Source organism: Pyxicephalus adspersus, chromosome 7 (assembly GCF_032062135.1).
Source record: "Pyxicephalus adspersus chromosome 7, UCB_Pads_2.0, whole genome shotgun sequence".
In the NCBI taxonomy this organism is placed as follows: Eukaryota; Metazoa; Chordata; class Amphibia; order Anura; family Pyxicephalidae; genus Pyxicephalus; species Pyxicephalus adspersus.
The window spans coordinates 61,814,050-61,958,228 of record NC_092864.1 but is presented as its reverse complement, the minus strand read 5'-3'; the positions used below and the strand labels follow the sequence as shown (position 1 = coordinate 61,958,228).

The following is a 144,179-nucleotide window of genomic DNA, read 5'->3' as shown; positions in this document are numbered from 1 at the left end:
GGATTCATTCATTTTTTTCAGTTGTATTCAATGTAAAAAAGTGTATCTTGTGTGATGAAAAAAAATAAATAGAATTTTATATGAAACTAACGTATGAGCTGACTGTGAACATTTTGAATTCTTGTTTTTTTAGCAGCGTTTCTCCTTTGTGACATTCTGGAAACAATAGAGTTATGCATCACATTTGTTACAACTCTTTGCTGGTAAAGCAGCCATTGTGCACTTTTTCCTTTTCTCTTCCCATCCTATACCTGACAGCAGGGTAATTCAGCATGGCACCGGTTAACAGAGAATAGAGCAAAGCTGTTATGATGGAGTAAAACAAAAGAAAGATTGAATGCAGCTCTAAAGCTCACTGCTGAAGTGGCTCTCTGCATGACAAAGGTTGATTACTGCTATTGTGGTAAAGTGTTTTAGGATATAATTAAATGAATGCGACCATGTAAAATTACACCGTATGCAGGATCCAGTTTCATCAAGCCTCAACCTGCATATGTGGTCTGGAAGTAAAACATGGATTCTGATTATAGATATATACCTAGAAATTTAAATTAATTATAATAATCATAAATTAAATGGGTGGACTCTTGTACCATGTATAATACATAAAAAAAAGGCAAAAGAACAATACAAAAGGACGAAAGGAACAGCTTGTTACTGTGGTGAGATTGGTTGATCTGGTGTTAAACAATGGCTATGTCGGAATGGTGGCAATAAAACTTCCACTAAAGGCTACGTGATTAAACTTTATGTAGAATGTTCTTCCCGTTTGGTCTGTTAAATGAAAAAGTGAAAGTTTTTTGTTTTATTTGTGTAATAGGGTAAAAAAAAGAGGATAGGAGTTCAAAAGTCATAAGACACTTCCTGTCCTTGGTTGACAACACCACTCCACCATACATGTAGCATCTCTCCACGAGGCCGAGGTTCCTGGCATGAGGAAGCCATTAACACACCGCAACCTCAATGCCAGTGTGAATTCAGTGCACGCAATTATCATTATCATTGTCAGTCAATGAAGAATCAATGAACTGCTTATTCTCACAATGTCAATAAAAAATTTGGGGAGCCAGGCACTATCACCTATTCTTAAGCTGCGTACACACATGTGCAATAATTATCGTTGGAAACGAACGACTAATGACTATTCGTCCGATAACCGTTAACAAAAAAAGTGCACAATGACGCCAATGAACAAGGATTGTCGCTGGAAACGAACGACTGTTCTGGCAGATCTGATTGAGCGATGGTTGTTTGCAATCTAGTATGTGTACGGTCGTTCAGTGATTGTGGATTGTTCTGCAATACACTTTCTCCTTTACATGTCACTTCCTGCATCGTTCAAACAATCCTATCTAGTGTGTGTACATTATTGGTGGATTATATTTGAACGATCGTATCGTTACAGCATGTACAGAATTGTGCACAATACGATCGTTCAAAATAATCGTGCATAATGGTTGATCTGTCGTTAGTTGTTCGTTTTCTAACGTCAATTATTGCATGTGTGTACGTATCTTTAGTACCAATGCAAAAAAATGTTTTTGTAAAATTCCATTTAGCAAGAAATATTGATAAATCTGTTGAATTATGTGCTTGGATTATGCCTTCAAGCTGTATGGATTTTTTTTTATTATTATAGTGAGTTTTTCCTTAAATATTAATCAGAGTCTTATTCAAGCTTTGAGTATTCAGTAAAAGATGGAGAGTAGTAGTCATGTTCCTCTTCTCTTTATGAACCTTACCAAGGCCCTTGACTTTCCTTTACATTGATGGTCTAAATGCTTCTCTACAAAAAAGAAATTTGGGTTTGTGGGAGGGGGTATCCCGGAACCTCCAATATAAGCCTTTGAGTTCAGGGTTACTCCTTACCCATTCCCAGAAAGGAGTCAAAGTATGTAAATTAACACAACACTGTTACAAAGTCCTTCATCAAAAAAAAAATAGAACATGCTTACCAAATGTAAAAAACAAATTTCATTTTGTCCCCACAAAAATCACATTGTTGATAATGCCCACCATGCATTTCATAGCATGTGATAGAAATAAGCCGTCACATTATTGCCTTCTTATGACAGATTTCCTGTGCTGCGGTGATAGAGCAGGGAATCCTGGGTGACCTCATTGGCCATATTTGGTCATTGATGTCATCTGGAATTTCCTGCACTCATATTGGCCATTGTAACTAGCTGACTAGAGTTCAAAAGTTTTTCCTGATCAAATTTACAAAATTTTATAGATAAATATCAAACAATACGATTTCCAGTTAAACCCAATGTAGACTCAAACCCAAACTTCATACCGAGCAAAGACCTTTATTCCATTTGGTAAATATTTTGTTAGTACAAAGGTCTCAAACTGTTTGAAAATTTATGTACAATATTAGTTGACTTATACCCCTATAGTGCCAAGTTATTACTGGCTATGATGAGGGACTGTTCCAGTCCATGGATGGCCAGCTGAGATATATTACCAAAAAGTTTCATAATGATTTTGTTAGGATCTGCCAAGTAGTTTAAAACTGACTAAATACTAAAAGCAATGTTTAGTTAAAATAGAAGTAATAATCTATATAATGCTCTATGTTTTTCTTTGTTATAAAGAAATAAAACAAAGCCTTACATGTAATATTTTTTTGGTTGCAAACATTTAAAAATAGATCCAAAATCTTATCTGAACCATAATCCTCCAAATCAATTATTAATTACAGAACAAACTAATCTTATAATCCTGCTTTCTGTAGTTCTTACTGTTTTGGGTTCCTCTGCTCATTACCTGCTTGTTATAAAGCCCTTTGGGACAGATATTCTAAGCAATGACTGGAGCCAAGAAGTGTTCTTTGCAGCACCAGAATCAGTAAGCATGTGTTCCAGAAAGTTATGTTTCTTGATGATATATGTGAGTATGGACCCTCGGCTCTCAGGTAAATATGAACTAGTCATACATTTATTACTATTTAAGGAGTACCTATCAGCAGAGTGCCTTCTGTTCTGTGAACCTGGGTGCAGCAGTACATGTTTTGATGCCATCATTGCCCAAAGGTTAGCACTCCGGCCTTTGCAGCACTAGGTCCCAGGTTTGAATCTTGGCCAGGACATTATCTGCATGGAGTTTGCAGGTTCCCCCCGTGTCTGCGTGGGTTTTCTCCGGGTACTCCGGTTTCCTCCCACATTCTAAAAACATGCAGTTAGGTTTACTGGCTTTCGCCTAAAAATTAACCTTACACTGTATTAAAAACATATGACTATGGTAGGGATATTATTTTGTGAGCTCCTTTGATGGACAGCTAGTGACATGACTATGAACCTTGTAAAGCACTGCATAATATGTCAGCGCTATATAAATACTAGATAATAATAATATTAATATTTCTCAATACCATGGTGTGCATTTTTAAAATGCAGCTGCATAGTGCTATGGACACCTCAACCCTGAAAAAGTGTGTGTGATCAGACTTTGCTCCCCTTTTTTGGTTACTTTTAAATCATTCATTTTAATTGTGCACCATGTTGCAATAGTCAGGAATCGCAATAGACAGAGTAAGAAAAACAGTCACTGATTGCAAGAAAATTGCAAATTAAAAAAATTCTAAGCCCAAGCTGGGAGGGAGGCAAGGTCAACCTGGCCATAACCAAGGGCTGTCTGGCTCTGCATGCTTTGTAAATGCCTTTAATTGCTTTCAAGGGTACTCAGTGAAATACAGGGTTTTCATTAAATATAAGAAAGTATTCTATGCTATGCTTTATGAATAAAATGTACTCAGTTTCTTTATACTTTAGTGATTTTTCTTGTTGCCTAATGGCACATGGTTTTTCCAGTTTAAAATAACCTGCATTGACTCCGTGCTGGTAAGCTTTTGTTATTATTGTAGAATAAAATATTGCAAAGTATACCATTATGCAGGGATCTATGTGGATAAAAACTGGCTAAAACATTTTAATGGAAGTTTCTTACCAAGTAAATGTGACTTAGTATATTTTCAGCTTAAATAAATTAGCTGGCCAACGGGCTTTGCAGAGCTCCTAAGAAACTTGATATGAGCTCCAATTTTCTTTATCTTTTATGACAGTATGAATCTGCCCAAAGTATTCTAGCAGATGTTGTTTTAATAAAATAAGAAAACATTTCATAATGAAAGTGTGGGATTCTAAACTTGACATTTGCAAAGCCATGCTCCTTGTGTATCCGTCCACCGTGCAGATGTGATGCCAGCTCCGAGCTCATTCTTTATCTGCAGCACTATGACATTTTCTGCTCTGAGCACTGGACGAACAAGCAACTAATTGCATTCCTTTATTATTGAAACACATCCATATATGTCCATGTTTTTATAAATCTCTCTTGTTTTGTAACATGATCTTCTGAAAATACAGTAATAGTCCAAATAACTAAATGACAAATCCATGCTAATCAAGAAGGGATTAGGGAAGGTTTAGGAGGGATTGGCAAGTATGTTTGTGGAGAGATGACGGAGAGACCAGCAGCCTTGATATCCCCAAGTGTTGAAACATTTTTGAATAAACATCTACAGGGTTACAGCAACTTATGCCAGGACTTTAACACAGTTGATGAAAAGTTGGTGAGTAAATCAGAGTTACCTTTCTTGCATTATTTAAACCAGAGATCCTGACACCATGGAAAAAAATGAAAATTTGAGAGAAGCACAGCCCACAGCCCATGATCCCCATACGGGGCTTCTATAATCTTTTCAACACCAGCTTCTGCTTTTTAACATTGAAGAGCTGTAAGTGTGGACAAAACTAAACTACCTTGATACACCATGTGTTGAAATACCCAGTGTTTTTAGTCTCGGGTGATGATTTGCATTCATATAACATAAATCAATACATTTGTGGATCACATGTTACTTCTGTTCCACTACATGCTCATGGACATTGTCATGCTATGGCACCTACCAACAATCTCTTACAAAACACTGAATAGACAAACATAGGTGATATCAAGACATTCAATAATAAGGTATTGAATTTGCCCTTAAGACCTCAGGCAAGACCTCCAATATTCTCGACTGGGCCAGATTAGGAACAAAATTGCAAAAATCATTGGCTACCCGTTTTTTTGTAGATGGCCCCTATTGGCATTGCCTCCTTTGAACAACCAAAAATAAATAAGCTAATGTAGTCCTTAAATACACTAAATAGTACTCAAAGGTCCAGTTGTAATGCAAGATCATGTCTCAACACCTAACCTACTAGTTTGTGGTTTATGACAGGAGACCTATAAATCCATAGGGTTTTTTTTTTTTTATAAAGCAGTGAATCCTGACATTCACTGAAACATTCCTTGGCAGAGAATCAATTATTGCTATTGAATCGTATAAACCAAGAAGATTCTCCACCAGGGGATGTTTCAGTGAATGTCTGATTCACTGCTTCATAAATAGACCCCATAGATTTGATTTATTGGTTTGTTTGACAATTACTGTTTAGTATTTTGGCTTCCCCTTTTTTGTTCCTCTACCTCCAATCATCTTCTTCCACCCTCCTCTTCCTCAGCATTTTACATTTCAAATTATTTTAAAACTTTATTCTGTTTAAGCATTGTAATAGAGCTTATCTTGTATACCTAGAATTTTTAAAGTTACTTTTGTCTTCTGTGTATTTATTTTACACTAATTCTCTGAGATATTTGCAAAATTCAATAAACTGTCATAGAAGTCATTGGTTGGCCCAGTTCTCCTCCCAGTTAATTGGTGTCTATGTCCGGTGAATCCAAGCTGTTATGGACATCCCACCTCCATCATCACACTGGTCTCACAGGGAAATGATGCACAGAACAATAAGCACATGGGACTTCTACCTTGACCTCACGTTTGTTGAAATGAAAAGTAGAATGGAATTGTGGTAGACTGATGACTGACAGATGCCCTGTAACTTCTGCATAACTATGCAGGTGAACTAGTCCTTTGTGTGAAGGGACCTAAGGGAAGATCATCTTGCTCAGTGCCAAGAAGTGCCATAATGTGAATTAGATAAATGTTCAAAGGCGGCTTGAAGGAACAATTAGAGTCAGGGGCCAGCAGTATGTGATGTCAGCTAGGCATTGCAGGGCATTGTCCAGGGCAGCAAGACACAACTTGAGATGAATGCCAAGCTCTGATGTGCACTGAGACATCACGTTTAATATACCATTTCACCCCAAAAGCAGGCTCTCAGGAGTTTTCAGAAATAAACATTAATGTAAAACCATTTATAATACAAAATTAATTAAAAGGACTTTTTGTTAGCACTTGACACTACAATGATTGAAATCTTTAAGTGGATGAAACTCTTTCCATGCCCAGTCTCGTAAAATGCCATGGCTGGTTAGGCCAGGTCAGGGAAGGGAGAAGACCTCTGCCTGCCACCCCATGCTCTTAAAACCTGCTAGTCCAACTCCAGTGGACAGAAAGCAGAATTTGCACACCAGAATATGCATACGCTTATGAAATATGAATAATACACCAGTTTGATAAATAACCTTAATGGCAATCTCTGCTCATTGGTCAGCACCAATCTAAGCATGACACATACCCCCGAACAATAGGCTAGAATTCTGACTTCAAAAACTGTAGCAATACCAGGTTAGCAACTTTATGATATGTTACCCTGTACACAGTAGTGCTGACCTGTAGGAGAGATTGTCATTGACGTCTCTTGCTCTACTAGCATGGTAAAGTGGCAGATAGAGGACTTTCCCCTTTCATTTCTGAATTGACTGGCCATATTAATTGCAGTTGTCTTTACAAGCTGCAGGAAAGTGATCTGTGTCTTTTACTGAGGAACAGATTGTCCCCTCTAAATTTGTTATTAATATTGTACATGTTTTTAATAAAAAAAAAAATATAAGTTATTTTTAAATGACCTTTGCCCAATGCAGTTGAATTTACAATGCCGACAACCTACGGACTATTGACATCTGTTGATTATATATGTCTAAACAGACTCCCCTAAAGACATCTGACCACAGATTTGTGATATTAATATTGATTTTGGTCACAAAGATGTAAATGCTGTCAACAAAACTCATCATTCTGGTTCTCATGCTTGTATATATCTTTACTAATGCGGTCAGGGGTTTATGTTATCCATGGATATGATATACCAAAAAATAATGTGCAAATAACTTTTTAATAGTGATTATTAATAACTGCTGTAACTAACTATATCTAATAATTGTATTTGTATTTTGTATATATTCTGTGAATCATGTGTGAATGTGGTAGCTGGTGATAGGTAGAGAAAGTAGAAACATAACTCACTCTTTATATCACACTCTAAGTGAATTCAGCTATGAAAGAGGTAACCAGTGATATAGATAACTTATCTGTTTGGACAGGTGGGTGTCTGCGTCATTATTTGGCAGTTTTAACGAAAAAAGAGAAAATATTGTTTAGTAGCTTCTGCGATGTAATCTGGTGAATGTCAATGCAATCCCTCTGAGGAGGCAAGACGATAACACTGTGCATGTACTCGTTCTGTAAACAGAATATTTGAAGACATGCAGAACAGACAAACAGACTTGAAAGCCATTCTTGTGAGTAAAAAAAAAGTTATTGAAAGATAAAATATAGTAAGTTCTGAAAGTTGTGTTTTAGTCATGTGCTTTATCACCTCGTCTTTCCTCTATTTCCTCAACGTGACACAAAAGCAAAAATGGATCTATTGCTTTAGAGCCAGGAAAACATATACCCAGTGGAAAATGTTAACTATATCATGAAAAACCACAAACCCAAATAGTCCAGAATGGCTGTGGTATGTGTTTCACCACCAAAACTCTCTGATGTGCTGTAACAGTAAACCCGTCACTTTATATTAGGGTCTCTCTGTAGTGAGAAGTGAATGTAAAAATACAAACGCTGCAGGAAACGGCAAAATATTGATGCTAACCAGACTAAAACTAAAAGGTGATAAAAAGTGACACATTGGCCCTGCAGCATTGTACATATTACATCTTCCCTAATCATATGAAACAACAGAAAATATATTTGCTTTCCCCTGGCAGCGTTGAATTTTGAGCTGTGCTTAGGAATTATAGCCGGTAGCAAGGGTATACTCCTAGGGCTTGTCCGAAAGCTTGTCTTTATGGCATCCACACCAAATACTTCTTGACAATTAAAATGATATTAGTATTGAAATTATGCAAAAATTATAATTACTTCTTTGCTGATTGTAATCTGAAATACATTTTAAAATATATTAACATTCATGGGTTTAGGTGGATATCACTGCCCTACATACCAATGGTTTGGAGGATACCCAAAAAAAAGTAACCTGCTCTGGGCATATTTGCATACCACAAATGCCACTGGAACCATGGGCATCCCTGCCTTGCCACACCTTTAGCTCTGCTCTATGAGCCTCATACCTCATTTAGGCAGCCACTACCAACATGTATTTCAAATGGCAGCTGCCACCAATATGGAGTCCTCCTTCCCAACACTGGAACAAGAACAATAGAGGACCAGGAGGAATGCACAGTGACTGAGGTATGAGCTCATCAGTCTGTTACTTTTCCTTTTACTCACAAGGTGAGGGTAGAGAGAGATCCTCAAATTGAAAATGCAATAGAGACCAAACCGATATTCCCTGCTGTCCATACATGTCTTTGCTGTTTGGCAGAGCTGTATAAATCTAAATACTAGATGATCAGTAATACAAATCTCTTGGCATCTGCAAATTTAGCTGTTTGTTTGAGTTTTGCTTCAAATATTGAGAATCTTTTATATAATAAGTAAATACATATCGGAGGTCTATGTGTCATTAAAAATAATTCTGTAAAACAGCTAGCCCCAAATTACCGGAGTCTAAGGGGAGCTGTGCAGTCTGGAGATGTCACCCTCCCCATCATGGTACAGATGTCAGACTTTAGACTGCTAGACCTGAGCACTATAACAAAAGAAGGTCAGATGCTCAGCTATAACCAGAGAAGGAGAAGTGTCTTTTTGCTAGTGAGTATCATTTAATTGGGGGGGGGGGGAGCTTTCCAAAGAAACTGTGTTTGTTTAACCTTTCAACTCAAAACTTAAACCATTTCCCAGACGGTAACCAATGCATACTTTCATCTGAAAAGTTATGCCACTACTAGTGACACCCAGGACCAATTTGACCCATGTCCTGCTCTAGTTTATTTTAGTGTTATTTTTCAGCACAGAAACAGATACCCTACCCATACTCTCAGCTCAAGATTCACACCAACTCAACACAATAGACATGGCCCAAAGCCTTATGCTGGAAATGAATGAATCATAGTCAATCAACCCTAGTAATGCCTAAATGTTTGGATTATACTTCCATCGTCCATCATACCTATATGATCTATGCTCAGTAAGGGGCTATTATAAAATCATTATTTAACAGTGGTTGCCAACCGGAGGTCCACGAGAAAATGTTGGTGGTACGCGGGTCAGGAGAAGGACCGGCACCGACCTAAGCTAGGGAGCATGTCCCCATACAGAACGTAGGCTCAGGGCGGTGGGCAGGTTGTGTCTATGGCCAACTCCAATGACAGAGTGGACTGGTTCTGGTATCGTGACTTCACTCTGGGGGAAGTGTCTTCCCCTTTGATAGACACACGGCTACCCGCTCATGCAACTGGAAGCAGTAGTGACCAGTAGATGGGTAGATGGACAGGTAAACAAAAGAACATTCTCTGATGAGGGTCAGGCTATACAGATAGACTTCTGTTCTGTTGTTTCAAGTAGAGCATCCCCCATTCCATATCTCTGCAGGAGACTGGGACCATACATCTATACAGAGGCTTTGCCTTCTACAAGTTGTTCTGTAGAGTCTTGTGCTTGAAGACTTCTGACTGATCCAGTCAAAAGCTGGGGAATGTGAACCTACGGAACCATTCAGAATCATAAAATACATCTCATAGGATGGCAAAAGCAAGAAAATAAAATGAAAGGTTATTGTTACAAACCTGATTTCTTTGTTTTCCTGTAAATTGAAAGTGGCAAAAGTTTTTGCTTTTTATAAAAATCTTTTATTTATTAGGTTTTGTGAATTTAGTATTCATGTATGACAGAATTTATTTTAAATAGATTCATAGTGCAGCTAATTCATAAAATCTTGACTAAGAATTTCATTTTTAATATTAGTGACCACATTTCATAACTTGAGTGCAGGAGATTGTGACTTATTATGTGAGTAGCTGCGGAGGGTTGGGGATATGTATAAGTGCCAAGTTCCACTCTGCTGAAATTTCCACAGAAACGGCATATTTCTCAGACACACAAAGATCACAGCAGAATACATGACCTAGTATGTAAAATACTGTACAAAATAGGCATGGGATGTAAATTTAGTGGTAAAATGGTATATTCTGTATACAACCTTCTCTTCAGACAGTGGGTATGTGGTTATGATAGGTAAATGACACCACACTTATGGAGGACCTTACCTCTGATAAACATAACAGCAGGGAGAAACTTTTGGTCTTCATCTGGTCTTCATGGCTACAATCCTGAAATCTTCATACAGAACTTTGGACTCCTAGGTGATGAGGCCTTCAGATGCTTCAACTGCCCTAAAAATATGGAAGCTTGAGCATTAGTAGTTTCTTAAATATTTTCTGTAATATTGGGTATTGTAGGACTATGTCATTGTAACTTTGTTGTGTGGTGCTACTGTATTTCCCTTCCCCCTTCCCTCCTCTTGCTCATTTTTATTAACTTCTAAATGGCTTGTTCTTTCTTCCTCTATATAAATAACAAATGTTAAAAAATAGGCGTTGGAGCTGGGAATTTGGGGAAATGTACCAAGGCAAAAAAAAAAGGAGAGGGCTCTTTATGTGACTTCAAAGGCAACATGAAATTACAAATCATTTAACTAACTTGTTTGGAAGAGTTCCAATGCTGAGACAGGACCTCTTCCCCACATCCATTCCTTGAAAAGGATGTAGGGTTTTTCTTGGGGGGATATAGTGGAATCTGGAAACTCCTGTTAAAAAGGAGTGCCATGGTGGCTAGCACTCTTGCCTTTGCAGGGTCCCAGGTTTGAATCATGGTTCTGCATGAGGCTTGTATGTCCACCTTGTGTTAGTGTGGGTATCCTTTGGGCATGCCGGTTTCCTCCCAAAAACATGCAGCTAGATTGTTTTCTCCCAAATAATTGGCCTTAGAATGTGTTACAGACATTACATTGTGAGCCCTTCTGAGTGACAGTTAGGGACATATCTATGTAAAGTGATGTGTAATATGCCAGAGCTATGAACAAGCATAATAATAATAATAATAATAATAATAAATAGATATCTGCCCCTTCCCAGAGCTTACCAAATTCTACAAAAATGACATTAAAACACAAATGTAAAAATTAGGTAAATTCAAAAGCAGATCCAGTGTCAATCACATCATCCAGCTATATAAATCTATTATCAGTTATGATGTTGCACTGATATTTACTCACTGTAGACCTAATGGATAATGACAGATCCTCTGTGTTGCAGTGGTAGCACAGGGAGTACTAAGTGACGTCATGGACTGAAATGATCAGCCTTAGTAATGACACCTGGAAAGACTCAATTAGCTGATGGAACTGATAAAAATGAAGGTACAAGTGGGCTGGATGCGTTTCAGCAATAAAACATTGTGGATATAAAGGCTCATCTGTGGAGATACTGCATTAGCACAAGAACTTACTTTTCACTGTGAAAATGAAAATGATTCCTTGAAAATGGGCCGCTCATCCTTTTAGGTAACTGTAGCAGTGGTTTATATAAAAAGCAAAACTGCTTTTTTATATTACCAGACACAAAGACAAAAGAGATATAGCTATGTAAATGCTTAATAAAACACAATAGACACAGTTACATTCATTATTACATTAACCCAGATGCTACTACTTGTCAGTTCAATAAATGTATGATGAGCCAACATATTGTTTTTTACATTTTGTAACTACTGCCTTTAGCACAGAAAGAGGCCGGATATTTCCCTATATGCCCATTGTACGGCAGGTAATAAACACTACATTGAGCAGTCACCTGCACTGTTCTCTTGCTTCCCATCAATTCTCCTTGCCCTTAAGCAAAACTTTTTACTTTCCAATTTTATAGGCTCACTGTTAACAGGAAACACAGGTACATTGCTGCAATACACTCAAACATTACACATTTTTTGAATTTCATTTTTATTGAGTATATAACATGTCAATTACTTTTACAGACAGCTAAAACTTAGAACAAAAATACTAAAACTGAACACTGGCTCTGAACTCTTACATTCAGGATCCTCCTGTGTACTGTATTTGCTTATTCTAATTTCATTGCACACTATGAGCTTCTCACAGGGTGCATTAGAACCTGATGGAAGTCAAACAGATCATTTCCTGCATCACCTAACCCCTTCTTTACTTTATTAACTCTTGTTGGCCCACCTCTCTTATTCATTGGATTTCAGTTCTAATCATGAAGACATTACCTAGGGCTGTATGCATGGAAATGCAATCTGCCTAGAAGTAACAACTCCTCCCATGTGCTAACGCATTGCTTATATTAGGGCTGAGAGCCCCTGGGATGAGCACTGAATTGAGGTTTTGTTTAAAAGTTTCATTAGCATGTTAATGAGGGAGAAAGTGGGAATCAGAGAAAGCAAAATGTAAGCAGATTAAACTTTAGCTTAAGTACAATGTAAAAAGGTACAAAAGAGGGGGAATAATACTGCAATTTTAAAGACCATGAAAAGAAAGCAAACTATTAGGCCCCCATTAGTATACTGAGTTTAGACTTGAAAGAGTTTGCAAACTCTAAGAACATCTTTTCTTCATTTTGGTCTATTACATACATAATTGAAAGGATTTTATTTGTTCAATGAATATATTACATTACATTACATTATATTACTCTGCCTATTATTTATTCTATATATATATATATATATATATATATATATATATCTCAACAAATATATACTGTATATATTGTTTTTTCTTCCCCATGACATACACTTTATTCATATATACAATAAAAATTAGGTTATGATAGATATGTTAGAGCATGATCTGAATTGGTTGTATTCATTTTTAGATAAATCTATTAAGCACTATTTCAATGATGTTCAAATGCATTTGTATCTTTGATTCATTAGGTAAAATACTATTTTAACTGTGACTTGAAGTCCTAATTATAAGAGCTGATTGCATGTCACCAGAATGTTTAAGCTAACTTTATTTTAGAAGTTGGTTATAATAGAATATCTGAGCCACACATGCAAGTACATCTTTATATTATGTTTCTATCTCTAACAATTCCCTTGTTGGATTTATTAAGAATGGATTTTTTTTTACCATCTAATAACTTGAAGAATAATACTTACAAGCAAGTTATGAATAACTTTTCCATTTTCCAAAAGTTACAAAAAAATTGTCATTAAATCTGAAAGTTCTGTTTTCATTTATATACCATGTACATAAAAGTAGGATATATTCCTTGGTTAAAATTGGGATTCAAGGTATACATATTCTTAACTATACATTACTTTTTTTTTTCAAAACACAGATCTTTTAAAAATCCTTTTTTCAATACATTATTTTATATTTTACATATAGTAAGAGATGAATGAGAATCACAGTTTGAATGGCGATCTTTTAGAGATACCCTGCCACAAAAAAGAAATGCAGGATTTTAAAAAGTGTATATATTGTATTTGTTTCCTGTAGGGGAGATTTACCTTCCCTTACTATCATGAAGATCTAACACGAGGGGAGAGAAAGTCTTAAAAAATAATGGGAATTCCTTTTTTTAGCTGTCAAATAAAAAGTGTCCTTGTTGGAAGGTCTCCAATGACCAATTTTTGAGATTCTGTAACTTTATATCCTGGTGACAATGGTCATCAGAATATATATAGAGAAATGTGAACTCTCTATATATATTCTGATAACTATTGTCAAGCAGAGACACACACAGCAATATAAATGTATTGGTAGTTCTAATCTTTTAACATGTTTCTGCTATTTAAATCAGTTTATTTGTGTACACTTGAATACAACACATTCTGGTAATTTTCCTACCAATGTTGACCTACCTCTGAAAGTAAAAAGAAATCAGAATTCTTAATCTGCATGCTCGTTTAAGGTCAGTGACCTAAAATGTATAAAAGCCATGACAGTCAAAGAATGTATGCTTTTTGGAGATGCCAGAGCTGTTTCGCCATGAACCACAATGTTCTGCTGGAGGCTCCCTGGTTCCAGCAGCTTCCATGAAAGTGAACGGTGGTGGTTGGGAACCATTGTTTCCATGTAGCTGTACCCGATCATGAAACTGTTCCAGAAAGCAACAAGTTGCTTTTGGCGATTGATTTGGCTGGATTTGTGCTCCCAGGTGCACAGCAGCGGTGTTCCACCACAGGTATGAAACGGTCCTAAAAACCTCCATAATACATCAGGCTGCTTTTCATCCAACTTTCTCCTGGTATTTTCTACCTGTTTATTAAAGGAACATATATTGAAATGGAATCATTATCTACATGTTTTATTGCACTGGAACCAGTTTTTGCTGTGTGCAAAAGACCGAACTGTTGGCTGGGATAGAAAACTGTTAGCAGATGGTATCAAATGCATACTTTATTAAACATATTCATGCCAATGGTGAACATAAAAGTCAACAAATCTAGTTAGAATATTACTTACTGCAGGCTAAAAGTGCCACATCAAGCAATATGAAACAGTTATAACTATATCATGTACAATATATATGTTTATATCATCCAGGTGATCAAAAAGGTTTCAGAACTATTAACACGTAGCATGTTTCACCTGTAGTTGTATCACCTCACCTATAGATTGTCTTCTCCAGGTGGAGTTGGTAAGGTTTGGCTGCAGTTCCAGAATTATTACTGTGCACAAAATAAAACAATGGATCTAAATTTTAAAACAGTTGCAGGTTTATAACATAACAGCGCGATGAACAATAGAAATGATATTGTCAGTGCTAATTTGAACATATAAATAAATAGGAGAGAATCTGCATGGTGCTTCAGTTTTTTTTTTCCTGCTTTTAGGAGCAAATTAAAAAATTACAAGAAGAGACAAATGAATATTCTACCAAAAAGCATAAATGCAGCATTGAGATTTCTTTTTTGAAATCCCAGCATGATTTACTGAGTTAGTTTTAGAAAAAGATGCCTGTGAAGTTATCCCATTTTAATCAAACCCATTGCCAAGTAAGCCTGGAGTTATGGAAAGGAAACAAAACATATGTAGGAAAATAATTAAAAATATTTATAAAAATTCATTACATGTAAATCACTCATTTGTAAACCTCTAATGAACTACATCTAATTTGGTAAAGACCTGTTTATTTTAGCATTTTTTATCTAATAAGCAAAAAAAATAAATATATATAAATATATGTGGTGTGTTAGTGAGGAATAAATATACAGGTAGATGTCTGGAGTTCTAATGTTCCTCGGTATTATGGAAAAAGGTGCAACATGCTAAATGTGTGTTGAAAAGCCAGTTGTCATCTGCACTGCTGAATGGAGACTGCATGAATAAAGACCCTTCTGCCAGAATCACCAGGTAAAGGTGCGTACACACTTCCAATTTTTATCGTTCAAAACGAACGACGAACGATCAATTGGGCAAAAAATCGTTCGTAAAAAAGTAACCAACGATGCCGACAAACGAGGAAAGTCGTTGGAAACGAACGACCGGACCGGCGGAACGGATTGGACGACGATCGTTGAACATCGTTCGTGTGTACGGTCGTTCGTTGATCGTCCATGATCTGAGCATGCGTAATGAACGAACGTTTGTTTACTTTCCTGTCGTGCACATAGTTCCTCTATCGCTCAAACGATCGTATCTATTGTGTGTACAATATCTACGAACGATCGTGTCGTTATCTCTATGTGCAGGATCGGTGCTATACGATCGTTCGTAGATATCGTGCAGGATCGTTCGTTTTCCAACGATAATAATTGGAAGTGTGTACGTAGCTTAATACTATACTACAGATTTACAAACATTGAAAATTACAGTTGAAAGTACATTACCATGTTAAAGTGGAAATAAACTTACTCCTCCATGCTCCATCATCAAGACTGGCCTCTTAACCTGCTCTGCCTCCAGGTTTGGGATCTTCAGTCTTGAAACTAACCCGGAATGATATAACTCATATGCACATGTGTAAAGGAGTTCATTCATTCCCAGCACCCAGGATCATACACTGAAATGTGCATTTTGTACAAAAAGCAGCTAAGTTTGTTATATTGCAGAAGAGACATAGCCGGTCCTTTCTGCAATGATGAACTGTGTGCTCACATATGTTTTTTTTTCTAGGTTAAGTTCCACTTTAATGTTAATATGAGGTTTTAGCAATTGGGTTTCCGTATACTTAAACTCAGACTGACTTAGGTATATGACCATAACATTCTGCAGCCATAGAGCATCAAAACCTATATGGGAAATTTGGGAATGTTTCCAAATATAAATAAGAAGTACACCAGTACTTAACTTGTTTTGAGCAAAGTTAAAAAGTTTATTGATACACAAGAGAAAATAAAGACTACAAAACATAAAGAGAAAGTTCTTAAAGCATAAAAGAACTTTTAGACCTTAAAAACTCTGCTCGGAGTTATATAACCCTTTTGAGAAATATAAAAGCAATCTGCAGATACTGAGAGCGTGAAGGTATGTAACAGAATGTCCCTTCCTTAATGTTACAATAGCTGGATCATTCAGAAATTGGGAAAATGTCCTGCAAGCAGTTTGTACTATTACCTGACCTCTGTACGTCCTTCAGTGCATATAGCCAAGTGTGTATTATTTGTGTGTAAGATTGCTGAGAAGAGATGTGACATTTTTACGACTGGCTGGGCCTGTGTTATATTCATTATACCTCACTGCAAGCTTTATTAACCTAGGCATTTGGAACGGTACTTGTCAGGGTGATTAATATTTGTCACACTGTAGGGAGCAGCTGTAAACACAGGATAAGTCCAAGACACGAAGATAGAATGTTTATTAAGTATCCATGAAACCAGGATGTGCCTGTACCGACAGGATATCACAATTACTTGAGAGCACTGGAATTCCAAGCACAGAAAACCACTCTTCTATTTATATTGCTGAATCACTTTCAAAAGGGGAAATGAAAATGTAATGTGTGAAAAAAACAAACTGTACAGTGCAGAGTGGAAATAAAGAGCAAAGCAAAAATAAAAACTCAATTTAGAATAATTACTTATTGATTAAGAACAATTACAATTATTCTAAAATAGTGCAAGTAAATCTGTTGTATAATATCTTCTGCCTAACATATCATACAGATTGGAGGAAATGCATAGTCAGATAATTAGGTTTCAGTGTGTCCTTTTAATTCATCAGCATTCCACTTACTTTCACTTAGTGGTTGTTGGAAGGGAAGATATCTAGGTGGTATATAGATGGAGGGGATTACAGGAAGGACAATGCAATGTTGTTTAATAATTGTTCAATGAGATGGAGACGTTGGGTGACACAGGAAGCTACAACAGGAAATATTGTCATTTGCCTTATTTGTATAAATCATACCAGTGATTGACCTGCACAAGTTTTTCAGAGTTAAATTACACCTATAGTTAAATTTTCAACATTTTGTAAAAGATAGGTTTTCCATTCTAAATATTTGCAAACAGTTTTTGTTTTTTTTAAATAATTTTTATTATTTCCTTCTGTCTTTACCGCTGCAGTAGTAAAAATTAAAGCGGAAACCCGCAGCCTCCTGGGATACCAATGTCACACGTCCTAGGAGGCTGCAGGCTGTTCCTTCTGCCCATGCCCAAGATTGTGCACTGTTTAATTACATTGGGAGGAAGACATGTCACCTGATCTCGCCCCTGCGCAGTGTGACATCAGGAGACGTCATCAAAAACCTGGAAGAAAGAAGATGGCGGCATGGAACATGACAGCGTTCCCAAAAAGAAGGCAGAAACAAAGAGAGCACAGGATTTGCTGGGTGTGCTATATACATTGATCAAGCTAAGGTAAGTGATTTAATTTATTGCTTAGATTGTAGGCTCTTCAGGGGAGTCTCCTCTCCTCCTCCTGTGTCACTTTCTGTCATTTGCAACCCCTATATAATGTACAGTGCTGTGTATTATGTTGGAGCTTTATAAATACTGTTTAATAATATTATTATTATTATTATTATTATTATTAATAATAATAATAATAATAATAATAAGATTATGTATTACATTTTGTTTTTGAGCTATACATCTACTTTAAATCACCCAGGGTCCTACATGGACACATTATTATATATTATACCAAATGGATGTCATCTGTACAGTAAAGGAAGTCAATATGAAGCCAGATGGCTGATAGCAAAACATAGAATTGATCACCAGACAATTCTTCCATCTGAACAAATGCTGCGGTCATCTGGTAAAACCTGTGCTGGCTCAAAGACTGCACTATAGGCAAGTGATCCTATCATAATCAATTAAGATTAAAAGTATCGGATTACATTTGTTAACTATTTGTGGAAATACTAAAGCTTTTCTAATCCCTAAAAACAAAAGATTTTATATATATATATTTTCCAATGCTTAGATGGGATGGGTCAATTGGTTTTCTTTTTTTACTTTATGTTCCGCTAATTACCTTGTGAGTAGTCACTCATTGGTTAACACTCTGGTCCTGTATTGTTTTATTGAATGCATGGAGTTTGTATACTCTCCCTGTGGTTGCATGAGTGTCCCCTGAAAATATACGTATATGTGATACATATGTGAATTGTGTTCTACAGCAAAAAACTGCTATACAAATGTTAGCATTACTTTAGCACAACTACTGTCCTTGGGTGGACAAGGACAGCTGCAGTTAACAAATGTTTAAACTAATTTTATTTTGATTTATTTTGAATCCGATTTAATCTTGATTGATTATGATAGGATCACTTGCCTATATATATATACTCACAACTGAGAGTGCCTATTCCCTATGTGGCAAGGGTGTCCTTTATTGGGCTACTACATACCGGAGGGGACAGAGAATGGGACACCACTTTTCATAGTACAATATATTTTTAATTAACAAATTCTTTCTTCCTCTTGTTATATTCTGATCATAGTATTTTGCTACCCTAGGTAACATTTGCTTGGGGCATTGCCACAGTTTGATCCTTCAAAGTAAATTTGTTCTTTCCCATGCAGGGCAAACCAATAGGATTACTTTAATGCTGTTTACCACCTTGGGGTATTCTAATACTTTCTTTGTTCTCCTGATGTTCCATTCAGCTGTGGATAGCAAAGACGAATAACTGGTACTTCTGGGTATGAAAGAGTATGTGGATCACTTTCATTATTTCCATGATCCAGTGCTGGGGGCCTGGGCAGTTGCAATCAGGTTAGATATTTCAAATTATAAACTTCAACCAAAATAAATAGCAGCTTATAAAGTTGACTAATAAAGAGGCTAGGAGGGGAGTGGGAGGGCAAAGGGAAGTATTAGCAGCATGCGTTACTACCATATATATAAACCTATTGCTTTGTTTCAGAAGTGGAACTCTCATTGGATCTTGCCAGTTGACTTAAGTTTACTCTTAAGAACTTAAGTTCTTCTTCACTTTGATCCCAAGTCTCCTCTATAGGGGTGCACTTCACACTGTACATTGTTGGGTGTTATCTAAGACAAATTTTTACCAGCAAAGATTAGAGTATTTTCCATCGCTCACCTATATCCGTGGTCACCAAACTAAGGTCTGGTAGTTTTGGTCAGCATGAAAAATCTTTGCTAAAACTTTTTCTTACACAGTATTAAAACTTCATATAGATAAAGAAAATATTGAAACTATGTACCCATGTATTGTCAAATATATTCTTTAAATGCAATCAGTGTAAGTACCTAAATTTGACCTATTATGGGAATCTGGCAATCCCCGTGCATTAGGCCTAAATGAAGAAGCAGTACAAGAACAAATTAGTTTGCATGCTCAAAAAAAACATGTTTTAATATTTTTGATTGGGATTTATTTTTTCAGATACCCCCTCCCCCCAAATATTTCTTTAAAAATTCCTTCTTTCTTCTTTGCTTGGTACTTGTTATTTAAAGGTTTTTTTCCTATATCATGCTACTGCTTGTGGGATGTCGGCTATTACTTCGGAAGCACTTGGGTTTATTCCTATATCAGACTTGTAAGTGTACTGATGATCAATACACAGTTTCTTGTACCCATTAGAAACACAACTTGTGAATCTCGGTCCAATACCAATATTAACAAGGATTCCAACAAATGGGTAAACATGCTGTTTGCTAGTCGTTCTCAATAGGAGGAACCTTATCTTGTAATTGTGTCTTTGGCATTGCTTTCTTTTCCCTATCTATCCTAGAAAAAAATGTCATTAATTGGTAATTTGCAGCATATTTTACAACAACAGTTTATATAAATCCTATAATTGAAGAATATTTTCTACGTAATGCAAAAAAAAGTTATTACATACATTATAGTAACTCAAATCATATGATTGTTTGTAAAATCTATAGTAATACATTTTCTACAATGTAATTGCATTTTCACCACAATAAACTAATAAAAACAAGAAAGAATTAATATATTGTTTTTATATTCAAGATGGTATAACTGTATTTTGGAAACTTTGAGATTCAACTAATTAAACTTATCATTGGCAGCAGCAACTACATGGAGCTTTACTAATTAAAGTCTGTTCAGTTTAAAGGAGTTTTAACTACCAAAAGTGTTTATTAAAAACAGTAACCAATGGAGCATATACAATGCACATTTAAATCATGTTATTATAAGTCAGTACTGTATATGTAAAAGAAAACATATTTATAGTGGCTGCATGAAGAGTATTATCATATTATTACTGTATTTTCATCCTGAAATACATTTGACATTGATTCCTTGATAAGATTGTCATGTATACGGTACAATATTAAATAAGACTCAAGCAGAGCATGGGCTTTATTCGTTCCAGTGTGCTTATTATAATCCCAGTTCTGTCCAGTCATTAGTCATCTCTTAGACCATCAATAATAAATATTTAATTGTAATCCAACTCAGATAAAGGTCAGATACCCATGACAGTGCCCTATGCTGATAGTCTATTTTAATAGGACTATGCAGAGGACAGGACTGATACAAAGTGGAGAAATCTATAGTAAACAATCAATTTTCAACATTTTAGGCCAGTAGCAACAATGAAATATGGTTTGAAGTACCATTTAAATTACAGATTCTCACATAAGTGATCAAGCATATGTCATCGTAAGGAGGTGGCAGGTTCTCTATACATACCTATATGACTGGCAGATTTGGGAAAGCTTTTTATTTTGGATTAATAACAGCTTGGCTACAATGATCTGTGGTCATATGAGGCAACAAAATAAAAGTGGTTTGAGGAATACATACCTGCACAATACCTCTGCTTATGATCCAGATCCAACTGCCCATGTTTGTAACTATCTGCTCCGGTTTGCTCCCAACGGGGTCAGGTGAAGGAACCCACTTGGGGGGACACACCGGGCAGAGCCATGGACCATGTCTCCATCACAGGCTCAGGGCACAACCTGCCATTCTGCTATTGCAGGCTCAGACCTTTGATGGGAGAATGGGCGGGTTCTTGCATCATGACATCACTCCGGGGGAAATATCTTCCCCTTTAAGTGACACACGGCTCCATGCGCATGCGCGGTCTGGAGTCCGTAGATTTAGTGGTCCGTGAGCTGGGACCACTGAATAATTTTATACCTTAATGGGTAGCATTACAACTGCTATGCTGCATCATTAGAGACCAAAACACATGGGACATTATATACAGAGGCTGATTAGGTTATTGCATGCCTGTAGCTACCTTCTGCCTTTGTGTGTGTAATTTACATGCATTTCTTACATGTATTTGTATAATAAATTAACAGCCAGTAGCTCTTTTCTCTGCTGTGCTGAATATCTTGTCAAAAGTCAAAACCACTGAATTGTCTTAGAGCAGTTACATAAAATGCCCAGCTTAATTCTCTTACAAGACTGGAAACAACTGAAGTTAAAAACAATTGTTATTTTCCCTTAGCTACTGTTCATTGATGCTTTGATATATTAAAAAGAAAACAACATGCCAACAGTAAAATAATAATTTTATATGTGCAACAGTGCAAGCGCTATGACAGTAAATTATTGTTTTTTGTATGAAAATGTTTTTCTTAGGTGCCAGGCTTTCTTTTCAGCTTGCAAGGCTCTAACATTACCATTAACAGACACGCTATAGAATGGAAAAAGCAATTCTGGATGCTGTGCATACTGTGATCTATTTTTAGACTCTTTAGGAAACTTGTGATCCGTTTCTCAAGTTCTTCTCTCCTAGTAATTTGCAGACTAGTATTAGCAGAGCACAATTTAGGCATATTCCACACAATAGAGTAAACACACAATAATGCCAACAAATTTAGCCCTACATCCATTGTGAACTGTGAGTCAGTGACAGTTATAAATTGTAATAAAGCAAAGCATGGAATGTGTTAGGTAAATCCAACTATTAGGACCTAAAGGACAGACAGAAAAGATATTTCTATTTTACCCCTCATAAATCTCTCTTCTAACCTAAACCTTTCTTCCCTTCCCAGGATTCCTACTTAACGAAATCCGAAGGACCGTGGTCATGGTATTTGTTCACATCCACTACCAAGGTAGTTGCACATACTCAGTACAGCCCCTAGCCATCAATAGGACTTTTTCTGGTTGTAAGAAAATGATGGAGCTGAACTGTACATGTACAACTACCTTGTCAGTAAGAACCTGAACAAGAAAAGGTCAATCACCTTTTGTTATATGAATACCTTATATAGGTACACAAAAGGAAAAAAGATCAGATACACCTAAACCTCGTCTATCTCAAAGAAAGATCTTATGGTTATGAACATTTACATTGTATGTTTTAAAACGTCATATTCAATGAGGAACAACTATTACTAGAGTTATTAATTTACAGTTATTAAATACAGGTCCATAAACCAGTGATCGCATGAGTCTGAGAAGACTAAATGAATGGAACCAAATACTTCCTTTAAATGGCTGCTAACAGTTATTCTTACATGAATTTGGTCTAACCGTTGAGGTAACCATCTAATACTAAATTAGGTGTTGTTACCCCCTCCTGATTATGACTATATAGATAAGCTATGTATACTGATTGTTCATCCTTTCTAATTTACACCCAACTACCTACACCCCCCGATGAAACAAGTATTGTGAAACATGTTGGGAGTTTAGGACTAATGTGAACCTGTATTAATTTAAGATCACATGTTTATGCACCCGTATTTGAATAATAAGATTTTTGAGGCGGGTGAGGAGTGCAGTGCATAAATAAAACATCTTGGAAATTAGCCAGATAAAAACCAATGATCAGCTTATTAGTGTATTATATAACACAAAGCCAACATGTTTTAGGAAAGTGGCTTTGGTGGTGATGGTTTTGTTGGTCATGGGCACTGCAGTCTGTGCCCTAATATGCTATAAGTATCTTTTGTGCCTGTGGTGGCAAAAAATGTCTGGGCATGGCAATAAATATTCAGGGTCGAGGGTTCGGTAAAGTCTGACAGTTTTAGAACATTAGGACTTGAATATTAGGACCTAATATTTACATTCTTGCGTTAGCCAAATCATGAGAAGCTTTCTTTGAAATATGTTTGTAAATGAATCCAAGTTTATTCATACCGCTTGTTAAATATCAATGAGTTCTTTGTAGAGAGAGGTTCCCCAGTGGTATGATCAGTGAGACTGTTAGGTCACATTTACATTTTTCAGGATTTATATCCTAATTTATCAGCAACAGCAAAATAATATTAAAAAAAAAACTAGAATTTTGATATAGAAATAAGGATTCCTACCATGGTATTTTATCTTCAAGAACTGAGCTAAAGAATAGATTGTTCCTACCCAAGTAAGTGATGATGAACAGAAATAAATGGTGCCTTCGAGGTCAACTGGTATTACCTAGCCCATTCTGGGAGGTGTAGAAATGATGATACTCTTCCTCAGTGTGGATGGGAAACTGCAGGGCTTAAGATATCTGTGAATATGTATTGTATGAATATTTCTATTCTATTGTCAATGTAACTTGCATCCACTGAAGATTGAAATAATTTACACAGTATGAACTTGAATGTGTTCCAGTGGAGATTTTTGAGAACAAAACAACATTTACTGATGCCGGCAATGTCGACAGGGGATGAATATGTTTTGATGGTGATTTTACACAACTGACCTAAACTGAAACACTAAAAAAACACTTACAGAACCAAAACCTGGCCCAGTCAAAAAACACTTATTGCAGCCCAATAATATTTGATCATGATAATAATCATGATGCCAAGTTAGGAACTTAGATATAATATGATAGGTACATGGATAACCCCTTACAACATCATATTTCTTTCGTAGTTTAAGCAATCAAATACATGGCCTCCAGACCTGCATGTTCACTGTTGTAATTTGGTATCTCTGTTACTTTTCAGATTAAAGATACCCAAGTGCATAAGATTGCCACAATTTTATAGTTATATTTTCATCACTGGTTCTTACTCTAAGCCTGTAGTCAATTAAAACAGAGTGAGCATTTTCTTTGGCTAGTGACAGTTGTGGGTAGAACGGGGGCCAGTGAGGTCGGGGCAATAGAAATATGGTTTGTGATGGCAAGAACTCTCTGTAGTGCCCTGATGACTACCAACCAATAAAAGCTTTCCCGGGCATAGTCATTGACAATGCACGTATCGGATATTATAACAACAGGTAATTTGGTCATCCATTTTAAATAGACAAACTCTAGTTTACTGGTTTACTATTTTAAAGACTCTTCTTTGCTACCAAATAATAAATGCATTAGTGAAGATTACAGACTCATATCAATGTAAATTACAATTTAACTCTTGTGAAAAAAACAGCATTGCAAATCAAAAACATTCTACTGGAAAGCTGAAGATGTTTGATATGAATGGGCAGCTGACATATTTGTTTTTGTATCCCATATTTTCCCAAAGGTTTAAAAACATGAGACTTGATGACTCTAAGGAATTCAGGACATGACCATTTTGTGAGTTGTCTCTTTGATCACTCAAGCACCTTTCTCTTACTACAGTTCACTGGTTCCTGTGCTTCAGAGATGTTCTCTCTAACTGCCCCATTAACCTGAACCTTCCACCATGACCTTTAACCTTCTATGACCAATTGGAGTGTAAAAATGCATTCTTCAGTAACTCATAAACTGATATTTGTATGGTATTGGCTAGGAGAGTACCTAAAGTCTGCAATGCTTTAATGCTATAACAATTACTAATAAGTTTATTTATTAAATAATGTTTAGAAAGAAGATTTCGATTTATAAGTATTGGGATTCATCAACTACTTAAAAAGCTATTTTAGGAAAACTGTCAGGCAAAGTAATGGAATGAGGAAGAATACGTTTTCTTATTAGAAAAAAATGTATGATGTCCTATAAAAGTTAGTGAAGGGAAGCTCCAGACCAGTTCATTTTAGGATGTTAGTTTATGTATTTACATGGAATGTACAGGTAAGACATCAATGCATGGGCTCAATATTAAACTTCAATTTAAGAATAGCCTAGCATGAATTTAATCACTAAATGTATGGGATAAAGCCAATTCTAAAACGTGATTAATATGTGCTGACATTGGAACAAGCGGTATGGAAAACCTAGCAGTATGATCACTACGTTGATTGATGGGATCACACATGCTTTAGCTATTACAAATGAAAATTTTAAACTGAACAGTAGTTCCATATATAGTAGACTCTCACAATGCCCTCCTTGATATGTACTTTCAGAATTTATTTAAGCATAAAAAAAATTATATTTTCCATTTAAAGCAAACAATAATATTTATGTTTGAAAAAACTAATCTTTAGGTAAACCCAATTAGGTGCACCAATGTAAGTTAAATGCAGGGATAACATCTGGTCATCTTGCAGGTATCAAGATAAAGGAGGTCTGAGGCACATCAGACAGTAAAGGAACTCCGAAGGAAATGTGGAAAGGTGTGGGTAGAAGTCATTACCAAGAGATATTAAACAAAATCTCTACAACATCAAAAAGAAAGAAGTAAGAAAAGACCAAGTGAGTTTTTAGGTCTATAACACTCACCTTTCCTCCTAATCTAGTTATATTCAGAACTGATTACAACATAAACTCCATACTATTCATGGAAAGGGGAGTATATCAGTATCATCCATACATTGGGGACAAACTAGATGCAAATGGTAAGGAGCTGAGTATATATGTGGGCTAAATGAGAAAGAGATAGGCACACATACCAAATAAGGAATTGGATATTATTACTTTCATAGTGAAGGTGACCACCTTACGATTCTCTTTCCTTTGGCCAGAGATCGAACACACCTATAAAGCAAAGCAGAGATTCAAGAAAAAAAATAAAGTACAAAACAAGTACAAAAGAGATGTGAGTATGGGGTTCCAGGACAAGATGATAGGAATATTAGGTGGGGACACAAGCTGAAGTATACAAATAGAAAACAGTACAAGAACTAAAAAAAGAGCAAAATACACATAATGGGTCTGATTTATGAAAGCACTCCAAGACTGGAGAAGCTAGAGTATCATGGATTATTCTAGGTGATCCAGCAAACCTGGAATGGATTTCTTCAGACTACTTTGCTATTAGTTGACAAATATTTTCAGTTCTGGACCAGATCCATTCCAGGTTTGCTGGATCAGCTCAAACAGGGCTAAGATGTGTAATGACGATTCAAGCAAATTATATTATAACAGGATTCATGTTTTTGCATATGTGACATAAACTTATTTCCACACAACTTCATTAGCTATTAATACATGGATAATAACACTGGTAATTGTAAAACTACATTTTATTATTTGGATATCACCAAGTATCAATTACTAATAACCATTCACCTCGGACGACTATTATTTGACATGCGTATGTAGCTTAAATACGTTTAACAAAAATGTATTAGACTGGGTAATATTCCTCAAGGATAGGGAAAGATAGGCTGGCATTTATACTGAGAAACATTTGAAGTGAAATTGAGAGTTCTTAATAGGCTTTAAACGCCTTATAAAAAACTTAGGGAGATCCTGTTCCACTAGTATAGGCTTGTGTCTCAAAATGACACATAAACTACAATTCTTACGTAAAAGAAGCACATTTACTATTATAGTTAGTAAAGGTCAAGGTGCCTATATACAAGTGTTTCTCAACTAGGGTTCCTCCAAAGGTTTCTAGGGGTTCCTTGAGCAATAAGCAATTTGTAACTCCCAGGTCAGTTGAGGTGACCCCCAATGATGACCTTTTTGGCTATTGAAAAGATGCTTTTTACTGACCACCTTACTAATGTAGTCTGAGCTGAGGATTTAATAAATATAGCAAGGATTCTCCGAAGGTCTGAAAGTCATTTTAAGGGTTCCTCCAAGTTAAAAAGATCAGGAAACACTAGTATAGACACACAGTGGAAGCAATTCTGGCATGTACTGTACAATTCCTACAAATGATTGCCCCACACATGGTAAAGTTAAGAGCTGGCATGTTATGTTCTTAAATCTTGTTTTGTCACCAGGACAGGATGTTTGGAGAAATATGGCCAATAGGGACACCGATAACAATACAATTTCAAAAAGTTCTAAACCTTCATACCTCTAAAGCACAATGAAAAAAAAAAAAACATTAAAGAACATTTAGGAACTTTAAATATGCTGTATGTCCAGCTTGCTAGTCAGATATGAATCTATTCCTAAGAAAACAAGAAATTTGTTGCTGTGAATCTGAGCTTTAGGGCAAAGTTGTAACAACATAAGTCCATTGTCTTGAAGTAAAAAACAATCTAAGCGCTTCCTAAACTGGTTCTAGAAAAGAGAAAGATGACAATGGGCTGCTTGATTCTCCAATCAAGAAGAAAATAGTACATTGCGGGCTTGCAGACAGAAGCGGACGACTGCTAGTGTGCACCAGGGAGCAACGTACAGTGAAGACCTCTCTATTCCTCCATTGTTTGGCTTCTATGAAGCCTCACTTACATTGGTCATTGTTAACGGATGACAGCCGGATAAGTCTCATTTCAGCCAGAAGAAAGGGAGAGATGTCATAAAATAAAAGCAGACAGCAGAGATCTCTTTATCTGATATTAACAGACCTCTGCAGTCTGGGAAGCCTATGAAGCAGACGTGCAAATTATCCCTGCCATTCACCAAACAGCACACTTCTCTGTCAAGGAAAAAGATAAGCCTGAATGCATTAAATATAGAATAATCCGCTGCGCTGAAATAAATACCAAAATATTAAAAGTTGGACAAATTCGCTTGGATGATTGATATTTCGACCTAACACAAAGTGATGTGTTAAAAAAAAACACATCACTTATAGAAAAGCTTCTCCTGGCTGAGACGTGTGAAGATATTAATGATGCTGATATGACAGCGTGGTACCTGGGGAATTGTGGGAAGACAGAGAATGAAGGCCTAACAGTTTTATAGATCTAAAACGGAGGGGAGCATAAGACGATAGAATTCATATGTGTTCCTTAGTGCATACATTTTCATTTTTTGCCATTTTTATTTGATATTTTGTATTGTGAACACATGTTCAAAACTACTGTGCATATGGTTAATTCAGGAACATATAAGATTTATGTGTGTACGGCGAGGATAGTATACAAACGGACTTGAGAATCTTCTGCTGAAAAAATGGTGCAAATATTCACTGCAATTATCCAATCAATCATATGAGTAACAACACAATATTTCAAGATAATTACCAGGAATAGGAAACTAAAAGCAAGTGACTTCATACATGTGAGATACAAAATCACAGAATAAACAAGATTCAACCACTCTGGATTCACCCGTCTAATAATTCTGTAAAATCATAGCTATCCCGTCTTTATACCACATATAACTCCAAACTTCTATTTCTCCCTCTCTTCCTTTAAGTCTTCCTGTTCAGAACTCCACAAGTACTAAACCCACAAGAATAAATAAATCATAACTAAACATTACCTTTTACAGATCAATGGTTGTTGGGGCTGGCCCTAGCTGATCCCATAGCCTGCAAATTCACCTGTAATGGCTCAAATAAACAAGAAGTGGGCCATTTCTATATACAAAGTACAGAACATGCTGAAACTGATGTATATTTTGCAAGATTTTAGCCACAGTGCCTATGACCGATGGAGAGCCAAGCAGAAAAGGCTTTGGGAAGCCGGTTGCATGGAGTGGAGAAAGACTGGGAGCAAAAGATAAGGAAAGTACAAGTACTTTTTATTGATACTCAATATGGAATACAGCATTTAACTCTGGGGAGCATGGAACAGTTTCCCTCCAAGGGTAGTAATAACATATCCTGGATGTTCAACTTTTAAGTCAGCTGTCTTAGTCCTTGAAGGTAACTTAATTTCTTTCCTGGTCACCACAGTCCCTGGGACAGGAAATAGGGGTACATACAACATGTTGTAACCCTTCCACACCTAGCTGTGTGCTATAGAAAAGATCCTTCCTATTTGTCTACCTAACCACCATACCTTGGTGGGAAATGTAAAAAATCAACCATAACATGATAAATAAAGCAACTAAAACCTGATAATGGTTTTAACCCTTAAGTTAGACCACCTAGGTTGGTATAACTAATGAAATTAAATGAAAATGGCTTCTGGGAGAGTAATGGTCATTAAAATTAGTATTCACTGCATTGTTGTTTAACCTGAATAAGTGTGTTTGGCCATTCTAGGAAACATGTTAAGCAGTCTATTCCCATAAGATGACTGGCCCTCCATTTTGGCTATCTTTGGGTCAATTATCCAACCACATAAAATTGTTGGCCTAAAGCTTATGGCCAACTGTTGAGACAACTTTGTATAATAATATAGTCAATGTCCTAATAATATAATCTTTAGTCTAATAATGTGTATAAGTATCTGAATTTGTCTCTTGTAGCAGGACTTACTTGGGTAAATACAGAGGAAATAATTTATTTTGTAACGTATGTTAAGATATAAAGTCCCCAAAGAATGTTCCATTAACAGCCCAGGATAAAATAATTGGATATGGGTATTAAAAGATATTCTTTCTCTAGCTATGTGCCATTCTAACACCTTGTAAGCCTCCCCTCTTTCCTTGTCAGGTTAAGACATGTCCAGAAAAGACAAGTGAAGACATGTTCATCCTGATTGTTAACATATTATCTGCATAATTATTCCCTATAGAAAACAGAGCCGCACTTCTGAAGAAATGTCACTCTAATGATCCCATAAACACATTGCTAGTCATAACCAATGAAATATTACCATATTAAACAATAATAAACCAATGAAAGATTACCAAATTAAATATTACTACTTTGCTATGCCATTTTATAAAAATGTAGTAATGGGAGCCACAACTCAAGCATAACACAACAATCATTTATAATGATAACTGAATTATGTAATACAAGTATATGTTTACATAGCGGTCACTAATTGTTTCTATACTTTGTTTTCATGGTATAAATATTATATACAAAGTAACTTACATATATATATATATTCTTCATTTTGCATGACAGGTAAAAAATAGAAAAGATAAGACCTTTAAGTGGGAGGAGTTGATTTTGTCGGTTGTAAGATTTGTATTTTTAATGAGACACTTGGGGTTATGCTTTCAATGCTTTGGAAGATTCTAAAGAAGACAAACTCCCATCCTGGCATACAGAGAGCCACCGGCTTTCAGATTAACCTCTCAGGCATGTAATAAGTTTTATGATTCATTACGTTCATTTGTATTCTTTGCTGAGCTCTTGGTAAAACACATTCACAGTAGTTTAAAATGGTCATTGGATCCTGATATTTTAGCACAGATTATGAACAGTGAAATTACTGTATTCACTGACACGTGTCCTGGCATCCATATAATATGTGTTGTATTCTCCACGTAAAATAGTACAGGTATGTGTTTTTTTATAATTTACCTGTTTTATCCTGGAAAGTAAGACTGAAGATCTGATTACTAGTTAGTTAAGATGCTAACTCCCTTTATTGCTTTAGTAAGTAAGGTATGCTGATGTTGCAGTTTTTCAGAAAATGTCAAATTAGAGATTTTACTTCTTTTGCTGGCAATTCAGCTTAATACAAATAAAAATGTACACCTATACATGTTTTGTAGCAGTATTACATTGTACCTTGGGGGCATATTATATGACCAGTGTGACAGGATCAAGAAATTATTTTTAAGTAAAACTGCAAAGTGTAAGTGACTGTGATGGTTTTAATATAGAAAAATAGAGATCTAGTTACATCAGAGTTCCTCATCTAGGGTTCCTTCAAAGGCTGATTTGGATTTCTTGAGCAATGAGCGTTTTTTGCCTCTCAGGCCAGTTCCTAAGTTTTTGGCTAGATGCAAGGGTTTTTCTCACCAGCCCAAATGTAGGAGGTATTCCATTTACTGACCACCAGGCCAATGTATTATGAGCTTTGGATATAAAAATTATTACAGGGGTTCCCTGAAGACCTGAAAGTTATTTTATTCGTCCCCAATGTCAAAAAGTTGAGAAAGTCTGGTCTGAAATCATATAGAAGAATACAATACAAGGTATATTTTTATTCCAAAGAGTAAACTAATGCAGGCTAGTTCATTGCAGGTCATTGCAGGTTTAATTCCCCCTTAATAAGACTTTATTTGTTTAAAATCTTACATTTAAACAATGCTTGTAGTTTTATTTAGACTTCATTTAGTCTTCCCTCCAGTTTTAGCTACCCTCAGTTTGCTTTTTTAATGGTTTACCTCTCCCATTCACGTGAATGAGGCTATTTTTTACAAGTGGCTGTAGCGGATCACAGTGCAGTTCCCAAAAGTAAAAGTCCCTTTTGGCCATGTGGCCGTTGTTTGAAGATTTGTGCTGCAGCCAAAATAATGTGCAAATCTAGTTTCCTGCAGTGTGGTTTGATGCCCCTAGGTGCACAGCAACAGTTTGCAGTGTGCTCAGGAGCTGCCAGCTGCACAGTTTCCCACCATGAGTGTGAAAAGACCAGAAGAGCCCATTCACATCATTTTATCTACAAAATACCTTTCTAGCATCCAAGAAATTAAATATACCAAAAATGTATGCTGGACTTTTACTGCTATAGTGCATAGACATCCAACCTTCAGGAGAAAAGTTTATTGGAACTGGGCCACAGAAACATGACATAACAAGTTTAAACGAAAAATAGATTGGAGAAGTAAAACCTGATACTTTTGCAAAAAAAATCAACCAAATGAAAGCCTTATAATGAAATGCAGAACAAAACACAATATTTAAAGATAATTAACAGGAATAGGAAACTAAAAACAAGTGACTTCAAACGTGTGAGATACAAAATCACAGAAAAAACAAGATTCAACCATTCTGGATTCAATCATTCCTGTATAATAATTCTGAAAATTCATAGCTATCCTGTCTTTATAATACATATATCTTCAAACTTCTATTGCTCCCAAAGTCTTCCTGATCTGAACTCCACAAGTACTAAACCCACAAGAATAAATAAACACATAACTAAACATTACCTTTTACAGCTGAATGGTTGTTGGGGCTGGCCCTAGCTGATGATTATTATTATTATTATTAATAAACAGGATTTATATAGCGCCAACATGATCCCATAGCCTGCAAATTCACCTGCAATGGCTCAAATAAACAGGAAGTGGGCTATTTCCATATACAAAGTTCACTTTGCCAAAAGTACAGAACATGCTGAAACTGATGTACATGATGAAACTTTGTGATTATCTGTTTGTTTGATGATTAGATTAAATAATGAACTTGTTCATTTTCATGCTGTCACACTGCTGTGTATATGTATGTTGGGTGACCTCTAAACTGATAATCATTTACTTTAACATCCCAGTTAAGTAAAATTTCCTATTTTGTTGTAATAAAATACTATGAGTTTTAAATGATGTGATAATATTTACTTACAACTCTATACATATAGCATGTTGTGGTTGGTATTGAATCTCAGAATTTGTTGCAAATTTACTGTTACTGCATTTGAATAGGAATACAAAAATAGGAAAGGACATTAAAAAATGTTTTTGGTGTGAAGGAAGTAGGTGGGGGGGGGGGTCTAAATATTCTTAGACATTCCAATAATAAATGGTTTAAACTGTTTGTACATCATCAGATTGACATTAAAGACATACAGTTAAGGCGAAATTTAAAAATTTGCAGACATCATATGGTTTGGTTTAAGGTGTAGGAAAATCTAGGTCAACACTTAACACTGTACACTATGCAGCTAGGAGGACAGAGTAGGGGGCACATGTAGCACCAATTTGCCTTGCTAGAAGCAACTGAACAAGTTTTTTTTTGTCTAGACACTTTACTTCCCATGATCTATTAAATTCAACAGGCGCCCATAGAAGTAAGATCATCACCCAATACTGCCAAAATCAATTAAAGGGAATATTTTGACTCAAAACATAAAAAAAAGGCTGTGCTCTATTAGCTTAGAGTTGATATGTTTAATTCCATGGAATAGTAAACCAGATGAGGGTCCTCCTTCTTCTGTGTCATTGTTTGTACTTGTCTATTATGCAGTTTTTGTTTTTTTTGCAACCCCTTTATTAATGAACAGTCATTTGTAATAGATAAATAAAGTTAGTATTAATAATAATAATGAAGAGCGGGAGCTTGCAACATGTTTTAATAACTGTGATTTAGGCAACATACACATGTGCAATAATTGTCCTTTCCAACGACAAACAACTGCACTATACATGTACAAGTGCTGTACATAGAGCACCGTTATGCTCTATGGGGAAGGGAGGGGGGAGAACGACAGAGCGGCACCCTGCTGTGCTCTCTCTCCCCTGCATTATGATCCTTCGTGGTCCATCGTCAGTGGATCCAGCAGGACGGCTGTTTGAACGATAGATGACTGCTGTATGCACGCAAAATTCTATTGCACGTATGTACGTAGGCTTAGTCATATTGAACATCAAACAGACCTTTATTCATACAGCCCAAAACATGCAACGCAACAATATTGTTATGAAGTATTTATGAACGAAATATGCTAACAGGCTGTATTCAAACGACCTGCGGTCAGCAGTCCAAAAACACAGGACTGGACCTGGCTGACAGCTGAACCCCATAAATTATGCCCTCACCCATTACAAAGCCAGAGGTAGGTCTGGTGTCTCTATGTTACCTGGTCCAGCTGTCAGGGTACTGCTATGGCAGTTTGTAGAAGCAGGGATAATGATCATTTATTTTAGTTACATGGCTGTCATTTTCAAATCAAATTAGAAAAATAACTTTTTTTAGTTTTTTTTAAAAAGAAAGTGAGAAGAGATCTCTCCAAAGTGAGGTGAACGCCTTAGACACATATACCTGGAATTGTCGTCTCCATTGGAATGTTCTCATTTATTCATATTCTGGTCACAAATCAAAGTTTTGGATTTTCCCTGATTAGCAGTCCCAGTGACAATGGCCACCAGTAAAGAAGGGACACATAAAGAAATAAGAACACAATAAGATCTCTAACTCCTCTCCACGCTATCAAAAACTAATAAAATATTATTTTTTATAATATATTTATAGTGTACTTGGTTTTAGACCCAATGACATCATTGATAGGTCTTTGGGCCTCTCGGTGCAATGCAGGCAGGTCGTGGCCGGTGGATGAGCTGTAAGATCGCTGTACATAACTTCCTGAGAACAGAAAGCTGTGGTAATACCCACATATAATGCTAAACCTCCATAATTTACTAACTTTAAAGCCAATGTAAAAAAAAAAGCAGTTCATGGATAGTAAAACTTAGAATAAAAAGCTAGATGAGATTCTCCTGCCAGTTGATGTCCTCCAGCCAAGAGATCAGTCAGGCTCTGACTCTGATCACCATGAGCATCTTACAGCATACAATTTCAGTAAAGGAGAGGAACCTGTACAATTATTCTAGACTGAAGGTAAGACTGGAATACAATTTAACACGTTCCCTTCAAGACATCAAAAGCTTCATAACGGGAGCTCTGGCAATATGCTCCTTGCCAGCATAGTGTTTGCTAAAATGACACTAGCACTTAAAAGATAAACACCAGCACATAATACTGCTTAACCCATCTGTCACAAGGATAGATCCTTATCCAATTTGGCCTTCAAAGTTTTCCTAAAAATAAGAGAGCACAGAGCACATAATCAGAGATAAACTAGGTGTTTTTATTCAGTAGGAGTGTTTGATGTTTTTTACATTGAGGACCCTAATGTACCTTATTTTTCAAAGTATCATAACTGTGACATTCATTTATAGATCTTTCACACAGAAAGACTATTTTGCTTGTCAGTTCTACAGAAAAACAGTTTCTTACAATGGATCTCAATACTGCCGTTATAGATGTTGTGTAATGTCAGGAATATATGGAAATCTTGTACTGTACTGTAAATCATCCTTCTTTTATACTTACAATGCAAATAATCTTTGATTTCCAGGAAACTGAAAAAGAGCAATGTTTGTCTCAGAGCTATTCAATGTATTTAATGCAGTCAAATGCATTACTAAATTGTCTCCCTATTTCGTGTGTTATGAGCTCATTTAACATATCTCCTCCATAATGCCCTGCAAGGAACATACATTTTTCATAATATGGATTATATTTTTAGATACACTTGCACGTGATAGCCCACGGATATCTTCAGATACATACATATGCCATGAAGTGATTCATCTGTTGTAGCATCCTGCGTAATTCAAATTTTGCTATAGCCATTGGAATGGATCTGCTTCTCCACCACATGGCATTGTTGACCCCAGCAGGATGCATCTTTGAGGCTTCTAATTTTTCTTTTTGTTCTCTTTGTCTTCCCATCAATTTGAGCAGCTGCCAGAATCCATTAGACATCAAATATTTCTGCAATCCTCTTGTGTTTTCCAGCCCATTCTTATTCCATTCTTGCAACTGCACATTTCTGCTTTATATATAATGATGTGGGTCTTTATCAAGTCACAGTAAGTTGCATGTTCATACCATAGTCTGTTCTGTTCATGCCTAGAGCTGATCTCCAACCTTATCTTTAGACTTGCAAGTTGTACAGGTGCCATTCTTGTAGTGAAATCCCCTACTCTGATTTCACTGTGACATTTTTGCAGGGTGCTTTAAAATCTACAGTCAGATCCCATCAAGTATCATTTAGGTTTTTTTCCCCAACCTGCATCTCTCTGACCCTTCACTTCTATTTAATGGATTTAACAGATTTCATTTCTTTTAACCACAGAGGTTCAGTATCACATTTGGATGTTAGAATAGGTGTTGGGGTTCTAATACAGTTTGTCTAGAAATTCATACCTCTCTAGAATGACATCCACAAATCAAGGCATTTTGTTGTTTGTCAAGAGACACCCCGTTGGCATCATCATCATGGTTGGATTATGGCTTAGGGCTTTTGAAAAGAATACTTTGACAGTGTGCTGATATGATGTCAGAAAGCTACATACAGCTCCATGTTGCCCCCACCTTCCATCATTGACCTGCAATACATAGAAAAGCACATTTTATTTTAGCAGTAGGAGGTTAGTGTTCAGACCATTGTCACTGAAAATGAAGTAATTTCCACAATTGTACCCAAGGGTGACACTTGTTGCAGTGACAGTTGCAAAGAAAGGACTTCCCCCACTTTTGAGAAATGTCCTGACCTTTTTGATGTGACTACTGGGCAGGAAGCAAGGAGGAACTTAACCAAAGTAGCACAGAGAGCAAAAACAGTAAGCCAGTTACTTCGGTAATGACCTGGTCAGGGATTGTCATTTCATTTAATTAGGCCATATTTTAAGTATGTTCTTCATTGATCTCCAAGTACTGTTAGGAAAGTCAGCATCAAATGTTCTATCAACTAGGAAAACATATTTAAACCTTTTGGACCTTTGTTTAGTTGTTTGTTGCTTTTGGACCTGCTGTTAGGAGTAGTTATGATTTTTACACACACCATGCAGTAAGTGATGCTCAGACTGACTACATTGAATATCTCATTGGGAATGGGTGTGTCTGTTGGATGTCATGTAGTTTGGAAAGGAAGTATGCCCTGGGCTGAAAGTGGCATGAAGGATGTAAAGAGATACACTTGGTGCTGGAATGCAGACATATGCATTCCAGATTCTAGTGATATTGCCGGCCCAATATGTGCGAGCAGTGCCCACATACATGCGCTCCAAGCACACATAGAAAACTTCAGATAGAGTATCAAATTCAGAGTGCGGATGAATACTTGAATAGGTTTAAGACTCTCTGTAAAGTGACAACTAAAAAATAATTATTAATGAATAAAAGAAAAAAATACATGAATTGAGACCAGGAAAAGTGGTCACTTTTAAGGTATACATCCATCTAGTTTCTTTCTGTAAATGAAGTTTGCCCAAATTTCCCCCCCTAGAATCTGATGGCCTTTTTTTCAGGGCAAGGGATCTTAAACAGTCACTTTCCAAGTAATGTTCCATACCAATTTGCCTGCTCAACAGAGTTGTAATCTTTCTATTGGAGATAAGATAGATTTGTTCATTAATAAGTAAAAAAAAACTGTTGTTTAATTTTGCCAACATAGAAACATCCACAAATACATATGGCTAGATAGAAAACGCCTGTGGAGATGAAGTTCACAAAATGGTGAAAACAAAAATTTAAACCCAAATGTAGTTAAATTTGAGACATCATTTAGTTGAGTTTAGTTAAGTCTGGTAAGCTTTCTTTAGGGATTTCCTGCTATACCCTCTTTTTAGGTGTCTTTATTGTAATAATTTAGCTTAAAGTTTATAGTCCAGTTCATCGGAGCAGTTTCTATGAATATGTAGGTATTGTGAGTAGGGAATGCTGTGAATGAGGGGGACCAGATGTGAAGCAGTGGTGAAAAGTATTGATTACCTGCTATGGATTTACAACATAATATAGATGCCAGGGTGTAAGATGTTTGTTTGATTATCTCAATATCCAGTAAAAACAATAAAATAATAAAACCAATCCAATAAAAAATAAATAAATAAATAAATAAAATCCAATAAAACTTTTTGTTAGTCAAATTGCATGGCGAAATTGAGAGTTGAGAAAATTTGAGTTGGGAAAGAAATTCTTGTAGTAGTTCTTTGGTAGTCCATATCAGGAAGACATCATCAATAAATCTCCAAAGAAGAATGAGGGAAAAATATGAAGACAAGTCCTCCTGAGTAAAGAGCTCTCTCTCTTAGCCAGCCATCTTTTGCAAGTGCAGTGGTGCTGTACACTTGTACCAGTATGTTGTTAGGTATTTCTAATTGTTTTTGTGCTGTTAGTCTGTTCTGGGCCCATAGTAAACTGCTGGAATCTTGTTGTGATCCGCGATAGTTGCATGCGAAAAGTGGTTTCCAACCACCCCCATTCACTTGAAAAAAAGTTGTAGGGACCAAGGTTCAGCATGAAGTAGAATGCAGTTCAACAGGGACCTAAATTGTCTTAGGGATTCTCATTTGTCTGGTTTTTAGCAGGTAAAGGGGCTGGACAGAAGTCAGGGACTTCCAAAAATTCTCTTTTCTGAAGATTTATCCCACAATTTGATTTATGGACAAAAATTGTAATGTGAATAGCAAAATCCATCACCATGTGTGCTTGTTTGAATGGTTTCTCAAAAATACTCTTGACTAAATTTCTATACATGTAACCCCATTATGGCTGTAACACGCATATGGAAAGCTGTACACTGGAGATGGTTAACATGATGGCAAAAAATATTTTTTTTTATGCAAATCCAATGCAAATTGCACTAACTGTAACCCAAGCCAATTAAACACTATACCACTTACCTTTACTTCCACAGAGCCTCCAATACTCCATGCTTGGCCTTGATTTTTCTGCATTTCATTCACCATCTCTAGTTACCTCTAAAAGTGTTACTAGGATAAGTGTGTATATGCTGTGTTTTACTAGGCAATTAGGTATGTAGGAATTTTTTTTTGAGCAGGTGGGCCTAATAAAATATACCAGGAAAAGAGAGGCTTTACAATTTCAGTTATCCAAGACTGAATTATACATAAAAGCAAGCCTTGCTTTTGCGTACAATGTAGTCAACATTTGGCTTTGTCAACATTTGCTGTTGTCAAAGCCACCTGGCACACTCAATTATCTTTTTGTCAGAAGAACTGACAGGTTCAAGTGTAAACCTGGATCAAGGTTTGGAGCAGTTTAGGCCACTTGTCTTTTGTACATTCTTGGCTTAGCAGTCTGAATAACTTTTCACTGTCTTTCCAACACAGCGTCTGTTTTTTGTTGAGTGACCTATAATGGTCACTACCGTCATTGTTTCTGATGTTGTTGCTACCACCAGTACACACAAAGGTGAAGATGGCACAAAAATGATGCAGCGGGGTACAGAAATGTGCTTTACACACAGGAATAGGACTCAGAGACATCTGTTTGGCCTGGTTCACTGCAATAAGTTACGGTAAATGTTATTTAGTGTAATAGCATGTACCATTTATTTGAGTTGATTGCCCCTTTGAACAAGAACAGACCAAACATTGCACATGCAGTATTTGATTTGTACACTCCAATGCAATGCACATTACCAGTTTAAAGCAAACCACATTGACCCACTATGGCATGGATCCCACAAGACAAAAGTGTCCCATAACATTTGGCACCAATACCCTAGCAGGAGATCTAAGTCACACTGCTTCCTCCAGCCATTTGGCAGTAGACAGGAGTCAGTATGGGCACTCAGACCCATTCACAGCATGCTGCAATGTACTCTGTGTTCTAATAAATTTCTCATAGCCTGTAATAAGTTTGTTTAAATACCAACGTCAGTGCCAATTAACCTTACTACATGTTTTTGAAGAAAATGGTGTGTTCAGAGGAAGTCCACACAAACACAGGTAGAATATGAAAACTCCTTGCAGATAGTGTCCTGGCTGGGATTCAAAGAGAGGAACCAGTGAGATGATGCCAGTTTCTCAGCCCCCCAGCATTGGGTTTTTAGGAAATTGGTGCAACTGGAACAATTCTATTGCACTGGAACAGGCATGCTAGCTTCCCCCTCATGAGTTTAATATGTTTTGGGTTCCCACGACCCAGTTGCCAATTGACCTACCTTAGACCATTTTTGGTAATTTTTAACCACTGCATACCAGAAACACTGCCAAGCTGTCAACCTGTCGTTTTCGAGATGGTCTGACCCAGCCTTTCAGCCATCACGATTTGACCCTTGTCAAAATTGCTCAGATCATTACATTTTTCTGGCTTCCAACACAGCACCTTGAAGAATTGACTGTCATTGTAACAAGATAATCAATGTTATACACTTCAGCTGTCAGTGATTTTATGTTTTGACAGATTGATGCTTTAGGGAGGTAAGTGGGTTTGTAAATTTCAATAGATATTTTTTACTCCCTTGAAAAAACTTAACCTTTTATGAAGAATGAGAATAAAGCAAAATAACACACGGGGAACATGAGGATGATACGTTCATTAATTTGATACTAGTAATAGATCATCACGCAAACTTGTCAAAAATGTACCCAATGTAAAATACTAATAAGAAAAAAAAACTCATCATTGTTTCTCATGCTATAATCTTTCAACTACGTAGACCACTGACCACTGTCTCTAATTAATTTTTCCCTTGGATATAAAATATATGAACTGTAAACAAATAAATTTTATAATACCTTGACTCTATAAAAATGCAGATACATGGTATTTCAGAATTCACCTCCTCATAAAATATTAATGCCAGGTTAATATGCCTCATTAGGCTAATAGGACCACAGCGTATTTTAATCTTTAACTTGATCAGTGGTATTGCAAGCAGCCAGGGGTGAAACCACACACTTGAATGTTTAATGATTGAAAGGTGACTACCAAGATGCTATTGCTGTCTCAGACCTCCTACGGATTTTTTCACAAACAAAAGAAAAGCATTACTTCCTATTGTCCAACTAAAAAGTAAAAAAACTACAAGTAAATTAAACTAAATACAGAAATGTAAAATTTACATGTAGTTCCAGTAACAAAGGGCTTAAAATGTATGTAGACACTAAAGAGGAACTAAACATGAAAATAAAAAAAAATTGTGAGCAGGCAGTTTTATTGAAGGAAGTACAGGCTATGTCTCTTCTGCATAAAAATAAATGTACCTGTCTGTTCTCAATTAGTTAACTAAACTCATTCCTTTTCCAGCTTTAGAATTTTTTGTCATCCTAATTGGCAGGGCGGGAGTGATGTAATTCCAGAATTTGGGAGTTAATTCATTATTCAGCGCAGCTCAGTGTACAATATAGAGAACATTGCAAACAGACAGGTAAGTTTGACATAGCCTGTCCCTTCTGCAATTAAAAACTTGGGTGCTTGTTTTTTTTTTTTTTTTTTTTTTAAATTTTTAAGTTAAGTTCTGCCTTAGTTTTTCTTGTAAAAGTTGTGCTTGTCTCCACTCCCAAAGCTTCCCTTTATGTGATAAGCATCAACTAAATAATAAGGAGCCACAGAAGTGTGGTTAAAAAAGTGAACTTTGCCTATACATTTTTAATAATTTGCCTAATTTAAATTGCCTAGGTTTTACAATTGTTTATTTAGAAGTTTCAGCACTGCCTGCAGAACTTTGAAATTTTTAAAATAGAATATAATTAGGGACTGATACCTGATTGATATTATCAATGAGGGTTTACTTTACAACATTAGGCAGGATTTCTGATTCGTCACCACAGACAATTATTTCATGCCCTTTTTGTCCAGTTGTAGAGAACTAATTGCTTAAAAAGTGTTTGTAATGTTTGAAAATAAAATTTCCTGGTTCAGTAAATCCTGATTGCAACTGCAACATACTTACACTAGGGTAAAGATGGGTAATAACAACTTGGAGACTATAGGCCTGATATAATAAGGCTCTCCAAGGCAGGAAAGGAAACAATTTTTTAGTGAAGCTGGGTAATCCAGCAAACCTGGAATGGATCTTGTCCAGGATTGAAAACATTTGCTAAAAAATAGCAAAAGAATTTGAAAAATTCATTATCCAGCAAGTTTGCTGGATCACCCAGCTTCACTGATAAAAGTGTACCCTCTCCAGCCTTGGAGAGATTTAATAAATCAAGCCCTATGAATTTAAATATTAGGACTTTGTAGAAGTACTTGTAGAAGTACTTTTAGAAGTATCAACCCATCAATGTTGAGCTAGCTAGCTTTATCTCTTGTGGGGTCGGGGACAATAAGTGTTTCAGCTGTTGTTGGGGCCAAAAGGTGTTCAGTGCAGTACTAAATAAGAGAACAGTTTTTCTTTATCGTGTTCAGTGTAGTAAATTTAAACTTAATACCTGACTTTTTGTGATGGAGCTTTGAGTTGAATCCACATCTGTCCTATGATGCTGGAGCTGTGTGCTGTTCCTAGTTACAGTATATTGTTAAACACTTAACTTTTACAATTCTGTCTGAAGTTATTGTCCTAAATTACCTCCTTTTTCTGACTTTAAGTCATTGGCCATGCTGGACAACATTATACACTAGACCACCCAAATAGTCCTTCCATTAGTTCTTTCATGTTTTAAAGCACACCTGTTCAGGCTTTAGCACTCTAATCTTAGTTTCCGACATCCAGCAGGTTACGCAGTATGTATCATCTTTCCACACTCCCTTGTGTCCTGCAAGCTCCATCCCCTGGCCCTCACATGTTTACTCATAACATGCTTTAAACTTGTACAGGACTGGACACCTGGCTTTCCCATACATGTGCTGATTGTAAACATGTGCCATTGAGGACATAAACATAATTGTTTCTTTTCTATTCAATTTACTTATTGATCAGATCATTCACACTTATTATTTCACTGTCTTTTTCTTTTATGTTAAAATGGTTTAGCTTACTGCCTAGCACTTTAGAGTGTGTTGAGATCAATAAAGCATTTTAATATGAAACACTTAAATGACCTCCTAAAGCATATGATGATGTTTATTTTTCTTACATCTTTATATATTTATATTCTCAATGGTGTGGGTGAGCTTTTGCCATTGGGATATACACTTGCCTTTTTGTAGACACCCTGCACTGAATAACACGTCTAGGAATCTGTCACTGCTACATCCCCCAAGGCAGCTCTCTTCAGGGCCAACTTCAAGATTCAAAGTGATCCTCTTGGCCATTGGATGGCCACTGATGATGTAAATCCTGTGCATGTTCCATTGTTCCATTGTTTTTGGTGACTGGGCTCAACACCGCAAAAAGCCACCACAATAGTTTGTATGTAGTTTCCAGCAAAAACCTGACTTTTTGTTTTTTAACCACTATAACTTAGTCTAGTAACACAGTAAAACTGTGAACAAATATTCTTTATCACCATTTTAAATAATTAATATTTCAAGCAGACTAAGAAAAAAACATTATTGTAAATGGGCTGCCAAATGCAACATGGCAGTGCATTCGAAAGTTGCATTGGGGTGCCATTAACAATTACAGGCAACTTAACGCTCTAACATAAATACTGTGAGTTACTTACTTTGCTTTTATTCATGGAAACGTTTGTGAATGCAACACACTAATGTGAACCAGCCTTTACTATGTACAACATCATCATATGATGACAGGTAGGTAACCTGGTAAAATGTTCTAGGTTAGATTCTACTTTTATTTGGAGAAGATGAAAGGACAATGTTGTTAGGGGAGCAGATGCTGCTTTTAGGATATTATCTGGAAAATAAGCAGGACCAGGAGGAGAGCTATGTAATGGGCATGTGGTCTGTTTTATATATTGTACAGTGATGCAAAATAAGTTGCCACTTTATGATAAAAGGGTAATAGTAATAATAGGCAGAAGTACATTAAAAGTGTACAACCCATAGAAAAATAGATGGTTTCATGTATCCTAAAGCATAAAAAGTATTCTGAATCCTTTCTGCATCCCCTGCACCCTTACAATTATTTTGCTATTAGCACTAGAAATGGCCAGAACATTTAAAAGGCTAATCATTGTCCCCTCTTACCCTACTGTCCAAAACATTGGCCTATGAGTGTCATACGGTGATTTGGTAATTTGCTTGAACTCAAGACTAGCTAAACAGAAGTAAAGCAGTTCATGTAAAAGTAGTTAAGTTGTGTACTTAGTTGGTTCCCTGGAGTTCCACTCAACAATGGTATTACAAAATACTCTATGAACCTTTCTGTACCTGTCACCCTAAAAAGCATACAAAGGGTGTATTATTACTCTTTTATTATCTGATCCCCTATGCATGTGCTGAAGATGAAGATCAGAGGGGACAACCTACGTAAGTAGTGGACATGACAGCTGAAGTTTCTTACTATCCATAATCTATTTATCGTATGTTCACTTTGTAGTATATAACGTATAAAAAAAAGGGAGAAAAAAGCAAATATAAAGGTCTGTAAATGTCATTCTAGCAGCGTATGTAGAGAACGTGTGTACGCATACACTCCAAAAGAAATGCTGAAGATTGTAGGGAAGCAGGCATCAAACTGAGTCAGTAAGGCTTTAAATCAGCAGAGAAGTAGAAAAGGTCGTCCAGGCGGTTGTTATCTGCCATCAAGACCCCATTCTACTGATCTCCTGAGAGCATCCCTACAGTCAGAAAAACTGAAGTGAATTGTCAGCACTTACTGCCTGCTCTATGGCTTTATTCTGCCACTCTTCCTTTTCTAAGGCCGGTCACATGAAGAGAGGACGTCATCCAATCATTGTCAGCACTAGGAAACTACCCCTATTTTCTTTACAAAGGCACCCTGCTAATTAACAGCGGATGACAAGAGAGGCTGCCATCGCCGTTGCTATGGCAATTGTACGGGCCTATTTAACGGCCAGCTGGTCGTCTTTTGTTGCTACTGGCAGCTGAGGACTTTGCTTTATGCGACTCGTGGACCACATATGTCCCCATTAAAAAGTCATTCACTATAAAATATCACACCTAAGGGATCAGTGGGAAAAAAAATACAATGTAAAACAACAAAGCCATTCACAATGGAATCTGCATGAAGCCCCAAACTGAAATGTTTGTTTTATTCTGTTAAGACAAAATATTTAATTCTATAACAAGCTAAGCTTTCAAACACAGAGCCTGTTGTGTGGCAGTAATACTATATTTATTCCCGTCTTACATGAATAGTTAACAGTCTTTTACTGTTATTATCTAAATGTTGTACCATGTCTCATTTCATAGCCTGATGGCACCTTCTGGAGCTTTAAAAAATAATTCCCCACGGCCCATTAATCGCACGACAGGAAAGGGGGCCTCGACTATACATAGCGCTTGCCTGACACCCCCCACTTAACACACGGGTTTCTGTCACCTTTGATTTAATTAATGTTTTCTATGTATATCAGTGTATTATATGTTTTACTGTAACCTTGAAGGCTAAATGACATGTTAATATGGTCATATTGCAAAACCTCACCGCCATGAATTGCCATTTTAATAATATCACTCACAGTGATAAAACACTTGAATCATTTTTTTTTCCATCAAATGGCTGCAAATGCTTTTCATTGAAAGCGGAAGCCGCATCTCCAATCATAAAGGCTTGTTTAATTGTATCTGCTTGTTTACTGCATTTTTCTCCACTTGTTAAATAATAAGGTGCTTGTCAGATGATTGTCCAATTAGTAGCTGAAATGACTGGCTGTAATGCGATTACCAAGTCCCATTCCAAAAAGTGTCATTCTCATTCCTTAGCAACTGGAGCTAGATCTGTGCGAACAGACAGCCTGCAAACCCCCAAAAGAAGTTTGCTGCAATCGGTGGTCTCACTAATGGGATGAGGCTACTTAAATTCCCTTATAACATTATCTTCTAGTCATTTCTTTTTTGCACTGTGCAGCTAAAGGGTTAGGAGGGTATCTAGAGGATATAAGGGAAATGATGGTTCGTAAAAAGGACATGGAGCAACAGGCAGAGATGTAATAGAGGATGAAAGCAAGAGTATTGTGAATAGGCCATAGGACAAATCACAGGAGACAGAGATGGATGAAGATGCAGATTGCAAAGGAAGCACAGAAGGCATTGTACATTGACGAGACCCATTAATAGCACACCACATTTTTTTACACATTGTATTTCCAGGAAAGAAGACAAGATGTGTGTGTGTCAATATGTCAATACAAAACCATTTTTAGGGTAAAATGACAACTGCACAGACATGGGAATAGTGTGCTTTATAGGTCAGTAAAGGGTAAGTAGAGAGAAAGGGAGGCTTTATGGCAAGTTAGTAATTACTGATAAAACATTAAGTTTATTAATACACAGATAATTTTTTTTTATAAAAGATATTTAGGAACACATTACATAGTTATAGTGTGTGTTTGTTTTGAACAAAACTCAAGTTGCACAAAAATATTAATTTATTACTACTGTGTTACTGGATGTTTGAAGTAACCAGTTTTATCAATAGGTATCATTTCCTACGCAATTCACCCTTTTGGCTTCCTCAGGTAAAATTGGTCACTTTAAACATCCAGTAAGACAGTAGTAATAAGTTCATATTTTTGTGCAATATTCTTTTATAAAAATGTATCTGTGTATTAATAAACTTAATGTTTTATCAGTAAATTCTAACTTGCCATAAAAGCCTCCCTTTCTCTCTACTTACCTTTTACTAATTCACTATGAGGCTTGGCAAATGCCAGAATAATCTGGTTTCTTTAATGTAAAAAAGAGTTCCATGTTCAGATATACACTCTACAGTTTATGCTTTATAGGTCAGGCTAGCATCATATCAGTGTATCCTTGATGAAGTAGTAAACTTAATGCACAGATCAATCACATCCACAGCATGTTCAATACAGTTTGCAATCGTTGAAAATAGAATCGTGGCATACTTTACCACAGGCATGTAATGCAGAAACTGTGATGGGGCTTGATTTTAAATTCTTGATTATGCGACTATAGTATTGAAACTAAGGGGCCTATAAATAACTGTATATATATATAAAGATATAAATGTTTTCATTAACCTTTGTTTTTGTTTTTTTGGTTTGCTCTGAATGATACATTTTTGCCCCAAACAAATACTGATATATCTACTTCCCTTCGAATGTCTATGCATGTGTGAAAATGACACTTATTTGGCCTCTAAGGCAGTTGCCAGATCTGGTCCTTTTCAGCTAAGTCTGGCAATAATATTATGTCTGTGGGTAATCTCTCAGTATGCCCTGAGCCAGCCAGCAGTCTGCTGTCAGAAGGAATGTTAATTAGGCAGTTTAGAGGACATCAGATGTTGTTATTGTTTACTCACTAGTAAACCCATAGCAGCTACTTTTCCTAACTCCACCTACCTTCAATCTCCAGCAAAAACATTTGTAATCCCAGGTGAGCCAGTGTTTTGGGTAATGACCTACACCATTTAGATGTCCTACCACCAGTGCTAAAATCCCATTCTGCTACCTGATGTTCAAGACTTACCTACCATCTTCCCCTTCATCTGGTACCTAAAATAAACACCCTCTTCTTGGGGTCTAACCCTATTCTTTTTCTTCCAGTTGCCTCATCTTAACCTCCTGCCCAGTGCCTAACCAAAACCCACCTCCCTAGTGCCTAACTTTAACCCCTACCTACTGTTCAACCTTAAGCATAAAAACTAAATCACACCAAACCTGACCCAAAACAATAACCCTCCAGATAACTACCAAACCTTACCTTACCAGGTAGGCTATTTTGACAGAACATACAAGTATTTTCCATTAGACTGATTGGATCATGGCTGTGTGATTGAGTGCCCTCAGATGTCTAAAGGCAGTGAAACGTGAATCTGTTTTCATGTTATAAAAGCTCAGTTTTTAAGATATTCTTAACATGCATTAAATTAGCATTTGAAACACACTTATTGACTTCTGTAGCTGCAGGCACATTTGATCGAGCAGTAAACAAGTATGAAAACAAGCCTTCACTAAGCTCTGTAGCTGTAGGCACTGTAATGTAATTGATTCTCAAAATGTCTCCCTATTTTATACCTAAACCTTATTTTATCTCTTAATAAGTCAGGTTTACCTTGTTCCATTCTCTCTCTGAGCTCCTGCTATGAATTTAAAGTAGAGATTAGAAGACAGAATGTCTGCTGATGGACCTGAGCTGTCGAGGAAACAACTTGGCTGGCTTCATTGCTCATGCTGTGACCTATGACGATGACTCGTTTCTCTGTGCCTGCAGCTACAGAGTTCAGTAACAGACTGCTTTAAAACTCATGTACTGCTTGTTAAGAATATTTAAATACCTAAAAATCCATAGGCTGGCTATAGACTCACTTTAAGGCTCACTGGAGCAAAGATAGTTATGAATGGTTATCGGTTTCTATAAAGGCCCTGTGGAATATGTTGGCAGTATCTCATTGGTGATAAACTATTAATTAAACCATTCAACTGGAATGATTTGTTTTATGAAACAATCTCTTTTGGATTCTATGTTTTTAACCAGGGAGCTGTCTCAGGACGTCAGCTGTGGTTACCAGTCCATATGCTCATCAGAATTCACCATACCTTGTAGTGTTTCTTCAAACATTATTAACCACTTCAGCTCTCATAACTGTTTGCCACTTATGGATCAAAGTAAACTATGAATAATAGAGTTATACAACCCCCAGATTATCTTTTTATTTGGAAATAGGTTACGCTTTCTTTTGGCAATATCATTTTCCAAAAATATATAAATATGTGCTCTGTTTTGACAATGTTAGTTTTTATCACAAAAATGTTAAACTGTGAAAAAATGTATTGTGTTCTATAATTTGCTTTTAAAATAACACTATAATAATGTTTCAAGAGCTTTAAGAAATGTCTGAACACAGGTCACATCCTTGATCTCCATATGATTTGGAATAGTAAATATAAGGAAACAACACACTGATCCAGCGTATTATTCAATGATATTTGCCGACTCACCTGGCAGCACTGGCCCTACATACTGGGCTTTTTGAACCAGCATTGCCCCAAAGACATGTATGTGCTGGGGTAGATAAATGGTCAAAGGAGATGTGTCCTAAAAAGAATATGTTTTTAAGGTTGTATCATTTAAGTTCAACATACTCAAGGGGTTAAGCTTCATCAGGAAAATGTTTTTAGTCCTCAACTTTTTTCACTTGCTTCACAACAATTAAAGAATAAGATAAATTGTTGAAGGCCAATTTTCACCTAGGTTTGGATACCCAGACACCTTTCAGACTTGCTGTCAAATCTGATTCGAATTCAAAATGATTAGCTGCTCCCAGACACACCTATTCAACTCCTGCAATTGGTAAGTTGAGTACAGTTGGAGTCTGGTCCTTTCTCGAAGAAAGCAACCACGCAGCCAGAAGCCACTTGTTGCTTGCAGGAACTGAACTGCATTCCACCTCGAATGCATGCATAAAATGATTTGCTATTGCTCCCATTCAGTCAAACAAGAGCTGTTGAGAACACAGTTGGGCCTGCAGTAGTACACTGTGGTTTACTACAAGTCTAAAATAGCTCTTACAGATGATGTTTGCCTGATTTACTTACATTTAGAACAGGCAACACTTAACACCTAATCAGTCCTTTTCAAATGAAAAACTAATTTGCCAGGTTGGATTTTCCCATTGAATTAATACAGTTTTATCCCATTGTAAGATATGTCAGGGAGTGACTATCAGTGCTGAACATAGCATGAATTCTCCAGCACTCAACTCAGCTAGCTACTAAATACTAAATATAAACTATCTGTAAAAACGTGAAGTTGCACTGCCACGCCAACACTTCTCCTGAGCCTAAAATATGTTAGTTCCAAAGTTGGGACATATATGGAACAATAATTGAACTGAGAGCAGGTTTGCTTGGGAAGTGTTCCAATTAAAGGTAAATGGTATAGAGAAGAATTTTGAGGCTATCATTGTGATCTCCTTCTTGAAATGACAATTGTCTGACTGCCTTAGTATGCTAACTAGAACAGGTAGTGAAGGCTGCACAAACAAGTGTTTAAGTAGTTACAAATATTTCTCTCTTGCCAATATCTTTGTATATACCTGACAGTGCTGAATGTGTATTAGGCATACATCTAGGTGAGAGCTGACAAAGACTGATCAGAAGCAAACAGAAGTGGACTCTTTGGGCATTGTGACAATTGGTAGCAGAATGGCACCACTATAAGGGGCAATATACGGTAAGATAAAATTAGCAACACATGGCATTGCTGTGAAGTTACTAGCAAAATAGCATCTCTGTTGGACAATGCAGTTTCACTCTGGTGATTGGCTTGGCAATGTGGCAATAATCTTGGGAAACATGGCATCTGGTGTTCTGGAGGTTTGTAGGAGGTACCCTCGCATTGTGTAATATTTTTTATATTATCCAATTATAATTGTTTTTTTTAATTGAACATAGATTTATTCAAGTAATTCATTATCAGCGTGTGTATCCATTTCTATGGACAAATACAGACATCAAGGATCCTCCCTTAGGATGTAAAATGCTGCTATATGCATGCTAATTGGGTTTATCAGTAGCACACAGAGGGGACACAGAGGCATTAAAGCTCCCCACATGTTTTTGTTTTAATTTAAACTGGACTCCAGCATTACCTTCAACATTAGACAATTGCAAATCCCTCTTGAGGCTCCTGAGATTTCTTATTTTGATCTAATAGTGTGCATTAAAAATTGCAGCAAGTCAGACTTAGCCCCCCTCGTTTCCTGAACATCCAGTGTCATATAACCCTTTTCTTTTCAGCTTGACTGTCCCAAACTGCTCTCTGTCTGCATGAGGCAGGGAGTTATGTACAGCACCCTGCCAACCCCTCCCATCAGTCATTATCTGAAAATAAGTTCTGATATCACTGCTTCTAAATAAGGTATGCACTGACAATGGAATGGTTAATTTAAAAATATTATGACCACGTGGATCATTGGGGATAGAAGGAAAAGGCACAATATTAGAAGATAAAACCAAAGTATTTGGGGCATTGTCATAGAAATCTATTCTATCCTGCTATCACCCAGCCACATTTCAGCAGTTGGGAACACTTCATTGTCTTTCTTGGACTTTGCACACCAATGTTGCCCCAATGCCCTCTCCTTCCTCATGCAGTGTGCAGGATTGTATCCAACCTAGTAATATACAGAAAAGATTGCACATCCCAGGTCTGATCTTCGCAGCATCCTAAGCTTTTCTCTGTGATGGTATAATAGGATGCAAAAAAAGCTTGAACAAGCAAAATACCCCAGATCTGTATAAATGCCTTGCAGTGACTCAATGGGAATGTGTTTATTAAAGGTAGAAGTAGATAACAAATGTAAAAGCCGTTTCCTCTCCAGCATAACTGATTCCGATATGTACATGACAACAAGCCTCACGCTGTTACCACTGGCTGCTTCAGGAATTGTTTCCTTTTGGTGAATTGGCTTCTCCGCTGTCACTTTGTAACCTGTACAGAATATTTGTAAACCGCACTAGGGATTCTAAAGTAAAGTATAAAACTCATTGGTTTAGATGCCAGCTGATACACATTTTTCTAATCTATGGGACTGGACCAAAGCATCCTTTAGCTGTTTCTGCTAGCAACCAGTTGAGTTTCTATTTTTCACATGGAAAAGTTTGCTTTAGGTTTTTTGATTTTTGTGAATTGGCCCCTTTGTACACCTAAAGTGGACTTATCATCAAATTTACAGTCCCATGTAAAAAGTGGCTTTACCTTTTACGAAATGCTTTTTTTTTTAACTTTTTTTTTTAAACTTTCTGTGCCTTTTGTCTACCAGAGTGGTAAGTGTTGAAGGGTAAACCCACATGTCTTCGCATGCCTGAGAATGGGCACTACTTTGTGAACCTTGCTCACATATGAATAAATAAGTGTTTATTCATTCATTTCAATCTGGAGGAATACATATCACCAGATCTCATGCCTGCTCAGTGAGAGATCAGGAGATGTCATCCATAACCTGGAAAAAGATGAAATATGATAGCACGTGGGAATATTAATGAGCCCAGAGATGGAAAGCAAGATAGCACAGAATTTACTGGGTGTGAAAGGCAAATTTCTTTTTTTATGCAAGTTCTGCCCTGTACAGATGTCAGATTTCTGGCGCTGAAAATTCCCTAATCTTTCTGCATGTTTTCCAGTGTTGTACACACAGTACTGTTCTGTTTCTTTGGAGAGGGGAGGAGGAAGGATGAACCTGCTGTGCATTCCTCCATAAGAAAGTACAGCTGTCATCCCTGGTCATTCATTTAGTAACATGCTCATCTCAGGCAACAATCATCTAGTGCAGGGTTTCTCAAACTAGGGTTCCTGCAGAGGTTGCTAGGGGTTCCCTCAGGTCATTTTACCTGATACTAATGATCTTTTTGTCTGTCTGTAATCATGACATTCTTCCCACTGGCCAGCAATGTAGGAGGCATTCTTCATACTGACCACCACACTAATGTACTGAGGAATGTGGATATAGTAATTATAGTAGGGGTTTTCTGAAGACTTGAAAGTTAAGTTATTTGGGGTTCCCCCATGTTAAAGGGGTTGAGGAACACTAAGCTAGCCTGTGCATATAACTATATACCGGTATGATGAATGGTCAATTTTGGTTGCTGAATGGTTCAAAAAGACAGGAAAGATGAATATAGAAGGGATGGTGAGCTGCCCTGAGGGACAATTAGTGCTATGACTATATAAATCCTGTTTATTAATAATAACAATAATAATTATAATATTAATGACTCTTTGTAATGTGTCTGTGCTATATAAATACAGAATAATTATCATCATGTGATCACTGACTGCCAGTTGCTGTGTGTCATGTGATCACTATAGGGGAAACCTTATATTATGATAATTCCATTCTGTTGTTGCATAAGCACATAGACTTTGAGCTACAACAGCTGACTTATTTTGTGCCACATATGAGAACTTTCTGTGTTTATCCTGCTAACAATGATAAGATATTACTAATTCCAGTAGGAACGTCACATTAACAATGAAAGGCCATATCCTTGTCTTTTAATAAGGATTCATCCTTCCTAAAACTGTCCAGTCCAACATATAGCCAAATAACCATATATATAACACAGCCAAGTTTCCCTGTCAGGAACCCAATCTGGAAAAATGTCATGGGAGAATGCCGGGTGGGAGAAGGGAAATGACTGCCAAGGATGCAACAAACTGTAAAGCATGTAAGGCTGGGTCTACGGCATGTAAACGTTCCCACTGTGTTTATATGTACTTTTATTAGAGCTTTAGCTTTAATCTTGCCTTTAAAAAGCTGGAAAATGTCTATGCCACGTTTTCCCGCGTTTTTACTGTGTTTATGTTTCAAGTGCTTAAAATTGTGGGAAAATGCGGGAAAACGCCCCCATGAAATCAATGGAAGCGTTTACCCGCATTTTTTAGTGTTTTTCAGTGTTAACCCAGCATTTATAATTTTTTAAACGTTGCAAGCAACGTTATAGATTCATAAACATTCATAAACGTGCCTCAAGGAAGCGGTGTAGATTAGCCCCTTGGAATGCATGGGAATTTCAAACATGGGCTTTTAAAGCCTCAGGTAAATGCTGGGGAAAACGTCCGTGTAGACCAGGGGGGTCAAACTCTGGCCCCAATGTCCTTTTTTTTGGCCCCCAAAGGAATCCACTCATAGGATTAAGCTCCACATTGGCCGTGTCTGGCATTTCCAGCACTCCCCCTCAGCTGTACTTTTCCTTGCTACTCCAAGGTATGGACTTGAATGGTTGGATTTTCATAGAAGAAAATTGTGATTATTATTGTTAGCCTGTGCAAAAAGGTTACCATTGAAATTTAACTAAAATAATAGGCTAAATTAGAGAAAGAGGCATATGATTTTTTATTAAATAAAATTAAAAAAATGTTTTCTTTGCCTCTTTCTCTATTATAAGCTTATTCCAGATTGAAGGTGAAGCAAAACCTCTTTGTTTCCATATGAAAAGGGTTTATATCTAATGAGAAGGAAAAAATTCCTCAATTTTTTTCAAATAATTTCAAGGTTGGCCCGCGACTTTGACTAGGTTTTCAATTTTGGCCCTCTGTGTATTTGAGTTTGTCACCCGTGGTGTAGACTAAGCCTAAATGAGGTAAAAAAAAGAATGTGAAGGCCACAAAAAAAAAAAAAAACAGTGGCCCCATTAGATTGCCTCCCCCCACCTTGCCCCTGTTTCTTTCTTTAATAACTTTAATAAAATTTAATTTATAGCATATAGAAAAGTTGGAATTTTGGACTGGTCTGATAGCTTTCTTTTCTCTTTCAGGGTGAGGCCTGACTGGTGTTGCTGGGGAGAAGCTGACAGGGGAGGCAGCCATGTTGAACAGAGTGAACCAATGCTGATTTTGGATTGGCTACTGATATTTAGGCGGGAAAGTCAACATCCAATCACAAAGTCCTCTCACCTTTACACAGAGCTGTTGGTTTGGATTTGTGTCAGTTTCATCTACACAGCAAGCTGGCAAAGCACAGCAAGCTAATCTCACAGCTTATTCCTACTGGGGGCATTGTCACCCTATACTAGTGGTTTACATATTTTATTATCATCCAGTATTTACATAGTGCCAACATATTACACAGAGCTTTACAAGGTCCATAGTCATGTCACTAATTGTCACTAATTGTGCCTCAAAGCAGCTCCCGTTCTAATGAACCGTTCGGTTTGGTTTTCAGGGATTAAAAAAGCCTGCCTATTGTGTAATGTCGCCCACTTTGCAGGTGTAGGGTGGTTCACATAATTTAAATAATAATATTTGAGTTATGGTGCTTGAGTTCTGAATGACTGAAATTGTTGATTGTATAATGTTAATAAAGTTGAAATAAAAAAACTCTGCAATTGTTTATTTCACTCAATGCTTTAACCAATCAAATCTCCTCCAGGTGAGTTTACATCAACAACGAGCCGCTCTGATCATTTTACACCTTGATAGAAAAGCAGCAAACCCAGGAAAATAAAATGCTTCACACAAATAATCTCGCCAAATACTTTTAACAACCTGTGGTTTGATTTTTCAGGTAAACAAAAAACAGAAGAAAACACTTCAGTAACTTCCAATAAAAATAACAACATTATTCTCATCCAGCCCTGGCAGGATCACAGATGCTGTTTACTAGTTTTACATTCTAGCTGTAAGAAATGAAAAGAGCAGGAACATGTTATTTTACAGAACACTTTTAATTTAAACTCAAACTCATTTCAGATCACATTAGTGACTTTCTTCCATTTCTAAGTGCTGTTAATTTATAGTTATTTCAGGAGGCTGTGCTAAACAGTCAGTGAATAATTGTATGGAGAAATCCTTTAGTGCTGCAGAGTGCTGTGTTCACCCTGAAGTACATTTCTGCTGGTTTGTTCTGTTTATTTTACCTGTTACTCAGATGGTTTTTTATGTTATTTCTTTCCTGCTGCAATTACATTTCTGCTGATTATTCCCTACACTCAGTTCTTCACTGGTCACACGCGCCCCCTAATGGACATTCCCTTGTATTACACCTACTGAAGGCTACACAGTCACAGAGTTTATTATAAAAAGACAGAGAAATACATTTCTATATATATATATATATATATATATATATATATATATATATATATATATATATATATACTTTTTATTTTATTATTTTACAATATATATTTTGCAGTGCTGTACATTAAATATAAATATATATTATTATTATTACACAGTATTTATATAGTGCCATCATATTACACAGCACTGTACAAAGTTCATAGTCATGTCACTAACTTTCCCTCAAGAGCTCACAATCTAATGTCCCTACCATAGTCATATGTTTTTAATATAGTCTAAGGTCAATTTTTGAGGAAGCCAATTATCCTAACTGCATGTTTTCGGGATGTGGGAAGAAACCCGTAGTACCCAGGGGAAACCTTAAGCAGACTTGGGGAGAACCTACAAACTCTATGTATATATATATTATATATATTATGTTATAGATGATAACAATAGATAGATATGTATTATGAAAGCATGTACAATAAAATCTTACAATATAAAATATAAAATTAAAAAGCATAAAGTTTATTTTTCTACCTATTTTTTCATCCTGATGCTTTGATAGTGGTATTACGGTATATGTAAACATCTACTAGGGACCCAGGTCCAGATCTTAGCAAGGACACATATTAAGTTTGCATGTTCTCCCAATGTTTATGGTTTCCTTCGGCACTCCAGTTTTCCCAAAAAAATATAGGAAGGATAAATACCATCTTCCAAAATTGTCTTTGCACTGTGTTAGTGACATATGACTAGGACTATGATAGGGAAATTAGATTGTAAGCCCCTCTTAGCGACAAATACTGACATGACTATGGAGGTTGTAAAGCGCTGCGTAATATATTGGTGCTATATAAATGCAAGGTATTATTAAAATAATAATAATAATAGGAATAATAGGACAAAGTTGTTACATTTTAGTTTTTCTGGGTTGGTTTGTTTAGGGGGTTTTGGGCATAATGCAATAAAATTTTTCCAGTACAGAAACCAGAATATGTAACACTTGAAATTACCCTAGGTCAATAGTACAGCTTAAATAGCTGTTGCAGGATAAAGGTAAATGAATTTGCATCTATTGAAGTATCAGTGAAAAGGATCAGAGTACAAAATAAATGACAAAGAAGACGCATTCACTAAGGTATAAAACACATCTGTCTATACGCACACAGAATACACAGACATGAATACTGTACAATGGAAAGTAATGTCAGGAAAAAAACCAAGAGCTTTCCCTTTTACAGCAGCTTGCTAAGTGGGGATATTCTTTTAGCTGAAGCTTCCATTGCCTTTCTGTGTAGACAATTATCAAAAAAAGCCCCTTAAACACACACTGTTGTTTGACTGGCAGCTTAGCAAACGGTGTGGGAGTGAAAATTAGGCAGGTTTGAAAACTAATGACTTCAGTGGGTGTGCAGGCACCCATTCCTCCGGGGTCTTCAATGCTAGAAGGCCAGGAAAGGACATTCTTTTTTTCTTGTACTTAATGCTTTTTCTTAATGTCACAGTTAAATTAGTGGCAATTTCTGGAATAGGCCTCTCACATCTTTTTTTTTTCTTCTTTTTTTCTTTGTAGCAGCATTGTTTAAGGCTTGCCAAGAATTGCTCAGATACAGGAAACTTACAAATCTGAAGTAACACAGTAGCTGAAAATAAAAAGACAGTTCAAATTAATGGACAAACATTTCATTCCTTTTTCTACCATATGCTGGATAGGTTTCCTTTAAGGCGAAAGTGAATGTGTTCTTTGCAAACCTTTACAATTTTCTTGTATTGTTTTCTACTAATAAAATTAAAAAGGTCAGCTGTATCTGGGGCTTCTTTTCTAAAACTTTTCAATTTATTTTTAATTGTTACAGATTTTTGGAAATATAAAAGGCCATCCTGGATAAGAAAATGTTATTATAGTTTTTGGTGCATTGTCGAGCTTCACGATTCTTATTTATGCTATCCTATTTGGTTGATCAGTCAATACCTGACATGTACATGCTTCCACCAGGTCAGTGATGATAAGTCCATTACTCAACATTAAATGCTATTTATGATTAAGCTTTATTCTAATATCATCAATATATAAGAACCAATAAACAACCAATAGAAAGGTTTCGTGAAAAACACATTTCTCAGCTGGATTTATTAAACCATTGTTATTCTCTGCTATTGGTCCAGTACTTGAGTATATGATTCTTTATTGAGAAATCCAAGTCCACATAACTTCAGTCTCAAACATTTGCAGTTTTGAAATGGTAAATCGCTGACTTTATCAATGATTCATTAATAATTAGGATATATAAGTATTTTTCCTAGTATCCTAAAATCCCGATTTGCATACAGCATCAGCATCTGTCTGTGTGAGACATTTTAAATGAAACTGGATAGAGGGCCATTGAGGTTGAATGTTTTACCTTTCTGTACCTAATATGATTTGTACATTTTGCACATAGTATATATTAGAATTTTCGAGCCACCTGTAGACCATAAATATAAGATCCAAAAAACACAAGGAGATGTTCTTAATTGAAATAAAACAAATAGGCAAACGATTTAACTTTCTGAGTGACATTTTTAGGTTATCAGATTTAAATACTATTATTTTTTAGTGGTATTTCCACAAAAAATTAATTTGGCAAGCTATCATGATGATAATAATGCAAGTCCATTATGAAGTATAGGAGTTCTAAGCAAACATTAGTAAGCCTCTGTAAGACCTTGAATGAAAGTTAGCGCAGTCAATATTTGTTTTTTAGCCTTGATGCATTTCATTTTGGGAATGCACTCGATATGGCTGCTTTTGTTCATATTCAAAAGCCAAACAAAACATTGACAGGTAGAGCTAAACATTTTTATTAACACCTCGAATTTGTAGTTTATAGATGATAATGCAGGTTAAAATGTGTTTGATGTTCAGAACGGCCCAGCCTGTCCTCACACTTTTGCATCTGTTGTCACGTTGTAAAACTTCCCCAACTAATAAAAGCTGTGCCAACAAGCAAAATAATATTCTACCTTTACTTTTATCTGATATCAGAACTAGAAAATTATTTCCGAGAAATATCACCCACCACAAACCAGTTTATAACCTTGTCAGTATAGTCCCAAGCAACTTGTATGCAACTGCAAGTGAAATGATAGCAAGTTTCCTGTTTATTATTCGTTGGCTGCTGCTGATAAAATTCCCCTCTTGAAATATAGGAAATAGATATCTGTAAATCAAATAGAAATATGTAGAAAAAAAATCTATCTCTTATGTAACAATATCACTGGTACAGAGACAGCATGGAGCTTGTCATTGCTCACCACTCCACGTGAAAATGGTTTCTTGGTTGTCATGCTGGTCCAATGACTTTATTGCTTGTTAAGACACTGACCTGCAAAAAGTAAGTAGTTCAGGCTTTCAGCTGCCATTGTTACTTTGTAATCTGCATGCTTGATCTGGGTTATTCAGAAAGTGCTGAAAGTGCTACACATATCCAATAATTATCGTTTGAAATTGAACGATCCACGATTATTCACGATTATTTTGTGCACAATTCAGTACATGCTGTAACAATACAATTGTTCAAGTATAATCCACCAATCCATAATCCAATAGATACGTTTGTTTGAATGATGCAGGTAGTGACATGTACAGAAGAAAGTGTATCCCAGAACAATCCACGGTCACTGAATGACCATACACACAATAGATTACGAACGATCGTCGCCCAATCCTTGTTCGTTGGCGTCGCTGTGCACTTTTTTTGTTATCAATTATCGAACAGTCTGTCGTGGAATGTTCGTTTCCAACGACAATTATTGCACGTGTGTATGCAGCCTAACTGGTATTGGAAAGAGGTAAACAATGCCAAAACTACTTTTTTGTTTATAGGTTCATGAGCATGTGTAATTAGCCCCTACATAAAGAGGTGTCTGATAGCAAAGAATATGTGGCTTGGTATCAGTTATTGAGTTTAGGAATGAAATCAAAGCTGTTTTTGGACATCATTCTTCCCACACCTACCTTTCAGCTATACAGATTTACAATCATGGTCTTATGTGTCCAAACTCTAGGTAGTCAATATAGCTGACGGACTATCTATCCAACAGCCATAGTCCTGTTTGTGTGACAACAACTAATCTAAGAAATATATATATACATTGTAGATGATAGTTACAGAGGGAAAGGATGTTTTGACAGTGAACTGAAGGGTCCCTTTAACAGGTAGGTGTGAAATTGATTTGCGTCTGGTGCACTCCAATCAGTCAGGGCTCCAGTTGTGGAGAAAATTGCTGCAGAGGAGCCTGTGTCTAGGATTGTTAGCACCTACAGACTCATGGCTGAGACCAGACTAATGTCTAATAGTAATGACTGGGGGTCACTGTCCTGGGAAGAGATATTGTTACTTTAGCAGGCAGGGTGCTCAATCAACTCAGCAAGGGAAACACCTTTGTTAAGAATCACAACTCTATATTTGAAGGTATATCATATAATATATATTTATTACAGAATAATGATATATGCACACATGAACATGGTATTAGCCAGCGACAACGCTAGTGCAATGCTCAGTTTGCATCATACTGACATCCGCTTGACTTCCTCTTGTTGAGCTTCAGCTTGTGTGTATATCTATGCAGGAAGATTGTGGGTTGAGGGTCTTTTCTGCAAACTTTCAGAAACTCTCACATCCTCATGCAAACTGTGCCAAAACGATAGATCAGTGATACAACAATACATTGCATGAATGCAGGATGTGCTTACATCAGAGAAAATCAAAGGGCGGGAGACAGAACAAAAAAACATTAGATAAAGGCAAAGAGCCAAGAATGGGGCACAATGTGTGGATGGGCTGTACAATTTAAAATAAACTTTTCTCTGTATGGGAAGCTGCAATGTGACCTTAGCTTTAGAAAAACTATGTCAAGAGTCCAGAGGTCAGAAAGTAAAAATGAGAGATATAAACATAATATCTGACACCAGCACTGCCATGAACAGCTGCCATCCTTAACTCATGAAACGACTGGATTATCTCACACCAAGAAGAATTTGCTTCATATAATCTCTTGTATGCATTAGGTTCACAATGTTGCAGTTAATGTGATATTGATTGCTGTTCTCAGCGTAAAGAAAATAAAGAATTTACACTGACGCATCCAAGTTATTTTGAGCTTAACGGTTCACCCCAGTCTTACCGAAGTTCTGTACCGATGCCTTCCCAGGGGCGCTAACACGTTATTCACAGATGTATTCAATCAAGAATTCCTATATGTTCTATTCCTAATGGCAGCAACCTATAGCAACCAACCAAAATCATTCTTGTCCTGATGTGACCTTAACAAAGTGTTTTTTAAGGGTTGTTATAGGGAACAATTAGGCCCATGCCCATGAAGAAAACATAGAAAACACATAAAGAAAATGTGATCATATTAATGATTTGTATCATTAATAGAAAAAAAACACGTTAGCTAAAATAGTAGATGCTGATATTTTTGTTCTAATGACACATTTCTGAATCTTAATCATTTACAATGATCAAGAGAAACTTTAGAAAACATATTTTTTTGATTTAATAATGGCTTTGGGATTAAGCTCAGATTCTGTTTGTTATGACAATGGAGGGATGAACTCATCTTGATTGAACTCACAGGATGTCCGGCTAATGATTCAGTCCTATAGCTACACTATCACTTTTATCTTATTTCCCAAATATAAAACCATCATTACATCCTTCTGTTACATTGATGAAGACCACTTTGGCTTATACCACAATTCAGCAGTTTCCATCAGCATGGAAGAGCACAGACTCCACCATGTGAATTGAGTTTAAAACATCCTTTCTGAGAGGCACCAATAAAAATCTGTCACACAGGACCCAATAGCATGCATGGAATTTAGACTATTTCTGCCAAACGGAGAGCGTAAAGGCTATTTTTTGTGATAAATGTGCAGGACTATGACTCTGAAGACATTTTATTCTCAAAGAGATCGGAAAGCTTTCATTGATGAAAGGGTTTTCAGTTGACTCTAAAATGCCATCAAATGGAAGCCTATTGTGTGCACAAAACACTCCAGTCTATTTTTGTGTCAGTGTAGTTTGCAGTGGTAAAAAGGAACCAATTTCAGGTTATTTATTGGGTATTGGATTTTTCAAATCTTTGTGTCAATATCACAAATCCTCTGCGAGTGCTGTATTTCTAAGCATGGCACAGTGGTGTGCAGGTCAGATACCTAGCACTGCTTGAGCACAGGCTGTTATGGATGTATTGGAAAAACACAAACGCAAAGTTTTAACACATACAAGTGGCACTCTGTTTAATGTGCAGCCATCTGCTTGGAATTACACTGGCTAAGCATTTCATAATTGCTTTTTTGCTCTAAAACTAAACAACTACACAAGAGCTTATGATCCATGCAGGCATTTTCTTTCACTGTACAAATCAATCTTTTATATCTTACAGTATATTGTGATGCATTTAAATTTATGTCTGTTCTAGTACTTAAACAGGTATAATACACTATTAATATAGTTTGTTATCTGTTGATTCTTCCAGATCTACTTCCTTTACCAGCATGACAACATTTGTTCTGTACTGCAATTACACAGAAGCGTTGTCACATTCATGGATAAGATAGACTTAGCTGAATGTGTAGCTTTAAAGCAAAAAAAAAAAAAAAAATGTATTAAAGGCTAACTCCAGATCATATGTTTTAAGCATCTACAGCAACAGGCTATTTTTTCTTTTGTAAAGAGATCTCAAATAAAAGCTGACTATTGCAAGAATGCCTGCCAGAGTTTTATGGCTACCCCTGTCATTTTTACTGGACAGCCTGGTGTGCCTGTTGTGAAAACATATAGGCATGGGAAATTAAAAAAAAAAAAATTTTATACACTAAAAATAAACAGTTACCAGAATACATGTTTTCTATATTGATTTGTATATACATAAATAAAATGTTAGCTTGTATGAATGCCATGAAATGTATAGACACAGCAAAGCCTTTCTTTGTTACAGCAGATGACTTGCATTCTCTTCTTGGCTGTGCAGCCTCTCCAAGTATTTCTTGCTACAGTTAATATTCTCCCTCCTACACGAGATGATTTCTACTGTCTGTGCATTATGCTGCATGTGTACCTGTGAAATCCCTTTCCAAAATAACAGCAATGCTTTGGGGACAGAGATGTTGGATTGCATTGCTGTATTGCACTCTGCTTGTTGATTATAGAGATGCTAGAACCTGTTGACTGAACATAGGGATCAAAGATGTGCAAGCAGCCTGATCCAGGGAGAAATAATCTTGATGTTGTGAGGCTCAATGCATCCTGTTGGTTTTGATCCTTTCTCCCCCTCTTCTTGTGATAAATGGTATTTTTCTCTCCTCTGCTTTAATCAGTGACAGGGAATAGGAGGCGTGCCTGGCTTGCCTGTGTGTAGAAGATTGTGGCTCTGCCTCCCTATGCTGACATGCACATGCTAGGCTCTCTGTAAAAGGCAGCAGAGTAGATGGGAGGGAGGCAGACACAAGGAAGGAGGCTCAGAGCTCACACTCCCTGCAACCATCCACACACCAGCACTTCCCAACCAAAGACAAACCAAGGGAAGCACCAGGATCTGCTCCTTTTCCAACTTCTCCTTAATAAAACTGCTGAATCCTTCCATGAGCCCATCTGAACAGAGGAATAACCTATGATTTGTGGCTAGGAAGCACCAGCCACTTGACATCTCCATCCAAGCTGCCCCTGTGTATGCTATCCCCATTGGGACTATCTGGGAAGAGAAGCTCCAAAGTGACATTCTGGAGACTGCACCAAGTGCCATGAGATAAGAGGAACATCAGCAGCCAGGACAAGGAGTTTTATAGGCAATTCCTACATGCAGAAGCCATCCAGGAGACAAGGCTAAACTCAATGACTTGTTAACAAGGGGATTCTAGAAACAGCTGTATTTTTTGTTTCTCATTGTGAAAAATGGATATCTTAGTTTTTCTGCTTGGAGTTATCTTTGCGCACATTTCAGGATCCAAAGCTTCGGGTGAAGGAGGTAAGCTTTTCAAAGTTCAATCTTCTGCTTTGTAGTGTTGTGTGGAGCTCCTAGGAGTTCTCACCATGCATCCAAACAGGACAGACACACTGCTCCTCTCCCATAACAAAATCCATTCGCCTGCCTTCATAAATGGAGACAGACTTTGGCTGGCTGCTGCTGGATGTCACATCTGGATTAAATCAAAGGTTTAAAAATACTACAAAGCCTTTTTTCCAAGCCTTCATGTTTTGAAGCAGCAGTGCATGTCTCCCATGAGTTACCTAGAGTCCCACTAGAAGAACATTCATTTATAATAGGGATTTCATTGAATGATTGCAGGGAAGCAGAAGAGAAGGGATATTGGGAGTGCTGATATGTTTGGGGGGTTATCAATGTGTTTAGCCTGTTTATAGTTTATTCCCTGACCAATATATAGTAGGAGCCTTGTGCCTGTGGAAAGTGAAGCAACGAATAGGCATTGCAGAGATAAAATAAACAGTGCTAACCTCAGACGATCAGAGGTCTCTGTGAAGTGGTTTTGAACTCTTCAATGTGTTTGCAGTTTGCTAGAGATAGAGACACAGGGAGTCAGCTCAGATTAGAACTCTTCTAGCGATCTTGGCAGTGCGCAAGGCTTTTGCAAGGCTTTGCGCACTGTTACCTTGGCTGTCACAGGTGATGTGCAAGGGGCTTCTCCTAAAACCAGCAAGAGTAACCTAGAACCCCAGATTCCTGTACTGGATCCTTCACCTAGTTATCACCAGACTGACTAGAACAATTCCCATCTTGTATAATGCTTGCATTGTGTATTAAATAGACAATACCCTTTGGTATTTTGGGTTCTCATCAGTCTCCGCTGCAGCTGGCTCAATCCACATTGTAAGTTATAGATGTGTCCTTTCTTTTATTAGTAAATCCTGCTGACTTGTAAATAAGATTAGATCCCATTGTATGAAAACAATCCTTTCAAGTAGCAATTGTGGCAATGGCACAAAATACAATAGCTGTATCCCATGGAACAATGTGGATTGGACATGTCGGGTCATCACTGGGAGCAGTAATCCCTAATTGGGGTTTTATATAGACTAATAAAACGAGATTAGGAAATGAAAGGTAGGGAGTTTCATTTGCATAGCTAAATAGTGTTGTATTGTTAAGGTATGAGGATTTGGGATAAAGTGCTGGCTATACACAACAGCTAAATAGTGGAAATGGGAATGTCTGGGGCACAATGCACTGATCAGAGGCAGCACAGAGCAGTCACTACACCTCAACCCTCTGATAGGGGACTGCTAGGGTTTGGCTTGTTCTGGAGAGGAGCATGGGGACACTAGTTGAATGTATAGTAGGCAGAGTGCTAGGGAGCTAAATATGAAATATTCCTTTACACTTGCATCCCTTTTACATATTCAACATGTCTTCTCTGATGCTGCTTTATAGTATGGCATGGGTGGAATTAAATATTAATATTGGTGATCTAAGGCTTCCTGAAGGAAGATGCCTCTTCTCCTGGAAGGTTTTGGGAACAGAAAGCTATTAATGGCAGTGCCTATTTGTAGGTGACAAGCAGCTTGCACCATTCCATTAATCTAGCCTGCTTTTGCCACTGTTTTTTGTTTAAAAGTCCGCCATAGTAGCCCAGCAGGGTGCCATGTGTGGGGACACCCAGGGTCACAAATGCTTGCACCTGGCACGCTCGTCTCAGCTCTTAGCATCAAACCTGAGAATTTACTTAGACATTGCATAATCTGACCCCATAAAAATGTGTTTTTGCACAAGTTTTTAGGTAAGGGTACTGGATTTGGAAAAACTGACCAATAGAGAACATTATTATCTTGATGTGGTAAATCTGAATAGTAACATGGCATCATATATGAAATATTGAATTGCCCTGGTAATATTTCACAGCTTGGCAATGTTTTGGCTTAAATACAGTCAGCCCTTAGTATTCTGTTTTTGGTACTATAGAGGATTTTATAATGGTGCCAGGCTGAGGAGCTATATTTCTGCACAGGGTGCCATATAACCCAAGGCTGTCCCTGATCACAACACTAGGGGCTCAGCAGTGACACACAACAAATTGCAGAACTGGCAGAAGAGAGAATGAGCCCTGTGATTTTAGAAAGAGGATTATCCATCTCGGTGTTGGAAAGGGGATTTCAGAAGGCAATGGCATCTTATGATCCCAGGCTAGCTAAGTGGCTTTGGCAATCATCCTTCTTTGACAATCCCCATGTGATTAAAAACTTTAAAGGGTGGAAAACACGCCTGGGGGGTGCCTGAGCCATAAATACCCGATTTGTCTGCTCTCTCCACATCTCACAGGGACAAGCAACCTATTTTGCTTTGGCTGGGTGAATTATGTTCTGGAATAATTGGATCACAGAGGCATGTAAGATTCTTATTTGATCAAAGGCTGGCCACCTGGTTTTTGATAGCGATATCTCAGACAAGAAATATTTTGATTTTAGCAATACCCCCTTTTTAACCTACAGTAGCCCAATGTGAACTAGGCTATCCCACATATTTAATTGTTCTCTAGCCATAGGCAAGCTGTAGGACTGGTTCATCATACAAGTTAAACAATTACTGCACAAAGGGCTGTCTAGTAAAGACTTATTTCTTTAAGTAATACAGTTCACAGCCGGGAATGAAGAACATATGTCCCTCTTAGCTATGGAGGTCTGCGAATGGAGACTGGCTGAGAATTGTAGTTCTTTGGTCGCTAAAGGCCCACAGGATATCTATGGAAGATGTAGCATGGAAAATAGGGCTACTTGTGAATGTTGTATTTCAGCTAGTAAATCTGAATATTTATTCCATTAGTGTTTTCCAGCTGAATAAAATATTGATATCCAACACAGCTCCCACTCGCTCCTTACATAAATTATACTGTTGTCACTTTATTGATCTATTTTCAATATTATTCCAGGAAAAGGGCATACATTGGGTCAGATGTACATGCTCATGACTTGATCAAGAGAAAAGACTGATATTCAGGGTCTTTATTGAACCCAAGTCACTGTACTGATCAGCCTCCTATGTCATGACAAATGGACTAATACAGCTATAGGGCCAGCTGAACTCAGTGGCAAGCAAGCTGATTAGCTGAATGATGGCCACTGACTGGGTGGCATTTATGTCAGACACAGATGCCTAACCTTCTGCATACATTTGTCAATTATTTTTTATAGTGGATGAAACCTAAAGGTGATTGAAGTTGAGATCTTTGAAATGATGTTTGATTTTGTTTATTATTTTATGTTTTGAACTTTTGGGTTTGTTTGTTATTTAGCTGTTGTCAATGCTGATTGGTGTTCTGTGGACTGTGTGTGTATTAGACCATTTATATGGTCTATAAAGTTGAACAGTGTATTACACGAGGGACATCCCTTATGCTGTTTACTGATCAGTCCAATAATATGGGCTCCAGAAATAGAATTTTCTGCCCTCACCATGTGGGGACTCTTCCTATTGTGTCACTCAGACTAGGTTTCTTTTCACACTTATCTCTTCCCATTAAGGCTGACAGCTGTGTCTTGTTTAACCCATTTACTGCTGGAGTCATGGATGGGGACATCTGGGGTAAACTCCCTCTGGGAGATTCAAGTGAAGTCCTTTCTGCAGAAAAGAGAAGGTCTGGTGACCAATAGCTCAAGAGTGCATGCACTTTTCTCAATTCCAAAGAAATATAAGTCACATAAGGGCAAAATGTGTGTCTTCTGTAACATACATGAGATCAAAAACCACTGTCTGACCACTAAAAATGACCCATGCAATGACCCATACTCGTAGTGACAAAATGTCTGTTTGATTAAACTGTATTAATGAAGATTACAGTTTCTAAAAATGTATGGGATGCATATGAAAAATGTGCCAACAATCTAATTTCTTGTTCTTTATTGCATCCATGAGCTTCCAAATTGTATTTTTGCATAATAAATGATAAAAATAGATAGAGAACATAAAAAAATAATCTCACTAGTTACTGTAGTGGGCAACAAAAATGTTCCTTTTAGTGAACTTTCTAGTGTACAACTGTTAACATCTGTTGCTGTTTCAGGAAAAAACATTTAGGTTTGTCAGTGGTATTCCCTAACTTTATAGCAAAAGCAAACATATGGATTGTATTAGCGCATAGCTCAATTCCTTCTGCAGATACGATCAGTCCTCTTACTAATGTTTATCCAATCTTCTAAAAAAAATGATAGCTGCAGGAATCAGCAGAATCATAACATGTTTATTACTGTTTGACTGGTAAGGATCTTGCTTAGCCCCGGCTCTTGTTTTAGCAGAGGGGTAATGTTTGAGGATACCAAAATGCTTAGTTATGCATCTGAAATGTGCTCACAAAATGTGATAATTATATTACTTAATACTTTTAGTGAAGGAAGGTATAGTCGGTGTATTGCAGAAAATCTGAGTTTTTTTCAGTATTTGTCATCTTAGTTACTCTATACAGCTATTAACATAAGTTGCATTCAGCTCTTGATAGTTTTTTTTGTAGCGCATTTGTTCCTTTGGAAATAGGATATAAAATACAATGTATGGTTGATTACAAATTTATAATGATATACACACAGCCATATCAATGCTATACTGTATATGTGTGTATAAAGAAGCTCATACAATTAGCTTTTTGTTAAGTAACTTGAAGAAGAAGCTGTTTTGTGTGATTTGGAACCTTTAAAAGGGACTTCTACTCCCTACAAGGAAATCTGATCCTTAGTTCCTAAAGTCACAGCACCACCTAGGCATTCAACCTAGTAGTGCATGGAAGATCTGTAGGGTGGAAGATTTGCCTGTAGCTAGTTCTACGCATGTATGCTAAAAGTACTGCAGAGAAATGAAAAGAAAAATGTGGCTGATGGTTTACTGTAGTGCGCAATCTGAATGTTAAGCCAACCGGATTTTTATGTGCAATAAAATATTTCGGAATCCAAGCTAGAGGATTGTACTCTGAGCGACCTGTTTTTTTTTTATAACAAGTGTTCCAAATATTCCAGAATGTTGTACAGAAGAAATGGAGCTACAAAATGAATCAATTAGAGGCACAATTAAGGTTCTAAGACAAGTAGGGTTTAATCTGGAGACATAAGCACCTTTGGACCGCACAAAAGATAATAACTGTGGTCATTGTAACATGTATGATAGTAAGCATAAGTTCATATATGTAGTTTATGAGCTTGGGGGCCTAATAAAGGTGGGGCATGCAAGCATTTATGCACATGGGTTTCCTACTAAAAGAATAGGTAGTTGAGAGAAAGAAAAGTAAAAAGAGATGGTTTGGAGATTGTGATAGAAATGCACAGCTAGGAGAAAAGGCAGCATACCAGTTTCATTATGGAAAGTATGTCCCAGCTCCCTGACCTTGTTCTTGATGATCTACAGCAGGTGGCCATTGGAACCACAATGAACAGTCTTCCCCACCTGGCTTCAAATTGTCAGAGGCACATCGTACCGTTATATGTGCATGCACCCGTCACATTCCATCAATCACAATATTTTCCAGAAGGAAACCGTATCGTGATGTATCCTCCAGATTGAAGCCGTATGCTCACAAGTTGATAGGTGATGCATGCCCTTAGAAAACATTGTACACATGTTGGTTGAGTTTATGCTGTGAGACAGATTTTACATTCAGGTTGATCCCTGTTGACCTTAAATGTGCAGTGTTTTGTTCAGCCACAAAAGTAGTTTCATCATTTACAGTAGTTATAAAACAATTATAATAAACAAAAACCTAATATTGATTGCAGTGTTCAATGAGTAGACCATATTTGCAATCTGATTAGCTAGTATAAGTTGTTTGTTTATAGATAACAATTCTTTAACCAAGTGTAATTCAGAAAAATGCATGTGTCCTCATGAAGAATATATATCCGGCACCAACATAAACACAATGAAAGCAGCAAACTTATAAATAACACTTTCTTTTTAAAAACACTGTCCATCTAAATAGCTGAATCAAATAGTTTTCATTTGGGAGTTTACCTATATTTAAAATGTGTAAGATTGAGGGAGAAAAATTTCAACTATTACTTGAAAACTGGTCCTTAAGCTGTAATGTACAGGACGACCAATCTCTTTGGTTCTCTTTAAAGGCATTTTTTAAATAAAAATTATCTACCAACAGTTCTATATCAGCATTGGTACTGTTCGTCATTTTGAGCACTGGTCTTTGATTAAAAATCTGACTTTTGCTATTAGACATTTAAAGCCAAACAGTTATTTACTACAAGTTATTTAAAAAAACAAATCTATAATTATTATTGTGTGGAGTGGGTATCATAGTTTACCTCCTTGCCATATTTGACTTTTCTTTGTCTTTTAGGTCTTTTATGGCTTTTGTCATTGTTATATTTGTTTGTGCAAACAAGGACACCTAAAGGATACAAGATGGTACTACAATTATTGTCATAGAAAGCAATATGTATGTAACAAACAATCCTTCAGTAATAATAGAAGACCATATGGGCCTAAGAACAAAGCCCCTAGTTCACAAAGAAAATTATTTCTCATTGGCTTTGGCCAGGTATTGATTTATCCAAGCAGGCTTGCAATTCTGGAAATATTTGGGTTGTCATTAGTGTTCAGATATTTCTGGGCCCATGTGCTTCAATGGATTTAAGCGAGAAAATAGATATTTCACCAATATTTTATAGGGCTTTGTTTGTGGACGCCTTTGTTTGGCTGATACCTGCATTATCAGACTCATACCACATATGTCTCCGATGCTCTATTCTATGTTACAGATTCAGTAAAGACACAGGGTTAAATGTCTAAACCATCTGTACAGAAATAGGATACTGAATGATACAAGCTTGCTGTCGCTCAAGAGAAGAAAACCTGGGAGTTAAAAAATAATAATGTGGCCACCGGTGGTCTAATAGACACTATAATTCACTAGTGAATTGCATCAGAAAGAATTAATTTTAATTGTGCCCTACGGATAATACCCATTAAATCACTTAGTGGCTCAGGTGTTGCACTTCAAGGTTAACGCATCGTTTCTCAATGACTATGTTAAGCTATCAGTATTACTACTCTGTTTTTTTCCTGATGTAATCAAATTCAATTTTAAAATAATTTATTCATGAAATAATGCAAACAGGTTTTCATATTTTAAAAAAATGAAATAAATAAGTTTGCTTACACTTATTCCGAATTGTGTTTGTATATTACCTGGATCTAGAGTATAAACTTTTTGTAGAAGCATCATTAAAATTCGGGACCATAGGACGCTTACACTGAACATGCATGAATGCCTATGTATGATTTAGATAGCCTGGGTCCCAACCTTATCTTTGGAGAGGTACTGGTTTGATTTTGTTTTGGTTTTATACCACCTGGAGTGGCTGAAGCTATTTGAATATGCAATTGGATAATAGCTAGAAAAATGTTCACCCTGAGCCTGTGGTCACCCTGTTTAAGTTGCAACATTTAGGCTTTTTTAAACACAAAAAGAATAAAGTCATTTTAGGAACTTGTTACTTAACTATTGAATAATTTAAGGAGTCCTATTTCCTTCTAGTGCTTCCTCTTGAGCTTCCAAACTTACAGCAATAATTATCTTGTATGTATATAGATGTTCATGTGGAAACTAAGTCATTCATTATTTATGGATGGCCTTTATTTACCCTTAAATGGTAATAACACCATATGGGCATGATTTCATATTATGCATATTTGATTACTTTAATATATGCTACTTACCACGTTTGTGCTTGAGCAATCATGATCAAATGTCTAACCTAGATTCATGCCAGGAGGACTTGGAGCTTGAAATGGCAGGAAAAATTATTGCCGCTGTTTCTTAGCCTTTTGCAATGTGGAGAAATATTTCTTTTCTGAAAGGATCAGATTGGAGACATAACAATTGGGCATTTAATACTAGCTGAACAAAAAAAAATTAAAACCAAAAAGGAAACTTAAGTTATTTCTTTGGAATTAAAAAAAATAACAATGTGAACTCTTGGAATTTGTTCTGGGATGTGTGTAAGGCATTGCATATTACAGTTCTGCAAAAGCTTGATTACACTGTCAGTGTAAAGAGAAAAGAAGACCTGTGGTATAACCTGAGTAAGTCAGTGTTCTTGACAACACAATGTTGCAAGGCATTGTGGTCTTGAACTATTAGGGACCCCCGGACAAGAAAGCATTTCTTTCTGGGGGCTTAGGAAGCTGCCAAATACAGATAAGGCTCTTGATCTAATCCCTTGGGGGATACCAGTTTGTATTAAAAAGGAAAAAATTAATTTCTAACTACTGGGATTGCTGCCAAATTATATGACCTTACAACGGTGCAGATGCGGTGTAAAAATAAACCTCTGATAAGTGAAATCTACAGTATGAATCCCACCAGAATTGACAGCATGAACAGAGGGTGTTTAAGTCTGCTCTTCCTCTGGGGAAGGGTGGGCTGTACTTTACTATAGAATATCTTTGTTGCACTCTGTTCTCACAATGACACATTGTAACACTAGATATATAATTACACTTTGTCTACAACAGTGGAGAGATCTCATAGAGAAAATAGGCGTGTGTGTGGTATATATGTAACACAAAATGTCTTGTGTGTTTTTGCTCTAAAAAAAAAGTACACAAACTATTTAGGATATTTGATAGGAAAGATGAGCCAAAAAAACAATAAATGCAGTAATATGGGAAATTCCCAGTTTCTGGATTCTGGGAATAATGGATTAGCATAATACAATTTCTTGGCAGACCACATGTATTATCACTCTAATGGTTATCTTTTTTCTGAGTGTAGTATAGTTGAAAACCTAAAGTTGACTTTCAGGCACAAAGCTATTTTGATACATACACGCAGTGTTCTCCCCAGCCCCTTTTAGCCAGGTGCACCCGGCACTTTTCAGTAACTACTGTTTTTGGGTAGTTACTGATGAGTTGGGTCACAATACAGGGACTGCCACTCGCCTAAAATTTCTTCCCACCCAGCTTAAAATAATTTTTGGGTTGAGCACTGATATATGGTACTTTTTTATTCTAAAGGATTTAAATTTCCATCTAGATTTTCATGGATAATAATGTCATTTTCATGAATAGGTGTTATTTATACTTTGCTTTCATAAAGAACTATTCAATCCAAAGTGTTTACCCTATTGTGGGTAAACTGGGAGATTAATCACCATTATTACCCAAACTGTTACAGACTCTATAATTTTCACCACCACTCACCATTAAGCCTAGTGATCACCAATAAGCCTAGTGATCACCATTAAGCCTAGTGATGTGCTATGACATGGACGTAGGAGAGGGTGGCTTTAATTATTTACGTGTTGTCATGTTCAGCTAGCTGATTTTGTTCCGTCATTCTCTGAAAACCTTCCACGTGTCCACAAGTTTATTTCAGGCATCTTCAGTTGAAATAAGCTTCTGAAACTTTTTTACATATATGCCAGAGACGTGACTGCTAGCAGTTCTTGTATTTTAGGCTTAATATTATTTTAAGAATCTGGGGATGTTTGCAGTGAGTCAGACTGCAAATGATGATTTTCGAAATATCTGTTCCAAGAATTGCCTGTGAAGAGTGTTGCTCAGAATGTATAATTTCCACTACACAGCTAAAAGAAGCCAGGCACACTGCTCGAGACACCGTATCCCCCTGTGTGTCCTGCTTGTGGAGAGAGCTAGGCCAGCAAATGTACAGAGAATGGAGGCTTAACAGTGTTAAGTGTCTCTCCTGGGGTTCAGGGCTCCCTAGAAAGGCTTCTGTGGATATCTGATAGAATAAAGAAAGCATCATGGTTAGGAAAATGTGATGTAATGTCTCCATTGCTTTGTGCCCCAGGCATGTTACACACATTTTTACTTTAGGCTTAGACCTGCACTTGCCAGGAAAGTATAGTGGTCACTTAGTTATTATCAATTAATACTGTACGGATTTATGAGGATTTTCCTCCTGCACGGTCATCTGTTCCCCTGAAAAGTATCTTCTGTGTATTTGACAGTATGTTGTTGATGTGGTATTAAGCCCTTAAAGTATTCATAACCCATAACTAACAGAAGCTGCCATTCTATTAATGTCCAGCCAAAATGTATTGTTTGTTCAGACATTTGTGTTTAGGTTCCTACCTACAAGGGTCACCCTATTTCAGTGTTTTCAAATGGAAATCTCAATTTGTAATTTAATTTACAGCCATACCTACTAATGAATTCTGTTATCAAAGCATAGACTGGCAATATGGTCTTTATTTTTGTGATGCAAATAATGTGTGTTTTGGTTTACCTTTACATTAGTTCTAAAACTTCCATAACTATTCCAAAACCAGACTTATTTTGGCTTGCCATAGATTTTTAGGTTAAGAGAAGAGATAGAGTTAGGGGTTAGAATTAGGTACACTTTAAAGAGGAACTGATCTCTGGAAACTGTATTCCAGACAGAGAGCAAAGGACCAGTTACCAGTATTGCCTGTGGTCTCCCTTCAGCGGCGCTTTTTCCGACTTACCATCATGCCTTGTTTTAGCACTGTGTCTCTGTATGGAGGTGGACATCATGGTAGCAGCAGAGTTTCCCGAATAGGGACAATATCAAAACTCACTCTGAACCTCTTAAAACTATTAGTCATTGAAAACAATGGGCCTGATTTATCAAAGCTCTCCCAGGCTGGAGAGGATACACTTTCATCAGTAAAGGGTAGACCAGCAAATGACTTAAGAAATCTATTCCAGATTTTTTGGATGACCCAGCTTCACCGATAACAATGTATCCTCTCCAGCTTTGTATAACTTAGTTGCAGTGCCTTGGATCTCACACTGCAGATATCCAGTTATTAGGCTGTACCAAAGCACCCTCACCAGACAAAAGATACACTTTCCATTGTACTGCATGGGCACAATTCACAACATTTCTAAATGTTTCCTTTAAAATAGAAAATCTATTTAAGTTTAGGTCTACTTTTAGAGTTTAGTTGCTGGGTATAACCTTATATATTTGGACTTATTATAGGATTCTGAAAGGTTACAGTTGAATCTTGATAGAATGTTTTGGAATTTATTTATTTGTGTTTCATATAAACAAGGTTGTGGTTTACAGCTAACATTACTTAGTCTCCTGCCAGATAGTGCCTGAAACTCATACATTATTGTGATCTGTCTTAAGACAAATAAATCACGCTGCTTGCATTATGCGGATTATTTGGATGTGTGAAGTTTTGATTCACTGAATCATGTCAGTAAGGTTGCTGGCTGTCAGTTGGGCTCTACGCGGTAACTCATGATGTCACATGGCGCTTTTTACAGTAATAAGCAATCACCCAAGGGAGGTCACTATCCCCAACAATGACTTCAAGAAATCTATTCCTGCCTTTTTCTTAGCTGCGCCGAGACTCTCTTGGGGAATGAAACATTCATTGCAAGAAGCACAGTTGAAGGAGCAGACACTAGGATTACTGTGGTCTGAATTGGCATGTCTGAGAGAGCAGGCCGCCAACTGTACAACTCAGGGAGTAAGGGAAAATAATTTCATCTTAGTTTTTGAATTACAATTACAAAGTTGTTAATCTGTTATTACAGTTTGCTTTTTTCAAAAAGCTTACTCTCCCTATACACTGTCTCCTATCAAATATAAAAATCATAATGGTGTCCGTAATGGCTGCAAAGGGTTTCTAATTAGTGAATAATGAGTGTGAAAGATGCTCCATCTTTGGGGAATTAAAACCCACCTTGCTCATTTGCAAGACCATTCCCCTCACCGCACAAGCTTTAGAGTTGCTAGCTAGTTATATTATGCTGTACGTTCAGATGCACTTTAGCTTCATGGAAAGCAGCTGAGTACTTCACACCTATGCCAGCATGTGTGGTTTATATTTTATTACTTAGTATACAGATATTTTAAGTGTAAACTCAAGGACCTTGTTAAACATCAACTAAAAGCTCACAATCTATTACCTACTCAGACTCCATTAGTTTGTTTGATTTCACAGTTCGGTGCAGACTACAGAACATTACTGTAATATGCGGGGATATACAGCATCAGCAGCTTGTGCATAGGAAATAGAATGTAGGAACTTGACAGATCCATACCTAAAAGTAGTGGTCCCCCATTAAAAAAAAATTACTCTTAGTCCCCCTGCAAGGACCTACAAATATCTTTTGAGTCTGCCAGTAAAGTGCACTTATTTCAGCTTCCTGTGATGGCTTGGTAACTATGTTGCATTGCCCCTGATTTTGGAATAGAGTTGCCACTATCATGTAGGTTGTGCCTACTTGGACTAAGGCGGGATGAATGATACTTGTATGTATGGAGTGTGACCATCAACATTGTCAATGCTGATTCCCAGACCTTAATTTGTCGATCAGCAACTGGCTACACCAAATCCTACCCACTTTTAGAGGATTGAAAGCACTTCCTGTTGCTCAACCTCTCCCACTTTGAGCTGCAGTGTCTGGAAGGGATAGCACATTTTGTGAGGGAAAGAAAGGTATTTTTGTTTACTTTATAAGGCTTTTGCATCACACAATATCTGGATTTTAATTTATACTCTCACACAACAGCCTTTAGTTTTACATTTTTTTCTTTCAAAAAGTTTTATTATATATTCAATCTAAATGAACAATGAACATGACACACAGAAATACCAGTACAAACAAACAAACCATGAGCATAGCATAACCTTTACCAACATAGTAAAGCCAAAAAGGCCCGTACAAGTTTTACTTTTTTTTTGACATACGCAAGTCTTATCATGTCCACCAAATCATACTTAGATCCATCCAAGCATGCCATTAAATTGCAAGCCCCTAGCTAGTGGCATGGCTATGGACTGTGTAATATGTCAGCGCTATATAAATACTGTGTAATAATAATAATAACCATTTATCACATCCCCTACTCTCACGGTTTGCAAGCCAAGTAACACATATTCTCAAAACCATAGAAAAAAACGTTATTTTTTGGTAATACATGGGTAGAGTGTTTTTCTACTCACCATTTACCTGCGATTCTTAAACTAACATGATTTATCTGTAGAATTATAAATTGGATTGACTTTCTAGAGATCTGCTAACTATCAACTCATCGTAAAAAGTTATACGCATTTTTTGTTCCTGATATTAAAGTACAAATGTTTCCCTTTAGCACAGTAAGATCAGAATGTATAGAATATACAAGATTTATAACTTTATGGTACATACAGGAAATTACCTTCATAAGGTTTCACATGTTAGTAATAACATTTGCATTACATCATGTAGGCTCATGTGGCCTTGTCTTATCTTCTTTTCTCTCTTTTCTTGTTTAATAATGTGAATTGTTCTGACCCTTTGTGGCTAAACTAACAAGGGCTATTTTCTTGGGTCCCTTTGGTCCATTTACATAACTGATTGCAGATAGCGTTTATAAAAGGATGCTCCAAGTTAAATCCTATTTACTGTATTCATTGCATTGCACATACTTAGCCACATTTGTCTTTGGTTTGTTGTGCTAAATGGCAGGATACATCCCATACAATGAATTAATGCAGCACAAGATGGCCAAGGACTGAAATGCCAGGCCTATCATTAGAGCACAATTATATTAGCTGTTATGTCCGGAGAAAGCAGGATATAAACATTCCCTAACGCCATTATATCATTTATTCCGGCCTAACAAAATTGCATTTGTTTGTGTTATGAAATCACAAAAACTTTGAATCTTTCCAGATGAAATTACAAGCAGGATATTTCATCAAAGCTTTAGCTTGAAAAAAATTAAGTGAGCATTGTTTTAAGCCACTTAGGCATGCTTAGATCAATAGGTTTGATAGAAATGCTTCTGTTGTGTGTACTTTATTATAGTATTCTGTTGGTGTAACAGATCATCTTCCTAAATACATGTAAATGAGAATACATACATATTTATCCAAATACTTTTCTTGTATCTATGGGCAAAAAAAGGTCAAAAAGGATTTATCTGGATCAACTAGGGATTTGGGGGGTTCAGTGTATCCTTGTGGGGTCCGAAGGTTTGTCTTCTTTTACTCTAATTGTTTGAGCTATGTAAAGGATTTCTATTTGTGACCTTTGCCCTGGGGCTTTTGACTTATGTCATCTTCCTTTGGGCATTTCTCCTAAATCTTTCAAGAACTGTCTGGAAAATACCAACTTCCATCAACTTAGGTATCGACTCATCTGTTACTGAAGTCCAGGAAAGTCCCAGGAAAGATATAACTATGCAAGTAAGGCATTAGCAAGAAAAAGTGCTCCATCATTGCAAAATCATATTTTAGTATGTTTTCTGCTTTCATTTCTCTGAATTATTACAATTTGCAGATGGTTTCTTGATATGTGGAAAATGTTCTTGGCAGTAAATAGGGAAGAGGTTTTGACAACGGGAAACATAAGATATAATACTTGGATTTAACAAAAACTCACAATGAATACAAGAAATGTATAGTGCAGTGTTTGCTTTTTTATTAATTTAAAGACAACTATGTAAAACGTTTGATTTATTAGTTTTAACATATAGTAACATTACAAAAAATTTTTTGTAAATATGTATGTGAATGAGGAAGTCATATTTTGCTTAACGTGTAGGTTATTCTACTTGCTTTGTGTTCCAGATAATGGGTGTATTTCACTGCTCTTTTTTTACAATACAAGTCTATGATTCAGCTGACTCATTGGACAATGCACTCCCTTAGTGACTGAGATCATATCCAACCATTGTTAGAAAACAAACAGAATACTTGCAATGCACTGATCATGTCTTCTAATGGCATATCAACATTGAGTTTTAATATGTAGCAAAGCCTATAAGAAAAGGACAAACACTATTCAAATGAAGGCACTCCAAAATTAACTAAAAACATGGCCCTCACTAAACATACACTAGGTTATTCCTTAGTTTATCAGTGTCTTCATTAGCAAGTTATTAGGTTCTGGTTCACTACACAAAGAAATTTAGTGTACAGTGCTGCAAAATGTCATGGCGCTATATAACATGGCGCCCATAAAAAGGTTAATAATAATACTATATAAATAACCAATTTATAACAAAGTAGAACATTTAATGCATTTGACAACATATATAAAATTTAGCTCCTATATAAATAAAAATGATAATACTATATAAATAACCAATTTTTGACAAAGTGGAACATTTAATGCATTTGACAATATATATAAAATATAGCGCCTATATAAATGATAATGATAGTACTATATAAATAACCAATTTATAACAAAGTAGAACATTTAATGCATTTGACAATATATATACAATATAGAGCCTATTTAAATGATAATAATAATACTATATAAATAACCAATTTATAACAAAGTAGAACATTTAATGCATTTAACAATATATATATAATATAGCCCCTATATAAATGACAATAATAATACTATATAAATAACCAATTTATACAAAGTAGAACCTTTAATGCATTTGACTAAACCATGAGCTTTTATTCAGTCTGGTTTCTTTCTTTATTTTTTAAATCTGTTCCGATGAGTCCATTGTTTCTACATTATTACAGTTTACCCTGCTGTAACTTTTTCATCTTTATACATAATTTCCAGGAATTTTAATACTGTTTGAAAATCAGCCACCACAGTTAACGTGTAAGGAGGAGGATAAATTATCATGTCACTAAATGAATGCTTTTTACAGCCTGTCCGATGTCATCTTTTTACATTTTGTTGCTCAGAGTCATGCTGCACACAAGCTGGTGAGGAAGAAAGCTGAAATGAATTAAAAGTGCATCAAGTATAATTATCTTTGTGCTCCAATTATTCAGTTACTATGACATGCAATTAGATACAAAACAATGAAGGCAGAATAAGGTGGCTTTAGGGAAGATGACATCTTTTCAGGCGAATTTCTTTCCAAGTCGTAACCTATTAGGGACATTAATTTTTCATATATATTTCCAATGTCATTTTGGGCCAGGACAAGCCGTGGATGGAGTTAATGCATCCATCCCCCAGCCTTGATGTCAAGTGATTGTGCTTCAACAGGAAAATACTCAGTACTTCAATGCACCCATTATAAACATTACATGTTGAGTAGATGGTGCCCTTTATGTATTGAATTAGATTTTATTCTATGTTCTGTGGTTTTACGATGATGGCGAACAAATGTAATCAACTTGGATCTAAAAGGGGTCCTGGTGCAATTACTATCTCAGAAATGTCTTGTTAAAAATAAAATAAATGTACATTACATCTACACAAAGCCTTCATGTTGCCCATAGAACAATCAATATTTTGTCTGCCATACTGATACATTCATTTTATTTCTTACAGACCATCATTGAGATGCAATGGTCTTTTTTTCCAATTTGTTCTGCAAAAATGGGACAGATGCATTTTATTTGCCAACAGTGTTCACACCTATAAAGCAATAAGATCATGTTATCAATTAGACCTATCCATAGATATCACAGCATGTAAAGAAAACAAACCAAATATAGGACATACAAGCCTAGGAAGAGGTATTTGGACCATCTGGAAGGGTTGAATATCTGCAGCAGTAAAACCCCAAAATATGCTTAGATGGGTTTATTTTTTCTGGGCTTGTCTTCTTTTAAATGTTGGTCCCTGTTCAAAGGGTCACCTTAAAAACCTTTCAGTTGCCTCAAGGCTGTCTCAGTCCATCTACACATTAATATCAGAAATATTACTCTCATTTAGTTTGAAACTCTCCCATTACTTAGAAACTCTCCAATATCAGAAAATAACATATGAGTATGTGCTTAGCATTATTTACATAGTTCTGCTGTCCTAAGTTTACACGCCCTATGCGGGCCATAGAAAGCAGTTTTATTTGTATGCTCCTAATATAAACATTTGCTTAGAAATATTACGAAAGATCAGGATCTCCTGTCCCAAGATACTGTGAGAAAAACCTTTGTGTTACTGAACCACATTTGTTTACAACAACTGATCATTATGATGTACTGTAATAGTAATATTGTTTGGATAATTAAACCCAATGAGGCTTAAAGGCAAAATACTCTGGTTCATAAAACTACAAGTCAAGACCCTTTAACAATGACAAATTTGAGAACCTTTTTAAGAGCAAAATAAATAGCCATTAATCCACCTACCAACATGAATCATTAGCCTAGAATTAGCATACTAACCTAATTCTTTAGCGGCCCCAATGTAGCACAATAAAAATATGCAATTCTGTGGGATCTTTTTTTTAATTTTATGTTCCTCCATGTTTCCATTTTATGACATGCCAATATCAATTACTTTTGTTTCAATCAGTAATTCTGACTTAGAGATAAAATTACAATGGACAATTGGAATTCCAGAGATGCAGAGTAAACCCTAAATGAAAAACTCTTGATACTTATTTTTGTCTAATTATTAAATTCCCGGCAATATTCAAAACAGAATACATGCAATTTTCAAAAATTCAATAAATGAACATACCCACTTGGATATATAGCTTCTTCTCTAAGCCTAAAATTCAGTATAAGCTTGAATCGAGAGTGCTTGTAGTACTATTGTTTAATACAGCCATGTTAGTGCTCTTTATTGAGTTTTCAGACTACTGCTGGGTTTCAAACTGGAAGATGCAGTTATAGACTCATGGGGGGTCAATTAAGGACAGCAAGATTTTTTATTAATTCCTATTGAAAGCAGCACATGCTCAAAAATTGAACATTTGCTTTTGTTTAAAAAAATATCTAATAAGGTTGATTGTGGCTAAGCAGTATCCGGAACTTTTTCCTTCATTCCTCATAAATGTGCAGAACATTTCCTGACATATGTATAGCCTCATAGCTGGAAATCTTCAACTTCTCTACTCTCCTTCTGAACACCAGAGACAATTGAATATGTCAGTAATGTACTGTTCATTGTGTTTTGTATTGGAAAGCTGTGTCTGATAATCAGAAGATCTCCTTGTCCCTTCTCATTTATTCTGTAGATGTTTTTTTCTGATCTCTTCCCTTTACAAACTAGTGATCATTCCACCATTCATAAGTTAATTAGATCACTGATGATCAGCAGATCAGGTCTAAAATGTACTAACTAAAGTCCTGCGCCTCTACCAAGATGGCCACCTCCACAGAAAATTCCGGGACAATGATCAGCTGCAAGCAATTCTGGTGACTAGACTTTAGCTGTCCGCCTTTTCTGGCACAGTATTCAAGATATAGGTTAACTATGCTTTATTCCAAGCCAGGACATGGGGCTCCAAGAGAACAACATTGCTTGGTCTTATCAGTCACAAAGGAGTTAAAATACTTTGTGGAAATGAGCAACAGCTGGTACATCATGCGCAAAACATCAGACAGACCAGTTCAGCATGTTATCAGGGTCTTGGAACAAAACCACATACTGTACACATCGGACACAACAATAACACAATTCATCTGCTAAGCAGGGAAGTTATGACTAAGGCCACAGGCCAGCGTTATAACAGACTGTTGTTTTCCTAACAAAACAATATTATATTAAATATGTCTCAGAAGTTCTAAGGAATACTATGACTTTGTATGCGGTGCGAAACCCGTCAGTCATTTAGCCCAAAAACCAAGGATTGGCCTTGTTACAGTAAGCTTTGCTTCTAATTTATTGCAAGAGAAGAATGGATTTGATGTGTTATAATGTACAATATTGAGTATATATAGTACTTGTGTGACTTCCTCCGTCTATGTATTCAGGTGATATGTTGTTGTGAGATTACAATTAAGGTGCAGATAATGGAACTCCATGTGTTGTTGCACAGCAATGTTATGGAGAGAAATTGGTTTGTTAATGTTTGTCAGACTGCAAGTTTCCCATAGGAATCAAACCAGATGTTTTACAGATTTTGTTGTATATGTTTGTCTCTATGTTCCCTAGAGTTCTTGAATTTTAAAGTAAAATCTTTTATCCCTCTACTTCATTCCATATTGTTAGCTTGTTTAGTATAATATTTTTTTATTTACACAGAAAAGTTTGTAATTTCAGTAAAATAGAAAACAGTTGTGAATTTGGTAATTTTTGTTTGGGTTATGGCTACGTTCTTAGATGCGTACACATGCTTTAGCGGAGTTCAAGTTGAGTTAAACACAAGCACAGGTTGTTTTAAATGCAAACATAAGCCATAATGACTGCCATGTTCACAATAAGTACAGCTACATTGATTAAAAAAAGATTCGAAGGCACATGATTAATTATTTTTGGTAGTGTGTTTGTTTTCGAAACTTTGGTAAAAGCATAATGATTTATCAACTTTTTAGACAATGAACACATGCACAGCAATGTTGAATCTAAAGCTTTTTATATTCCTTTAAAGAAATATGCTAAAAAGGGAATGGGGCAAGTTTGAGGTATTTATTTGTGGTCACCTTTCTGTTTCCCCTTAGATTCATTATTTGCCTAAAATGTTAAGTTAAGGAAGCCCTATTAATTTGCAAAGGGCTGGCACCCCAACCCCTGTGTGTTCTCGGGTCTATTGACTGGCATGTTGCCTTTAGGCTATATCTTCATAATTAAAACCTCATACAGCCCAATTTGACATGTGGGCGGGGAGAGGTAAAAAAGTATCTACTTTTCTTTCTTTGTGTATAAAAATTTTAACTTGAGCTTTTGAAGTCGGTAAGCATTTTTCTCCAATAAAATCAATTTCCTGAAAAGGAAAGACAAAATATTTATAGGTTAGAGCTAGGTACATTTGGTGGGAGCAATCAACCTGCTAGCTGCTCAGCCTCCACTAAGGTGATTCTTAAAGAACCAGCTCTTGCACATTTAAAATGCAGGCAGTACTGAACTGCTCACTGCTACCATCATTCATCCTCTGTGGGAGATGCTACAGGTAGTGTCTCACCCAAAGAATAAGTTTAGAGGCAAGATAAACTCTTATCCATACCGCAAACTCAACTTCACAAAGCTTAGCCTAATGAACCTTCTTTTGTTTGCCCATAATAAATAGAGACGGATAATTTATATAAAACCATTATAAAACAATTACACATTCCTTTGAAGCCAAACAAAACCACTGTCATCTGTTCACACATGAACATCACGTGAAAGAACAACTGAACAAGCTGTTTATATAGTAAAATAATAAATCCAATGTAGTGATGAAGGAGGAAACTGAGAACCGGTAAGGGAAGTGATGGCTCTTGGCCTCTGTGTGTGGGAACTGAAAGAAAATATAGTCTTGGAATATCCTGTTGATTTCTCATGTTCCCCGTGATGACCTTTGATCTTTATATGATTCAGCTAGTGCAGGCGCTAAGCTCTTGTCAGGTTGGGAGGAAGTTTGACACATCTGTTTTAGTGCGTTGGCAAATACAGAAATGGGGTATGCTGGCATGTTTTCCTTTGATCGGTTATTAGATTTTCTGCAAACGTGTATTGCGGTGCCCTGTGCAGAGCAGTTCAGGTCCTAGGAAGGTTCATTTTATTTTCACATTTCTGTAAGGTCATTCAATATTGCTGGTGCAGACATGGTGGGAGGGGGGCCTAGACCTTTTTAATCCCCTCTAACCTCTGGAATATGTCAGTCAGTCACAAAACAGCAACCATCTTGAGTCTGCAGTCTAACAATGTAATTAGTTCCCATAAGCTCACCTGGAAGCTCAGTGCTGCTTCATTTGTTCACGTTCCACTGTGTTTCATTGGGATCTTTGGCTGAAGCAAAGCTTGTCAATCAAGGCTATATATAACAGCAGCGACACTCATTATCACTTAGTGAAGAAGCGTTTGACAGCAGATAAGAAGTGGTCGGGGCACCCAATCTACACATTTTAGATATGAACACATGAACAGAAATACATTTTACTTATTTAGACATGGGCACTAACTATTGATTTTGAGTTTTGGAAATAGAATAATTATATTTTACTGGTAAAATGACAATTTTTTCATAGAGCCTCCTGATATTTAATCAGATTTTATATTTTGATATTATGAATGAAATCCTCAGTGTACGAGATGGCTTTGGTGCAGAAATATGTTCTATGATTCTGCCACAGAGGAGAAAGCAGCCCTCCACTAAAGGATGTCTTCTTACATTTGCAGGGTCCCTATTCAAAAAAAAATATTTTGCATTGTTCCAAGGACAACTGTGACATTTAAGACATTCCTTCACTTTCTGTCCTAGTGACTATAGGGATCAGGTATTGAGTGAAAAAGTAAGAGTGATTCTCCCGATGAGATCACACAACAATACAATTCTCAGGATCTTGATTGATGTAGTGAATTATAAGATATGTCAGGCAAAGGGAATAAAACTGGAAGGTGGGCTTATAATCAATGTATGATTTAGGTATAATGTAAGTTCCTGATTAAGACAGACTTTGATCGTGTTGTGCAATGGTAAGATCCATGTCCATTTGTTGAGCAACAATGATGTTGGGAGGGATCAAATCTACACTTGTTGCTTTGTCTGTGTCCAAGCTGGATATCAGCTATGTATTACCATTTTAACCACCAGCACAGATCAAAGTGAAAGTGAAGTAGAAGGAAATATATTTCATATGTTTGATGAACTGTTCCAAGAAATGATGTCTTCTGGCATTTATCAGGTCATGTTCTACATAACAATACTCACATGCACTCATAAATACACGCATACTTTAAATATATGTTCATGGAGTATTGAAGTGATATAAATATATTAGCTTCCAACATCCAATATTTGAATCTGATTGGTAGAAGCCCAACGTTTTGAGTTATCATCGGACCAGTAGGAGATGGACAATCCTCCAATGGGACACCTGTTTGAGCTCACTTCTCTGAGATAGCTTCATTTGGTGAATTTCCCCTATGTTCTCTGATGTGTATTTAGGATAGCAAGTTAAGATAAATCTCCCCTCTTCTATAAAACCTTGGGTTAGACACACACCGTAAGGTCCCGTAGCCATGGATGAATGTTTTAGCAAACAGATTTACATCACTTCCGTTGCCTCTATCACTCTCTTTGAATTTCCTCTATATTCTGTTATCTTTTTTTCTAATCCATCCACACCCTCATAATGGATTCATGAATAATTTGTAGTTATTTTAATGTGACACATGTACACTTCCACTGCACTAAGATGCCTCTTGAACTTTAGGCTCATTATTTAAGTATTCTTTTCATAAAACAACATATTAAGCCTATGGAGGTATCCCGCTGTTTTTCATTTTTTTTATTTGTAATGAATGAGCTTCAAGTGGCATAATAACATTTTAGAGTTGCTTTCTGCTGGGAAGGTCTGATATAAAAATGGATGTCAATAGTTGGTTTTGTTAAAAAAATGAGCAAGTGGATTCTAGATTCTAAGGAAGGAAGTTTAGATTCTAAGGAATCTAAAACAAATGGGGAGAAAGTATCTAGTGCTAGCTACTTAGAAAGGAGAAAGTAGGTTAACTCAAACATAAAATAACTGATGATGTTACCGGTACATGCTTAGAACTTCAAGGCTATATTATGTTTGAAATCCAACAGGAAATGAACATGCAGCCTAGTGAAATCTCACTCTCTCTGTTCTTCAGTAAACACTAGGAAGGAAGTCTCTTTTATCACAGCTAAACAATATAACCTGCAATTTATGCATTGTCTGAAATTACAGGAGAATTTATTGTCTATGCAGCTGTAAAACAATTCACCAGAGGTGTTTACAGTCGGGCAGTTGGAGTTACAAAAGCTAAAATAAATTGAAAGGTATGAAATTAAAACTTCTAGAATGTTTAGGATAAAAATGCATTCAGTCTGATTTAATAAAGAGAGTGAAATGTGCAGTTAAAATATCAAAACATCCAGTCAAAATTCATTTGTCACTTATATTGGAGCTGTAAACTGAAATCTGATTGGATGCCAAAGTTTACTGCAGTTTAACCATACACCATTTGTTTTATTAAACAAAGTCAAATTTGTTATGAGTGTTACGATTTTACAATATAATACTCCTGCAGAAATACAATGGCTGACAACTTTTTTTACAAGCTTTGCTTTTTTTCTGCAAAGTGCCCTATGCATGTAATGTGTTTTCTTTGGCGAAATGTTTTCATAGAGAGGGTAATATAATAAATGGCGTTTAATGACACAAAATGAAATGTTTTTCTTAGCTGGAATAACTTGTCAGAGCTTAATATTAAGCAGTGCTTTGGGCGCTGACTAGTAATTGCTACCATGTTGTAGGCAAGTACGCTTACAAGTACTAAACCCATACCACTTATTACTTTGTTGTTTGAAGAATATTTATAAATTAGCAAAGTGAAAATATTCGCTATAGGATTAGGTTTTTATAGAGTGTTTATTGGCAAATAGGTAATGACTTCATATTGAACAAGAAGCAAGTAAAATTTATATGTTAATTAAAAAGATTGACGTGATGGATGATCTGTTTAAACAATTCCTTCTTTTTAAGAAACCTTAGAAACTATTGCATTTGGTGTGAGGTTTGGTGATAGCATAATTGTAAATTTATGCAGGTCTCAGCCATCCCAATGTGGATCTACTTGGAGCCATGTGGGATTTCTTCCTTCTACTGCTGGTCTGAATCTGTCCTGAACTATAAAAAAACAAGTACCTTCTGTAAACAGTGGGGCTACTCCTTCATGGCAAAAGTTATGATTGTTTATGCCTAGCGAACCCATACCAAAGTTTACTTACTTCATCTCTCACAGCCCAAAGCACCTACAGAAGTGGCTGAGTTGGACTGGAAGCTAAGGGCGGAGGTTGTGAGTAAGAGAGGGAATCTGATAAGTAAATCTCCATGTTTTGCTCCTCTTAACATATATGGTGGAAGCTTCACTGCAAGTTCATTTTTTTTTGTTTTTTATCCTAATTTTCAGCTTTAAACTTGCTGGGGCTAGGGTCCAGAAAAGTAGATAATTGGTAAAACCTGATGGTTTTTGAAAATAGAATATATGAATTGTTACTCATAAACATTGCTTTCTCTTTATTTACAGCAACTCAGTGTGGTGGCCGACTAAATGCCAAAGATCCTGGTTACATTACATCACCCGGGTATCCGTATGACTACCCTTCCCATCAGAACTGCGAGTGGGTCATCAGCGCACCAGAACCCAACCAAAAGATTGTGTTGAATTTCAACCCACACTTTGAAATTGAAAAGCATGATTGCAAGTAAGTGCTTGTATTTCTAGCAAAAACCACAGCTGTGAGTGTATATGAGTGTGTGTCGAAGATAAAAACTTTCAACTGCTATATTTTAAAAAATCAGATATATTGATGTATAATCCAAAACATCTACATTTTCATGCAGGTTTCCACAGTATTTAATGGAGGCTAAGATGTGTGAGCCAGATTGATTCCAATATCTGGCATATGCCACATGATGTCATTACTCCATAGATTAGACGAAGCCTTGTATGACCCGCTGGGCTGAGGTTTCTCAAGTCCCAGCACTAAGCTATTGATTTGTATTGATCTCTCATGCACACTAGAGACTTTCAGGCCCAGCATGAGAATGTCGATCCTACTACCCATGAAGCACTATTTATAAAGCTTGTGCATTTTTCCAATCCCCAATGCACTGATGAAGTCATCACAATTCCACCATTTTATAAACTCCAGGGGGTAGCTAACCTGCAGATCTATAATATTTAACCTTTTTAATTTACTGAAAATTCATGTGATGACTAATGAGTGGTATTCAGGGAATATCACAACTTTACCTATATTATACTACAAATGTACAACCCCAGAAGCCAAAGAGTTAAACACAGGGTCAAAAAACACTTTTAGTATGAATTGGGCCTGTAAAACATGTTTTTTTGGCAGTGAATGGGTGACTACTGCTGTCGTCTGTAAGAGTTCTCATGTTGGAATATCCGTAAACCTTAAATAATTGATGCCTTGACCCACATATGCCAGTTTGCATCTGTACTTTTAGATAAAATGCCAAGGCCTATGTTTACTAAATAGGAGAACAGTTGGATGTTAGTAGTAAAAAAAATCCCATGTTTTACAACGGACCAGAATTTCTGTATATTCTTAGGAAATTAAGTCTATTTAAGAAAAAATTAAAACAGATTAAACAGGGTACAGACAGCATTGGTGGTTACGGGGCAACTCCGATTAGCCTAGACAACCCTTCTTCCCTCAGACACATAAGATTGTTATTAGTTCTTACTGTAATTGTATGTAATATATATATATATATATATATATATATATGGAGAGAGAGAGAGAGAGAGAGAGTAAGAGAGAAAGTCAATCCAAAGAACAGGTGCCTTTCTATCAGATATTTTTACCTTTTTCTGTGCAGTGTCTCCACCAAACATCCACCAGTGGTTTAATCAAAACATACCAGTATATCTGATTGTCAGTGTCATGCGCGCTGGTATTATATATCATATACTTTGTATTAAATATGTTATAAAATGAGAACTAAGAAATTCACTGGTTGGCAGTTGAAAGTGAGACTTACTTCTTTATTGTAAGAATACATTTGGGGTTCTACAATCTGATTCTGCTTCGAAAGCTGTTGCTTTGATTCATTAAAATGAGGTCAGGAAAGTATTCGGAGTTGTTAACATCAGCATTACCCCTGCCAGTTTGTATCTGAAGTTCTTTAGAATTAGCATAAACCTTTGCTCCCAGTTGATTTTTTCTTTTGAAGGTATAAAACTCTTAATGCAATAAACAGGCACATTTACTTAGCACACCACTCCAGAACACGGTTGTATGATAACAGTTTGTATATATGGGGTGCTAAAGTTACCAGCTGCAAATTATCATTTTTCACAAGGCTAGAAAAAGGGTGTTAATCGATTTCTAGAATTAATTGGTGAGAATTGCAGCATAGAAAAGGTGCTAAGCACAGAAATCCATAGCTTGAAAATCAGAGCGTAGATGATGTGCACAGCTATGCGTATCCAAAACAAATGATTTGCTTCCTTAACAAAATGTATTTAGAGCAGAATGTAATATTTGATGTCATCTAGCTATATATTTGCTTGAGTGATAGAAGGGATCATAACAAAATAAATTCAAAAGTCAAAATATTTCTTTTTGATTTTTCCCATGATTTAACTCCCATTATTGAACTGAAAGGTACCTGCGATGGAGGAAATGAATCACAAATGTGATAAATGTAATTACATATGCAACCCATTATTGCTTTACTGTACAGGCCAGAAATATTATAATGGATCGTTGCTGAAAAATGGCTTGCTTCAAAAATTCCTGCAAGAATGTTTTTTTTTTAATTTAAATGATTAAAACGTAACGTCACATTGATAAATCTTTTGTCATCAGCTGCAGAATTCTCTTCCATCTAAGCTGTGACTTGAAATGGTTGCAATTCCCTGTTAGTTATAGCCATTAAGATACTATCAGACTTCCCATTTTGTTCACTTTTTTCTTTTTTTAATGATTGCATTTGTCCACAGCCTATCGTTAAGGATTTTGTTACCAAAAGAGTAAGGATACATACACATGTAAGACTTTTGTCATTAAAGAGGATCCTTCACAATCCTTTCCAATGACAAAAGACTGAAAGATGAATTAACGAGCGCTGTACATACATCACCATTCTGCTCTATGGAGAGGGGAGAACAGCGGAGTGGCACCCTGCTGTGCTCTCCTCCCTTCACTTGCATTGTGGTAGTTCATCGCTCGTCGTTTGTGGATCTGCCAGGACGGATCTATGAACGAAGTGGGACGGCCGCTGTACACACACGTCAGATTCCCGTCTGATACTAGCCCCGAGACCATAATCGGACGAGAATCATCTGACGTGTGTTTGTAGCCTCAGAGATGGGAAAGATTTCACAAACAGCGTCCAATTTTCATAACATGACAGACACATAATTTCTCTTAGACTTAGGGAAATTTGCATTACCCTATTTAATGTACAGCGCTGCGTAATATGTTGGCGCTATATAAATCCTGTTTAATAATAATAATAATAATAATTACAACTGAGGTTAGGAATTCATGACTTTAGTAATGACATATAAAGATGACATAGATTCATGGTGTGTTAATTGCAGGTACATTACTGTTTTTTTGTATTCTGTTGTGGCACCTTTATATTGAAAAGCTGAATTGCTTCTTTACCTTTTACATCTATGGGAATGCAGAAACAGAATAAAACAGGTCAAAGGGATGTAAACTGCAGGTAAAATGTGCATGTCAAAGAATTCACAATGATCCCAGACACATCTCGCTTAGTAATAGAGCACTAAGTTCATTGCCAGCTCTCAGTGCTAGGGTGCAGAGATATAACAAATTTATACTGGTCTCATTTAAAACTTTAAAACTCATTTAAAAATGTTTTAAATATGCTACTTTAATTAAGAAATAACCAATGATCCTGTCAGGAAGGACCTTTTAGATACTTTATGTAACTGAACTCCTGCTAGTTTTAGGAACAAACAGAAAATGAGATGTTGCATAATTAATGATATTCCCTTTTTTACTCAACAATAAAAGTATAAATGAGTACATTAAGACAACATATTTTTTCTATAGTACAGATACACTTTGTTTCATTCATTCTTTGTAAATGAAACGTGGGTAAGACTTACTGTGACCCCAGGGCTTGCTTTTATCTATCTCTTGTACTTTCAATGGACTGTTCACTGTTTTTTTTTAATGAAGTGTTCAGCTTTTAACTCTCTAGTTCTTTACTTTGCAGTTGTTCTTTTTTTCTTGTGCTCAGCTATGCAGATTATGGAAAATACATAAAAGTGTGAGCAAAATTCATTTTGATACAAGCCAATTAGATGGTAGGCTGGAGTGTAAGTAAATAATTCATCTGCAAATGATTTAATGGGCAAGCATCGTCTTTTGGTTCCATCAGATTTGTCTGATTGTGTAAGAATATTCAATTAGTTTTAATGATTAGGAAATACTGTAGTTCAGTAGTTGTCCTTAGTCATTACATGACCATTGCCTATATCTGCGATTTGGGTATAGAACTTTTATTAACTATCTGATAGAGGGCAGTTATTTTTGATTTATTCATATGCAAAAAAATAAAAATATATGTAGTTCAAATGAAATATCAGCATCTTAATTGTATGTTATTACTTATACTCTATATTTGTTTGGCATCTGCTGCCCTGTATTGAATTTTAGAATGTCAATTTACATTGCAACTTACTTTGTAAAACTTTTAAAAACTTTGGTAAAAACTGTACAAAGCAGGTAGAAATGCATCAAAAGGTGAAAATGTGCAATGTTTATATATAGGCTCCTTTGTTAAAATTACGGATACTCTACTGGGGTTCGGGATTGATAACTGGAAAGCAGGTTGGCGGCAGAGTGTAAGTGGAGTTGATCCTTACTGTATATTCATAGGATGTCAGTGTCTGTCTCTGGGGTTTTTGCAGCACACATTCTCTAAATTACACTTTGCTTTTAGAGAAATCTGTAGGGATGTGTGTTCTCTAAACATCCCTTGCTGATCCCATTCATGGCAGACTCTCTATAAACTGCATTATCTGAACTTCCCTCAGTCCTCTGTTATAAATGCATTTAACCCATTCTTTGTTAAGACTTTGCAAGCTTTCCAACATATAGATATGACTTCCTTGGCCATTCAGGTCCAAATAAAAAAGTTAGTATGTCTCAGTAATAATAGATAAATAAAGATTTCGGTGGAAATGTTACTGGTTTTAGAAATGGCTGTGATTGAATGTCAGCGTGTCTGTCATGTAACCTCTGATATTTGATCTCCACAAAGACAGCCGGATTAGGGAGTTAATGGGCAGTGTTTGTGTGCAAGCAGGTATGGACATTGACATTTTACCATTGTCCAGGCTGTGAGCTTGTATCAAAGATTCAACCCCCATGAGCTTCCCTCCTCCCTATTCATCCAGCCTCACTCCTTTGCTGAATGTTGGATGATGTGTGGACTTCTAATAAAGTATCGCAGGAAGTAATTGATTCCTTACAGGCAGAGAATTCTTCTGGCTGGAGGATCATTGAGGCTGAACAAAAAGCAATAGGAGGTGAGAATTCCTGGTAAACATGCCTGGATAGGATGACAGGCCAAGCAAGTAAGGTCAAGGGGGTTGGAAGCAAGAGAAAAAGTACAGAAATATAACAGAAAAGCAATACAGTAACTTTTTTCAAATATAGCAAATAAAATGAAGTTTGCATCAATGACACCAATGACAAAGTGCATTGTTGTGCTTAGATAAGGAGATGTCTTAGTGGCGTATGAGATTTTCTCACCTTACAAACCAACTCTGGGCCTTAAAACACCCCTTTGCAGTCCTAGCACGTATCTCGAGGTTTGATTTTACATTTTAACTAATCTATCTTTAAATGTGTTGTGTAGATAACTATATGAAGAAGGTTATCACTTTCAGCGTACTGGGTCTGGGATGCCAGATCTTTGTCCAATTTGGCTTAATATCCATGTGTGGAAAGGAAGTAATAGACCAGTAAAAGCACCTGATCACATCTCTATCAGTCATTACCAAAGCCTCTGATGCTAATTAAACATGGCAGTCACTCAAGGCGTGCAGATGCAGCAATTTTGCACAGCCTGGAGAGCTTCTCTAGCAAAACATCACAGTTAGCCACATAAGCCTACAATGCAGGCACTCAACCTACGTTAGTAAATGCACTTATATAGGAATTATGTATGTCCTCCTTACTGTGCTAGGTGATGGTAAGAAATTTTTTGTTCCATTCATGCAATCAAACATAGGTTTAGTGAAAGACAAGAATGGATCCCTTCCACTACAGTAGTTTGCATCTTGCATAAAATATATATGTCCCAGTCTATTCCCCGTGTTAGGAATCATAGTCAAAATTAGCTTATTTACATGTAGAAATGCATGTTGACAAAGTCAAAGTTATAGTATTTGCTATTGATACTAATGTTCATCTTTAGTTTATATATATATATACATATATGAAGACATGAAAAAGAAAATCAGTAGTGTGTTTCAGTTACAGAAAGAAAGTTAGAAAACAAATGTATTCTGCTATGCAATCCCTTCGTAATGCACTGTGCCAAGGATGCACCCTGTATTGTATGGGTATTTGTAACATAGAAATTCTATAAAAAAACCTGTATATGTAAAGATGAACCCCAAAACCATTACAGTTTCCCATAAAATGAGATGTCCCCCCCTAAGTTACCCTGAAGCTGCCAAGTAGGTGGCCCTGCTGCTAATCAACTTTTGCCTGATTAAGTCCCTCTCCTTTGATGGAGAAGGATGTTCCAGAACTGGTACTCTGGATTAAAAACTGTAATTAAACTCCAGTGTAAGCATATTTATAGAGATGATTTTAGGGACAGAAAAAGCTTTAATTAAAGTGTATAATATCTGAATGACAGTTCGCGTAAAACCCAAAATTAAACACAGGCTTCATCCGCCAGCAGCTGACAGCATTTAAGAAGTATTTCTTTTGTTGTCCCATACATTGCAATCATCTCAAACAAGTCTGCATGACGTGGATATGGAATGTCTTGATTGCAGAAATAAATGCTTGGAACATGCAATGTGCAGCATAGTTCTGGTCCCAGTGTGATAGCTGGCAGTGATGGCCGCTACATAACAGTTAAATAATGTGCTCACATGATAGCTATTTATCCACTGATAGCATCATTTCTACATCCTAACTTGTCATGTGCAATGTGTTTCAGTAAGGAGTTTTTCTCTTTATCTTTTTTTTCTCCCTGTCTCTGGCACTGCCTGATAAGGAATAATATCTGAGAGCCCTGATTTTATAGCTGCACAGGAAGAACTCAGCTTGTTCTACTCATCCAACTTTCCTGTATGTGAACTCTATGACTGGAATAGATCTATGTATTAATTACATGTTACACATATATTGCATTTCTTTGTGTTTAAAGTGGCTTTATTTTTCTAGCCTAGCCAGTATTCCAGTCCGGCATGACGCCCCCCTAGTTGTTTATTGTTTATCCGGCCTAATTGAATTGTCGTTTTATCGGGTGTTCCCGCGATATCATCGAGTTCCTGCACAGTAACCCCAATTTCTATGCCTAAAGAGCAGAAGCAACGTGCAGCTACCAGTCTCCGAAAGGTTGACCTTGAACATTGTGTCTTCAACCCCGAATGGACTGACAAATTATTCTTTGTCCAACGTGGCAACAAAGCCCTGTGTTTATTGTGCAATGACACCAATACCACTTTTAAGTAGTCGAATCCCAAGGGGCATTTCGATGCCAAGCACGCGCACACGTAGAGAGACTACACCGCGGAAGACTGAGGCTGCTCGCTTGCAGTCCAACCTTTCCTTGGACACCTTGTTTCTTCTGGCCTAGTGTGCCTTCTTGACCTCCTGAAATTGCCTAGTAATCCAAAAAGTTTGCTGACCCCTGTTGTAGGGGTTCCCCAAGAGCTGCAATTCAAGGGTTTTGCTTGAAGGGTGGACTGTTGACTGTTGTGGGGTTTGCCCTATTTTGGCCATATAAAGCATAGTTAGCTTCATTTGCTAATGCATACCATCTAACATTCTGAGAAAAGGGTATCATTTAATACAAAGTATTTAGTGAAAGGACACACTCCAACCACATCCCTATACAGAATTTATACTCCAAGAAATATTGGTTAAGGCCTTAAGTGCTTTTCCAATGCTACTACCTTTTCTTGTATATTGTCTGTGGGACAGGGTCTGGGCTGCTGTAGCATAATTAAATTAATAGGAATATAATAGAGTACTGCATGCTACCAGTCAGAGTCAATATTATATGTATGAAGACGTGCTGTTTTTTTTTTTTTTTCATTTCTGTAAAAGTTTTGTCAGTCTCTTAGAGACACCTTAACATGACACGTGAATTGATAAATCTGAGTCATTCTAACTTTTCACCTTATTGTACCAGGCGAAAAGCTAAAGTCATGTCAACGCCTTCGTTTTGCTTATTTTCACAATAAAAAGTGATGTAAATGAGGTGTTAGCATTGCCAGAGAATTCATTCAGGTGTCAACGCCTGCAAGTTTTCTCTTCCAACAGCATTATCACACAGTGAAGCAGGTGGTATGTGTTACTACTTTTTTTTAAACGCATTTCAGGCTGTGTGGTTGAGTGGGTAGATGCCTTTTTAAAAGGAATAAAATCAATGATTCATTGTCTACATTTCTTTCACAGTATGTGTATGTATATATGTATATATATATATATAAATATATATATATATATGTATGTATCAATATCAGAAATAGCATAAGAGAGAAGGCTTGTCAAATGCAGGCCAACTGTTACATTATATACATGTCTTTAGGAAGATGTATAGGGTAGTCATGGGCTCATCTTGTAGCAAAAAATTGTTAGGTGTATTAATATTCATAGGATGGAAGTATTTCCAGAAAACTGATCGAAATCACAAAAAAACACACAAATCTGAGAAAAATATATGCGTCATATATAGTAGTTGTCACTCTGCAATCAGGAATCATACCCACAGTTTTCATTTTCAGGCTTGCTTCCTTTATCCTACTACCATTTACTTTCCCTCCTAGGGTAGCAATGTTCACTCACCGTCCTGTAGTTATGAAAAATTAGCATTATTCCCCAGGACAAAAGTGGGACTACAGAACAGGTTCCCTCATTTCTGCTTCAGATCAGTTTATTATTGTAGCAGGAATAATAGTACACTTATTGCACAAATATAACAAAATCCTTTCCATTTCATATTTAACAAACCAAAGGGGGCTTCACTTAAACTAGATCAGCATTCACGTTCCACTTTGTTTCACAAACACGCTATTCTCCCACCCCACCGACTGATGGAATTTGAACCCAGTACCCCACCGCCATAGCCAAAACCCAAAACCCAAAACCCTTTAGCTATCCAATATACTGTATATTGCAAGCATCATTTATTTTGTTTTGTAGCGCCGGCTGCAGCCAGCTGTTTGTGTTGATGTAACCAAATCCGTATCACTAAAATGCTCTGGGTTTACACCCACCTACTCTTACTGCATAGTAAACTTTGCAAGAGTGATATTTATTTATAGCCACTTTGTTCTAAAATGACTCTCTGAGCATCCAAATTGACGCAATTCCCCCCAAATGATTCTTTAGTAGCTAATCTTCCTTTTTTCTCAGTAGTGAGTGACTGTTGCTTTACCCGCAGTGTTACCATTCTTCATCAGTATTGTTTATCCATGTGTGTTTTTATTTAAATAGGGCCACACAAGTGTAGAGAAAACACAGGGTGATTCATTGCTTTCACTGTAATAACACTGTTTATTTTTATTTAAATAAAGTGTTGAATTTGTGAAACATCTGAAATAAACCCATTCTGAGTAGCACAATAAAATGCAGACATCAGCTCCATTCAAATACTCTATAAAAAAATAAAGCAAAAACAAAGCATTTTTCAAGCATTTCTCCCAATTCTTATACGCAGGATCAAACTGTGAAGTTGCTATTAGGGGACTAATATACAATGAAACTCTACAACGAAACGCTGAATGCCTTTACAGGTTATAATAACCGTGACACAATATGCAGGATATAATAAACGGTGACATATTTTTACACATTCATGCGCATGTTTGCTGGCAGACTGTAAAATAATGTTTAAAAGTGGCACGGATGGCTACGCTGTGGAGCTTAACATCTTCTTTTCATGCCGCAGGCACACGTTGGAGCAGGGAAAAGAATATTCCCACACTGTTAGAGCTGTCTAGCAGATCAGTCATCTTCCAGGAGATTGCTTAGAAGATAGCTGCTGAGTGAGAGGAACCCACAGACACAGCTCTGTCATGTGCAATATGGCTGTAGTCACGTCCCCATTGCCATGCAGAGGAGCAGAGTGTTCCTGAGTGTTGATTTTCAGGTTGCCCACCCTTACTGAGCCAGGCAGTTGTCTTACAAGGTGGTGTCATTGTAAACAAACAACCAAGGGGGTCTGGGAGTGATTGAGAGGCAGCTTTACATGGTGTCCCCATGTCATTCTCAGCAGAAATGCTGTAGGGAAGGATATGGACGCAGACAGCTGTCAGTAAATTTAACCCCTGCTTCCCTGGTACCATTAACTCCTCACCGGAGTATATCTCTACCTCCGCAGCACTGGAATTCATGTATTATTCAGCTTTCAAAAATGTCTATAGATCATTGTCTTTGTGAGCACAAAGTAAATATTTAGCACGGCATTCAATATCTAATTAAATCTACGGATTACTGTACATAGAGGTCTGCATATATATTATTCATTAAACATTTTTTTTCCTCTGGATGCATATTTGCCAATGTCAGCTGGCAAGTGAACCCATATAAATGATGGAAAGATAGGAGATTCACAAAGGCCGAGATTATATATATGAAGTAAATGTTTGTATTTGAGTTGGTGTATATTATTCAGTCTGATATCACTTTTATATCACAGCCCTGGTAAATACTTCCATTGGGGGTCAGAAAAGTTTAGGTAAACCACTGTGTACACCAAAGGATGAGTCCGTAGCAGACAACAGGTATGATTATTTCTGAGCAGTACTATACAATAATAGCTGTATCCTGGTGCTGTTTATGCATTTTATCTTTTGCAGCCTTTTATACATATATATATATATATATATATACAGTGCTCAACCCAGAAAATTTGTCAAGCCGGGTGGGAAGAATATTTAGGTGGGTGGCAGCCCCTGTATTGTGAACAAACTCTTTGGTAACCACCCAAAAACAGCCGGGTGGGTGCTGAAAAGTGCCGGGTGGTGTGCCCAGCTTAAAGTGCCTGGGGAGAACCCTGTATACATATATATACTATACATACTACTATATATAGACTATATATACTACAATAGTATACTATACTGTATTAACATATAAAGTTTATTGTTTTTTGCCCTAGCTAAAAGGAAGGAAGGGTAAAAACCCCACTGGGCTATTTTTTTGCAGTCCACTTGAAGAATTCTATTCCCTTCCAGTCCTGGAGGTACAACAAGAGAGGGGGATTCCAATATTAGACAGAGTTTGAGTTTTTATTTCTGTCTGAGTGATCACCAAGACTAATAGAAGGCTTTATTTCTTTGTCTGGAACTCAGACAGCAACTAAAACTTAATGGAGAGTCAAACATTTTTCCTATCTTTCCAAAACCAAAAAAAAAGTTTTTTCGTGATTTACACATTGAAGAGACAGAAAATGGTATTTGTAGTGATCGCCACAATTTTTATAATAGTGCAGTCTTACCTTTCAGGGATTATTTTATCTTTGATTAGTTCTTTCCCAGTCAGAGCAGACGTGTCAAGATTAGTGTCTATAAGACATTCCTATCTCTTGCCTGAGCTTGGTGCTGATATCATACACAAGAACAACTGTCATATTACACAGGTGTCATCAGGATTACATGAAAGAAGAAAAAAAGCTTTGTCAGTTTATAGATTTACCATCTGTCTGAAATCCAATCAAAGTTCAGGAATGATTCTTAATGGTGGCTATACGGCCAGATTCTGAAATGACAGAGAGAGAAAACAAGTGAATAACAGTATATACACTAAGAACTAAATCCAGTATAATTAGTTGTATAATGAGTCTTTTTTTTTAGGAATTCCTATACCTAAATGTTCTTTTTAAAGCGCTGTTCTACAAAGCACAGGATTACCACTGTTTGTGGTTTCTATAGCACTTATATTTCCTGACCTCTTTTGCGTTGTTCAGCTTCATCGCACAAAATGTATCCATCACAACAGAACTTTATTAGCTTGGTCATAGTGTTTCCAAGAAATTTTCCATGATAAAAGGCAAAACGCCCAAACGGATATCAAAGACAAATATGCAACAGTTTGTATGGCTCTTCCTGTATTGGTTCCAACATGACACTCAATGTAAAACATATGGCTGTGGAAGGGATGTGAGCGAACATTTCCAGAATGACTTTTGCTGTTTTTTTATCTGGCCAGGTCTCTGGTGACAGAAAAGTTTGCACAATATTGGCTATGTGAAATCAGGAGAGAGATGCTAATGCTTGAGACTTGAGAACTAGTAGGAGAGCTATTTATATTGCCTCTTCATATGTACAAAGTGTGTGGAATGGGCTCCTTGAATGGATGAAAACCATAGCTGGACATCGTAGTTCAGGTTTTATTAGTGTGTATGTTAGTCTCCGTAGAGGAAGTAACTAGAGAATGTGATAGTACATGTGACTTAAATGTGACATCTGAAAATGATGTACTGTTATGTGAATTAAAGTCATACTTCCTGGCCAAGTCAAAGACATGAGAATTTCCCAACTGTTATAACTGTAAGTTTCCAATCTGTAATGGTGCCAAAATGTTTTAGTGAGTATTTGCTTCTCAGTTTATCTACAGTACAATTTGAACTCTATCACTTATAAAACAGAATTTAAAAAAGATGGTTAGTGCAATATAAAACTAAATACTTACCTCACTATCTGGAATCAAGTCTAAACTTTGATGTGTACAAGCATTACAACCTCTGGCAGAATCCTCAGCACTTGCTTTAAAGAAAGCCTCTGATTATAGAAAAAGACTCTTCTGGCCTCTAAAAATTCTAACTGCCTGTCTACCATGGTAATTGAAGGACGTCAGTATTTTAAGTTTTAGGTGTGGAACATTGACTTCAGCCACATACTGGTTCCATGTCAATTAGAAATCAAAGAATCAACATGACAGCCAAGCTAAGAAGGTATTGGACCAGAGACGAACCTTTGAGTTTCTGATATATCAAGCATACTACATGCTTTTTACCACTATTTTTGGCTGATTGATTTGAGTCCATAAAAATGCAATGCAACATGTTCGAAAATGCATTAAAATCTATGGTAAGGAATGTGTTAACATTTGCATTTTTAGTGCATCTGGAGAGAATAAGCTTAAACCTATATGTCTTAGCCAGGGATGGATTTCCATTACTGGAGCCTGCAGGGACACAACCTTTGGCTCCATAAATACCATACCTCTACCAGGATCACTTTTACAAAGAAAATGTCTTGATTTTCCTGGTCCTGGACTGCTTTAGAATACTGTGAATATGTGTTATTAATTAGATGAGATTTCCTACTGATGATAGAAAAAGTGTAGCCAATAATTGTGCAGGAAAAAGTCATCTCTTTGCCTTTTCTGCCTATAGGCACAAGTCTGCTCTGCCTAATGATAAATCTTTTCCAGGCTTTAACAATTACCCATACTACTTAAAGCCCAACTGAACATTGTACAATTTGAAAATTGATTGCTACCTGGTGCCTTGCCTTACAGTAACAGTTTTGATTTATCATTCAAAAAAGTATTAATTTTGAATATTTTTATCATACAGGTATGACTTCATTGAAATTCGTGATGGAGACTCAGAATCTGCAGATCTACTAGGTAAACACTGTGGAAATATTGCTCCGTCTACAGTCACATCATCCGGTTCGCATATCTACATCCGTTTTATTTCCGACTATGGCCGTCAAGGTGCTGGATTTTCACTGCGCTATGAAATCTTCAAAACAGGTTAGTCTGAAAACATGGATTCTTTGCAGTAACTAATAGATGTGAGACCCGTGGAGAATAGTCATGTTTTTATTCTCACAAACAGACTTTTGTAAAACACATTCGTCAAGCATTCAGCTGACCGTCTGAGTTCATTATCAGAGATGGCATGCTTTACAAATCATACATACAAATCATGTTGAAGGGGATTCTATAGTTCAGCTTCAACTGGAAAATGATGTAATTTAATTTTTACCATTTATAATATGTAAAAGGGAAGGACTAAATTATTTGTAGTCTTTCTATAGTATCATGACTACCCAACCTATGCGTCATTCCGTGAACGCACATCATTTCTTGTTTAACCCAGCTCTGTATCACTCTTCTTGAAAGACTGCTGTGATTTAAATTGATGCATATGTTAAATCAATACTTGTTTATGACTTCTTTATCCCAGTCAGCTTTAAATAACCTTACAAGCTGATCAGCAAAGTATTCTCTTAGATCATTGCAGATCATTAGGACATTTCACTTTATTGCTTTTCCAATCAACTGATCATTCTAGTAATGCATTGAAGTCAAGGGCAAAGTGTTGAAGGTCAATTGAGTTTTACAACCTCAGACCCAAAGCCTCATCTCACCTCATGCTGCAAATCATTATGGGTAGAGTTGTTATGGGCAAATCATTATAGGTAGAGTTCATTATGGGTAAAAGTGGTTACTTTATATCCTATTTGCTTTACCCCATTATAGTTAGCTTTAAGCTAGAGACATAGCAAAAGTAATCATGAATTAATGCACATCATCCTTACCAAATGCTTGCATTGGGACAATTATTACATTCTTAACCTCAGTTAGATTAGGAGGAAAGCTGTGAAAATAACCGGTATACACCGTTAGAAATGATGCCTCTACCAATATAACATAAGTAAGTGCTAAGGGCTTTAGTCCATGGCAATCAATGTAAATTAATTTTCACGGACTTAACTGCAGTAATCTAAAACCTGACTCATTGCTTTGAGTTACTCACACAGTCATAACTTTTTGCATTTGTTTAATAAATAGGCTGTACGTGCATTATGTAATAATATGTCATAAAAATATCCTTGTTTCTCACAATAAATAGCTTTTTGATTCAAATGTTAAATCACTGGAAATCACATTTTTTAATGAATCAGGCAATACTATTAAATCTGAAAAGACACATGAATATGTACTTGGCATAGAGGATGTGACTTTGCACGCTCTTGCATGGCCTATTGTTGACAGCTGTGTCTGTTCTGCATGTGGTTCATTGTGTCAAAGGCTATTCCCCTTATAGACTAGCCTATGACTGGTCCACTTGTCTATTAATGGTATATAGTGACATTGGGGGTAAGTTTACTACATAAGGATATTTGATTTTACATGGTTAAACATGCCTATTGATGGAGTTACCCCCACTGTTTTAACTATTTCATGGATAGACAATGAAGTTGCTTAAATACATCACTATTTACTGACCTTGTTCACGACATGGCATGCAGTAGCTGATTGACACTTTGACAGCTTAGCTGACCTGACATTCTAGGCTCATAACCTCGCTGTTAAAATGAGATATTTAGGCTTGACTTTTGCTACCCCCCCAAAAAAAGTAAACTATTGCATTCCATTAGGCATCATTGTATTGAATACTGATGCGTGGAGCATTCTATATTAGTGACGTAATGAAGAAAATTGTTATACTAATTTATTGTCTTGCTTTAATATATTTTACTTACAATGAATATTGTTAATATTACTAAACTTTATTTAAAAAACACCAACATTTTATGAAAGGATGTACCTTAAATAGGGGTTGCAAATGATTGACAGATCCAAACATTGACACAGAAGGTGGAGACGACCCTGTCCAAAAGAGCTTACGATCTAAGACAATATCTAAGACAATATCCCCTAAAGTATTAAAACATTCCAATAGACATCAAACTTCAGTAATTTAATATTTGACTATGGTAAAGCATGTATATGTGCCCATTCATTGGAAACCAGTGGTGGGGGAAGTATGACGGTTGCTTAGGGAGATGCTTGTTGTTTGACAGTCACGATGATCCATTGACTTCTGTACTTTTGTTGACCTGGCACATGCATCCAGCCATTGATAAAATGTGGCTGACAATTAACAAGGGAAGTACAGATTTTTAATTTCCATGACATTCAGACATTTTAAGTATTTTTAGAAGAAGTTACAAGAGCAGGTGTAATAAATCTCTTGGCAAAGATTGTATGTATATGTACCGATAACCATCTGAACTGCCTTAATACATACCAAAGCATGTTTATAGGCAAAATGCAAGAATAACCAAGGAATAGGGTTATACTCTCCAATCGCCTATGTTATAAAAGTAACAGGACATTGAATTTACACCCAAAGGCTGGAAAAAGTTGTGAATATTTAAGTGACACATTATGTGTATAAACAGACTCCCACTCCTTTTCACCAGACCTTTTTTCAGAAATTTGTTGAAGGAACTAAGGTTAAGTGGAGATTGTGCCTCTGTCAACAGCCTTTTTGTGCATACACAATTTAAGATCATGATGACATTGTTCTGTCGGTAAGCCAATGGGTCATTGTGCCTGGGGGGTTCTCTTCTAAAGCAGCACCGGGGTCACAGAGGAAGTTACAAAGGACCTCTCTGCTAGGCTTCAAAGAAGTCTATTCAGCTTTTTTTTTCCAGATCAAAATCATTCCCATAAAACACAATACACTGATCGCCTTTAGTAAGATGTCCCTGCACACATATATTTTAATGAAATAAAACGTCACCAGTCTAAAAAAGTCATTAGATTTACGACTGTAGGACAACTATTTTATAAACTCTTCAGGCTGTTTTCAGCTGCTGGTTTGGCATTGTTTTACTTTGTGCTGCAAGTAACATTTGAACCCAGCACAGCCTAGAAATTTGTCATGTCCACTTCATTCGTACATTTAACATTCTCCTCTTCCTTATGCATTTTTAATGCTAGTGCTCCTGGCAGATAGCTATTGAAAATATCTGCCAACCTGGTCTCATTTGTATTGCACAGGAATTGTAGAAATATACTGTCTCATCAAGATACGGGACAGAAAAAGAAATAGTGTGCCGGTTTTAAGCAATCTTAGATATGCATTTCTGTGGTGCCTGGTTCCAAAGGTATCAGGATTTGTGCTGTATCATTGATCTAGCTTTTGTCTTGGGTCCTGCATGCTGTATCAGCTTGTGCATGTGAACAGAATCTCAGATCAGGTTCTGCATATGCGCACCATCCCAGTCTGTAGCAATGCTGTGTATGGGAGTGAAATATTTATGCACATAATATAAAAGACAAGCGAGATCTTGGGATAATTGAATAGTAAGCTGAAGGTTGAAGGTCACTGAATAAATATATTCAAGAAAGCTGCCTGGCAGCATTTTCATTGTGCAGTAAATGAGTTTTGTTGGCCCAGGTGTCAAGAAAACAGAAGTCCACACATTTCCACCAAAGCATCCAGCCGGAATGTGTTTCATTTCCCTATACAAGGGGAGATCTTCACACAAATGATGGATAAAGTTATAGAATATAAAGGCTAGTCTGAGTTTTTAGCAGTCAGGGTAGATCTTCCATAATACACAGCTGTCAATCACTCTTCTCCTTTCTGAATTATTAGAATGCAGTGTTATGAAACAGAATAGTGGCAGCAGATTCTACCGCAGTATCTGGTTTATTGCTCTGACTTCTGTAATGGCCAAATAAAATCCTGGTAGCGTACTCTGACATTCGTAACAGCATTAGCCAAGTTTTTCTCAGCCTACTGCAATGTGAGCCTGGCTTAAACAGAATGCAGCGTCAATGATACTGTCTGTATACTCATCAAATTATAGGTAGAAACACATTAAAGTAAAGCAGTTTAAATATTACGCCTGGAACAGTGAAACATGTCTGTAAAGGGACAAATATCACTGTATGGAGTTATTCATGCACATTGTAAAAACGTTGTATTGCAAAAACAAGAACTAATTTTTGGTGCTCCACCAATCTCCAACTCTACCCATGGCAAACAGAGACTTTTCCTTACTGATGTTTCTATTTATTGCAAACAACTTGATGTTAGTTATCAACATTGCATAGGGTGCATCACACATAACTATGCATAGTTATAACTGTGCCTGAGCCTCTTCTTTCCATTTTTTAAATTCCTTGAAAAGTCCCATTAAAGCAAGCATGCAAGGTCAACCATTCTTCACAGCCAAACTGTACAGGGCAGCAGTTGATGCCTCCCTACATGCCACCCTGAACAAAAACATCTATGGAAATACAGAAGGAAGTTTCCCTTTACTCTGCCCCAGCCCCAAACAGCTCTACTGTGTATAATAACCAAGATTGTCTTACACAGAATTCCTAAGAGGAGCTCTCATTAAACTATGAAAGTTTTCTTAATATTTGCATTCATTGCTCAGTAATTAAATGTTGTTTTTCTGGAAGGCTGCATAAACCAAATATTCCTTTATGTTTAATTCTGTATTTAAAAATTCATATTTAAAATACTGTTCTGTATACGTTTGGTGAAAATGTAATCAGTGCTGATTTGAATGACACTGCCATTGCAGGGAGACTGCTAAAAGCTGTTGAATAGGATACTGATTGTGTATTGTAGATTTCTTCATCTTTGCCACATATCTTAGCTTAAACGTGAATTGCATGCCTGCCCTCTTCTTCAGTCTCTGCATCATTCCCTTAAAGCACCTCAAAGATACAGAACACAGCAGGACCCTTTGCTCGTCCAGTACAATGAGTGCCATTGTTGAAGTTGGTGCTAATAGAGAATTAATAGCCTTTGGTCTACTGATGAGCAGAAAGAAGTCTTTAATCCTCAGAAACTGAAGAGCCATAGCTGCAACCACCCTTACTTTTTATGTTTGTAACCTTTTGAAAATAATTTTGCAAGTGATCTCCAGAGATGAGATTTTTAAATATTACTTTTTTAAAAAAAAAAACTGAATTATATTTGTGAGAATATGTTAAAGTCCTTTTATTAAAGTTTTTTCTTTGCTGATATGACTTCATTGATGTCACTTAATGTAAATTTTAATTGGTATTTTTTTTTTTTAAAAAGTGAAATGTCTGCTAGGATTTTTAGCAAATAGCATTTCACATAACATGGACCTATTCAATTAAATGTATAGCATTTGTTCATTAAAACTGCTATTCCCAAGTTGAGTCATTTCCATTATATACATGTTACTCCCATAACTACATTAATATTTGCACTGTGCATTGATTTCTTGAGGTCATTTAGCATTGTGTCTTTATTTCCTGATTGTGTTATTGTAGGCTCCGAAGATTGTTCAAGAAACTTCACCAACACTAATGGCACCATTGAATCTCCTGGCTATCCAGACAAATATCCACACAACCTTGACTGTGTATTCACTATTTTGGCCAAACCGAAAATGGAGATCATCCTGCAGTTTTTGACCTTTGATCTTGAGTATGACCCTCTCCAAGTTGGGGAAGGCGACTGCAAATATGATTGGTTGGACATCTGGGATGGCATTCCAAATGGTATGAAATGCAAAGATATTAACAAGAAGACTAAATGCTTCAATCACATTTAGCCAATTACATGTAATTTTCAAATCTCATTGGACTCATTAGATTGAACACAATGGTCCCATTTTGTAAAATAAATATTCTTATGTTGGTGTTTTAGCTTTGTGCAAGTTCCTAAAGCATAATTCCTAAATGTATACAATAAATCTATCTATCTATTAATCCATCTATCTATCTAGCTGTCATTTTATATTGTATAATACATACATGTGTTTGAACACTAATAATGGAATCCAGTATATTGGTTCCTTATATAACAAAAGTTGTAGCACCTTAACAGCATGCAGTTGACGTAAATATATTAGCTATTACTTCAGTGCTTCTCTACTATTATCATCCGCACGGCAACCATGATTTTCCCCCTAGTATTTCCATTAAATCAACCTTTCTACCTCTTACCCTTTCACCTCTCCTCAAGACACCAAGCACTCAAATCACTACCTTTTTGACTGTGGTGTATTGTAATAGGTTACTGGAATTGCCAGGTGCCTTCCACATATACCATTAGAAGATAAGAAAGCACCAGAGTACTATTAGTAAAACGCAGAAGAATGTGACAGCCTCTAATGCCCTCAACTGATAACACCGATGCTCTTATTTCTCTCTGCAGTGGGGCCCTTGATTGGCAGGTATTGCGGTACGAAGACCCCCTCCGAGATCCGCTCTTCAACTGGCATACTCTCCCTCACCTTTCACACTGACATGGCGGTAGCTAAAGATGGCTTTTCAGCTCGCTTTTACCTTGCCCCTCAGGAGGTCCCAGAAAGTGAGTTTAATAAATGTTTTTTGTCTAGCTGTCAGGTCTTGGAAAATCTTCTTTTCCTCTAGCAGTATGTCTGTCAACTACATTGCATTTTTTTAAAAACTTTGTATTACCTGAGCTGCTACAGTTTTGCCATGTCTGTCATATTAAACCAGTGTTCTGTCCCCCAGCCTGGAATGTCATTACATGTTTTGTTTCAATCAAATGTTATTGAAACCGTACCCATATTCAGCAGTACAATAAGTTCGATGTCAGTCACTCGTATCCCCTCCGTGCATAATTGTCTGAAATGTTTGTCTTCTCAACAACTACTGCATTAATATTATTCTTTTTGCTGGCAAAATAATGGATCTTCATTATTAAAACTTTCCTCTGGAATGGTATATTTATTCGTTCATGTTGCTTTTAGTGAGAAAATAACATTCGTGGTATGTGCAGTTGTGAGGTTCCCTCATTTGCCCGCAGATTCCCACAATACCTTGGGAATAAAATTCCCGCAGAGTGGCTTTAATTAAAGAACATCTTTTGGAAGCCAACTGTAATGTTTATAGGTTGCGAAATTGAGCACAATCATACATTGATGTTGATGTTTTTTTAATTAGCCTGTTCCTGCATTTTCCACTTATTATGCATTCTGCTTATTGTCTCTGTAGCACCTTAGTGCCTGCAAAAACTTCTCCAGTGTTAAAATACAGCATTCCTTTATGCGGCTAGAGAAACAGTACAACATTATTAATTATCATTTTTATATCATTAGTGCCAGTTAAAAGCAAGAAAGCTTTAATATGGACACATCTGGGATGGAATCACAAGTACAGACGTCTGACTGTAATATGCAGAGTAGCCTCTGAAGAAAAGAATTAAATTTCAGCTAGATACAATGCAGTTTAAATTTAGAGTTATGAAACTGGCCCAAATGTGCCCATCTCAGGAGTCTGTGAATAACACCAAGAAATTAGTATTTCTGTTAATCTGCTAAAGGCTTAAATTGCTGAAGATTAGCAGCATTTTTCTTGTGATAACGCCATGTTTTGCTGTCGCTAATTTGCTGCGCTCTTGCGGATATTCACCGTTAAGAGACAAGATAGCAGAGCTTGTCTATAACAATTAGGAAGCTCATGAATGGGATGATTCACGCAGAATCTCAAATTGCACGGAATGCTCCAGAAATGTACATTTAATTTGAGCGCATTAAAGCTCTCGAGAAAGTCTGTAGAATATTGTTCACCTGCTATTTGAAAACTTGATTATCATGGAAGGCAGGTCTGAAAATGAAGTCAATTTAGTGTTTAATATATGGTTTTGTGTCTTGTTCAGCATTTCAGTGCAATGTCCCCTTGGGGATGGAGTCCAGGCGGATATCCAATGAGCAAATTACTTCATCTTCAACATATACAGATGGAAGATGGACAGCCCAGCAGGGAAGACTTAACAGTGATGACAATGGCTGGACACCCAATGTGGACAACAACAGGGAATACCTGCAGGTGAGCTGTCAATCTCTTTTTTCTTTGACAAGTTAAAGTAACCATGACATGCCAGGTATAATACTTACCAACAAACATTTTATACACCCTACTAGAACACACACTATGTATAACATATTGTTTTAGTAAAACAAAGGTGGTAAATTAACTAGTGTGTTTTCTTCTAAAACCTAAAAAAGAAATCAGCAGAAAATTCATCCAAGTTCTTGACTTTTGTATTTGAAGCGTATAGTTATTATTTGTTAGCATAGCAATAGATGGTCCCATAGAACAACAGGCAAAGCCCTGCATTAAGGGTGAAGGATGCTGATAGCCCACCATCATTTAGATCTTGGAGGGAGAAGAGCAATGCAATGGGGGGGGGGGGGGGTGAGTTAAACATTTATATCACCCCTGGACAAAAGTGAACATTTACCTCCACTTCTAGGTTTTAATTTTTCCTTAATTGGGAGTTCAGCTTTACAACGTGTGCCAGTAAAGATAATACACTGCAACAGTCCAAGCTGTTTTTAGTCTTGGTTATTTGGGCTATACCATTTAGAAAACCACATCAAACCCTAGATTATAATAAGAGTAACCTCTAGATTCAACAAAATGTTTGTCAGATTCGTTGCCCAAGTTTATTTTATTCCACATCAAGGCTATATTTGAATATGACTTGGAACGACATTAGCATGCTTGCAGGTTTGGGGCCTCTACTTTTCCCCAACAAGCTTTTTCCCTTACACTGCAGATTTTTGATATTATGTTATTATTATATTTTGACATCATAATGCATTCATCTGATGTAAGCCAGGACACAATCCTGTATGTGAATGAAGATAATAATTTACTGTTAGGAGACTGAATCTTACACCTGCAATGCTGCTGAAGTGATGCCAATAGATGAGGGGAAAAAAGCTTATGCTGCAGTGCCTAGTGAACTGGTTTAAATCAGGTATATTGATGTATTACAAATGGCTCCTGTCAAAAGCTCATTTGAATGCCTTATAAGACAGCAGTTTGGAATCTTTTGCTACGTATCGGGAAGGTAGCCCTCTTAAGTGCATCTCACTGCACCATGCTCAGGATTAATTGTTAGTCAGGAGGCATAATGCTAAGGCTGGTGGGAGTGCCGTAATGAATTGATCCTCTGCAGAAACAGGCTGCAGCGTTTTAAATCACCCCGTCAACAGTCAGCTCCCTTAGGATGTGAGCCAAGTATTACTGAGATTTAGTGTACAAGAGAAAAGTCTAACTGCTTCTGAGCCTGCCTATGGTACAGTGTGAAGTGTGAGCTAAATAATAACACATTCAACTTTACAAAACAGAAGCACGCAGACACACACAATGGCACACCTGCAATACTGGAACTTTTTTTATTGTATTTTGTTTATTAATAACATTGTTAAAGTTAGCTGTTACCTATCATCTCAGAATGCACATGATATTTAAGATATGCTCCCATCATACTGAGTTTTATTGTGTTGTACTATACAGTTAATCAAACCGTATCCTTTTATACAGTGAAAATTGAGCTGTACGTAGCTGGTTTTAAGTCTATATGTACACAAAATCACAAAACACACCATAGCCAACTTGTCATCTAAACATTGTTTTAATAATCTATTGCTGCTTACAATATCTCTTTTTAAAAAAGTAGGGAAATGGTTAAATGATCATAGACAAAGAAATCAATCCAAAAAGCGTGTTCAGGATGACTGATGTCAATAATTCCAACATCATTATAGTTACATTTTGTATGTATCTGCCATTACTGTGACTGATACAGAGAGTAGAATTGTAACCTTTAGCTAAGACAGTTTCCTGAATAGCAGCAGGGAAGGGATTTAACACTTTCATCAATGAATATAAAACCTATGGTGTAATATCTGCTGCCATCTGCCAACCCCTCCACCTCTTATGCTATGAAGGTCAAGCTATAAATGTAAAGGCATTTCATAGTCCCACCTATGGTTCCAAGGGGAAGGCACATTGTCTCAGCAGGGCTGCGTCCAGCTGCCAAATACTGAGATAATTTATTCCACATTAGTAATCTGGCAGGGAAAAGAAGCCACCAAGCAAAAATGCAAAGTGTCTTAGGCGTTACTGCATTTCATTTTGAGAAAAAGTTTAAGACTGCATAGGCTGCCTTCTATATCACATCATCAGCGTCAACACCTCTGGAAACCTCCATAAACCTTTTAAATTTATATGCAGAAGATGTTAACTGCTTCTGGTTTTTACAGATACAGTATCACAAGAGCCATGATCCTAAACAGGGTATTGCATATAGAACCTTTAAATGGACATGAAAGCAATGGTTAAATTCTGTCTAGAGTGCTTTAATGTCTGAAAAACAACAGGTAGTGGGTATACTTTGATTTTTATTGTGGCCCATCACCCATGTAAGTCTACCTACCCAAGTGTTTGATTCAACTTGCAAGTGTTCTTTTTACAATTTATTAAATACAGGTAAATAATGTCATTCATATAGAAATGATTACTGCTATGTTGACTATGGCAGGGATGGAGGGGGCTACACAAACAGGTCATTGATCTTTTGTAGAAATTGGCAGATTTGTGGACAAAGTAATAATCGCCTGATCATGTATGATGATTGCAGTAGCAAGTGCTGGCTGCCAAGGCATCAGTCGGGGAAATCACAAAACAGGCAAGCTGCTGATTAAGCATGTTTTTATTATATCCATGTAGTATCCATGTTATCACACTGAGGATTTGTTCAATGCTAGCTGGATAAATACTTTTTCAGTTGGATCGTTCCAGATGGAATGATCATAAGCCTTGATGTGTAGTATTTATTACTTACCAGGACATATAATTTCTTACCAGGACATATAGTTCTTTTACAAAACCTAACAATGTAAAATGAACTAGAGACAGTAAATAATGTCCTGTTTGCTCCCACCAATGTTCCATTATTCAGTATGTTTAGAAAAGTGTACACACTGTCAGTCTTTGTATCTTAAAGTTAGCATTTGTTTATCGTTCGTTCAACTTTCAGATAACACTGCCCAAAGCCTAATACCTACTGCCATGCTGCACAGCTAAGCCACGTACGGTTCTAAACAATGATTGCTACACACTGTAGGAAGAAGCGGTTGTTAGAGCAAACAGCTTGGATGGGTCTCGTCAGGGAGTTAAGCTGTCAGACTTTCACTAGAAAACTGTGTGCAGCTCTAAAATACTAAATATATTGTTATCATTAATATACCTACAGATTGATCTCCGCTTCTTGACTCTGCTGACAGCTGTGGCAACCCAAGGTGCTATCTCAAAAGAAACACAGACTGCCTATTATGTCAAATCATACAAGCTAGAAGTTAGCACCAACGGGGAAGACTGGATGATGTTTCGTCACGGCAAAAACCACAAGGTGAGACAACATTTCAGCAGCTAATTGTTTTAGAGGTATTTTAGAATAATACCTGTAAAGGAAAGATGATAACAACAACACTGTATATTAGGATGTAACTGGAACAAAAGGTTGTGCAAGATTTGTTCATAACATAAAGATAAAGCTAAGTTTAGTAGATAGAAATTCAGAAAGAGATCTTTCTTCATACCAACATTCATTCCTAATATTGACCTGGGATCACTAGGTTACATTTATTATCTTATTGGGCACAGACATTTTTCGTGTCCCTGTCCCGCCTCTTCGATTATGGCCACTTACATGCAAAGACATGTGAAACAATGTCACGGTAAGTTCCTACAGCTGGGGAAAAAAATCTTGCACAGAGACCAGTCATTTGTCCTTTGGCTACTTTTTTCGGGCATAGTCTCCACATTGCAAGTCCCCCTTAAGCTTTCTATTGACATGCTATGTTAATATCAATAGAGGGGGCATGTGTACAGGACCCTTGCAATGCTGATTCCAGTCCATTTGTTCCTTAGCACCAGGGAGGAGCTTTAAGAGGGATTCTAATTACTTGGGGTCTTCTTATTATAGAATCAGCCATTGGTGACAGTTACAAAGCTCCGCAGGTACTCCAAGATAAATTGTAAAAATGCAGTCTTACTTGACTCAAACCTTCAATAATTCAAGCCACACCTCATGGAGTACCAGTTGTGCAGATTAATTTTTTGTGCATCAGCAGAAGTGGTTCAGCACAACCTCACATCCCTTGAATATTTGTATTTGTAATAAAATACATGATGCTAATGTACGTATAGTCCAGGTCCTCCATGACTGTGCTTAATAACAAACAATATCGAACAACGGAACATACAATTGTTACAGTTCCTGTAATATAACACGAACATTCACAAACTCAATGAGAGTGGGATTGTCCTGACCATGACATGGCATCTCACATAACACAACACTACTATTTATACAAACCCCTAGCTTTCAGTTGTCATCAGTAAAGAACAAAAGTTTAGGTAACAGTGCACATACCCATGTTGTATTGAAAAATATTTGCATTCCTACTCATGCACAGCTTCCAGTTACTACTAGAAAGCCCAAAAAATGTGTCTACATGAACGCATCACAGATCAAAGTTTAGATTATGTTTGCTCCTTCCATAACACATGATGAACCAGTTTACATGCACTGTTCTGTGCTGTGGTGCAGGATAAGGTTTTGGGTTAGAATTTAGATGTAATTTTAAAACTGGCTATGTTGGGGGTGGTGGTAAAAAAACACAAAACATCAGATGTGTGTAGCCTCTAGAGGTAAATAAAGTGAAGACAGTAAGATGTTACCACTGTGTGCAGTGATGCTGACAGACTGAGCACAGCACATGAAAGTAACTGGGTCCCTGCGGACATCGCTTGCTGAATGGCATGAGGTTTGTATACCTCAGCTGTGTCTGTCCACCCACGTGAACATTCTGTTAAACCAATAAAGACTTGATGTGTAAAACTGACAGTCTAGTGGGCCACCAGATTTCTGCTGCTGACTCATTTATTGCTATGTTTCATCACACTTGAATTCCTCTATGAAATGATATTTAGGGCAGCTGTTTCCAATTGACTTGAAATAAAACTGTTTGTCGTGCAGTGTGTCACCAATCTTTCTGGCAGTAAAAAACCCTGGCTAACAGGCAGGTCTACTACAAGGGGTTCTGGCACTTGTCAGCCAAGCAAAGGAGAACTGTTTTAATGGCAGTACTCTTCCTGACAGTAAGTCACCGGCAAAATGTTTTCTTAAAGTGGTGTCTCTTCTTCGGGTGGAATTTGTGGAGAATTTATGATCTCTCTATCTACGTGCTGTGAAAACAATCAGGAGACCACATGAAGATACTATTCAGGAACTAGTGAGCCCTAAAACATAGAACAAGACTCCTGCAAGCAATTTTACTAGCGGGAGATCTGTAAAAATCACAATCGTAGCCAACATGCATGCTCTTATGTGTGGTAAGTAGGCATGTTATTTTACACAGCAGGATTGTCTCATGCAATCCGTGGGAATCTTATTACAATACATTTCTATGCCTGTTACATAGTCATCCGGTCCTACTAAGAGGACAGCTAAGTAGTTTTTTCCGCTTAGTAGACTACGATTTCATCCTGGAAGAACACAATTGTAGAGTCTCCACTATTTTTATTAGGCAATAGGCTAACGTAAGTAAATATAAGGTAAAATTTCCTTTGAATTTGCATCCCTTATACAAGCAAAAGTTGGAATGCAACACTCAAAAGCCAGAATTCTTTATCTCTATAATTTATCAGTGGCTAGTCATGAAATTAGCATTTTTGAGAGCGGTTATCAATGATGCCCATGTATTATTAATATTATTTATTAGTATTAAACTGGATTTATATAGTGTTAACATAGTATGCAGCGCTGTAAATTAAATAGGGGTTGCAAATGACAGAAAGATACAGACAGGAGGAGGAGAAGACCCAGAAGAGCTTACAATCTTGGAATATATTTCTCTCTTGCCACAACTGATCCTTTTTTTGGTGGCTCAATGACACTTGGAAAATGGTAAATATAAGAAAAAGCCTTGCAGTCACTGGTCCACCTGCCCCAGGTACCCTACTATTGGAAAGGGCAAACAATAGAATGGTGCATAAAAGGAGAACAGGAAAAATAAATTACTGAATATCATCAGTATCAAACAAGACTCTTCCACCCCCAATTATAAAATTCTTGTCTTGTTCATTGTGGCTGATTTACTAAAGGGCTTTTCGTTTTGTTTCGTTTAATCACTTGCAGTGAAGTTTAGAATTTTGCTTACATGTAATTAGTTGACTGAAGTTAGCACAACCTCACCTTATAAAAGTAAAAAAGGTTAAAATATACTTTCAAGTAAAAAGGCCAATTTTCAGCCCTACTATCTCTTATATACCACCCAGGCATAAAGTGTGTTTGTGAAATCTTCTAGCTTTGTTTCTTCTTTCGTCAAAGAATTCCTAACGGCAGCTTCAAAGTGAAAATGTATCACGCAGTGAACAGATGGTGGAATGTGATCAGCTTTGATAAACATGGGAAAATATTGCAATTTAAGGATCTCCATCATTGATCTATATTATATTCAAGGGTGATCAGCACAAAGTAAAAGTGATGAAGCCTGTCACGGAAATAGGATCTGTTACAGCAATCACACTTGGCAGAGATGTATTGAGTCTTCCGTCTGCTACTACCATCTGTAACTTTTGGAAGGAAATGTAGTATGTTCTGTGTGTGCAGGGTCATCCCATGGGATGGTTAACCCTTGTTTTTGTACCAGCAGTAGAATACAAACATTCAGGAGGAATGAGGTAGTGGATCAGGGTCACAACACCCCATTTCCTGTTCCACACGTGACACACAATGCACGGCAGATGATTTTAACATGCTAACATCCTACTACACTAACAATTATTTGATTGCTTGGCTGTGTTTTTTAAACATGGCACAGGCTTTACTACAAGTTTTTACTGTTATGAATATTTTATACTGCTTAAAATTTCTTTAATTTAATTTGGGGATGAAAAGTGAAAGATTGAGGTCATGTGAACATGTTATCTACAGCAGTCAGTTGAAATGTGATTTTTTTAACTGTATGTTAAAGGAACAAGCTAAAACCTCATTGATTAGTACATAGCTATAGTTTCTAGCATCCTGGTGAATGTGATGTACGTTAAATGTTTTGTGTGTACTGGCTAGAGAGGATACACTTTCATCAGTGAGGCTTGGTGATCCAGCAAACCTGGAAAGTATTTCTTAAAAATAATTTGCTATTTGTTAGCAAATGTTTTCAAACTTTGGACCAGATCCATTCCAGGTTTGCTGAATCACCAGAGAGCTTTATTAAATCAGGCTTGTAGCTGCCTCCAACTTTCTGAATACCTACAATGTTAAAGACAAAGGAATCAATGAAAGAGGAGAATGTCCATGGCATGATACCATTCTCTCAGATGGCAGACTAGGCACAATCTCTTTCCGTTACAATAGGCAGAGCTTTGCTTTATTGTATATTGTAACCATTGCATATTGTACAAATATATGGAATTCATGCATGCAAACATTCAAAGTTGCAGCTAGATCTACTTTAATACATAGCTTTGTCTATCAGAAGATTTTAAATATCTCTGCAAGCTATTCTAAATCTTGTGTTGATTATATTCAGCAGAATACAATTGTGTGCATTGTGTGTTATAATAAAACGTTATTTATTAGTGCTCTACAATAACCATTTACTGCAAAGTATGCATGAAAAACAAGTAGATTGCTTTTTGCAGATATTGCTTCCTTTGAAATATTTGTTAACTCTTTGTGAGTCAGAAAAAAACAGCATTGCCAACTTAAAAAAGATATTAAAAAAGAAGAATCAGCAAAAAAGAAGAATTATGTAATGCAAGGCACCTTTTAGTGGAACATCATGGCGGAGCTCTGCAGTATCATGATCTAGGCTGGATTGCCAAGAAGATTTGTCATATCTGCCGCATCTTGACTCAGCGCCACAAAAGAGACTGCCGTTTAAATAAATGTATACAAGTCTATATATGTGTCAGGCCATTAAAGGCATCTCTGAATTACTCCCTGACGCCTGATGCGTGGGCTCTTTGCCAGCTGGAACAAGAAATCAGAGCCTAAATGTACTTTCCTAGCAGAGGGAAATAAAAAAGTGCAAATATGTCTCCAAGGAGATCAAAAATAGAAAATCTGTCCAATATTTATGACCTCAGGTGCCAGCAAATTGATAGATGTATAAGTTCACAATCCTTTATGCAAACATTTAATAATTCAGTATTGACATTAATGAAATCTTGCTATAATCTGGTAGATGTTGATGGCATTGAGCTGCAGATAAGTTGTTACTTGTAACATCTCTACATTATGACTTCCCTTTTCTCCTCTATAACCCTCCTAAATGCATGGAGATTTTAGCATTATAACCTGCCATCTGTTCTCTGCCTTTTCCTTAACTATTATATTAGGTTTTTGCTGCTGTTTGGAGGGATTTAGGGCCCGCTCATGAATGCATTTCAAAACAACATGTTATTAAACTCTTGAAAAAGTGTGTTTTCAGTTGAGGAGCACACACTGTAGACTACTACTGCATTTTCTGATGGGAGTGAATGCGTTAGCACCGTGAAATAAGGTGCATAGCATTTCTTCCCTTGTTCCTAGCAGCTGCCTAACAATCTTGGGGTAGGGAGGGGGTAGTCAGGAAGTGGCTAATCTTCTTGGGATTCCGAGCGGCTTGTGCATGTTACTGCATGGAGTATCGGCATGTCAGAGAGTGTGCGCCTAAAAGTGGCTGCATCAGGGCCTCATGGCCCCCCATATCCACTCTACAGACAAAACTAAAGGTTAGATTCTAAAGCAAACATCAAACACTAATACAAAGTTATGCTGCTCATGGCTTACTTCCTTGTGTACTCCTTTTTATCATATTATACAATCTCCTTTATTTTTCGACCCTCCGTTTTATTTTAAAGCCAATTAGACCATTTTCAGACTGTATTTTCTTCTTGTCTTTTTTTCTTAATTGAAGTGTCAAATAAACCTTCACAAAATGCAAACATTGCGCATGGCTGATCCAGACTAAAGATTTTCAGTTACCTTCCTGCATAATTTTTCTTCCTTATTTAGTAATGACCTTTGCTTAATATGTTCATCTGTCTGACAGCTTTCCATTGCCTCATCTTTCCAAGCATGGTTTAACAAGTAACACAAGTAACATAGGAAGTGCCTGGCACGTGTTAATAGAGAAGTTCTTTGAGAGTCACACTTCACAAAAACAGTAGTGCACACATATTGATTGGTCTGCTGGGAAAGGCTGTAATAGGCAGTGAAGTGAAGAATGTAATTAAGCGTAGAGCCTTGTTCTGTGACTATTATACCCGTCAAATCTGGGATAAAAGCTCTGTAATACTGGAGTACTAGAAGCATATATATATATATATATAAAATTTCCTAGTGGTATGTCCGTTCAGGGCCATATTAGAAAGATAACCTACAAACACCTCTCTAATACCATTCTTGCTTGTGTGAAAAATGGCAAAGCAGAGATGCCTAATATAGAATGCAAAAACCAGACATGAATTCCCTTCCTGCTGTCAACAGCACTAATACAGCATACTAAATACAAAAGGATAGCGAGGGGAAGCCTGCCTAATGAGTTCTCAAGGCTGTACATGTAGATAGCAGGAGAGGAGCCACAGAACAGGTTATCTGCTGCTGGGGATATTTTTTGGCAGGAAGAAGTGCCCGTATTCTTGTAGAATTTAGGACAAATACATCACTTCCGATATGTTTTCTTAATACAGGGTCACTACAGGATATATTTTTGTGTGATGTGAGCCATGTTCATGACATATCATGTGGCAGCCTGAGATAGAAAGTAGAGAATATTTTTTTGTATGTGCTTTGTAATCTCATCAATGTGTTCTAATGTACTTTAAATGGTATTTTGGTACTAGGAACAATCCAGATACAGAAATAGCTATTTTTTTAATTAAAGTGCAATAAGCCTAAGAACACAAATATAGTATGTTTAAGTTTACAAGTCCTTGACCAAAATGTGGTGGATGCATTAGTTCAGCGGTTGCCAACGGGTGGTCAGTGAGAAAATGTTGGGGGTCCGCGGCTCTGGCCGGTGCACCCCCGAACGGGGTCAGGAGAAGGACCCCACTAGGGGGGACGCACTGGCCACAGCCGCGTACCATGTCCCCAGTACAGTTCATGGTTCAGCCGGTGACTTAAGTGGTCCACGGGACTGAAAAGGTTGGTGACCAGTGCATTAGTCTACTTTTTACGTGCATATTTTGCTTAATTTTACCTGCTGATTCTGCACATAACACATTTCCTTTCCTGTACTTCCTGTACTGTATTTACAGTAACCCTGGGACAGGATGTATGTTAGGATTACAGCACACCTACCCTGTATCGATTTAGATCTTTAGCTCTGAAATCAGCATTGGTTGAATTGATTAACAACATTGGGGGAACAATCATTTAGCATACCTTATCAAAGGGCTTTGAACATCTGCAGAGAGATCACTGCTTCCACACAAGGAACAAATGAACAAGAGAAGAACAATTCCTTATATGCAGCATGCTGCCTAGGAGCCTGATTTTCCTATTAGTTAAGACTTTGCACACCTTTTGTTTTAAATCCCATTGAATGTATTTAGCTTCAATCGAGCTTTGAACTGTATTTAAATCTTAACAGTAAACTTTTCATATTTGCAAAATCTGGAGAATCTGAAAAAAGCCTATGTGACTATTGTACTAAACATTTAAATAAATATACCAGACCTCATGCATATTATAATAAAGATGATTTCACAGGTATTTATGTGAAGCATTCAGACTTAAAGATGATAATTTGTGAAATTACCTAGTGATATGAGAAACTATTCCAGATTTTCATCCCTGTTTATAATTCAGTGCAGACTTTGATTTAGTAGCACACATGCCTACACACAAAATCTGAACAATCGGCTAGCTCCGTCATTGAAATGACACTATGTAATAAATTAGAACTGAGTGCTTGTTCATGCAGGTGGGTTTGCTGGTTAAATACCCATCTTATTTTTTCTCAGCCTTCCAACTGAAATCATTTCTTTTCTGTAATTTTCTTCCACTACAATCCTTAAATTCCGCTCAGATGAAGTCTTCAAATCCTAATCCTGTTAGTACACAGACTTCTGAAGCACTTTCTCCCTCACCCACTCCCTATATGTATTTATGGAAGGTGGGGGCAGTTAATCCTACAAAGGGCCTACAGGTGCAGTTCAAATACGCAGATGGCAGAAGGAGGCACACGTTAAATACCCGGCATTACCGTGTCCTTCAAGTGTGCTTTGTTTGGATGGCCTTAGCATAGGTAAAATAAAGAAGTGGGAATTTGAGGCTTTATATTTCATTTTGAATTTTATGGTGTTTTAACGTTATCATTATTGGTAGCCTGTAATACTGGCTGATTTCACACACTGGCTGAATTGAATGCAAAATGGCAAATAAAGCCAATGATTTTGGAAATGCTAATGGTTGTTAAATTGCTGCTTGAAGAAATATAAAATAACCATTGTGAGTTGTGTGTCTTTCCACATCCAGCCCTCATTCAGTACAGGTTTTCATACATAAAAGTCAGGGTATAGTCAAAGTTCCGAAATGTTTCACAACTATGGTGGGCTGGAGGCTCAGAATATATTTAAACTATTGGATCAGCATGGCATTAAGACAGCTTACATTTTTATATACAGCAATGATATTTATTCTATTGAATGGGTATATGTGTTTTCTTTAAACCCTAACTGGGAATTTTTTTTAGTTTATGCCAAAGGAGGTAAAACAACAACAAAAAAAGCTCTAGTAGTAGTATTCATCTTCTCCTTGGTATTGTCCCTTGTGGTAATTTCACTGTATTCTGAGTTGACATCATGCAGCATTCAATACATTTCCTTTGAGTACAGAACATCAAGGCCTCCTGGGTAGGCATCTCCACAGCACCCTGCAGAGGATGGCACTGATGGCATAAATTATCACCCCACTTAAATTATTATCATAGTGCAGTCTTTTGTTATTCCTACTTCGGGAACATAATTACGTGAGACTTCCCTTACCATTGGCTGAATTCAGAGATGCTAGGAAATGAGATGCAGTGCAGTGTCCTAGCACATTGACCCATGAAACACATATTCTGGTAACTACTTCTGTACATTATTTGGATCCAATTTCAAACCTTACAGATTTTGGGCTTTAAACATTTTTCTTCTGTGACACATTCTCATTAGGCATCCTTGCTCTCTTCCCTAAAGTGCTATTTTTTATAATTTAATAACAGTAATACACAGGGTTTTCAGTTGCTAGAAATGTAAAAGAACAATAGGCCCTTTGGGAGTGAATGTGGTATTTTATTCAGTAAGACAGGAAGAAGGAAGGACACAGGGATTTCAGTGCAAAGAATGTGGAAGAGCGCCTGTGCAAATGGGCATAGCTTGGGGGAATGTAGGAAACATTGGCTCATTGGTGACTAGCACCTGTGATTTTCACCTGGAAAATGACTGCCAAGCTGCATTAAAAAATGATGTATGCAGCAAAATTAGGAATCTGGAAGAAATCGCTCTGAGGCTTTTCACAATGAAAAATGTAAGAGGAAAGAAGAGAAGGCAATTTGTAGACACAACATTTGAATAGTACAAGTGTAATTAAGTCTTTAATGTGCTGTTCATTTATCTTATTTGCTTCTCTGCCTTCATCTCTATGCTTACAAAAACCGGGCTTCACAATTCTCTTTCATAGGTGTGATATCCATCTCTGGAGTCATTATATATCCACCTACTATGATGAATTAACATAAGATGAGGCTATCGTTATATCATAATCAATAGTCCAGGCAAAAAAGGTGCCATCAGCTGCCATTGTGACAACATAGCACAGCATGATTGATGTGTGTATTTGCCTGGTATATTCATTGAGGATTAAAAAAAAAAACAACAACCAACTCATCAGTTAGTTTTACCAAAAGCAAAATTCAGCACGGCTAAATGGAGAAATCTGGCAAATACATGCTAATCTTCAGAAGATTTATATGCCAACCCTACTCACTTTTCCCACTTTTCTAACTTTTTCTTCTTTAAAAAGCGTAATTGTCCCAGCCCAGGAATTTACTTATTGACATCATGTTGGGAAGGGCTCCTGTGTTTTAAAGGTCCTGTTTGGTTGTCAAGTTTGTTCCTCTTGAAATTTTCCAAAGCTGGCAAAGCCTGATGTATGGTCATCCAGAAAGGGGAAAGAATATGCAATGCATATTATTTTACTGTTTAATCTTGCACAAGATAAACAAATCTTGTACAGGAAAAGAGTAATCCAAAAAATATTAAGACATTGTTTTGAGTGTAGACGAACATTTACCATATGCAGTAAAAGACATACCGCATAGCTGAAATTGATATTTTAGCAGCAAACAGGACGCTTTCCCACTAACACAAAGCTATGGTATTTTCCCTGCTTCTGCAAAGGAAGTCTTTTCAACTTATTAACTCTAATTAATGCCAGGAATCCCATACTCTTTCCTCTGTCTTTCCCATCAAGTCACTTGACTCTCATTTTGCATCTCATTTGTATGGGGACTGCATATCTTTCCTTCATCACTTTAAACTCATGGAACAAGTAAACTCTACTTTCTTGGAAGTTTACTGAGATTGTTTACGTGGAATATTGTACTTGTGAATGGGCTAAATCATTAACCATATCAGGATAATTAGCCCTATTTACTGAGCACCATCAAAGAAGCTGCATGTTTGAATGTATAGAGAACATTACCCTAATGATGTGTGTGGGTGACCAAGCTTTATGCTTGCATTTTTCTTTCTTAATCTCTTTTTTGGTTTGTTTTATTTTACTTATTTCCTACATGTAATTATATAGTAATTGAAACTATTGTATATATGTTATATTCTTCCCATGTCTGTAATCTTCTTTCTTTTATGCTTTGTAGATTTTTCCCGGAAACAATGACCCAACAGAAGTGGTTTTGAACAAGATTCCTCAGCCAGTGCTAACTCGATTTGTGCGCTTCCGTCCTCAGACATGGCACATGGGAATTGCTATGAGAGTGGAGCTTTATGGCTGCCAGATAACAGGTATTGTTTTCTTATAATTATTTCACGTCAAAACCTAATCAACCCTTTGTATGTATGTATATATATATATATATATATATATATATATATATATATATATATATATATATATATATGATAATTTTGTTAATAATTGGGTTTAAATATTGATCATTTTCCTCTCTAATCATCCTTTTTTTTATTATTTCTTAGATTCTCCTTGCTCTAATATGTTGGGCATGATGTCAGGCCTTATTTCAGACTCCCAGATTTCAGCATCTTCTGCCAGGGAATACCTGTGGCAGCCTGGTGTAGCGCGCTTGGTCAGCAGTCGATCAGGTTGGTACTCTCATATGACCCCGGAAGAAGCAGGAATGGAATGGCTGCAAGTGGATCTGGGTGCCCTAAAAACTGTCAAAGGGATTATTATACAAGGAGCTCGTGGGGGAGACACTACCACTGAAAATAGAGCATTTGTTAGGAAATTTAAAGTCGGATACAGCTTGAATGGACATCAATGGGAGTTTGTCAAGGATCCAAAAACAGAGCAGGCCAAGGTATGTAAAATATTTTATCTTACTAAGAAAACAAACACTTTCAACAATCTTCTCTCTGAAGTATGTATATATATATATAATGGAAATAATTTGATTAGACATATATTTTAAGATTCATTTCATGTCTGCTCCTCTATTTTGTAGTTGTTTGAAGGCAATATGCATTATGATACCCCAGAAGTCCGAAGATTTGAGTCAGTGGGTGCACAATTTGTCCGTGTTTATCCAGAAAGATGGTCTCCAGCTGGCATGGGCATGAGAATGGAAATATTGGGTTGTGACAGAACAGGTAAGATTTTGTTAATCATAAATGAAAAAAAAAAACATATTTTTTATTACCAAATCAGGACAAGTACATGGTTTAGAAAGTAATGGTTTAAAATGGAAAACGAAATGAACCCCTTTATTTGGTATTTAGGGGAGGCTGCTTATTAGACAAAGACCTCATCCAGATAATCTATGTAGCTTTTAGGAGGGTGTTAAAATGCATTTAGCTTGTTAACAAAACTCTCATTTCATAGTTTCAGCTGTATCATTTCTGTGTTGCTCAAGCAATCTTCTTTCGATAATATCACAGCATTTCAATGAGACTGAGAGCAGGACCCTAACTTGTCCATTCCAAAATACATAATTTTTATATGTAAGATGTCATAAAATGTTTTATGTGTTGCAAGTTACATAAGACTGGTTAATAATGTAACTTAGATAAAAGACAGATGAGACATTTATGCAGAAATCCAAAATATTCCTAAGGGCTGCCAAACTCTTCTTACAACAGCATATTTGTAGCTTAGATATATTTATAGCTGATAAGACAAATTCTATTTTTATAAACACGATATTTAGAACATTTTTTTTCCTTAGTCTTCCCTATTTACTGTATGATTTTAATATATTAGTCATTTATACAACATATTCCTTATTCCATTGCATTTAAATCATTGTGCGTCTCTTTTCTTTACCTTGGGTTTTAATAGGTAGCTTGTTGCTTTGCATGGATTCTTATTATTAAACTGTCAAGATAGATCAGCTGTTTGATATAGGCTAGTAATGATTTTCTTTGTTATTATAATAACACCAGTATTATTGTTTTTAGCATTGTGTTATTTATTTCCAAACCAGGAAATTGTATTTTTTCTTGTAATTGCCGTTAATGCCTCATCATATATTTGGTTTTCCTTCTATTCCCTCTATTTTCTAAAGAAGAAAAGCCTTGAGGTTTACATGCAATCCAAACATGTCTTTATATAGAAACTATATTCATTTCTAAGATGTGTTAATATCATTCAGCTCACCCCTGAGCAATTTTCCTTGCTAAGTGAAACAAAGGATTTATTTTAATAGCTTTACTTCAACCATCCATTCCAGATACCTGGGCTTGGCAAGACCAGCCAAAAAATAATATGAATCAGAGTACTTCTTTTGATATTGAATATTGAAATAGGCTTACTACAATGTTTGCCATTGAAACATTGAAAACCAATATCTGCTTTCCAGATGTGCTTCAGGGACAGCCTCTAGAGCCTTCCTACTGCACATCTGGGAAACACATCTCCCCTGACTGCCTTTTCAGGAAGCAGAGAATAGTAGTCCTTATAATATATAACTCTTCAGTGGTCACCGCAAGAACATAACTCACTCCCAGGTATTTTCTGTTGTGTCATAACATTGATGGTGGATTTATAGTCTTTGTTAGGAAATCTAGATCATTAGGATGCAAAAACAGAGGAAAGAAGCAAGGAACTAATCTCTAAGTACTATTCATAGGCCAGTTATATACACACAGTTGTAAAATTGTCTAAAGGTTTATCTGATTGATAAAAAAGATTGGTGTATGAATGCTTAAAGCGTACCTAAACTCAGAAATATCGCTTTACATAAAAGGGAAGACAACCCTTTTATGTAAGGTAAAAATTCTGTTGTTTGTTTTTTTATGTGCAACACCCTGATTCTCGATCGTCTAAGCGATCGAGAATGAATGGGAGCGCAAAGCCTCCCGGGATACCTACGTCACGCATCCCAGGAGGCTCTTGGGTACTCCTACTGCGCATCCCCGAGCATCTCAGGCATGCGCAGAAGAAGCCTTTTCACGCAAAGAGAAAAATTTGCCAATCCCATGCATGCCCAGTGAGATCGGCAAGCTTTTTTTACCATCCTACGTCACCTGATCTCGCGCCTGGGTTGGGTGACGTAGGATGAAGAACAGGAAGAAGAGGAGAAGATGGCGGCGCCTGGAGTGCCGGCTCTGGGACGGATGCCGGGATGACGTGGGACCTAAAGCAAGACACCCCCAGATGGATTGGACTGCCCTGCGGGATTGAAAGCCAGTGTTTTTTTTGTTTTTTTTAGCACCTTTCAGTTTAGTTCCTCTTTAAAGAAGGAAATTTAGAGAAACATGGGGTAATGAATAACTATTTTTTCTGGGTAATTTACCCACACATGTCAACAATGACAAACAATTTTGCTTGGTGGAGCCCATATCCTGTATCCTTCTGCCCTAGGCTTGGGGCAACGAAACTGTTTTTGGAAAATAGATCCCAGTCTGTAGGCCATGTTTTAAAAAAGTGATTTTGGCCATTATTGTAATCAATGTGTCAACACTGAAGAAATGTCCCCCCAATGGTATTTAAAACACTCCTTCTCTTTGCAAATGTTTTATATTTCTTTGTCCCTGGCAGTGATCATAATAAGGGCAGGCTAATTCTTTGTCTCTAATTAAAGTGGTTAGAAATTAGCCTTCTATAGAACATTCACTGCCATTGAATGCTTATTATTGTTTATAACCGGTATTAACAACATGTTTACTGATATTACATGGAACAGAATAAGTATCATTTCAAGTGCAGAGTTGCAAATGAAGGTTGGCTATTTGCAGCTGTGATATAATCGCCTCATTCCATGGAATACAGATACATGCGAGTGCTGACTTCTTAATCCCGCCTGTCCTCACCTTATTCTTACTTAAAAAAAATTTGAAAACAAATCTCTTCCCTCGACATTACATGCCAGTCTTGATCTTTGGACTATGTGAGTGAAGTTGACAACTGGCACCTCAGTGTTCCTTCCTTTTCCGCCAGGTTCAGAAATCAGAGTACAGCTGCCCGAGGTTAATGGCTGGACAACTCTAGACTGAGGTTCTCGATGACTAAAGGTTGAATATATCAGATGTCTTTGGGTCACTAAAGGAAGAGACTTTTTGGTCATGGTTTTTAACTCCCTAGTGAGCTGCTGTCTGATGTTTCACTGGAGACTGTAAATTCCACATTGCACTGGTTAGCAAAATACTAATCACTCATCCCTAAATGACCCGTATCTTTCTTTAATCCATTCAGTGTCTAAGGAACTTCATCGTGCTTTTTGTCAGTGTATTTTATTAAAGAAAATGTATAACTGCCCCAGATAATGTATACAATGACATGGAATTACCTTAACAATTAGCAGCTGCAGCTCAAGCATTTAAAAGTCAGTTATATGGCTTCTTTTGGCATTTATTAGGAATGCATTAGCAAATGGCTGGCTTATGAAAATGTAGTTTAAACTGAGTTCAGTGTTAATCTCCACATTAGTTTGCTATTTTAACTTGATTTGAACTGCCTTGTCCTTGGGTTTTTATATTTTGCTAATAGACAATATTGAAAAATCTTGTTCCAATACTTTGGGGCTTGTTCATTCAGTCATACATTGTTATTCCCAAATATTGTCATGCATGGCAAGTTCTGAGCATCCCAACTGGCTGATGCTTATAAAGATCAGTTAGGCAGGCTATGCCAACCAGGATGGCACAGGATAGACTACCTGCCCAAATGAAACCTTTGGACACTTTTAGGATGGTGATGTTCTCTGTTTCATTTGGGGTATATACACAGATAAATGTACCGTAAATCTATTCTGAGGTTACATAGCTGACTGAAAATAACTGCCCAGACAACAGTGAAAAATGGCAGCCGTTCAAGAATACTGAACACCTATGACTTATTCTCTAGGTCCAGCTTCCCTCTGATCTGTTCCTCTCTTTGAGTCATGCCCTGCATCTGCTATGGATCTTTTTTTGAAGTTCCCAGTGTCTGCTTTCAATTATTATACTGCTGGGCGTCTCAATCTGAAGTTTCTTTTTGCTAGTCTGTGCTCAGAAGGAGGGCTTTCTCCTCCGTTCACTTTCTATTTTGTTCACTGCAGAGTCTGATCATTTCTTTTCCATTATCTCACTCAAATGTTCTGTGCCGCAATGAAATAAGTAGAAACGCAGACAATTCTGTCGTCACACACCAATCAGCTGTACGTGGATTGTTTTTTTCTGTGTATGGTTAGAAATATTGAAAGGTAAAACTACTGGCCAAAAAAATTGCAGTCACAATATACCACCCAGAGCACTGGTTTCATTTGTCACTTTCCTCTAGGTTATGAGCATACCATTTATATTAGCACATTTTTACTTATAGAGCCTTTCCTATTCCAGTGTCATTTCAGTATATTAACCTCAAGGTCTCTGTTAATGTTGGTCTTAGAAAACTTCATGAACAGAAATACTGACCTTTTCCCAATCAAAATTCAATGAAATACACATATCAGTAGGGCTTGCTGTAAAATAACACTGCTTTATATTTTTAGTAAAGCATTTTCTGGAAGCAGAAATTATTTTTTGATAGGGTTATTATGATGGATTTAGATAAAGATTCATCTACGTTTCATGCAGTGTCATTACCCAAAAAGTTGAGGTTGATATTTTTAACTTATATTTAATACAAATTATGTGACTTTAGCAAGATCACTTGTTTACCTGATCTGCACATGCTTGACTTTTGTGCATGTCAAAAAACAGCAGAAGGTAGATTTAGAAATAATAGGACTGATAGGACATGGCAAGAGGAGGCCGAACATTTCAACCCGGCTTGTTTAGATATGCTTTACCATGCTATTATAGTCTTTTTTCTTGCTTGATAGATGATCTATCTTATCCCATCATTGGATAAAAATGTCTCACTGTGTGTGGCCTTCACAATTTTTTTTTTGCTTTCTTAATATTGATTAAACATTGCTCTTTAACTCCCCCAAATTTTCCTCTGTGTGTTATTTTCCTGCACGTTAGTGTGATAAATAACCTAATTAGATGCCCACTTGGTTTTCTGCACGGGGCCCCTGCCATTCCAGTGTTTTCAGTATTGAAGCATAATTGCCTGTAATAGGGGTATTACGATGATGTGAGGAAGTTATTATAGGCGTAACAAGTAGTTATTAAAAAGGATCCAGGCTAGACAAAAGGAAATACTTCTGAAAGGGAAGTCTGAAAAACATAACACAGGAAAATTCCTTTAGGTTGGTCTCCATTACTGGTTTTTCATTATTTTTATAAAGATAATAAATCTGATAGCAAAATAACATTTTCATGGATACCATGCTTTTTATTTATTACCTTTATTATGTTTATGTATCAGACAATATTATGTCAGAGGTACTCTGGGCAGTGGAACCACAACTTAGTTGTATGTGGCTTTGCCATCCTTTTATCTTAGAACTCTACAGCCATGTAGGCCATGTAGCCACTTACATAGTAGTTCCACTCTGATGTTGTCTGCCTGATTTTATTTCTGATCTGTGATTATGAGGCCTTTAGGCGTGTGACTGGCAGGCTTCCTTTCACAGGAGTTATTTATAAAGCTAAATGTGGTTCTTTGGAAAAGGAAATGCCTTTACCACCTTCCGCTTGTTAATTAGCAACTATTCTTGGCCGGTTCCCATTCACACCAACCACCTCATGCTCTAAGTATGTCGTGCAGTACTCACTGTACTCCCACCGTGCATATGAAATTCAGCACCAGACATCATTCTTTCTAAAAATAAATTATAATTCTTTGGTGTTATGTAAATCTGTGTACAATTTGGGTTGACTAAAAATTATTTTCTTGACTGTGAACATAGGTCAGAATTTGAGTTGTTTGGCACCCTTGATGTTGCTCACCTTTTACAAAACCAAGGTTTTTTAGTCCTAAAGAATAATGACATTATTTTTAAAAGATAATGACATCAGATTTGTCCAGTGTTTGCTCATATTAATGGATCATTCAAAAACAGATGCACCGTAATACACTGATTGCATATACAAAAATACATTCTCTTTTCCCCCTCTCTGCCTAACTCTATAGTTGGAGCAAATACCTAGGAATCTTTGGTATGAGGGAGCATGAGACCTTCTCTTGAACCTACACTATACATGCCTGTCTGGCCAGTGAACATGGCCATGGGCACTGTCATGTCGGAACAGGGAAAATGCCTTACCTTTGTAAGTTCTGACACAGACCAGCACAGAACTTGCAGAGTATTCTTCTGTGCACTCCACTATTCTGTGCACTCCATGATTCTTCTGTATACTCTACTATTCTGTGCATTCCACTATTCTGTGTACTCCACTATTCTGTGCACTCTACTATTCTGTGCACTATTCTGTGCACTCTACTATTCTGTGCACTCTACTATTCTGTGCACTCCACTATTCTGTGCACTCTACTATTCTGTGCACTCTACTATTCTGTGTACTCCACGATTCTTCTGTATACTCCACTATTCTGTGTACTCCACTATTAGCGAAGTGGATGGGGTGTAACAAGAACTTGTTACTTTTCTCTAAGTGAGAAAGGTAATAGGGTCACTTTATTGTTCTTCTGCATATTGTGCTACAAGTCTATACAGCCTATACAATGAAAACAAGAACTATGAATAGTTTAAATTGAGCAAATGTATTTATTTGCATTTTCATTACATTTGCTTTCAGGACTTACTGTATGTTATATGTTAACTAACGTACATGACCTTGAATGGTCTATTAATTAAAAATGTTTATTTGTGGGGATATTTAATTATATTTCTTCCTGCACACTTGTGGAATTGCTTGTGTATATTAAGGTGCAATATTTCCAGAATGACAGTATAGCTCTGCTTTGTATTAGCTAGCTTTCATAGTTATAAAAAGCAGATAATGAGAGCAACAGGATGACTACAAATGTATTAGCTTGCCAGATATTTGCAAGTGGTGCATTGGAACAAAAGCACTTAACTGCTACTAATTGGTTATTCTGGGTATACTTTTCCCTTTTATTCTGCAATATATGATAAACATAAAAGAAAAGCTTGTGGTGTAACAGGGTTGCATTACAGCACAGGGATTTAAGAATAAGCTCTACTGGTCTTTATGTGTATATTTCTTTGTGTGACTGCGATATGGATATCTGACTGCAAGTATCATGAAAGCAGAACAGCTGATGAGGGATAATATGTAAATATATATATATACACTTGTATATATATATATTACATGCAAAAATATGCTCATTCAATGAACATGTTTTGGTCTGGTAAACAAACCATTGGAAGTCTTTTGCTATGTCTGTTTAGTAGTTTCAAAAAATACTGTTGATTATGTCAGAATTGTAAAATTGTTTCATGTCCCATGTATAATTCCTATGATATCTTAAGGACCTTTAATAGCCTTTCAAATTCTTATTTTGAACTATAGAACAATTTGATTCTATGTTTTTCACATGGAAATAGTGAGAAGAACTCACTCACTGTAGTTTAGGAAAACATAACCAGGCCAGGCTAACACCATTTGGTCAACAAAAATGATATGCCCATAAAAATGAATTGTTGGCAGATCAACAGCTATAGCAGGTTTTTTCATGGGATCAAAAATGCCATTTTCATAATGCATATTTTTCCCTTTGAAATAGACTTTAGGATTCTTGACATATTTATGGCATTTCCATTTTCTTTTAGCAGTTATTTACAGCCAACAATTCTGAGATTGTTTTTTCATCGCCTGGCCAGTTGTAACAGGAAAGGAACTATATATTCCTCAGTTGGAGTGTGACCAGGTGGCATTCCATTGTTTTCTTATGTTTACACACCATTATAACCTGGAAACAGTACATAGATGAGAAATGGTAAACCATCATTTACATTTTATAAAAACATAATACATATTTTTTTTCTTGCTAGGGTAGACATTATATTTATTTGCCATCACATAATATTGGTATGGAATGTTTATGAGCATTTTTTTAAATTCCCTAGGTAAAGACATAAGATATGCCAAAGGGGTAAAGAGGACGGAAGACCTCATTTTGGGGATTATAAGAAACAGATCCGTAAACCTGATAGTGTTGTTTGAGTTTTCCCATATGAGTCATTTTAGACTCTAGAGGTGCACACTGGTCTAATATTTTATTATGCTGTTCAGTACTTTCCAGCCATCTCACCAACGGAACAAAAATTCCTTTTAGATGCACACTGTCCAACAATTCCTTAGGGCTGTGTTTGAAGTAGGAGGCAGTAGGGATAGTGTGTATATAAAGATAATTTCTTGCCTGTTCAAATGACATCTTTCTTTTTTCTTAAAGCACAATCCTTTATCTGGGATATATGTGGAATGTAATTTCAGGCCATTAAAACTGATCTTTCTTCATCTCTGTTTCACCGATTCTCTCTTCTTTGTCTCTCTTTTAGTTGTAGTGACGATGGCAGAGGATATTTATAATAGTAGAGAAAATGCTTAGGGCATGACACAGACATAGTTAGAGTTAAAGTAATATAGGCATCTGGAGAGATATTGCTGCTTTAAAAATCAGCAACCTGGCATTAAATTGAGAGCCATCTGCTAATCCTAACTGTGGAATAAATACATTACCTTTTATAGTATTGCTGAGTTTTTCAAATCCATTGGCAAACATCTGATCTGCAAACTAGAACAAAGACTCACAACTACCGTTAGTTTATAACAAAACTTCTTACCAAAGAGGGAATAAGGATCAAAGATTTTTTTTTTCTATTTCGTTAAAGCAAATTATCCTCACATCACAGATTTTGGCAGGTTTTGTTCCACTCAAAGCTCAGCTTTCATTTAAGTTGGTTTCTCATTGTAGAACACATGGATGTAATAGTCCAGTGAGAACATTGGTTAACTCCTTCAGCTCACACCTTGGTTCAACCTGCTTGTTAAGAAAAAACAAGGCACATACATTTAAACACAACAATGACCATTCATTTTCCTTTTTTCCTCCCAGTCTATAAAGGATGAAACCTGATTGGTCATTATGTGACTTTGTAAATCTTGTCTGTGATATTTCTTTCCCTATGTTTTACCCTCCTACGTGAAATGTGCATAAAACAGCAGTGTTAGGTTTCCAGAATCTGACTTTAAAGCTGTTTTCTGGCTTATTGTACTGAGATTATACTGATGTATAACTATTACTCTGTATTTTTTGTTAAAAATGGCAAACAGTCTTTTCAACCACAAAGTTAATATGAACACAAGCTCTCATTAGTAACTTTAGCAGACTTCAAACCCTGTTATGTAACGGGTGTTATATTAGACATGGCTTCAGTAGGAGGCTTTGATGTCTTTAGTGAAACAAATGGATAAGTGGGCAAGTATGAGCAGCAGTTGTTGTCACATAAATACAGAATAAAGCAAGTTAGGGCCATTTATGTCAAAAATGGTATTTACTAATGCTAATGGGGTCCATTTGTTGGAAATGTACTCCTCAGGTTCAGTAAGGATTGAACAAATGAGATGTCATTGAGTTTACATTAGTAATATCATTGGTAAATGTTGGTAACCTGATAATATGCTTAAAGCATTACTTTTCACAACTCATATTTCACTTTTGGCAGAAACCAAACCTACCTCAGAGACAGTAAAGCCTACTATCAAAACAGAGGGAACTACAACGCTAGCATTACCAGAAGAGGAGGCAAGCGAATCCACAGGTACTGAAGGTAATTATGTCACTAAACAAGATTATCCCTTTGTATTCAACAACAAAAAAACTTTGATTACTGCAGTTTTTACATTGAAATATCATTTTTGAAACCTAAGCAGTTATGAACATGTACTAGCTATTATACAGATGTATTTAGTTTATTTACGTTTATTTGCATTATCTATGTAGTGAACAGACATAAAGGGCCTGATTTATCAAAGCTTTAAAAGTCCGGAGACGATAGACTTATGTGGATGAACCTTGGTGATTCAGCAACCCTGGAATGAATCACGTCCAGGATTGAAAACATGGCAAATTATTTAAGAAATCTATTCCAGACTTGCTGAGTTACCCAGGTTTACCCATATTAGCCTATCTTCTCCACTCATAGAAAGCGTTACCAAATCAGGCCAAAGTACAAAGTATAGTGTTTGAGCTGGACAGTCTGATGAACTTTTCAAGGAATGGACAACAGCAATTTTATGCAGAATAAGAAAGGTTACAGCAATGTCCATTCAGCTTTAATACATTATCTTAATTTGCTATCCTGTCTTTGAAACTTGTGCTGTAATTTGCTTGAGCATATAAAGACTAGCAACACATGATCCAACCAATTCCTACCAAAAACCAGGCAGGTAGCATTGTCTATAGGTGAATCTCATATTCTCCAAGAAGGCATTATTTTGAATTTAATATGAAAGATTCAGTCTGATTGTGTGTGCCCCAAGATTCACTGTCTTTGTTTTGTTGGTGGGATAAGGTGGGCTATGGTCTATCAAGATGTGAGCCAGCTAAAAGGATCCAAGAAGGCAGGGATTTTTATACTTCATACAGTTTTAGCAATTTACAGTAGATAAAAAAAGAAACAATTATACAAAACGATCATTAAAACCCCTTTTTCTGTGTTTTCTTACCTTGTAGATTGCCAGGTCCCATCAGGATTTAATTGCAATTTTGACCATTCAGAAGATGTGTGCAGCTGGACGCATGATATTGATGCAGATTTTACTTGGTCTTTCCATCCTAATAGTCCATGGATGGGACATTCAAGCTCTCTTCCTGGTAAGTGCAAAGTCAAATAGAACTGGTCATTCTAAGACTGGTGGATATGTAAAATACATGTGGGCCATCTGCTGATGAATAGCATTAGATCTGCATATAAATAATATTTGTTCTCCAAATATATTATGATCCCTCATGACCCACTCCCAAATTGGTACACATTTTAGATATAAATATACTTATTACATAAAACAAATAATGATTCTCTTTAGCATTTACCAAGTGAACAGTATGTCACTGTACACGCTTTTACAGTACTTCAGAATATTTTTGCAAAGCATAAATGGCAATAATTAATTCTAAAGTAATATTATTCATCAGTATCCCTTCTGGATTTGCCACAGGGATAAACTCATCAGCATAATCCGTAAAATGCCTTGATGAATACATGGTACTATAGCAACAAAACTTTTGAACTGTTATAAGTAGCGTTATCTATATAAGGCAATGCTCACAATTTATTTGTTGCCTGGTACCGTACAGAGTAAAAGTTCTAACACCAGTCTTTAAAGAAACCAGTATGCAATGACATTAAAGTTTACAATATAAAGACAATTACAAGCCAGCCATACCCATATAAACATAACACAGAATTCATTTTGTTCCAGTTAAACTAAAATTAATTATGATTTGTATTTATGACCATCAAATAAACCTTCACACCAATAAAAGATAAAATAGGAATAGCCCAAAGGTTATTAATAATAGAGACTTCAGCATTGAGATTTCACTGTCATTTGGGGAGTTCTGTGTCCTTCTGAATTTTTCTCCCTATCATATCTTAAATAATAAACCCAAAATTGTTAGCTTGTACATTCAGCAGCTACTACAAACTAAAATTAATTCACACATTTTAAAAATAAAATATAATAATAATTTTAATAATAATAATAATAATAATAATAAATAATAAACAAAATTCCATGTTGGAGCAAATGGAATTCTGCTTTATAAGGTTTTTTTGCCTTCCTCTGGATCAACTATTTCTATGGGGTTTTTATCTGGGATATATTTATTTCCCTAGTGGTTGAATCTGATGGATTTATGTCTCTCTAACTGACTATGTAACTATGTAATAAATAATTAAATTATACTTTCAATGTTATTTTATATTTATACACTTAAGAAAATTTGCCAATGGCAGGAGAAGCTTTTTCTGGAGCATTCTCGTCTTCCCGTAGTGACTAAATAATAAAGCAAGGATAACGACATCCTGGAACATATACCTTCAGAAATAAGTCAGTAAAAATAGCTCCTATATTTTTCAAGACAGGTTCCCTTTAAGTGATGTATGCCACAGCATAAGACTAGATCATAGCGATTAAATCAAACGAGAAAATATTGTCAGTGCAGTAAATCAAAAATGTCCACGCCTTTGAAGAAGTATACAGAAAAAATGATGTTTTATTTTTCTAGGCATGTTAGGTTTCTTTTGAAGTATTCCACCAGTTCTAAAAGGGTCAGTAATCCATTTTGGAAGAGACCCCTGTACAGCGAATAGGTACTCACAGCAACACAGAGAACACTTACCAACAGTCTCTATAGAAATCACTGCCTGCCCATCTCCATCAGCCTAATAATGTTTAATTAATATAATGAGCCTTCTGCATGAAGGAAGAGCCTATTTTTATAACCTATACAGCATTTTGCTTTTCATTTCCTCTCCCCAGAGATATTATAATTGCCTGTTATTTTGTTAACCTTTTATGTGCCATACGCTATGCAGCTGTTTGATGGCAGAGCACCGCAGGTAAACCCTCTGACAATCTGAAAGGCTGGTAACTTTTCTTTCCATTTATTATAGGTATATGGAACTCATCAGCACAGCCTTTATTAAAAATATAAAAATATGCAATGGAAGATGTAGGAAAACTAAAGTGGTATATATATGTCAGTTTGTAGGTTGTTATAAAATGTGAAATGCCAGAAGGCTTCAGGGTAAATGATATGCACATGACATTGCCTGCAGGCAGAACCGCCAGAGTCCACTGAATACGTTTGTCAATTCTATGAAAAAATCAAGTGTTATGCTGTTAGCTGCATAAACTCCTGTGCATAATGCGTCTAGAGCTGTTAGATGCCGACACTTATTAAGTCTAACTAATGAAATCATTGCTCCGTTGTATATTTAAGGAAATGCAGAATTTATGGTTATCTGTGAGACACCACCACTCAATTCTATGCCAAGTCAGTTTTCTGCCATGATGCAGAATAAATGTAAACTATATTTTTCTTTAATTTGACCGTGGGTTTATATTTATCTGCATTGACCAATAGCTTTGCATCTATTTATAAGGAAAACACTCTATTTTAAATAGTGCATTCTATTTTTGGAGTGCTCGCTCCCCACTAACATGAGCCTGAGCAGCCTATTGCCAATCAGCCTGTTGTCAAGCGGGAAGAACAAGAGTAAGTCAAATGTTCCCCCACATTTAGCGGGTATGTCACTTTGCTTCCCTGGGAAAACTGAAGCTTGGGAAGATGCATATACCCGTTCTGGGGGTAGAATTCAAAGATCATAGTAAGCACAGACCCACCTTAAAATATTACAGTTCAGTACGCTCACAAATAGACTGGCATTACCATGCAATAAACACAAATATTGTGTGAGGTATGTACACATAGTTCTAAAACTTTCATAAAATACAACACAATGTTATACAAATATATTAAAAATATCTAAAAGCTATGCTATATGTTCAACATTGTATTTAATAAATAATTTTAAAAATTGAGCAATGAAAGAGTTACAGTACTGGAATTCCCTGAAAAGAGAATTTCTTGTCATTCTTTGTAGTTTTCTTTGTACCCCGCACCCATGATAGTAACATTGAGTGTAGGCTATCACAGAAAAGAAAGCACACAGTGTTTTTGACTGCTTACAGAAGCTTCTCTCATGCATCAAAACTGTGCATGTAAAGAAAGATTTGTTACAGACCCTGGTAATGCTTTTCATGCTTGGACCAAGAATTCCTATAGCGGTCACATCTGACAATGAAGGACAGAAGGGGTATCTGTATTCTTCAACAAATTGCATTGACTGGCACACATTGACACATAGGGCCTGCTTTATGAAAGCTCTCCAAGGCTGGAGAGGATACACTTTCATCAGTGAAGCTGGGTGATCCAGCAAACCTGGAATGGATCTGCCTAGGAATCAAAATATTTGCTAGAAAATAGCAAATACCCTTGAAAACATCCATTCTAGGTTTGCTGGATTACCCAGCTTCTCTGATGAAAGTGTATTCTCTCTAGCCTTGGAGAGCTTTAATAAATCAGGCTCATACTCAGGGTCGATCCAATACCATTGATATCTATTACACTAAACTAGTATATATATATATATTTTTTCCCTTTACAGTAAAGTCCCCATCTAACATATAAACCCTGTTGTGCTAACATAACCCCCACCATGGTGGGTGCACATGAGCAAATTTTTAATCAAACCATTTTAATTTGCAAAAACTACACTGAGATTATGAAGTTTGGTAATTCTGCAAACTACATCACACATTCCACCAGTAATAACTGTTAATGCATGTGAGGTTATGATAGCTCAGTATTATCTGTACATATGATCACTATTTGATGTGTCTCAGTGTCTTAAAGCGACTAAACAGATAGTAAACTTGGTTGGACTTGGTTTTTTATAGTGAAGTCTTCATAGTAAAACACTGACTTACTGTTTCGTAATGTAAGTGCTATCTTGCCAGTACTATATATCTGCAATCAGTTCCAAACAAAGACCGCTGTACTTTCTTGCTAATATAAGGAGATTTATTTTTTTTTTTTTGTTTCTCCACTTTAATTTGCCTAAAACTTTTGTATTGCACAATTTTTCTTTCAAATGTTTTTATGCTTTATATACTAGTAAGTAAATCTAATTGAATTTTCTGGACTATGTATTGAAAGTAAAGCTAATGAAAAACTAACCTGCCTTTTGTCTTTATTTTCTTTTAGTGAGCAGCAAAAACTATTTACGCCTGCCCAGTAGTGGAAGAAGAGAGGGACAACATGCACGTTTGATAAGCCCCAAATTGCACCAGCCCAGGTGTGTCCTCTGCTTGGTGTTTCGCTATCGTGCTTCAGGAACCAGTGGTGGAATGTTGCAAGTGCTGAAAAGATCTAGCCAAGGAACCAAGCTGCTGTGGAAAATAAGAGAAGAGCCAGGCGGTGAATGGAAAGATGGCCAAATCCTCTTACAAAGTGATGAGGGAGATTACCAGGTATGCAAACTGTGACCCATACTAAACTAGATGTAATTAATGAAACGTGGGCAGAAAGAAGTATAATGGTCTCTTTCTGTCACTGGGTTTGGATTACAGGCCATTATTCTAGTAGAGCAGAAAAAATGGTTTACTTATCTTAATGTACTACAAATATGTACAAGGCAATCAGATCAAAGTATTTCAGCTATTAAGACATTTTCTTTACAAAACATAGTTCTACCCTCTGGAGAGACATTATCTTGACTGCTTCTGTTTTATATAGCAGAAAGTAAGTTAAACATCCATTAAATATGATAATTTTAAACATTATACATATCTGTAACATTGACTTTCAAAAAGCTTTGTAGAATTCAGAGTTTCATTTAGGACAAACATCAAGAGTTAACCAACAACATTTATTGGCATTTAAGAAATATGTTACCCAGAAGTTCCTGTAGTAGTGCTTTACTTGATTATCTACTTAATCCTCTAATCCACAAACAGTGGGAGGATTTTTGAGTTGTTACAGGATAGAGATAAAACAGTATCCTTTCTCTTTACCTTTGCACGAGAAGACTGTACTGTAATACCAGATTCATCCAGTAGGCAGAGCTCCATATGAAATCAAAATCTGCAACTCCTGGCTGTTGTAGATGCCTGAAAGTGCAAGGGATGCAGGAACCTAGACATGTTTCTACAAGTTAGGAATATAGTCTCATATATAAGGATATATTTTATATCTGCTTTCTTACCTTTTTACATTTTTTTTTAAATAATGCACTCTTTAAACATGTATAGCATTTTTAGTGCATTTTCAAGGTGCTCCCATTCATACACATACACAATCATACACAATTGTGGAAATGTAATGCACACCGCATAAAAGGCCCCTAAAGTATGTCACTGGGTCTGGGAGGGGTACTTTTTTAAAAACGGGGACACAGACTGTAATCAAATTCTGGAAAAGCTTCCAGTCCTTCTCCCCAAATCTAAATCTGGATGAATATGGGCTTTTGAAAAAATGATTAAAACATATAGGAGTTCACGATTTGTTATTATTGTTACTGTGCAAATTCACTGTGAATGGGTATGGATATATAGGGATCATAATGTAGGGAGGGAAACAAAAACTTATCTTATTTTTTAGATGTTTCCTTTTCTGTGTCTTGTCCCACCATTATGAATATTAGTCTACGTGTCACCTGGATAATGTCATGTATTCTTGATGACAATAAACCTTAAATAAACCCTGCAATATGGATATATCATAAGCTTGATAAATTGTCAGTGGACTACAGGAGAGAATCCAACTTCCAAGAGATTTGAATTAAAGGGACAGTTCTGGCAGATATGCAATAAGAGATTTGTATTATGGGGATTTATAGTGTTTATTTTAATATTACAGGAGAATCTGGATGGCTCCCATCGGAGACTTCAGTTAAGCAGAGTTGTTTTCATTCTGTTTCTCGTGTTGTTATAGCAACTAAATGGTACGCTGCTTGTTATTCAGAAAGCACTGATCTATAGCAGTATTTGGGTCTTTGTGGATGGCATTAGGCATTTGATGTATTCGGCAGAATTTTGAAGTCTTGTCTCGCTCGGAAAAAAAAAAAAATCTTCACTCCCTGTAGTTTAGACATCCAGGTATCAGCTCTATGTTTCAACTGTGATTGTAATCAAATAGGAACCAAACACCAGCCCAAGTAGTCAGCATGAATGGAATAAAGGCACCCTTTGAAAAGTACATGCGTTATACCCGATATGTCACCAAAGCCAAGCTTTTTATTTTTGTGTGTGTTGACACAAAGCATCTGAGTTTCTTCCCCAAAGAATATACTTGCCCTCTTGTCAACCAGTTATTCACTGATAACGTCTATAGATCTATATCCATATTATGTTCTGGTGGGAAGCAAAAAATAGTTATACATGTGTACTAACACAACGTGATATTTAGGCTTTGAAGTTGCCTCTTCCAACCTTTTTACTCTTGAGGTACCCTTAAGTTAAGTTCGAGGACTCAGAGAACCCCTACGAAAACCATTTTTTGTCAGTGGGAAAAAGCCACTTAAATCAGTGGAAAGAATGGTGGCTAAAAAACACCAAAACTTCATTAGAGTAATTCAGCTGGCCCTGCCAAGTAGTGTTGGCTTCAGAACTATGCAGAAATCATCTTATGGGAGGTTAATCAGCCACAGTTCAGGGAACCCCTAGCAAACTCTATTAAAATGTTTATTTTCTATTGATAATTCCATATTTGTTGAAGTACACAGATTCACCAATATAACCTTTACACATAGAGAAATACAAAAAAATGTACACAAATATATTTGAATTTATACTCTCTCTCTCTCTCTTTATTAATTTACAGTTATATATCAATAATATTTTTGTACTGAGCCTAACTGATGTAATCTGACTTTGTGGTCATGTAATCGTTTACATTTCGGTCAACAGTGCCATCCTTCTTAATAACCAACCAATGCATATTTAGACTAAACAAATCATGAAATATTTGTATTTTTCTAGTTGTTAAACTAAAGCATAAGTGTGAATCTTACACCATTAACTCAGAACTCCAGCCTCCCCGCCTCCTGCACCACCCACTAAAGCTCCCCCGGGCTTTTTTCATTTAATTAAGTTAATTATAATTAAGTGCAGCAGCACATATTTTTTTAATGGAAGGCCATAGTTCTAATTTAGGTGTAAGCCTATACATAGCATTCCCAGCAGTCAATGATTTTCCATAGATTGCAGCAGACAAACCACAGTTTTAAAAGGAAGGAATAATTAGATGATTTTTCCATTTTAAGAGTGATTTCTTGAAGGTTTGTGAGCTTCCCTGCAGCTAAGGACATCTTTGTTGATATCTATTAGAAAATACACAGATATATTGTAGCTCTAAAGGTTATTTGTTGGGCACAATGTCTTTTGAACTTGTATATAACCGGAAGTGGGATGCAATCTCTCCAAATTGATGGAAAATCTCCACTTATACAGATGTTACTTGAACAGGCATACCAAAGATACCGTCTCTATTTTTAAAATGTTGAGGTTCCCCATTACCGTGTTTGTGACAGTTTTCATCAAGACATACTGAGAGCGTCAAAGTCCACAGTGGGGAACACAGATAAGAAAAACTAAAAGAAAAACTATTAGAGATCCCAACCTTTCTACAGTTAAAAAAAAAAAAAAAAAAAAAAAAAAAAAAACTGAACAGTTCATGATCAACAATGTTGTTGTCATATTTTGTTGTGAGTTAAAACAGACTCATGCATAGGAAGCTTTGGGATTAAAACCTACAGCATTTTTATTTATATTACTTACTGTAAAAAGAAAAACTATTAGAGATCCCAACCTTTCTACAGAAAAAAAAAAAAAAAAAAAAAAAAGAAAAAACAGCGATTAGTTCGGCAGGTAGAAATTTGTTGTCATATTTTGTTGTGAGTTAAAACAGACTCATGCATAGGAAGCTTTGGGATTAAAACCTACAGCATTTTTATTTATATTACTTACTGTATATTTCATGTGCATCATTTTATGTGTGTGGCTGTAAAGCCGATCAGAGTGGTTTATGAATAATATAGAAATGCAATTAATGGAAATGGGTGATATTAAGGTAGGGAGATTTGACATAGATTGTTCTTGAAGTGACACATGAATGCATCCATAAGCAACAAAAAAAATCTTGGTGCTAATCACTTGTCAAACATGGAGTCATTAGACTGTACTTACCCAACTATTTCCACGAAGAATATGTTTTACTTGTATTTTCAAAGTATTTCTTCAGTGTGAATAAGATGTGATATCACCCTCTTGTATTCATGTTTGGGTATTGTTGTACATAAACGTTTCTCGCTATCTCATTGACGCTGTATTAGATTCACTTACTCCCGCATCTTTTGGAAACAAAAACAGAAAGTCCTTTAGTGAAACCCATTCTGGAAAGAAATCCATAAACAGCCATTTTGGCATTTAATTAAATTGTCTTCCTGCTTTATAGCAGTCACTGTTTACGAAAAGGCCACAGTTCAGAATTGATGCAAATTCTTGCAAATGGCTATTGAAAAGCTAAGCTGCTATTTTTCTTGTGCAGTTCCCTTTTAATGACAGACATGATTGCATTGATTATTGAAGCAACTGTATAAATCAGGAGAGGAAATGTCTTGCTGCAGGAAATAAATTGCATTTTTAATTCTAGTTGTTTAGACCTTAACCGGAGGAACTCAAAGTGGATATGTAACATACGTCTTTGTGCATTTCTTGGTCACCTGTAACAGCAGGACTTCATTGAACTAATTCTAAGAAAAACATTTTAATTATAAAATATATGGATAATGCAAAGCCCATGGAATTGTAAGCAACACAAAATTCAACACACTAACCCTAAGCCACAATGTACAGGACATATATGGCTGCCTGCCAGTTTACCTTAGGTTAAAGTAAATCCATGCTGACTATTTGATGATTTAAAAATGAATGCATCTATAATATACACATATCTGGTAGTATGATAAACAATACTTTTCACTATATAAGTAATTTAGGAGCATTATATTTATAAAGTTGTTGTTGTGTTATAGTTGAGATATATGCTCTATATTTGTTTGTTAATAATGTGGATGCAGATTATGCAAATTAATCAGGTCAGAAAGGGCAGTCATAAGCTTGTAGACTGATAAACTATCCAGTATTTGCTGGGGATATGACCTCTTCAGGCTTCAGTGGTGATAATAAGCGGTATACGGATTAAGAAACAAAAGACCTGTTTTCAAGCACGAAAGTCTAAAGAAAGTTTTGTGCTCTTAATGATCATTCCCTTCTCACTGGAGAAAAAGGAGCAAGCTATTGACTGCAAATGTTAGAGGTTTTAGGAAACATCATAGTGGCATTGGGTATCTGGCTTTTAAAGGTTATTCTTTTTGGTATTTTGTTTCTTTAGAATAATATTGACCAGTTATATCCTTAATCTTTTTTTTGCAGGTTGTCATTGAAGGAATTGTTGGAAGGGGCCAATCTGGAGAGATAGCTGTGGATGACATTCGAATAGCTAATGACATCCCCCTGGAACATTGCATGGGTGAGTTATAATTTAGACATTCCTTTGTTGGCTTACTTTCTAAAGAAAAGTCATAGCTTCAAGCAAAGTTTGCATGCAATAAAGATTTAACCTTATGAAAAAAGCTTTTATTAATTTTACTCCGATAGTATAGAGGATATTGTAAACTTTGCAACACCCCTTTCCATTCCCCACTGTATGTGTTTGCTGGTAAGGTTCAGAGATTGTAGCCAAAGTTTAGCTTTAAGCTCAGCTTATAAATGCATTTAGTATTATTATTTATTGCATCTAAATGTATTGGTCACCTTGGGAGCATTGGTATTTTGATGTGCAGAACTATGTAATCACATAGCCAAAAAATAGGCATGCTGAATTAATTTAAATAAACCAAAGCGAGGAATTGATATTGCTTGACCCAGTGACATGAATTCCTTGTAGTCAAGTTGCACCCATTTACAGCCCTGCTATGTTCTTCTTGTAGATGTATGCTTGTTTTCTTTTATCTTTCTGTCCACCACTCAATATAACACTACACCTATTACTTGGTGTATGATTTTCACTTGAAGAACCTGCATATCTTTTACTCTAAGTGTAGGATTTAGCTTTCAGAATTCGGTCTCCATATCTTGTCTTTAGAACCCATGGAGACCATAGGACTGGCTTCCAGATTTGTGTCTTCACATTTCTTTTCCTAAATGTGTAGACGAAATGTAATATCATACTACCACCCACCATAAAGTGTGGCATCCCATATAGTTTAGTACAGTAAAGTAGTAATACCCTGTGGGAACCTGACCCTGAACACCAATAAATATTTTACATACCTACATAAACAGTGAAGAATGTAGACCTTTCAGACAGTAAGGGTCAGCACTGGAATCTTTGAGTTCCAAATAAAAAAATTGTAAGTATGGAAGCTCAAACAGATTGAGTGGCAACATTTGCTGGCAGGTGAGTGACCCTGAAAAGTAAAGTCAGCAAAAACTTTTTCAATAAAACTGACAAA

At 36.6% G+C, this 144,179-nt stretch overlaps 1 protein-coding gene across 3 annotated transcripts; it reads left to right on the top strand.

Annotated features, from left to right (window-relative positions):
* Nucleotides 1-62,869: 62,869 nt before the first annotated feature.
* Nucleotides 62,870-143,220, top strand: NRP2 (neuropilin 2). Of its 3 annotated transcripts, none has more exons than XM_072418714.1 (14): nt 62,870-63,407; nt 87,243-87,420; nt 100,505-100,686; nt 105,997-106,227; nt 106,886-107,041; nt 108,356-108,525; nt 111,746-111,901; nt 122,415-122,559; nt 122,752-123,095; nt 123,240-123,384; nt 132,759-132,854; nt 133,769-133,909; nt 137,870-138,135; nt 143,098-143,220. In XM_072418714.1, exons 1-14 carry the CDS (start codon nt 63,335-63,337, stop codon nt 143,203-143,205), a joined length of 2,391 nt encoding a protein of 796 aa, XP_072274815.1. In that variant the 5' UTR covers nt 62,870-63,334; the 3' UTR covers nt 143,206-143,220. The 3 variants fall into 3 exon arrangements, with proteins under 3 accessions (XP_072274815.1, XP_072274814.1, XP_072274816.1); XM_072418713.1 differs by having other exon boundaries at nt 132,759-132,863; XM_072418715.1 differs by lacking the exon at nt 62,870-63,407 and adding an exon at nt 81,818-81,908 and having other exon boundaries at nt 132,759-132,863.
* The last annotated feature ends 959 nt before the right edge of the window (nt 143,221-144,179 follow it).

Excerpts from the sequence above, each read along its gene's own strand:
- NRP2 (XM_072418713.1), top strand. The coding sequence starts at position 63,335 with ATGGATATCTTAGTTTTTCTGCTTGGAGTTATCTTTGCGCACATTTCA. Across the intron at positions 107,042-108,355 it reads CCCTCAGGAGGTCCCAGAAA|CATTTCAGTGCAATGTCCCC; the intron begins GTGAGTTTAATA and ends TGTCTTGTTCAG. Across the intron at positions 111,902-122,414 it reads GTCACGGCAAAAACCACAAG|ATTTTTCCCGGAAACAATGA; the intron begins GTGAGACAACAT and ends TATGCTTTGTAG.